Source organism: Patiria miniata, unplaced genomic scaffold, assembly GCF_015706575.1.
Source record: "Patiria miniata isolate m_02_andy unplaced genomic scaffold, ASM1570657v1 HiC_scaffold_5, whole genome shotgun sequence".
Lineage (NCBI taxonomy): Eukaryota > Metazoa > Echinodermata > Asteroidea > Valvatida > Asterinidae > Patiria > Patiria miniata.
In genome coordinates, this window is record NW_024037072.1 from 15,935,617 (window position 1) to 16,079,795 (window position 144,179).

Below are 144,179 nucleotides of genomic sequence, written 5' to 3' on the forward strand. Positions count from 1 at the left end.
CACCACACTTCTCCACTTCCTCAGAAGGCATAATCGTATATAGACATTGGCGTGACAATGTAGGGAAGGGCGGTAGGTTAGCAACGTCAAATGATGTCCCCAGCTCCCCAACCCAGCATCCCCTCCCCTCTCACTTCGCTTCCCTTTAATTGCAATGGCACTGAGCCGGCCGGTAATGACAACAATTTTTGTCTAGAATGATCCGGCGATCATCTTGGGCTTAGTGGTCTGGAGACTGATGAGGCCGCCGACAGAAATCCATAAAGGGTGCAACCCAGTAAATAGGCCATGAATCCGTCCGCCGAGCTCACGAATAAAAGTTATAATGATGTTATAGAGTACTTGGAGAGCCCGGGGCTTCTAATTCTGAGCATTTTGGAGGCAATTGGGTCCGAAAGTGGCGCTATTTAGCCATGTTGTGGAGGGATCTTTTTTTTCAAAATGGCTGCTTTTCCGAATTGGGAAATATCATTTCGTTTTAGGGGTGGTCCTTGGCTGAGAATTTCTCAAAAAGTCATGATTGGCCCACCGTAATTTGAAAGGAAAACAAAAGACGACAAATTGATCATCATTTTTCTTTGCAGCCTGAACATCAGAGTTTTGAGTATATGTAAAAGAATGTTGAAGCATGGGGATTTATCACTGGTGTATATGGGAATTTATTTACTGGGTGGCCATAATTACAGATTTGGTCACAAATAGAACCTTTTGCTTTGGTAACCAGACTAACATCCGCAATAAAGACGCCCTCAAGAGTCGATCGTGTATACTGTTTGTTTTTCAAGCGCAGAGCATGCCAAGTGTGTGATGTGTCATGGGCAGGGCTGCGCGGTCAAAGGTACGTGTTTATGCCGCAGATAGTATACCCCATGGAAATTTCCGGTCGTATTGACGATAGCAATTAATGTACAAGGTTGGGGACAGGCAAATCCTTAACGGGACCACATTTATAGCACGTCCAGGTAAGAATATTGCAATGAAATGTCCATATTGCTCCTATATAGTTGTATTTTTTATATGCTATATTGATGTTGACGCAGTTATATACAGTGTAATCTGGACTTCGTTTATGAATATGACACTAGGCTACACATGTAAATAGTTGGCTATGTGCAAACAGGGCAATAATTCTAGCCGCAGTTCAAGGCTGGGACTGTGCTTTTTATAGACGTACATATGCACAATAGTACCGGCCTCGGTATATTTTTAAACAGACACTCAGTGCTGAATATCTTTTTCTAATGTATATATGCAGCCCGTAATAATATGCCGCCTGTCACTCCCTCAGCATATGCACCTGCAGTGAATGGCCGGTGTGTACGGAGGGACCATAATAGGCCCCGCGGCTATCGCGCTGAACCAAGGCGCGGTAGCAAGTCATGCGAAGTCTACATCCAAACCAGTTCCACCGAGGTGCCGGTGGGACAGCGCTTCAGCGCGCGATGGAACGAGTGACCTCCTATTAATGCCGTTTTCATGCTCAGCATATTTGCCATTAATCTTCTCGTGTACAACTGCTATGTAATGTGCTTGCTATTTGTATGCAGGTTTAAATTTGTGGAGACTCTTTTTTATTGCAGTCCTTTTTATTGATCCATCAAGGAAATTACACTTGCTCACCGGTATACCAAAAAAATTATATTTAGAATTAATATTTACAAATTTCGCAAAAACCCAAGAAGTCCAATGCTATCACAGAAAAAAACACTAAAATTGCAATAATATTAAAACTGAAATTATAGAATGCTATAGATCTAATCAAAACATATCGAAATCTGTCACTGTCACTTTCAGTAATTCTTAAATATAAAAACGAGTAACGCTGAAAATTTGGAATTATCAAATGATGTGGCTCTGGATATAAATGATCGTGGGTGGGTGTCGTGGTTTTGTCCTAGGTTTCGGCAATCTCATCTTACCACTAGGCGGAATGATTTGTCTGGCAAGTATTTCATGTAATGGATGACTCTCATCATTCCAAACCGAGCAATATGCAGTTTCTAAACGACGGTGATAGACCGAGTCTACCTCATCCTAACACTCACCGATCACCTTTACAGCCTGCCGCACCAACTTATTGATTTGATCCTTCTCTGCTTGAGCAGCATTCGCCTCCCCAGCAGACAAGACAGTAATTCCATTCAGTAAATATAATTAACTTACAAAAAAAAGTTGTTAAAATCAAAGGGTTCACTTTGAATGTATTTAGCTTCCTAAGACAATACAGACGGGATTTCATCCTTCCAACAATGTAATCCATGATGATGCTAAATTAACTTATCATCTATTGCCACACCCAGGCACTTGTATTTAGATACTCTTTCAACCTAATTGCGCTTGATATTCACAGACATTGGCTCAGTCTTAGGTAACTAAAGCGCACCGCCGACACAATGTATTGTAGGCCTAATTGGGATATATAAAAATGCTCCGTAAATTCTCCCAAAATACTTATATTCGGCCAGACTACATTAGGCCCCTATCAGAAAAAAAAATCCCCACTGACATGGAATAAATCGTCAAAGGGAGAGAGATGGAGTGAAGTGTAATCCACGTGAACTATTCAAAGAGAGGGCGAGGGAAGTGCTTTGGGGAATGACTTCTTAAATTTTACATTTTAATCGGTTTAAACAACTACGCCCGTTTGCTAGCGTTTTATGACATGCCCCCATAGGCAGTTGCAGTGATAATTCTATACCAAGTTAATACAACAAATTGAATTCAACGGAATAATAAGCCACCACTGCGGTTTCATTTTGAATTCACGCAGACAGCACATCAGCCTTTGTATAATCCCACGAGTACACTGTAATCCAATAGAGCCACTATAGCCGCCTGATTCAATCCCTTGAGAAATGCAGCGCACAGGCAGATCTGAAACGTACATGTACACACAAATTTGAATAATGTTTACGGACGTGAAACGAAAGTCGGGTGCATTTGTAACGCACTGTGTTTGGCATCTACAGTGACAACCGACAGCCACTGCAGGCTATTATGCAAGGCCAGGGTGAAAAAAACCTGCATGGTCACAGTTTAATGGTGACATTATGCTTCTTCGCTTTAAAGTTAAAAAAAAATTAAAGTAGAATTATCGCAGTAAAACCTATTTACTGTTATGGGCCAGACTTGTATTCGAGTCACCAAACATCGAGTTCGAGTCCGAGTCACTTCTCCCGAGTCCGATTCCTAGTCCTGAATGGACACTGCGGGGCATACATGCACATGTACAATTGTACATGTATTTCGGTACAGTATACATATTTCGATAGTTGATTTCCCAAATCAATATATCTTGAAACAAGCCAGCCCCACGCGGTGTGTACAAAATGTATGTACAGTACATGTACATGTACTTAGATGCGTTTCCCCTGCACCGCACCATGGAGGAATAAAAACATGACCGCACTGACTGTATCGCTTGCTCAGGAGAGGATCGTTGTTGAAAAAATAAACGATTTGTGGTGATTTGGTTGAGACCCGAGTCACGCAGGTCGAGTCCAATTAGTCCGAGTTCGCAGGGTCGAGTCCAAGTTCGAGTCATTCGTCATCGTGACTCGAGTCTGAGTGCGTTTTCGAAACGGCCGGCTTTAGCTTCGTCTTCGGCTTAAGAAGATTTGAGGCCCCAACTTCTGGAACTCCAGCTACATTTTGGTGCCTGTTATGCCTTAGGAGCATTCATTCGGTTGATATGATGCCAAAAGTTGGAATAGTTTTGTTTAGTTTGCCTTTCAGTGATTCAGAAGTCGGAGGCAAAGCCGGAGGAAAAGCCGAAGCCGAAGCAAACGTTTCGAAAAAACCCTCCGAGACACGGAAAATGGGCCTCGAGTCGGTCTCGAAGTCACAAGTCATACAAGTGTGTTATGGGCGGATGGGGATGCAGTGAAGAGGCTATTATTTTTTGTCATATTTTGATTATTAAAAATGTTTACGGTTCTAGGAGAACTCGTTCAATTTGCTCCTATAATTATTTGAGTTGTTAAGTGCTATGGATGATCAACTGTTAGTGGTTAACTTTATTTCGTTGATTAACAAAATTATCTTGTAGCCGGTGCCATATTGCGTCTTTTTTTTTACAATCTTATAAAAGCTTTTTTTATATGGAAATAATAATTGGATTTGCTACAAGTCCCTGTTTATTCATCATTTATGTGAGTTATGTGCAGCGCCGGTTTGGTCGCTCTCACAGGCTCTCCCTTTCCTCACATTTCCAAGTTGCATAAGTTGATTTTGTCATTCAAGTTTGCTTGCAAATGCAAGGAAAAGTTCTCTAGACGAAAGCTATGTATACTGTTAGTATGAAGAAGTTTGCGTTTTCCTGCATTTATGGTTGGATATCGGTAGTCATTTTGTACCAGCATACTTCAGTTCTGCAATGGACTTCTACATAAAGCCACCCAGCTTCCTTTCATCCAACTGAACCCTTTCAGACTGTTCAGCCAACTGGTCTTGCAGAGTGTGAGTTGTCTTTTGTCACCAATGACTTCTTTGATCTGAATCTCAAGTCTCAACACACCACAATGACTTTAGGTCTGAGGCTCATTCATTACTTAGCATTGTATCTGCATGGCTTATGTCCCTACTACAATGAAGATGAATGTAAACTGGATAGTGAAGTATGCTTGAGAATCAAGTCTCTACACTTATTACGTAAACCTTGTACTGTTCATGTAGAGCAACATGGTATATCAACATCGCCATATTCGCGATATGGGAAGGACGGCAAACGTAAACGATGGAGAACACGCGGGAAGAGAGCTGGTAAAAGGGTCAAATATCGTCAACAAATCCCTGTCGTAGTCTCCATTTCAAATCGCTATACTTACAACGTCAATCACAAAGAACTGAATTAACTCAAGTGCATATGCCAAATGCAAACCTCATTTACCTGACACGGTCACAAGGGGTGCCTGGATGTGAGCCTACTGACATCACATCTCAGTCACAGCTTCAATCTCGTCTCAAAATTGGTCACTGGAACGCTCGCTCCATGAACAGTAAAACAACAGCGATTTGTGATTTGATATTAAGTACAAACTTGGATATCTTGATTGTGACTGAATCTTGGTTGAGGGGAGATTTTCACGATAACTCCATCATTGCTGATATCAACTCAACTCTACCTAACTTCCATCTGATACATGAACATCGCCAGACTCGCGGTGGTGGCTTATGTGTCATATATCACTCATGTTTGAAAATAACACAAAGTGCCTCAGTGAAATTTTCATCTTTTGAACACATGGAATTGTTGGTACGAGTCTCGCCCTCCATCGTGTTTAGAATATATGCCATCTACAGGCTACCCCCATCATCAAAAAACAAACTCAAATATGATATGTTTGTCCATGATTTTTCTACTCTGCTGGAATCGGTGACAATTGTTGAACAGCAGCCTCTTCTGATTGGGGATTTCAACATCCATGTTGATGACGGAACTGATAGAGATGCCAAGACCTTCCTTGATATCTTATATGCAGCTGATCTCCAGCAACATGTTAGAGAACCAACCCATTAAGCTGGTCATACACTAGATCTCTTGATTTCCAGAAAGATCGATCATCCCATTATGGACACAGGCGTCTTACCCGGACTACCTTCTGACCACTTGGCAGTGCTAGCTACCCTCAATTTTGCTCGTCCTGCATCCTACAAGAAGTTAATTACATGTCGGAAGCTGCGTGAAATTGATATGGTTCAATTCAGGAATGACATACAGAACTCGCCGCTAGCACTGCCAACAGCCAAGAATGCTTCTGAGCTAGCAGATCAGTACAATATTGTTCTACAAGAACTGCTAGACAGACATGCGCCAGAGAGATCCACACTTGTCTCACTCAGGCCAAAAGCTCCTTGGTATACTGATGCGGTTAGAGAGGCAAATCGAGTTAGACGGCGTGCTGAACGCAAATTTAGAAATTCCGGTCTGGAAATTGACAGTCAACTGTACAAAGAACAATGCAGATCCTAAAATGCCATCTTATCTAAATCAAAATGCCAGTATTTGAGCGATGAGATAGGGAAGTGTGACACTAAGCACCTATTTCAGTTTGTGCAAAAACTATCCTGTCCAAAGTCACAGCAGCTCCTACCTGACCACGATTCGGATACGAAATTGGCCAACGAATTCGGACAGTTCTTTCACGATAAGATTGATAACATCGTCGCCAGTCTGGAAGACTCCAAGCATCAAACAGACTGTGAATATCAACACATGGCACACACATTCTCCGCCTTTGAACCTGTCTCTGAAAGTGCAGTTCGGAAAGTGATTCGAGACAGTCCATCAAAATCATGTCAACTTGACCCAGCACCCACTTGGCTGCTGAAAGAGTGTCTGGATGAGCTTGTGCCATCTATTACTCAACTGGTGAATCGTTCACTGTCTTCAGGAGTCGTTCCCATGGCATTCAAAACATCGCCTGTGGTTCCTCTCTTAAAGAAGTCAAACTTAGATCCAAATGACTTTAAGAATTACAGACCGATTGCCAACCAGATGTTCATTGCTAAGGTGCTAGAGAGGATCGTTGCTGCTCAGCTACGAGCGTATCTCGATGATAATGGTCTGTTTCCTGTCATGCAATCTGCGTATCGGCAGTACCATTCGACTAAAACAGCCCTTTTGAAGGTTCACAATGATCTTTTGCTAGCTGTTGATAAAGGACTGGAAGCTGTCCTCATTTTGCTAGACTTTTCGGCTGCGTTTGATACGATAGATCACACCCCTTTGATACAGCGCTTCCATCATAAGTACGGACTCGATGGAGTTGTCTTACAGTGGCTTGTTTCCTACTTGGAAGATCGGAAGCAGGTCATTTTTATCAATGGTGTACTGTCACAAGCGTTTCCACTCTCATGGGGAGTACCTCAAGGATCCGTCATGTGACCTCTGGATTTTATCCTGTACACTGGTGCCATGAGTGACGTCATAAGTGCCCATCAAGGTGTTCAACATTATGATATACGCTGACGATACACAACTGTATCTGATACTCAAACAAAGTGAGGTTTCCAGCGGGGTTGTGAGACTTGAGCATTGCATCTCTGATGTTAAAGCCTGGGCGAGTAGCAATAACCTAATGCTGAACGGCGCCAAAACAGAAATCCTGCACGTCACTTCTCAGTTTCGGAACTCTGGTGAGCTACCAGATTTCAACATTGATGGCGCAGTAATCACTCCTTCAAAATCTGCTAGGGACCTTGGAGTTACAGTGGACAGCACCCTGAATGTGAAACGGCACATTCGTAACTCCTGTTGAGCAGCTGCCAATGGAATCCACAAAATTGGGAAACTCAGAAAGTACCTCAACCAAAGTTCCACCGAGCGTCTAGTAAATGCTTTTGTTACGTCCCGCCTTGATTACTGTAATAGTTTGTTAATAAATTTACCCATTTCTCATTTGTCGGCACTTCAACATATCCAGAACTAGTGGAGCTGCTAAGCGAAAAATTGTGCACTTTGTGGTAAAAGCATGAAATTCGGCATGTGGGGTCAAAATGGGCTAAATATCATTTTAAGATCGGGACCCATCCTGGATCTTGCCCATTTTGGGGGCGGAGCTTGATTTTTCAAAAAAGGGGGTGCAAACAATACAAACTCATGAAAACTGTATTTAACATCAAATTTCCTTGGTTTTTTACGCTTTGAAATAAACTTAAACATGAAATAAGACATTCTAGCATTCTAACACCTATTAATTTTCCACCCATTTTGTGGGCGTGGTCTAAATGGTAAAAGAGGCGGTATATATCAGCAGTTTGGTTCTAATATGGAAAACATCATTCAGTTTGGTGGTAAAATTCTGAAAATTGGCATGTCCAATTGAAATGGGCGAACATAATTTTTAGAGGTGAACGCATCTTGGATCTTGCCCATTTGGGGGGCGGAGCTTGATTTTTCAAAAAGGGGAGTGCAAAAAAATAAAAACTCAGAAAACTGTATTTACCATTCACTTTGTTTCTCATGCTTTGAAACAAAGTGGATGTAAATTCTAACATTCTAACGTGTTATTTTCACCCTTTTGCGGGCGTGGCCTAAATATGTAAAGAGGCGGTACATTGGAGCAGCTTGATTCAAACGAGGGAAAATCTTCATTTTTGCTGGTAAAAACACAACTTTTCCATCGGTTAACTATGTTTACCATACACTATAAAGATAAGTTTAAACGGTTGCAAGACTAATTGTTGCCCTTTAGGGGTGGAGCTACATTTTAAAGTAGGCGGCTATAAAAAAATCATATCTAAATTGTTATGATTGTCTACAAGTAACTTACACAGGGTGAGTCAAAAAAAGGAAACCCAAATGGCAGGACAATTTTTTTTAATGAAGTTTTGCATGTAGCACTATCAAAATCAGATGAACTTCAAATTTGGTTTGTGTATTTTTCTTGGTAATCCTAAGAAGCCTATTGCATTTGGGGCCGAAAGGTCAAGGGTCAAGGTCACAGTGGCTGAAACAATAGAAATTTTGTCAGCGCGATAACTTGAGAAATACTTTACATATGAACTTCAAATTTAGTTTGTGGATTGTCCTTGGCAATCCTAAGAAGCCTATTGCATTTTGGGCTAAAAGGTCAAGGGTCAAGGTCACAGTGGCTAAAACAACAGAAATTTTGTCAGCGTGATAACTTGAGATATAATTTACATATGAACTTCAAATTTGGTTTGTAGATTGTCCTTGCAATCCAAAGAAGCCTATTGCATTTGGGGCCAAAAGGTCAAGGGCAAGGTCACAGTGGCTAAAACAAAAGAAATTTTGTCAGCGCGATAACTTGAGAAATACTTTACATGTGAACTTCAAATTTGGTTTGTGGATCGTTCTTGGTCAAGGGTCAAGGTCACAGTGGCTAAAACAATAGAAATCTTGTATTTATTCTGAGATCATAGAGATTAGGGATTAATTCATATAAAACCTACACGAACGTGTTTGCTTAATTTTCATTCATACAGATGCTAGTAAATGCTTCAAAATTGGAAGTAAAAGCAAATGCCATGTTTTATTCATACGAACATGGTATCATTTGTACTTTATGAACTTTGTTAATATTAATTTTTCGCGATTAACATATAATAAATGCTGTAGCTTTTGCGCAGAATTATTTGCTTTATAATTTCAAGGTTGCCCCAACCCAGCCTTGTGAATGACAAGTGCATATTTGAAATCTGAAGCATTTACTCCTTTATAGTCATACGAAAAGTACAGATGGGAGTAATGCAAATGCCAGTTTTTATTCATACGAACTACCGTATGGTATTATTTGTACTTTTTCGCGATTAACATTAATAAATGCAGTAATTTTTGCCCAGAATTATGTGCTTTTATATTTTCAAGGTAGCCCCAACCCAACCTTGAAATATGACTAGTAAATATTTAAAATTTGTAGCATTTACTCCTTTTTATTCATAAGAAACGAAGTAAACGCTTATAGTGTAGCAAAAGCTTAAAGGTAAAAGTAATTATTTTCAGAATTTAGCAAACGGTTTTTAGTAAAAGTGTTTGCTTAATTTTCATTCATACAGATGCGAGTAAATGCTTCGAAAGTGGTAGAAAAAGCAAATGCCATGCTTTATTCATACAAACATATGGTATCATTTGTACTTTATGAACTTTAATAAATGCAGTAGTTTTTGCGCAGAATTATTTTGCTTTATAATTTCAAGGTTGCCCCAACCCAGCCTTGTAAATGACAAGTGCATATTTGAAATCTGAAGCATTTACTCCTTTTTATTCATACGAAACGAAGAAAACGATTATTAGGCCAAAAAAGGCTCTGGTTTCTGGCATGCGCGCACGTCGCCATAGCCATGCGCGTCGGCAATGTAAGATGATGTCTTTCAATGTAAGATGATGTCTCAAACCACCAGACTCACTGGTTCGACTGGAATCCTGCTGCTGCACAATTTTAACGTGTTATTTCTCATAAAGTTATTTCTCATGTCTAAGTTTATTTCAAGCATGAAGAACAAAGGAAAATGGATGTTAAATACAGTTTTTCTGAGTTTTTTTTATTTTTTGCACTCCCCTTTTTGAAAAATCAAGCTCCGCCCCCCAAAATTGTGCAAGATCCAAGATGTGTTCACCTCTTAAAATTATTTTCAGCCCATTTTAACTGGCCAATTTTCAAGATTTTACTACCAAACCGAATAATGTTTTCCATATTAGAACCAAACTGCTAATATATACCGCCTCTTTTGTACATTTAGGCCAGGCCCACAAAATGGGTGGAAATTAACTGGTGTTCGAATGCTAGAATGTTATATTTTATGTTTAAGTTTATTTCAAACCATAGAAAAACAAGGAAAATGGATGTTAAATACGATTTTTATGAGTTTGTATTGTTTGCACCCCCTTTAAAAAAAAAATCAAGCTCCGCCCCCAAAATGGGCAAGATCCAGGATGGGTCCCGATCTTAAAATGAATTCTAGCCCATTTGGACCCAACCTGCCAAATTTCATGCTTTTACCACAAAGTGCACGATTTGGGCCAAAAATGGACCTAAGCAGCTCCACTAAACACAGCAGCTCGTCTCATCACGCGCACAAGGAAACATGAACACATAACCCCAATCCTTCGTGCCCTACACTGGCTCCCCATTCCACAACGCATCCAATTCAAGATCCTCCTTCTCACTTACAAGGCTCGAAACGGACTTGCACCCTCATACATCAAGGAACTCATCACACCCAAACTGCAAACCTCTTCCATCCATCTCCGCTCATCACCCACAGCACACTTGCAACTTGCTCCTGGTTCCCGTACCCATACTCGATACGGCGATCGAGCCTTCTCCGTCTGTGCTCCCAAACTTTGGAACAATCTCCCCATCGTCATACGGGATTCCCAAACTCTGAACATTTTCAAACCAGATTGAAAACACACCTATTTAACTCCGAGTCAACGTAGACACATTTGACACTTCTTTAGTTGTTGCACTACATTGTATTACATGTTTTGTTAATACCTGTATATTTTGGTATTATATACTTACGTATGTTTACTTTTTGTAAAGCGCTTAGAAACACTGCGTATTAAGCGCTATATAAATGTTAATTATTATTATTTATTATTATTATCCAATACCTGTTATTGCAGTGCCGGTATATTTTATCGTTTCATTTGATACCAGCGTGGTCCCGTATCGAAATAATACAAGAGGGACATCTTCGTGACTTTCCATGAGGATTATCTCCGTGACTTCACCGTGACTTTTCTTGAGTGTTGATCCGGCCCGTCTCGGTGCTTGACCGGGGCACTGGCAGCCCGTCATGCCGGTCTGCGCCTCGATACGCCGGCATCTGGCCGTCAGGAGCGACATAGCACGAGGCATGCTGGCTGAAATGGCAGGAACCTTCATACTGGTTGTAAGTAGAGCCAAGTCGTATTTACAAGAAAGTGTGCCCGAGATGCAAACTTAAATGAACCCACAACATTTCATCAGTTGGCAATTTTGGGTGTCCAATAACTCCCTAAAATCTTCTACATACTAAACGTTAAATTTACTTTTGAAGCGGATGCATGGCTTCCCTTTATATTTCCAGTCATTTTTTTTAAGGTTAAAAGCCTATCTTTATGTCTGCACCTTAAGCCCGTTTTAGAGCATTGTTTACACGCGGTCAAGTATACATTTAGTTAATTTGACAAATGTATACCCCACAGTTACTGTAGTAACTGTAGAACTGTAGCCCAATGGAACACTCTATACTGGTAGATATTAGGGACTCACCAAGTTTACCTGTCTTCAAATCTAAATTCAACAACAGAATTCTCCTCACATTCACAAAGGGGGCTCTTAATTAATATGCTGCGAGTACCGCGTCTGTGCCCTGTGCAGGGTATATCATATCAAGGAGTTTGCACAGTATTCTACAGATGCGATGTAGATGCATGTGCAGATACATGCAGGCGTCCTTTGAATGAGCATTATTCCAAAAACTGGTAGGCTTAATAAATGGTCGACAATTCAATCACATCATTTTAAAACACATACTTTTGCCAGAAAACACTCTTAAACACATTGGGCATTATTCTATTTATCCGGAAAAAAAATGAAGAGAGAGTTAAGTAAAACTCTCCTTTTGTAATACTTTTTATATGTAGTTCATTCGTTGTTATTTTGTTCACTCTCACCATTAGTTATTCGTGGATGGCGGACTAGCCCAAGGTATCGTCAGTGGCTGGACATCCGGGACACCCGTTTCCACCGCACTGACCTCAGGCATGGGCGTGGCCTTCGGTATCTACACAGGTTTAGGGGTATCAGGTGCGTGTATAGGGTCGTAATATAGTGAGTATGCTGCAGCTGGACTAGATAGAAAAACACACAGACCGAAAGAAGTTGGGGGAAGTTGGAGCTTAAGTTGACCGTCGATTGTGGAATAATTTTATTTTGAGTGATGAACAAAGTAACTTTTGGTTCCTTTGGATTATTCTGCAGCAATCACGTGGGCTTTTACGTGGGCTAGGGTTTTCGAAAAACTGTAAAACTTCGGTTTATTCCCTTAAAATTTGAGTTTTTATTTTGATGATTTTTTTTTCAGGAGGGCACGTGAATCCATCCATTACTCTGGGCTTGGCTTCTGTCGGCAAGTTTGCCTGGCGAAGGGCTCCGCTGTGGATACTCGCCCAGTTTCTGGGCGCATTCGCTGCAGCGTCTGTTGTATTTGGAATATACTACCGTAAGTTTGAAGAGCTACCAACACGCTCGGTATTCAGAAAAACTGTAGCAAAACACTACATACAGAGATACATACTGACAGGTTGATTCGAAACAGCACAAGGATGGTGTATGCGCACGACTGTTCCTGGTCACAGTTTTTGCGGACAATATGTGTGATTTTGAAAAAAAATTACGAGGTTAATGTCTGAACCTATTAAACCAAAATAAAACGACGTATTTTACGATGTAACGACAAAATAAGGACGTGGAATTGTTTTAGAGCGTCGTTAGAGTAGTAAACGGAGACTTGTATTTTAATACCGAGGGAAGAATTCGCAGTGTTGGGACATATATAAACCGAGTACGATTTCGCATGTATCTTTTTGGCAATTTTTTTTTGGCTAAAGACTCACAAGTTTTGAGATGATTTGATTTTGAGATAATTTGATTTTATTTGATTGTATAGCTGGGTTGGATAATTTTGACGGAGGCAACCGGACGGTTTTCGGGCCGACCGGGACGGGAGGGATTTTTTGCACTTATCCGCAGCCGTACTTTGGGCTCTGGGCCGGCCTGGCTGAACAGGTAAGACTTGCGTTGCTTTGCCAAACAAAAAATGATTTCTTTTTACAGAAGATATTTTCCTGAAGTTTATTTAGCTGATGTAGAATGTAGAATGAATGATCGCACCTGTTAAACAGTGCACATTGACCATCAGATCACGACTTTCGTCTGACCACAGGTATAGCTCGGTCAAATTCGCGGTCAAAAGCATTGTGAGAAATGTACACAAACCACCGGGACGGGTACATCACTGGCGTCCGACTGAAAAAAATTGTACAATATTGAAATGGCTCAAGTTTTTGAATGTGTAGGTACGGGTATCCAACCATCATGTAGTTTGAGTAATGATGAACAGTTATTTTCGATGGATCGTTTATTTCGAAAGCAGTTGATACCTCCGAAACTTTTGAGCCGTCTTCAAAATATTCAAGTGAAAACGTCCATAGTGAACTGAAGAAGTTAATACCTCAACAGATACTCAACACGGGTCTCCTGTTGCACTGCACGATGATGTTTTTCGACGAGAGAAACGGCAAACCGACCAAAGGGATGGAGCCGTTCTTTGTGGGTCTGTCTGTGGCCGTGATCATCCTGGCCTGGGGACACAACGCCGGGGCACCCATGAACCCAGCCAGGGACTTGGCTGGTAGGTTCCTGTCATGGCTGGTCGGCTACGGAAGCGAAGTGTGGATGTAAGTTTCGTGACCCTCCCCCTCAGTTTACTTTACACCAATGCGACATCAATGATGCATTTAAAGTGTATCAAACTGAACTCATATTCATTAACAGCTCTGTGAAAATAACGTTGGAAATATTATAGTTTGTAATAAAAGTCAAGACTTCCTTATTATGATCCAATCGTCCCTTTTGTCAGACCTCGCGGAGTTCACTGGTGGTGGGTGCCAACCTTTGTACCGCTGTTAGGGGGAGTATGCGGGGCCAACTTTTACTTTCTGCTCGTGGAAATTCATCACCCGAAGGAGATGGGCGATAACTACGGCACAGAGGGGTCGCCAGCAGCAGTTGAACATATTGGTGAGCAGAGCTTTTGTGGGCATTGCTGTTCCTCGAGTTTGTCCAAACGTTTCCTCCCGATGGATTATTTGATTGACTGTTTTTTTCTAGGCAACTATCTAATGAATACATTTAATTTAGGGAATGAACACAATTTGGAGCATTTGTGCAATGCAAACCTTGTTTGTAACTCTTTGCAGTTTTAACAACTTGCAAGAACGCAATGGATCGTCGACTTTTTAAAAATTACGTTTTTGGTAAGGTCCAAACCAAAGTGAAATCCTGACTGCGTCACTGTTGCTCAACCAGTTCTCGCCGGGATTATTTTGACCTGAGAACGGAACGAGGAGCGGGATTGATTTTCACTCGACCTCAATAAGCAGCACACTCGTATTTAATTTCAGACCTCGTTCGCTGACAGATATTTCTGGCCTCGCTCCCTGCGTGTTTATCCGTCATCCGTTCCGAATACAGCAAAACGTCATCCGGCGCGAACTGGTTAACACATTATCCCTTGAAGAAGCAAAAACTTATGTCTCCATTCGCACTGTCAAATCCACAGGAAATAAATTTTCTTGATTATTTTCACAGAAATGCAATCGAAAAATAGCCCACCAGAGCCGAATTATGTGGATCGCTCACCGACACACGAATACCACAATCAGAGCTTGGGTGAGGATATGGAGTGAGAAACCACAGCATTCTCGACAGAAGCGTATTAATCCAACTGAAATTCTTCCTGAAATAGATGAGTAAAGCAGTAATTATGAGGCTATGCTGATTTTTAAACAATAGTATTATGGCTTGAAGTAATACAAAGACGCACAAGAAAAAGTAAAGTGAAAATGTGTGTAAGTAAGAATTGATTCTATACTATGTTTCCATGAGATGTACACCTTTCAGCCGTTACGTTTTGAATTGTTGAAAAGACAAAACGACAGAAATATACACGGGTTGTCCCACAAAAAAACTAACAAATTGCATGTGAGTTTGGGAATATTTTCAAATTACCTCTTTTACAGTCAGATAACCATTCTATACCATACGAACTTTATTTCATTCAAATTGATGCATTGGAACAAACTCTATGCTTCATCGAACTCAAGGATTGAAAATCGTCTTGGGCCACTTTCCTTGCGAGAGAAAGTGAGAAAGCACAATTTTAGAGAAACACACAAAAAAAGATTTATTTCCTTTGTTCAAGAGTCACGTGTGACTTATTCTATCGGCTTATGATCTGTAAACTTGATAAATAGAAACAGTGGCCAAGTAGTTTTTTAAGTCCCGTATTGTGATTGTTGTATCTTTTGAACAAAACATCCTAGTGAAACCAACTAAAAGGAATTTGGAAGACCAATTATTCTACTCAGCATTACATTAGACTCGATTTTGAATACTGCCCCCACTTTTCTGAAAACATGCCCGATTCGACTGTTTTTTGTGTGGGACAACCTGTACCATGGTCATTTGGTTTAGATTGTATACGTCGCGTACCTTGCACCTACCTCGCCCTCTGTGTGTGATGTGCTTTCCAGATACACGTAGATAGCCGTTTAGGGTACGGTTAAAAAATGATGAAAATAAATTTCTCGTATATGCAGAAAGAAACACTTATACTTAAAGAAACACTTATTGAGAAATACACAAGATTCGAAAAATTCTACTCATTTACGTATCTCTATGTGAGAAATGAGCACCTGAAAAAAATGTCTGCAGCCGGTTGATAATGACAACTTACTTTATGTAAAGCTTAAGTTTACTGTCCAAAAAATCCAATGTAAGGTTCTATCTAAAAACGTCTAAGTTTAAGTTGATGAGACGAGTCTAAGTTGAGGAGGCAAGTGATATGCGTGTCGCCGTCTGATGAACTAAATATTTTATATTGGTCAAAAACAAGGTAATCATTGGTCTTTGTACGGCATAAAAAAACTCTATGCATAAATAGTATCAAGTTCTTCCAATAGTATGATTTTTTTCCTGTGAGGGTGCAGGCATAAAGCTCAATTTTATTTAAAAATCGAATGAGCAGAATTCACTTTAATGTTCGTTAATAATATTTTATTATTATAGATATTATTGTTCGTTGTTATCCTTTGATGTGGAGAACCTTGGCCTCGTGGTCTGGGCGCAATTTCATAGAGCTGCTTAAGCAGAAAATTTGCTTAAGCACGAAAAAACATTGCTTAGTAAAATTAGGTTACCGGCCAAAACTCCATGTGATGTACATTGCCTGTGACTGGCATTTAGCTGTTGTTTACTTAGCTTAACAATCGCATGGAGTTTTGGCCGGTAACCTGATTTTATTACGCAAGACGTTTTTGTGCTTAAGCAAATCTTGTGCTTAAGCAGCTCTATGAAATTGGCCCCTGGTGCAGTGAACCCCTTGATCTTATGGGTAAATCTGTAGATTGTGGGTTCGAATACAGCCTAGGGTTATTGTGGATGTGCCCTTGGGGAGGGCAAGGCACTTTGTCACGCATTGCTTCTCTCCACCCAGGAGTAAATGGGTACCTGTGAGGGCAGAGATGGTTATGTGTTTGATTTAGCCGATCGTGCCGATATGGCAGCATTGAGCTGTATACTCCCCAGGGAGCTAAGATTGTCTCTCTGTGAGCAGGGGTAATAATGTTGTACCGCGCCATGATAACATGTTTGGTTGATATGTTCGCTATACAAATCCATAATATTATATTAAATTATTATTAAAATCTAGGATAATTCTTTAAATTGAAGTGTCACAAATAAAATTTAACTTTAATATATATATATTTTAATTACAGAGATATTTTCTTTATAATAAATTTGATTAAGTTCTATGAATTTTAATACGACCTTTTGAGAGAAACAAGTCATTTCTGGGTTTTGGAGGACGCAGAAGTTCATCAGAAACGATCGAACCCATCAGCCCATTTATCATTACAATAGTCAACTTGTAAATATTTTATTTGAGAATATCGCTTTAAGATTTATTTCGTGTAATTTGAATCGAGTGAACTCTGTAAATAAGTTGGTTCCTGTTGTTAAATTTAATGACGGGAAACCTTGAGGCTCTTCAAACAATACGTTCTTATTTATGGTGTTATTTTAAAAAAAAATTTAAACGCAGCTTCGATTTAGCTATAACGTTGGCAAAAGAAAAATTGGCAAAAGAAAACCGCGCAAAACGAGTGCAATAATTATAATTTTTCAGTATGATGTGGCAGAATATATGAAACGTGTATTGAAACTATGAGAAGTGTGATTGCATTAGTGTGAATTAATGTTTTAGATAATGGCTTAGACGAGAAGTGATGCATGAGTTTACTTCATAATGACGTTCAAGGCATTCTTTCGAAATAGGGAACATCATATCGTAATATTCGTCCATGATACCCTTTTCAATGGCAAGGTTTCATATGCCAATAGTATTTTCATATCAGGTGATCCTGTATAGTGCTGTGTGTACATAGTTAAAGGAACTGCATACTACTGAAATGTTCTATACGGATTAAATACAAATGTGTGTGCAACATAGACGAGGTGCATTCTATTCTTTAACAGTTTTCTAAATAATTATTCCATTCCCCCTGTCTGCTTTCAACAAAAACACTAGCCCCTCGGGAAAGAGAGAAGGGTGCTCATTGGTGCACACATATTGAAGTGAGAATTCCCACGCGAACTCATAAGCATGAAACTTGTACCCACAACTGTTTTTCGAAAAAGGAGACCGTTTGGCTTTAAAAAAGTGGGATTGTGTAAAATTAGCCGAGGATCAACTCCCTGGTTTTTGGGCTTCCATCTGAGGGCAGACTTGACAAAATTACGGTTGAAAAATGGGTCCAATTTGCCGGAAGTGGTGGGATGCCATTTGTAAAATGGCTGAATGCAGGCCTGGGAAGTATCACATTTCGGGAGGTGAGTTTGTTTTGGTGTGAATATTTAAAAATGTAACTGGCTAACCCACCAAAATTGAAAAGAAACGGAAAGATGAAGGACAAGACAATAATTGTTTTGTTTGTTTGAGAAACAGTCATGTCGGCTTGCATGTTATTTGGCCCTGAACTTTGTTGATCATCATAACAGAACCGAGCCCAATCTAATAATACATTTTTGGGGTAATTAGCGCCTCTGTGTTCTTATCTGGGATAGAGTAGGTATAGTGTTTATCTCAACTTGAAGGTTCAACAGCGTGCTAGCTCTGCGTCATATACTTCGTACACAACTGACGACTGGGATTTGATGTATCATTGTCACGTTAGGTTTACAATTTCCTTAAAACAAATTGATAAAACAAAATTGATGAAAAACATTATAAAAAAAATTACACGAATAGTTCATTTCAGTTGCTGTCGTAGACTCTCTTGTATTTTGCACTGAATCACACACTCAATGCATTTATGGACAACTTCCTATAATGTGATTTATTGAGGTACTGATATGCCAATGAACATTAAAAGTGTGAAATACAAATACTGTACAAAAAAATATATACAAAAGTTGTACACGTATGGGTCTAGTATACCCAATCTAGGTAAAGCATGATACATCAAGCAATCAGTTCAGACCCCGCATGATTAAACTTGTGACAAACTTGCACTGCCGCTGGAACAAACTTTTCCAGCGGGTGCTGGAATAAAGGACGCACAAAATTAATGCGAAAGCGGCAAGGATTTATCGGTCTACTGAGTTTTTATGAGGAAAAACTTGCAGAGGGTAAACACGAATATAGCTTTTTTATTAAAACGAAACTACACTGGAATTGGCTTAAAGCATGACTAGTTTCAACAAAAGCCCGTCCCGCTCCTAGTAGGTTGGGGATGTGTCACGGTTTCAATTTAACGTTGAGAGCTTACTTTGATTCGCCCTCTCAATATTAGGGTCGATTTCTGTTGCCAATTTAGAGCACTCTTTGATTCACCCTCTCAATAATAAGGTGCGGATTTCTGCGGACAACTTACCGAGGTTAAATTCACCTAGTGGCGACCGTCATGCGGGCAGGGATTTAAAAATTGTTACTTTTGTTAGTCGTGGCATATGTCGTATAGCTGGTGGAGAGACAAGAACAAGCTTGGGGAGACATTATATCACATGATAATTATGTTCAGTCGTTTTGTAAAATCTGGAACATGACTTTGTGTGTTATTAAGGGAATAAATGTGTGTTCGGGAGGTATTATAACACTCTGTTTAAGACGGGCGAGAGTCTGGATGGGTGATTGTCTTTTGGGTGGAATTCATTATTTGGCCTGGGATTCAAATGTCCTGGCTTATACATGGCCTGTGCAGTATAGTACGCATGGAATTAATTGCCACGACATTGTGCTTGTCGTTTCCTATATTTCTGTGATTTTGCACGTTTTGTACGATATTTTGTGTCCATTTCAGCAAGAGCACTAGCTGCCGATGAGCCACCGGTTATGGGACTCCCAGCTTTTTGGCATTTCTGGATTGAGTTGGCGTGCCTGCTGCAGCGTTCTTGGAAAAGGTGAGTGATCCTTTAGGGTTGGTCATCCCAGGCCCAAAGGCATGATCCACAGATTCAGTCTTCTGTGTACTCAAGCCAGACTTTGTTTTTTCTACTAGTGCCTCTTGTCCAATTCGCTTTTCCAAAAGTTTCTTTAGAAGGAGTTCATCCTCGGTGCATAAATTTAGTTTGCCGAATGATGGCAGCGCATAGTGATCTATTCAAATGGGAAGGATCGAGTTGTTGTACTGTTTTAGAACCAGTTCTTGTATTCATTTGTGTGTTCAAAGTTGTTCAGTTGGTGGCCTCCTAGCATGCCAATGTCCTTCAGGTCCTTGGTTTCAGGTCTTATCCCAAACACAAAGCGTGACTCCAACCACCACCAGTGCCATCCCGAAGTAGGTTTCTGCGAAGAAAAATGTTAAAATATTCATCTACTCATCTGTGTGGTAAATTCCAATTGAAGAAGTCTCCTAGTCTGACTCTTTAACCCTAACCTTCCTAAATCCTCCAAAATCCTCTTTGCAAAATGGAGGATTTTGCAGGATTGAGGCTATATGGCAAAAGCGTGTTGCTGATTTTGGAGGATTCACTGTGTCAAGGTCTTAGGCCGGACCTTGTGTTGTTTTTGCTCAGCCATGCATAAATATAGGCCTGGATTATGCTTGAAATCCTCTGCACTGCTCCAGGATATCAATGGCCAAGCCCTCAACATATTGACAGTCATTGCCAGAGGATTTTGCAGGATTGAGGCAGTGGTCACCCCTCCAGTACCACATTCAAGAAAAAAACGGAGGATTTTGTAGGATTGACGCTGTATGCTTTTTTTTACATGGAGGCAGTTGGAGGATTTTGCAGGATTGAGGTTACATCCTAGCAAAAATGCCTAGGGAGTTAGGGTTTTAAAAGTCCTCATCACTCATCTAAGCAAATTGTGTACAAGCCCTGCTGGAGTATATGTGCCGAGCCACAAGTTACACCCACCCAACAAGTGGTATTACCACTGCGGTATCATTGTTTGTCCCCTTTAACTTGTGACCCGACTTGCGACTTGATTTGTGATGAACTTGTGCTACGACTTTTGATGGAATTTGCTTAATAACAAAGTGAGAGTACAATCTGTGGACATTCTGGTTCATTTTTCTAGAGCTCATGGTGTGATTATACATGGTGCCAAGATTAAGTATGTGCAATGGTATGTATGGTGTAAAATGGACATGTCGGCTCCAATTGTCTGAAGTTGGTAAACTAGAAAAATGCTCTACAGTGTAGACACATACTATACATGTATTGCCAGCATACCTAGAATCATGCCAGGCACGGATCCAAGGGGGGGGGGGAGGGGTGGGGGTGTCTGTCTACATTTCAGCACTGATTTGCTGATTAAAAAAATCTGAAGGGCCTGACCCCCTGCAAATATACCTGGATCTGCCCCTGCACGCCTATTTTACCTTTTCCACCGATATCTTCACCCAGCACCCTTCCCATCAGTGTAGTGAATATGAATGTGAGGGCGTTGGTGATGGGTACCGCCAGTGACAGCTCTGAAATTAAAAAAAAATATAATAAATAGGTAAATAACGAAGTATACATGTACCTGATTTGATAGAAACAGATGTTTGGGCTTTTTCCTCAGAAGGTTTGTACACGAAAACCTACTGAGGACTTTAACTCAGGTCCTCACAGGTCACCCTTTGTTCCAAGTCCTCAGACTTAAAGGAAAATTAGGTACAGAAAAAAAGAAGACGCTGTAGGGTTATTTTGCTTCACTCTCGTTGAGAGTGGGATCAACACACAATAACATAATTACAGTGAAATCTCGATAAGTCAAACTTCAAGGGAACAGGTTCAAATTTGACTTCAGCAGAGTTTTGAGTTAAGCAGGATTGTACATTGTTAGAATACTGAAGGGAATGGATTCTTTGTTTGACTTAACAGTTGTTTTGAGTTATCAGAGTTTGACTTATTGAGATTTCACTGTATAGACAGTGCCATTGTATGTGAACACATACTTGATATCCAGGACAATCAATGTTCAAGGATTAAAAAATTTAAGTGATCTTGACCCACCTGCTGAAGCTAGTGTCAGGTAGAAAAGAACCGATCCACTCTGATTCACAAGAAATGGCAGGATGTACTGAAAGAAAAAAATGGTATAGGTCTAACCAAGACTGCTAAAAAAATAAAATTCAGTTTTGTATTTTAGTGTAGTTAGTGTTAGGACACATACTGTAAATTGTTTGATTATTTGGTTTGCACTGTATGTGTATGCTTGCCAAAGACAGTTAAACCGAGTAAAAAAAGTAGTTTCTTGTCCTGGCTTTTTGAAAAAAATGGAGGCCGGCACTTTTTTCCTTCCCAAGATGGCGGATGGTTTCATCCATTTTCTCGACTCTTTTGCTGACACAAAATTGCGTCCAAAGGAGCTATAAACCTTCTTTCTGCGTAGCTTACAATTCCGTTGGAAACATATTGACAATTAGGCCTATGTTTGTAAATGTATGAATTAAAAAAATAAATATCTAAATATCATCAGACCCCCTAAAACGACTTGGTCCTATTTCGACGCACTCGCATTCAATATGTGTTGGACAACGCGCGCGCATTGCAAGCATTACCTGCGTCGATTATGGTGATTCGAGGATAAATAAAAGGGGACGGGCAGGAGAAAAGAAACTGGTGGGGACGAGAAGCTTGTTTATTTTTTTACTTGGCCTTATCTTTGCACAATATCAAAACATGCTTTGGACAGGTTTTTTTGATGACAAATGATATTTTCAAATTTCATGTATATTGTTGGGTAATGCAAACATTGGGAAATGTATTACCCAATTCATCGTTTTAGGAGATTCTAGTGAAGTCTGACAATGTGGTCGTTCTTGTAGAGAGACTAGTCAACCTTAAATGGAAGACCCTGACGCAGTTTTAAGTTGCACACTTTACCTTCCAATTGAACACCAAGAATTTCAGCTCGGCCCCGAACTGTGCAATCCTGTTGCCCCTGTGCACTCGTTGGATGCCCTCCCCTCCTTTCTTCATCAGTGGATTTGTTGCACCCCAGAGGAGTGCCACGGCGATTAGCGACACAGCTTCCCACATTATGTTCATGAAAAATCAACCAAAAAGAAACTTTTTATTTGCGTGCCTAAATAAAGCGAGAAAATGTGAACACGCCGGGGCCGGAACAAACATGACAAAATACTGCACATGCTGCACTAACGACGTACAGACTCATGAGGGCGGTATGAATGAAGACCGAGAAACGTGTCTGCATGCGCATACCTCTAATTCATGATTGGCATAAACAATTTATCAAAATGGCAATTTAATCCGTCCAGTATTTTTCAACAAAATGTGTTACATGGCTAGAATTGTATGAGGTATCTTCATCTATTTTTAAGTAAATGTTGCTGGCCTTGACCTCTCCTCTTGAAAACAGGCTAGGACTCTAATATTCAGATCAAAGATCGTATAGCGCCGAAGGCGCAAGATGGGGAACTCCATAGAAATTGCGAAGTCGTCATGGACACCATTCGAGCAAGCAAACCATTTTGAAAATCATTGTTTGCACAATGGTTTGCTTCGAGTAAGCAAACCATTGTGCAAACAATGGTTTGCACAATGGTTTGCTTGCTCGAATGGCGTCCATGGTGATTTCGCAATTTCTATGGAGTTCCCCATCTTGCGCCTTCGGCGCTATAAGATCTTTGATTCAGATCCTTCCCTCAGTGCACTAGATCAATAAAGCCCCCGGGCCGCCGCCGCTGACGATATCTTACTCTAAAAATGAATATCCAAAATAATAACCACATTATGGCTTCTGTAAATCCAAATCTTAAATCCGAATCTTTCTGTAGGCGTAGGTGGCTCAAAATCACGCGCAAATCTTGCTGTCGTCTCATGATCACACTCCAATTATTTTAGTTGGGACAAACTGCTACCGAGTCACACTCATCGATCAGAGGCTGAACTTTCAATCTTAGAGTCGTGCATCCGACTACGTACACGTACGTACGCATACGTACGTAAGTGCGCGCATACGTACGAAGCGCCAACTTGGGTGACCGCTTTAGCCGATTTTCGGCTAACTTTGACAGAATTTTTGTTAAAAAACGAGTTTGACAGAAAATTTGACAGAATGGATTTTTTTGGCAGATTTCTGGCAGAATTTTGCAAAATGGTTATTTGACAGAAAAACAGCAAATTTGAACAAAAAAGGTGTATATTTGTTTAAAAAAGCTTCAATCCTTTCAAACAAACCCTTGCATAATGGGACAGGTTGGCTGGTCTAGGTGCTGAGGTTCACTGGGAAAGGTACTTGGTCATGCTGCCGGATCCGCGTTTTGCCCAAAATTTACCAATAATTTCACAACATATTTATGTGACTGGAATGTTTATTATGTAATTTGAACCTTAATTAAGGTAATACTACCAATCTGCATGTGATTTTAAGTGTATTTCGAGCAATTCTGGGGAATTTGACAGATTTTTGATAAATCTGACAGACTTTTGAGGTGCATCTAGCAGAATTTGGCTCTGACCTTACGGTCACCCTGGCGCCAACACATTTCAAGATGGCAGCCTCCATGTTACGGCGCTCAGCTTTGTTCGTGAGAAGTTCCCAAAATTTGCTGGCTAACTGCTCCGTAGTGCATGCCAGGTATAGCTCAGGCTTGCTCGTAAACAGTGGCAAGTACCCTTTTTTGCAGGAACTGGGAATCGAAGAGGAAAATCATGGAGCATTCACAGGAAAATGGGGAGGTAAAGGGGAGGTAAGTTAGCACCGTGTGCATGGTGTGTGGACCCTATACGCGTGTGTGTACGTGCCTGCACGCGGGCATACCGTCTACACGAAGCCACCCGACTGACACGATCTGCAGTTACGTATGTACGTCATGCATGACGTACATACGTGACTGCAGATCGTGCATCACGGCCCGATGTGACTGCAAGTCGTGTCTGGAACGGGTTGGTCCAAAGGGCTAGTTACGGACTCAACTGACGAATAAATATTTATTGAATAAATATTTAGGCAATTACTAAGTTAATAATACTAAACTAGGCCTATTCCTCCATGGGCCTACCTAGCTGGTAACTTGCTCATCAGAATGTGAATCCCTGATGAGCATGTTGTCACTCGTCAGTTAATTGGCATAGCCATAGGCCTATACCCAGGCATTACCCAAGTTTTGCATAAACGTTATGACAAGCTTCTTATTTTTCTTAAGCCTCCTTAGGCCTTGGGAAGTGATTTTTTTAAAAAAATGTTGGAAAGGCATTATGAGGCCTTTTTATACTCAGTTTTCATTAGACCTATTTCATGCCTTCAATTTAGGTTTCAGCATCAGACATGTCATCAGATGACATGTCTTCCATTTCCAGTTTATCTACAACGATGAAATTGTCATATTAATAGGCTACCTGGATTATTTTAAGCATAAAGATGTATGTATATTTTCAACTGTCATGACTGTTTACTTGTCGAGGTTGTTGTGTGATAAGGTACATTTTTCTGAAATACTTTTTAATTTTTGTTTTCATGGAAAAATATTGTGGCATTTTCCATACAACTACAAGTCTTTGATTTCTTACACTATTTCATATGAAATGTTATTATCTGAGAAGCAATGCAACTTGATAATAGTGGTGTCATCAGGATTCAGGATATCACATTCTTTCCAATACATCTAGAGAATACGCCTACAAAAATGGGATAGCTTACCCCCAGAAAACTTTTAAACTATTTTGTTTATAGATGGAAACATGGTAAAATTTGGGGACATTTTTCCCATAGGTCTCTTAGAGAATTTCTTACAGTGACAGTGTTTCCCATATGAAAGGCTATAATCTGAGAATCAATGTAACTTGACAATCTCACTGTTTATGTTTGTCTATTGGTGTCATCAGGATACCACATTCTTTCCAATAGAATACGCCTACAAAAATGGGATAGCTAACCCCCCCCCCCAAAAAAAAAAGGGACAAAATGACAGTGCGCATAAGGAGACATAAATTGTGTCAGTCCTTTGTACAAATTGACATGTGACAGTTCGAGACTGATGAAATAAACTTTTAATTTAGCCATTGTGCCATCCAAAACCGCCCTGCCTGTTACTCCTGAAACTGCCCCATCTGAGGTTTTCATGATTTATGGAGTGAGCAAATACGTGAAATGTAACACAATTTATACAAGGGCTGAAGACTTAAACAGTGTGTAACACATGTTGACAGTGACAAGTCTGCCCCAGTGTTTGCACAGTGCAGTTAACACATTTTATTATCTCCTTCCTCAGGTTATCACATCTTACAGCCCCATAAATGGAGAGCCTATTGCAACTGTCAGACAGGTAACTAATGTGGAAAGTTAACATGACATATTGATATATAGAACAAATGTAGGGATGCTGTTTGGCACTGTGTAGAGCATGGAAAAACAAATGGTAAATGTGGAACAGTGCTCACTGGATTAGTAGTTGTACCCGAGCTTTGGGGCATCCGTTCTTCTTCATGGGGTGGTGTTCTTGCATGTTTTGAACGCGGAGAACTCCATGTTCAAACCACCAGGGCGAGAGCGTCCCCAGATAGAATATGAGACCCTGTTCTCAACACACATCCCCATACTTGTGATGACATGCAGGTGTGCGTTGTAACTACGACAACAACTGATGCACAATGCAAAGAACGAGAGCCTTGGGTCTTCATTTCCCCTCATATTAGAGCTGTTGTTGGCCTCAGTCCAAATTAGTTACCATTTATTTACTGCATGGTGTTGGCAGATTAAGAAACGCTTTTAGGTTTTGGATAAATGCAATCCCTCGATTTCCAAAGCATCGTTGTACCAGCTTAAAGGTTTACATGTATGCGCGGGTTTGTCAGTGAAATAGACAATGTACCTTTTAGTACCTATTAAGTGCTGCACCTTATTGCCTCCCCCCTTCCTTGCAGCTGTCCTACCTAGGCTTGTACATTTTTCAGTATTTTTACTTTCATTTAGGCTACCCTGGAGGAATACGATGAAGGCGTTAAGAATGCCCAGGAGGCCTGGCAGGTGTGGGCAGATGTGAGTAAATTGTTTTGACTTTATTCAATGTGTGATTTGTGTTTTGAATAGATTGGTGTCCAGTTGGCAGTTCTTGAGTGTATGTGTTTATGGTATACACCCAAGACACAGAAACACGATAGGCTGAGAACTTTACAGATAAGTATGAAGCCAATCACAAGCCTGTCAATACTCATTCACAAGTAAATCAAAAGTCAGGTCACCAGTTACAGGCCCTGAAAAGTGTCAAAAGGAATAGCTTTGTCACAGTTTGTTGGAATAGCTTGACACTTGAGGACTTGACTGCAACTCTTTAACTTAATGGGCTCCCTGCGCCAACGAAAGAGGGCACCCTTTTACCTAGCAACGACGTCCCATGGGTGGGACATTTCGCTGGTTGACGCGCACCGTTCCTTGTGTGTGACACACGTACACCAGGGGATTTGTACTATGTACACGCAGTGGCCGCGCTTCGTGGCAAATGAATTGCAGTCAGGCAAGATGGCGTCGGTCGGTCACCCCCAACTGTACTCTCTTTGCTGGTGAGGGGGTACTTGTGAACGGAGTGGATAAGGGAATAAATTTGTGCTTGGCCAGTTTTAACCAAGTACGTTTGCAACCATGGCCCAAGCCAAAGGCAAGGGCCATTGTCCACGACCAGGCTCCTAAACGTTTTTACACATATTTGTTTAATACTGACCAAGCACATTATTTTATTCCCATTCATAAAGTCCCATTTATACATATACCTTTCGTTCCAAAAATATCTATGGTGTAGTGCTAAAAATCTCATTTTATGGAGATTCGCACGTGCGGCGCATAGTGCACAATGGGGCGCAGAACGCAGCCGTGCAGGAGAAAGTGCTTAAAACTAGCCGGTGTTTAAAATAACCCACGTGACGGGCTCTCGACCAATTGGAAATCGGTAAACTATCTTAGATTTTTGAATAGCTGTTCAGAATTTTCCAACTTGAATGTTAACTGACTGATGATTCAATAAGGCTTCAGAGATTTCTTGTAAATGATTGGACTGCAAATGACAGAGCTTTTTATCTTGTATTTTTAATCAGAAAAAAAAAAGTTGCTCTGTTTCTTTAAAAGGTGCCAGCGCCCCAGCGTGGTGAAATTGTGCGTCAGATTGGGGATGCTTTGCGAGTGAAGAAAAATGCCATTGGACAATTGGTAAGTGAAAATTCAAAAGGACCTTGGTTAGATGTATGCATTTTTCTTTGCAGGTCTTACGTGTACCTACATGGTCCAGAAAAAGAAAAACATAAAAGTTGTTTGTACTGAAAGCTACATATATAGATGGCATATTTGTAATTATAAAACCTATAAGAGATTTTGCTGTGCTTACTGCTGATGGCCTCCATGAAACAGACGGAGGCTCTGTCAGCAGAAAATTGTGTGCTTAGTAGCACCTTAAAGGGAAGATACAACATTTGCAAACATAAAAAAACGAAATGATCAAATTATTACAGAATACCTTACTGAATTGTTAGGGAATGACAGTCTAAAGCATCCTGTACAATCGTGGCTCCTGGTGTGCTGACATTTTCAAGAAAAACTGTATTTTTCCTATGCTGGTTGGCTGACCAGCGTTGGAAAAAACTGGTTTTTTTCAAAAACTGTTCCTAATTTTTCATATTGCATCTTCTTTGCAATGGATTACACACCTGTGAAGAGGTATAAGCCTGCTAGACTGATTCTTTGACCTTGCAATTCCCCAAAGTCTATAGATTGCTCCGTTTCATCTTAAGTGGGGTCAGGGAACCAGACTACAAGAACATGATGGGTTTTCTTGGTTTTTCCAGCATCTACAGGCCCAAAATATGAAACAAGTCAGTTAAACAATATTTGCTATAACATACTAATCCTCCAAATCCATTGATTTCTGAAAATTGCAGCAAAAGCAAATGTTGTACATTCCCTTTAAGTGGGGGAGCAAGGCTAGCCGTTGCTAAGCCTATACAAAGTGAAATAATGAAATGCATTCCAAACTGTAAATAAGACAAATGCTTAACATTCGAACAAGTGGCTATTAACAATGAAAGAAGAGACCTTAATTTGTTACTATAACGTTTCAATCAGTATGCTGTGACCCTCATGAGTACATATCAATTCTGACCTAAAATTTGAGTTAATGCCTCCGGTTTTATGAGAATAACACATCCTTTGGAGTTAATAGTCATGATCACTCCACATGTGGCTGCGTACATCTCCCAAACCCTCAAACTAAAAATCCACCTTTTTGAGCTGTATGTACGTCTTTCATATCACAGTTGTCACTGGAGGTGGGGAAGATTGTAGCGGAAGGAGGGGGCGAGATTCAAGAGTTCATTGATGTTTGCGACTTTGCGGTCGGGCTGTCCAGGATGTTTGGAGGACGAGTCCTGCCCTCAGAACGTAAGTATCGACCATTTGAAAATGCAGCAGTTAGTTTGGGAATAAATCTGGTGAAGGAAAGGACCGTTGTAGATTAGCCAATAATCCAACCCACCTTTGGTTATCATCAAGTGCTTCTGACTGAGTTTGAGGTTTTGTGGTCACCTGAACAAAAGCTGTGATCGGATTGGTGGATGCGCACTAGCTGTTTGATTAAAAGGGGTGGGTGGTGCTATTCATTGTGGCATTTCATAACGACCCAACAGACACACGGTTCAGCATACAGGTTCACAATATTGCCTGCAAAAAATAAAAAGAACTAGAAAGCACTCAGAGAGCGCAAACCTCCGCCAAGGCTTAACAATTCCCCGCCATTTTGTCAGTACATCCAAAAGAAATACTTGCATAAATGGTGAAGAATCCTTAAACAAAATCCTGGATCCAGACCCAGATCCGGATCACTTCCAAAATCTAATCGATTTGTACTTGTACCAAGGACCACCCCTGAAACATTTTATGCGAATCCGTCCATAACTTTTTGAGTTATCTTGTTAACAGACAAACCAACCAACCAACCAAACAACAAACTAACCAAATCCGAGGAAAACATAACCTCCTTGGCGGAGGTAATAATGAGGGGAGAGGGTAACTCCCCACAATACACAAGCCCTCTAGCAATGCCCTTGCAAACTGCTACTTACGGAATACTTCTGGAACTTTGGGCTCAGAGATTAGACTTGGTCTATTTGTTCCCCCCTTGACTGACGTGTACTGGTAATGACTAACGTTACATGAATTTTTTATTGGGGCAATTCCACGGTTACTCATGTTATATTTTTGATGTACTTTTGAGTTTCCTTGGGCTGTAATTACCTTACTGAAAAGGTTTAATAACTGTTATCCCCATGGTAGATAGAATAGACCTAGACCTACCTAAGCACCAAAGATGACATCCAGAAAAATGTGTTATGTATGATAAACAAGATGCACAAAATCGGTTACTCACGTTACGAAAATGTAACGTGAGTAACCGTAGAATTGCCATTTGGTATATCCTTGCTGTTATGTGTGACCACTGTTCTCCCTTGGCTTAGAGTCGAGAGGAGACTGAAAAAGATAGAAAAGAAAGAGGGTAGTCAGGGATTTCATGAGTGCTGAAGAAACATTATACTTCCCTGACTGTTCTCAAGAGAGTTATAATCAAGTTGTCTCGAGTCGTTACATGTCAGTCACAAGTCAGTTACAAATATCAAGTCAATTGAGAGTGAAATGTGAATTTAGGCATTTCTTTGTCATTTTCCATCCCTTGTTTCTCGTGACTTGTGATTTGACTTGTGATTGAGTGGATAACAACTCCGGTTCTCTGACATCAGCTTTTCTTTGACCCGTAGAATTTGTTGTGGGGTGGAGTTGTAGTTTAATATACAGCATGTGCCAAAATACCCCCAACATTTTTTTTGCGAGGCTCTACCGTCGCCGCAGAATTACATACCACCATTGTTGTTATATCATATTCAAGCTTGGAATCTGAACTTTATCCCTGCTAAGTATTGGTTTGATTTTCGAAAGGGATTTGAAATGATTCGTGTTCAAATATAGGCACGTCAAAAACAAGCTCAACCGATTTCAAGGAAAATCAATCATGCACATTTTTTATAATGTGGAAATGCTTCATCATGTTCATGATGTGACGATCTTGTTGCATTTTACTTTCTGTGTTTCCTATTCTTTTCAATCCACGTAAACTACATCTTAAATGAATTCACAATATTGTTCTTTGTTTCAAATTCAGTTTTGAAATTCACGTGCAAGTATGTATCTATTCGAAAAGCGCGCTCAAAGTGTGACTCCAGTTTTCATCATGATGTACCGCATCATCAATTTTCCTTGAAATCAGTTGAGTTTGTTTTGGACATGCCTCAATTTGAACACGAATCATTTTAAAAGTCTTTTAAATATCAAACCAATACTTGCCAGGGATAAAGTTTAGATTCCAAGCTTTAAAATGGTATAAAAATAATGGCGGTACGTGTTTCTGCGCGGACGCTAGAGCCTCGCAAAAAAAATTGCAGGTATTTTGGGACGCGCTGTCCTGGGGAGTGTACTCGGTGTAGTGTCATGGTTTATGTTGTTTTTTGGTATCTAGGACCAGGCCACGCTCTTATTGAGCAGTGGAATCCTCGTGGGCACACCGGCATCATCACGGCCTTCAACTTCCCCACCGCTGTGTTTGGCTGGAATGCTGGCATCACCATGGTCTGTGGAAACACTTGCCTCTGGTAAAATCCAGTTTGCTGTCTTTCTCTAAAGAAATCAACAAAATTTAGCTGGCCTGACGTTTCGGTCTTAACAAGACGCGCTTCAGAGGCAAATGACAGTGGTACAAGAAACAAACATGTAGGGGGTACAAGAGCACGCAAGGTTGGCAGGAGAAACACAAAAGAGGGATAAGATAGGGGACAAAGGGGATGGATGGGGTACAAAGGAACAAGGGGAGGGTTCCTTTTTCTAAGGAAAGCGGAATTTTGCCTTCTGATGACTTAATGCACTGATGAAAAAGCCATCAGGTTGTAGGGTTGTAGTCAAGCTCTAAGTCTCTGCAAGACGTCACATTAACCCTAACCGCCGACGCCCTTTTTACTAGAATCCACCCTTAATCCTTCAAAATACTCCAACTGCCAAAATGATGTCCAGTGTAATGCAGTCCTTGATTATGCATGGATGAACATAAACAATGCAGGGTACAGCTTACGACCTTCACACATTGCATCCCTGAAAATCAACCAGAATTGTTTTATCATACAGCCTCAATCCTCCAAAACCACTGGGTTGATTTCAGAGCATTGAGGGGGTTAGGGCTATTACATTTTACATCTGTTTGCCACTAGTTGCTCACAAGCCTTACAGAATTTCATTTAGAAATTGCTCTGGGAGGAAACTGATTATCTTTTTATACTAAACTCATTTACTCATGTTGTCCACTTGTCAGGAAACCAGCCCCCACAACTCCTCTGTGTGGCATTGCAGTTACAAAGTAAGCATTGAGAATAAAATGTACAATTCTATATCAAACATAGTTGCATAAAACATAGTTGCAGAAAGACTTGGAATCTAGTCGGAGTCTTTGTCCTTTTCCAACCTTTCATATTCCAAACTGTCATACTCAAACTCATTGAAAGTGTTCAATCAAAATAAAAGTTTTCCCGGCCAATTTCCTGCAATATTAATTCACTTCTGAAAATCGGTCATTCGTTTTCGTCTGAATTTGAATACACGTCTTTAATCCCATTTCAATTCAACGAAAGGTCAATCGTTTTCATTGTCCATGCATGCGGTTTTGAGAAACAGACGGCCAATTACGTTACCTGTGCATTCATTTACGCAAGCACACCTTTTCTAAATTGATTTCAGACTGATGGTTAATAAAAAAGAAACTCCTAATTGTATCTGGTGCCAGTGGCATTAAACTAAAAGTGAAATAGAATGGTAAATGTTTGAAATCGTTATCTAAAAGTGAAAAAGAAGTCCTGTGTTTACATAATCTGAATGAAAATTCATGGAAGGTACTGCTCAATCACTTAATTGATTGAACAGAAATAGAATCGAATGCTCTAGTAGCAAAAATGAAATGCGTGTAGAGAGCGATTCTCAAATTCAGACGAAAATGAATGACCGATTTTCAGATGTGAATGAACATTTTAGGAAATTAGCCAGGAAAACCTATACTAGCGATACAATAGGCATAATTCTTAAAATTTGGTGTAATGAGAAACTCAATTCCTTTCCATTTTAAAGGCAAAGATCCCGAGACTTATGTTCATATTGAATCTGTTTTGTCAAGGTAAAGTGTGAGTAGATGTATGTCCAAAGCATTGAGTCATGTCAGTTAAGACCATGCCCAACTCTCTTGAGTACTGATTATTGACGGGATGAAAGCAACGCCTAATGACGTTAAATCCGAATATCAGCTCGCCATCTCCAGTCAGCAGCATTTTGAGCCAATATATTGGCTGTATTCAAACACAATTTTTAAAGAACACACCCTCTACATCATCTGTCTTGTTTATTCGAGCAGAGAGTTAAGTGCAAGAGGACATCCTCTACTCCTGTACCTACCCTCTGTAAATATCATTTTATTTTGCTTCATTTGAATCGCAGAACTATTCAGTCTGTTCTGGCTGCCAACAAGATGCCACCAGCTGTCATGACTCTGATGTGTGGCGGATCTGATCTTGGGTGAGGCTAACTTCTCAGTGTTGGCTTGAACAATTCTTGCATTCTGTTTTATGGTGGGTTTTTCCGCAAGTTGTAGCTGTTGTGATTGTGTCAAGGAGATTAGAGAAAGTTGTACTTCTAATTTTGAATTGCATGGCACAAGTATCGGTTTTCTTGTTGATAATCGAGGAGTAGTAGCTAGTATTGCGAGGTACCCTCGGTTCCCCGGTTCTACCGAGTTCTAATACGAGAACCGGAACCGAGAGTCCCATTTTTCAAGAACCAGGTACCCGCTATCCTTGGTTTCGGCTTCAAAAGAATTGGTTCTAGATTAAATTACCCATTCTCTGTGCACAAACCCCAGAGCCAAGAATCGGCTACATACATGTAGGAATTCAACACCGGGACATTCAATCTGGCTAGTCAAAACAACGGCGAGGAAAAAAACACATACTCCAAATACGTCATGGAGAATCAGAGACAAACCGCCCTACGATGTTTGCGGTCGGGCCACGAGACGTGCATGCATGCAGAGCATTGAACCCAATAATGGGTGTAGCACTAAATTAGGTTTATGAAATTTCGAACTCCTTGGTAGTATTGCGTATGCTCGAAGTAGAAAAAGGAACAATAACTAAAAAGGAGTCCGTTGTTCACATGAGTCCATTTTTATATCACACCAGTTCCTGGCAAAACCAGCCGCACGTTTTTGCCATATAGCTTCAATCCTGCAAAATCCTCTGTTTTGCAAAGAGGATTTTGGAGGATTTGGGAAGTTTAGGGTTAACTTTGCAAGGAGTATCCAACCCATGTTAAGTACATGCACATTATAAAAGCAGCTTGGATTTTTTGCTTTCTACTTCTTTCAAAACACTCCAAAACTTTTTCTGTGGATGGATTATGGAGTTTGTTGGAGTGGTAGCATATCTTTTGAGGCATTTTTGCTAGGAACTGTATCTCAAAAAAAAAAACTAACAAAAAAACATTCCTCTGCCAATGGCACATTTCTTTGTTCCCTTAATGTGCACGGAGCATCAAGGCCTTGCGTATTTAATTGTGACTGGGCTGTACTTCGTGCAAAATTGATCCAAAATGTGCTCGGATTGTAACGGAAGTCTATATCTTTTTGTGTGTGTATTACTCTTTTACACAGAGACGCCATTGCTCGTGATGAGAGGGTACCAATTGTGTCATTCACTGGCAGCACACAGGTAAATTTCTAATCAATTTCTTTCAGATATCCATCCAAAGCACATTTGGCTCTCTTCAAATTTGTCCCTTTTTTTGGGGCCATTAGAAAGGATACATGTACGGGAGATGTACAATCAGTGGCGTAGCCAGGAATTTTTCAGTGTGGGGGGGGGGGGGGGGCACTGGGGGGGCTGGAACATTTCATGGGGGGCGTCATGTAGATCAATGATAATTTTTTTAGAAACTCAAAATCTCAGTGGGGGGGGGGGGGGGGCCACTGGGGGGGCGACAAGGTTTCATGGGGGGGGGGCTGTCGCCCCCCCCACGCCCCCCTGTGGCTACGCCACTGTGTACAATGCATGCATGTGGCAGAAAACGTTGGCGATTGCATCACCATTTTGTGGGATAATTTTACCAGGCCTGCATATTTACATCTCAACATTTTGATGCTACCGTAGATGCACATCGCTGATAGTGTACCTGATGAAATAAGTATGCAAAATAATGATTTCACAGCAGAAGTTTTTTGCAAGCTGTGTAATGGAGTCCCCTACGTGGCGCACTTCAACATTTCCCTCAATTTTCCTCGAGCAGTGTTGCCAAATCTCTTTGTTGAAAAACTTCAAATTCATTGAGTGAAATACTGGTACTATTACCATAATAATGCTTGCTTGCTGTTGAACCTTTGTGAACAATTTCAGTGTCGTTGAATTTAGTCAGAAATTCAAACATGGTGGCATCTGGAAATAGGGCACAAATTTGGCCGAGTGTTCCCTAGCATGGCGCACTTGAGCAAATCTCAGAAGATCCCACATTAAAATTGATAAATTTCTTTAAAGTTGATAAACTCTGGTAAATCACGATAATCTCAATTCACATGCCCAACTACAAGTTTGTCAGAAAATTATTTTCTTATTCTTATAAACGGGTTCATTGTGCACTTCAAAATAAAAATCGGAAAATCACGCCAAAATAGAATTTCTCTGGAACTTTGTAGCGGGTACGTAAACTCAAGATTTATGAACGAGAATGTTAAGAGCTTGATGAAATTTCACTTATTGTGAAATTGGAGGTAAAAATTTTGCTCTAGAGATGAAAAATCAAAGTGCACCACATTAGGGGCCGCGCCACTCCTTGTTAGGGTACATTAAGAATTTATGTCTTCCGTATTCCTATAATTACTAATGGTTCATAATAGCACTATGCTTTACACTTACATAAATTGTATGATGATGATGGCATAGAGTTTCTCGAGTTTGTGTGCTCACTTGGTTTAAAGGGAATATACAACATTTGCTTTTGCTGTAATTTTCAGAAATGGATGGATTTGGGGGTTAGCATTTCATAGCAAATATTGTTACACTGACTTGTTTGAAGTATTGTGTTGGTAGATGTTGGAAAAACCAAGAAAAACAATCATGTTCTCAAGTCTGGTTCCCTGACCCCACGTAATATGAAACAGAGCAATTAATAGACTTCTGAGAATGGTAAGGTCATGGAGCCAGTCTATAGCTCGCTTGTATCTGTTCATAGGTGTGTAATCCATTGCAAACAAAATGTGGACTAACTAAATATGGTAAATTAAGGGCAGTATTTGAAAAAAGCCGGCCACTTTTTTCCCAATCGCTTTTCTGAAAAATGACAGCACACCAGGTGCCATGATTTCACAGGATGCTTTAGACTGTCATTCACTAACAGTCCAGCCTTTATTTCATAATAAGTCAATAGTTTTGTTTTTTGATGTATGTAAATGTTGTATATTCTTCCCTTTAAACCAAGACTGCTTGTATAAATTTGGTATTGTAAATGGCAGGTTGGGCAGAAAGTTGGGACAATCGTACAGGAGAGATTCGGTCGCTGTATCCTAGAGCTTGGTGGTAACAATGCCATCATTGGTAAGTACATTATTCCCTAATATTGTGGAACCATTCAACCTATTGGTCCAATGAACAATTCAATACAGTGTTGTACAGGTGCAAATACATCAGGCCAAAAAGTCTCCGGTTTCTGGTATGTGCGCGCGTCGCCGTAGCCATGCGCGTCGGCAAAATGAAAAATTTTTTTTTTCAATGAAAGATGATGTCTCAAAACCGCCAAACTCACTTGTTTGACTGAAATGCTGCTGCTGCACAATTTTAACGTGTTTTTAGATTGGGTTATGGTCGAGAATAGGCTTTATGTGGCCTCTTTAGACTCCCATATATTTGCACTAAGTTTAGTCAGGCACCATTTGCAGTCATCAGCCGACATTTGAAGCAGAAAAATCAGGTAAAAAAAAAAAAAAGCCGCGTCGCCGCACCACTTTTTGGGCAAGCTCCATACCAGAAACCGGAGACTCTTTTTTGGGGCATTATTGGGTGTTTCATACCAGAAAGTGAATGCAAATTTGTAAACTTTGAAAACATTTCAAATCTTTCACAAAGTCACAGCAAATGTTTTGAGGCATCAAATTTGCTTGACTTTCTCATTCGCATGGATGATGAACTGACCTAAATCCTACGGGGAGGGGGTACCACTGTACATTTTTTTTTCTTCTGATGTCATCGGCACACAATTTTTTTTGTATATGTGCCTTTGAAGAGATGAGTTTATAATAGACTGATGTCTTGCAGATGTCTAGGGTTCTAGCTGTTCAATTTGTTTCCATTAAAGCCAGAGTCCATCATTTGCAGCTATCCAAAAAGTAACTGACGTAATTATTGTTGAAAAACATACTTGGTTGAAAGATAGTAAGTGGACTAAACTCCCTGTGAAATTATTCTTTCTGGCAAGCTGTCATTTTGAAGAAATCAACAAAAGAAGTCATTTCCAACAGTGCTTCTTAAGAAGCACCGTAGGAAATTCAAATTAGTAGTTAGTTTTGTTATTCGGCAAAGTGCGCGCAAGCATTGGCACGACGCACACTTGCGCGCGGTTGCTATAATTCGTCGGATCAGTGCGCGACATCGCGTAATGGCAGTCGGCTCAGTGAAAGCGTGTCTCGGTTGCTGAATTCAGGCCCAATTCCAAACATGATTCAGCAACTTTTGATTTGAAATCGAGTTCCTAGAATGTTATTTTGCTCGAAATATACAGCTAAAGCTGAGCTGAAACTTCATCAGGTTCGTTGTTCAGCACCCTTCTTTAGATCTTGAGCACTTTTGTTGCTTCAAACGAACAAAATGCACAAATTACAAATGATGGACTTTACCTTTTACCCTCCTCACAGTGCTTGAAGACGCTGATCTGGACCTGGTCATTCCAGCTACCCTCTTTGCTAGCGTGGGTACCCAGGGCCAGCGCTGCACCACCACTCGCAGACTGGTAAGATTTGATAATATTGTGTTTGTTTCTGGACCTGAAGTGCTTTCGTGGCGTGCCATCCTCGTACTGACTGTAATGTTGTAAACTGCTTAAACCAAACAAAAAGCACAATTATTTGCCCTAGTTACACTTTAACCTTCCTACTATTTAAGAGGTCACCAACGGTGAAAGTTTTTCACCTCCTTTTCGACCCCGTTCCCACTAGATCCACCAATTAGGGGATCTGATCCACCTTTTGCCAAATTGCCGGATCAGATCCCCCAATTGGTGGATCAGATCCTGCAATTGTGTGTAGTGGGAACACTAACCGCTATAAGGTGGATCAGGATCAGATCCACCTTTCTTGATCCACCTCTGGACTAGGATACAGATCCCCCAATTGGTGGATCAGATCCGGCAAGTGGCAAATCACGATCAAGTGGGAACGCAACATGTGGATCTGATCCGGCAATTTGACCTGTCAACATCCGCCCGCTGCACATGTGGCGTGAAAATGTTGCGGTCTTATGAATGAAGAAACACGTTTTGAGGCATGTAGCTCATGTGAAAATTTCCAACGTGCACAACATGCACAATAAACAACCGCTGAACTTCGGGCTAGCACGATGCACGAATGCACGATGCATGCATGAGCGCACGTGGTATATCCTAAAACTACGCTAGGCCTTTTACAATTTTTCGTTGCGTATTCTTCCATTTTCTAAACCTTTTTCATTTGTGAAATTTTATTCATGTTTCCATCCGTAAATAACTCTGTGTTAGGCCCCCCAAAAATAAAATCGGTTTCTGGTCGGACCGAAGATCCAGAATTAATGCGGCGACACGTTGTTTTGTTTTTTTTGTGGCTTTTTTTTTTTCAAGCTTGAATTGTACAGACAAGGTGTGTACTATTTTGCTTTTTTGTGTCCTCATTATACATTGGTGTCCTCCATAATTTGCCTTGGTGCCCTTTATCATTTGCCTTGGTGCAATTTCCCCATTCCTTGGTGCTCCTTGGTACAAAAATTTGAGGAGGTGCGGCAATAGAGGGCGCTGTTGTAGCTTCCGCGTTAATTTGAAAAAAAGAGAAAAGGTTGATGCGCATGATTAAAATCGACGCGCGCACTGACCAGAGACCGATTACTTTTTTTTTTGGCCTTAGTGTAAAGCCTGCACTCACCAAAACACGTTACTTTGGCACAGAACCATGGAAAAGCTTACGAGTGTGCGATGAGAATATAGCCGATAACGCGGTACGAACTGAGGTGACAAATCTGTAGTATTGATTATAGAAAATTGGAAAATAACGTCGTAGCACATCATATGACCATTTTTAACCAATGAAAAACTTCAGAACCAGGGAATCCCTTATCGATGCATTGGTTTCTGCCGCTCGAATGTGACGTCACACAATGAACGGTGCTGTTATGCACGGATCCTCTATATGGATCCGTGATTTATATCGGTGAATTCGCGTAATTTATGTCGGTGAATTTTGATATCGCTGTTTGAAAATTGACCCGTCCTAGCATGCAACACTCGTACTCCCACAGAGCGCGCGCTCAGCAAGCTAAATACCGAACTGAGTAACCTTTCGGACTCGACATTTCCGTTCAAAAAGGTGGATCAAGCATAAGTGGGAACGCGACTTGCGGTTTCGTTGCGGTAAAATAACGATCACACCAAAATGCCGGATCTCGATCCACCTTTTCCCAATTCAAGTGGGAACACGGTGTAAAGGCTTAAACTGGAAGCCTACTAATCCTCTATGAATAATGTCCTAAACTGCCAAATGAACAATCTAAATCTCTATCTTGCCTCAGGTACATTCTAAAGATTGCATGCATAAACTGGAAGCATAATCTTCTGACTGACTGTTTAGTCAGTGAGTATAAAAAAATGTTCTAAACTGCCTTGAACCGATCATAAACCATTGTACCTTCCCCCAGGTACATTTTAAAGATTACAGGCACAAACTGGAAACCCAGTCCTATGACTGAGCATATGGGCTCCGTGCACAAGTACCCCCTCAACGGTAAGGAAGGGAGAGTTGGGGGAGACCACTTGGAGTTACATTCAAATGCATTCCGATGATGCCTGATGTTCACAGGTAGATGATATGGTATTGTGCACATATTCACGGATTCCAAAAAAAAACAACCATGTTTTTTTTTAATGATTAACCAGAGAACATGTGAAGACAACAATTATGAAATTTATGCCCTATTACTTGACAGATTCCTGAAATATTAATGAAAAGAAAGAAAAGAAAAATGGAATAAGAACACTCAAATGAGGTCAAACCCACACCCCGATGCCCCTGATTCCCGCCCCTGTTTCATAATGGCGGCTCGTATCAAGTGCCCATCCATTTTTCTTCTTCATTTTCCCCTGCTTGTTGTAGGCCATGTAATGGATAGACTTGTAAATATCTTGGATTAAACTGAAATATTTTCAATAGTAAGGACTGGCACAAAATGAAAAAAAAAAAACTAAAAAAACTAAAAACAACAATAATCGACAAAATTAAATAAAACCCTTTCAGTTGACGTTAAAAAGAAAGAACCGTAGTGAATACAAAAACATGCCCGGTGTAAACTAGCAGTCATAAATCTTCTCTACTTCAGGGCTCAGTACACAAGGAAAACGAACAAAGAGGCTTGTCCCCTTGCCTGGAAATCAATCCGGGCAAACTGATTTCACTTTTACAGTGTGGTTTGGAAACACTTTCCACTCCTCACACTGATAGGTACGAAGCTGTTTATCCCCAGCACAAACTCTCCAATGGCTGGGAAAAACATGGTTGATGAGAACAGAATCGTTTAAGAATTCCCAAAGTGACGATCCACTATATTTCAAGTAGATTACCCTTTAGCCCGCAAGTGGTTTAAGTGCTGCCGATGGAGTCAAAATAATCAAATCTACCAGTTTGCTCTCGTCAGGGGAAACTCACCGTTGCCGTTCTCTGGGCACAATTTGATAGCAAGTTAGACCCTCCGTCTAGACTGTCTAACTGCCCTAACGATCTTGTTGTGAAAGATTCGGTTGTTTTTAATGCCTTGATTATGACTTAAGAAGAAGGTCTTGGAATTGCTGATCAGAAATTTGCTACCTTGTCCACTGGGACATTAAATGGGTAATAATCGGGTCTATAAACTTAATCGCTTTGCTCAGCTTGAGCTGAGACGTCCCGTGGCAATGCTTAAAGGTAGATTTTTGTTTGTAGCAAGCATCTTCGTGTTTTCAGGATATAAGGAGAGAAAGGGGCTACCTGCCTCCGAATGGCTGTCTCTTTGCGATAAAACTTTCTTCTCATTGTTTGATCAAAACTTACGAAGTAGATGCTCAGATATTTAACTCCAATTTCTACACATCGGTCCTTCCAAAATGGCTTCATTCAAACATTGAAAAGAATTGAACTACTAATTTTTTTTTTTTCTTAGACCTGCACATTTTACTCAAGGTTCCAATTACCTGTTCCAGGGGTTAATGTAAAAACTTACTGAGCAAAGAACAAATTGCTATGAGAGAGGTTTACCAGTCAAAATATCATGCAATGTGTATTGCTCGTCACTGGGTCTCACTGGTTTTCGTATCACTCTTAAACTTGCTAAACAAACAATGCTGGCGACTACATAAAGAGCAGTCAAATGATTGACTGACATCAGGGCAGCCAAAAACAGTTCTTGCTAGATGGGCCGTCCCAAATTCCTCGTCCACTTTATTCATGAGCCTGTTACATCTGACACCTATGATTTTGTAATTGCAGATGCACTCCTTAATTGTATTCTTCCTTCAAGAGTGATTGAGTGGAGCAAATGACCTACCCAACAAAATTGAAAGTCGTTAGAAGCCAAACTGTCCCATGTTGTTTAACATTTAAACATTGTTGAGCTCAGGCTTTGTCTGTCCCGGTGAGAGTTTGTTCACAGAGGACCTGAACTATGAAGCTTCCCACCCACGTATTGAAAACATCAAACACACCGTACTTGTTTGGTTTTGGTTGGTTTTATTTGGAACTCACACAAAAATACAAAAGAATAGGGAATTCCGAAAGCAATACACAGAGATACGTGGTCATTTAACCATTAAGAAAAAGAACAACAGAAAATAGAGCACAGTTGCAGTATTCTATAAAAAAAAAAATACACAAAATTGAAAAAGAAAAAAATACACTAAATTGAAAAAAAAAAACCCTGGTGTCTGGATAGCCCATAAAGCCAAAGGCTTATTTCCAGGTTGGTTTCCTTTCAACCAGATGTTTGAAATAGGCTAAGTAAACAATCCAAAACATAACATTTTCGGGGATTTTCTGGACCTAGTGCCCCTTTAAGTTGCACATAGTTCATAAGATCAGCAATGGTTACCCAGTTTCATTAATTGAGTAAAAGGAACTTACATGTATGTTACAGTTACAGTTACAGTTAAAGGGAATGAACAACATTTGCTTTTGCTGCAATTTTCAGAAATAAATGGATTTGGAGGATTAGTATGCTATAGCAAATATTGTTAAACTGGCTTGTTTCATGTTTTGGGCTTGTTTATGCTGGAGAAACCAAGAAAACAAATCATGTTCTTGTGGTCTGGTTCCCCGACCCCACTTAAGATGAAACGGAGAAACGTAAAGACTTTGGGGAATTGTAAGGTCAAAGAATCACTCTAGCAGGTTAGTACCCCTTCACAGGTGTAAAATCTATTGCAAAGAAAATGCGGAATAACTTAATATGAAAAAAAAGGAGCAGTTTCTGAAAAAAGCCAGTTTTTTTCCAACGCTGGTCGGCCGACCAGCGTTGGAAAAATGGAGTTTTTCTTGAAAATGTCAGCAAACAAGGAGCCACAATTTTACACGATGCTTTAGACCGTCAATCCCCAACGATTCAGTAAGGTATTTTGTGATAATTTGATCATTTCGTTTTTTGATGTTTGCAAATGTTGTATCTTCCCTTTAAAGTCCCCCCCCCCAAGATATTGCTCAAAAACAGGATACCTTGACCCTACAGACAGTAGATGTCTTTGACACAGCAGATAGTTGCTGATTTTAAATTAAGAAATTGATCACTTAATGTCCTGCGACGTTAAAGGGAATATACAACATTTGCAAACATCGAAAAATAAAACTACCAAGTTTTTACGAAATACCTTACTAGGATGTTGGTAAATGACAGTCTAAAGCATCCTGTAAAATTATGGCACCTAGTGTGAAGTCATTTTCAAGAAAATGGTATTTTTGTATACGTTTCCAGCGGTGGTCGGCCGACCACCGTTGGAAAAACCTAACTATTTTGCAACTTCTGTTCCAAATTTACCATTTTTTATTCAGTTCAAATTTTGTTTGCTATTGGTTACACATTCATGAACGGGTGTAGGCCAGCTAGACTTGTTCCCTTACCTTACAATTTTCCGGCATCTGGAAATTGATCCATTTTATCTTTAGTGGAGTCAGGGAACCAGACTACTTGAACATTTTTGTTTTTCTTGGTTTTTCAAGCATTGTCGAACAAAAAACTTCAAACATGCCAGTGTAACAAAATTTGATCTATTATACTAACCCCTCAAATAGTTCATTTCTGAAAATTACAGTAAAAGCCAATGATGTACATGCCCTTTAACAAGTTGTTTCAAATGTTTTGTAAATTAATTAAGTTTGCAGCAATTGTTAAATGAAACCGGATGGCATGAACACAAGGTACTGTGTTGGAAATTATGGGTTCTGTTGAAACTTGAACGTTTGAGAAAATACATACTTAAAAAAGAGTTTGGTGCATTTGTAAAACAAATAAAAATCTCTTCTATAGAATTGATGCCACATTGATGGACAATCCATTCCCTCCGAAGATTTGATCTTTTACAAGAACAAAGTAACTGTCAGATGAATTGTCATAGTTGACATTGTGCTGATGGGCATTGCAGTATGGACAGAGATCTCAGTAAAATGCATTTGCAAATTGCGTATTTAAGGCAAAGCTTCTTACAATCTGACTCAGCAATACAATATTTCTGTCTTCTTAGTTCTCGTTAAAAGCAATGCCTGAGGGAATGCTGTACAAGTCTGATATGCTCAGCAGTAAGGGATTTTCCTTTATCTTGGGATTTTGAGATGGAAATTGTCCACGTTTATACAAAAAGCAAATTGTCCGAAGTTGTTATTTGATCTATCCTTAACGTTTAACAAGAATAAATTTTGTTTTTAGCCGAAAAGCCCTTAAGTGCAGGATAAGATGTAGACTTGTGTAACACAGAGTGACAAGTAAAGCTGGTAATCTCCTCTCTTTAAGTACATGGCTTACCCGGTGCTTTCAAGTGTCTTCTTGTTTTTGAATTCATGAAATACCTGAAAACTTCATGGAGTTCATCCTGAAACTGAGTTTCTGTTTCTTGTGATGGGTTTGACTAGGTTGCAGCATTTCATAAGCTTTTGTTTTTCATCCAAACACTTGATTGGCATCCATGCACATGCGACCTCTTTTTAATGTTTTGGCAGGAGGGTGTTTATTTCCAATGGTGTCTGTACGCTTTACCCGTAAAGGCAAGCAGCCGATTTTTTTTTTGAGATTAGGTAAAATGGCTATGGAAATGTCAATATTCATGACTGAGGACAAAGACAGTCATGAAAATCTCTGACTTTATACCTTATCCGAGTGAGATATTGAGGCAGTGATCAAACTGGAAATGTCGCAGAATCATGCAACTTGTGATGGACATATGAGTAGTGATACATTGGTGTTGACACTGTGTATTGGGCATTATACGGATGTTGCAAAGAACTATTTGGGTTGTGATTGTTGTTCCTATTACTGTAGCAGTTTGGAACTGGCCAGTCAAACCCGGTAAACAAAAGGGCCTTTGACAGGATCCAAAAGATTTCAGGAACCTCTTTCACACTGGCAAGAATCCAGCACGGCTTCTACACGGGTCCGGCGCTCTACACGGGAAAAGTCCAAGCCTGGTGGACCGGGGTTGAGGGGTTCTACCCGGGTAGAAAATCCTAAATCTACTGTCGACCTGTGTGCAAAGTGGTAAAAGTCTCATTGCAACCTCGGTCCCACTGTGTCGAGCAGTACACACCCAATATATTTACCTTTACCTTTGTTCAAAGTGTGTTGCTGGATTCAACATTGGTTGTGAATTATCTGCTCTAGCATGTCTAGAGTCACACTAGATGTAGGGGGCCGTTCACAATTATCAACATTTTCACGAGCGTACAAACCGTACGCTGGGGGGGAGGGGGTTAATGGCAGCCGTACGCTTTTTTTTTTTTTTTAAATGTCGATATCTTTTCTCGCCCGTTTATGCCCGCCTAACGCGTTTTTTTTTTTTTTAATGTCGATCTGTTTTCTCGCCCGTCGCCACAGCCGACAGCCGCAACCGATGCCGATCGAGCACTTGCCGAGCCGGTCGCGCCCCGCGCCAGGCCCCGCATTGCATCCCATGAACGTATTGTGTACAGAATGCGCGGCATTGTCCTACACACGTACATGAAAATGTACTGTATGTACACGTACATGTACATGTAGATGTATAGTCCGTATCCACTGCGTGTTTTTAAAGGCCGGTGTCACATGTCATGGCCAAAAACTTGATCTACAAAAGTTACAAAAACCCTTTAAATCACATGCAAGTGTCTATATATAGACTTGTGTGAAAAAAAAATCAACATTTTTTTTGTACACTTTTAGGGGGAGGGGGGGGGGGGTCTTGAAAAAGTGTACTCTTTGTACACTTGTGAAAATGTTGATAATTGTGAACGGCCCCTAGGTGAAGAGGGCATTTCATGTCAAACGACATGTACAGCCTTTGTCATATTTGTAGCCTGCAAACATTAGAGTTGTCTGTGGTGACATCATTCTGTTGGGAATATAGCACAGGTTCCTATTACTTTTTGTCACAGGCACTTGCATTACCCACAGGATGTTAGGCTCTCTTCCACATCAAATTTTGTAGTAAATGTCCTTGGGGGGGGGGGGGGGGGGGTTGAGTTTGCGGGTTAATAAGAAGCTGAAAGGCCCCAGCGTAAGGAATTTTGTCAAAAGAGTAAAAACAAATCATTGACAATTTCTTTGAGTGGATTGCTTTTGTGAACATTTCTCTACAGAATTCTAGTTTTGATTATCATCTCAAATGCCCTTACGGGGTTGAAAAGAAAAGGTGTAGTGACTTTTGCAATTTACAATAATGTTATCAGTCAAACAGGGAATTACTCGAAGACGAATAAAGGGAAAGGGTAAAAGAGTGTGAGAAAATTGAGAAACTCGTCAGGTTGGATCGAAACTGTTGAATATTGACCGCCTCATGAGGATTTGGAGGACAAACTGCTGAACAGTACACATGGGAAAATCAAGCAATTGGACAATTTTTGTTTCCCCTTGGGCAGAGTTTGCGATGATGTTGGATCAGAAATGCCAAGAAATTGTGTCTGAATTGGTGTACTGTCTGTTACTCTTAACACCTGTGGGCTATGAGTTATTTCATTCGGACTGCCTCTTAGCAATGTCCGCAGGCTTGTAGTCGCTTCCCTAACAATAAGGTACTAGGTACTTGGTTCTTCTCCTAAGGACTTCCACAAGGGAGTATATTTAGGAGGCCAGAAACAACGGGGCAAACCCCTTAGCGATAAGTGTTACTGTGTTCTTTTACGTGCGTTAGGCCTTATACAACACACGGGACCTCTGGTTTAACGTCCCATCCGAAGGACGAAGCAATAATAGTTAAGTGCCTTGCTTAAGGGCACAAGTGTTGTGGCCCGGGCTCGAACCCACGCCACTGTTACCTCTGAAACACCAGAGCATGAGTCCGGTGCTCTAAACCACTAGGCCATGACACTACACATGGCAGCTGCAACTGTGTGCCACGCCGGTTAAAAGTTGCATGCGAGGCACACCTGTTAAGATTTGCGTGCGGCGATCAATGTGTCATTGTGGACAGCTGGAGTATTGTACGGTTTTACATTTTTGAACAGTCAAATGATCATCAGAGAAACTAACCACTGTATGTGCCAGCCTGGTTATCCTACTCCCTGTAGGCACATACATGTAGCATAGAAGGAGGCACTATCAGCAGTACACTTCCACACATTCTCACCCTTTTGCAACTGTTACGTGTACTAGTTTCTCATCAGATTTTGCTGCCTGTTGAAGCTCTTGTGTCCAGTCCGCATTGCTAATAGTAATAGCAGGGGAGGATCTAGGTTTGGTTCAAGAGGGAGGTTTAGCTGTCAAGAGGGAGGGGGGTGGTTTAAAGCTAGAGTCCATCATTTGCAGCTAACCGAAAAGTAACTGGCGTCATTATTTGTAGAAAAACATTCTTGGTTGAAAGATAGTAAGGGGACTAAACTCCCTGTGAAATTATTCTTTCTGGCAAGCTGTCATTTTGAAGAAATCAACAAAAAAAGGCCTTTCCAACGGTGCTTCTTAAGACGCACCGTAGGAAATTCAAATTAGTAGTTTGTTTTGTTATTCGGCAAAGTGCGCGCCAGCATTTGCACGACGCACACGCGCGGTTGCTATGATTCGTCGGATCAGTGCGTGACATCGCGTAGCTGCAATCGGCTCAGTGAGAACGTGTATCGGACGCTGAATTCAGGCCCAATTCAAAACATGATTCAGCAACTTTGATTTGAAATCGAGAGCCTAGAATGCTGTTTTTCTCGGAATATACAGCTGAAGCTGAGCTAAAGCTTCGTCTGGTTAGTTGTTCAGTACCCTTCTTTAGAATTTGAGCACTTTTGTTGCTTCAAACGAACAAAATGCACAAATTACAAATGATGGACTATACCTTTAACAGCCATCTGGTATTGTTTTCCTGTTATATTCCTTTTTGGTGGCCCAAGAGATGGGTTTTAAAGCCCTTTAAACCCTTTTCGTAGATCCGCCACTAAATAGTGAATGTCACGTCAGACTTGAAGATTTGCCTTGCAAACTGAGTAACGGGTTCTCACTTTGTGGGAATGTGAATTTGAAGTGTACTTGATGTCAAGAAATGACTCGTGACGAAATTGGCCATGCCTGTAATGTGTTCAACTCTGGCTTTTTCAGTCAAATTCACAAACAAGTAACACAATCCCACCACTTGGCACAACTCGTGGATCACTGTGTTCATTGCGAAATGGAGAGCCGTGTCTGTTTTCCCTTGCTTTGGTGTAATGTTTCTGGAGTGTGCACTCGAGCTGGAATGAAATGTGAGATTTTTACTGAGTACATTAAGTGTTCCTAACATTGTGGGCGGCATGCAACAACTTGTTGTCGTCAAAGTTCAAAGCCATTTGCCTGAACAGCTGAAGAGGGCTAGAATAATGAATCCTATACTTGTTTTGATGAAATGGATGAATATTATTCCAGTGCCGGTGAAACTGAAGCTCCTGCGAAACTGAAGCTCCTGCATTCTGTTTTAACCTTTAGCAACGTAATCATTAAACTGGGACTTTAATATTAATTTATATTTTCTACTGCACCTGAAGTGAGGATAACAACGACCTTTTTAAAACAAAATTCTGAGTAGAAGTGTTTTGTTGCATCAGTAATGTGTTTTGTTGCATCAGAAAAAGCCAGTCCGGTATCTTGATGAAGTAGTCCAGGTCAAAGATAAAATCGCTGACGCAATGTAAATGACACCATGGTACGCGATATGCCCATTCTCGTAATTAATGCGCGAGCATTTTGCGACCGTTTCCTTGGGCATTCAGGCGCCGATGAACATTTGATTATCCAGAATGACCTGTGACCCATGTCATTATGCGCATGATTATTTTACAATTCTGTTAGAAACACCTTGTTTTTGGACCAACGTGAATCAGTGGTGCACCCAAGGGGAGGGGGGAGGGCATGTTTATTCCCACGATTAGACCGTGTTCATATGTATGTAGCCTATTTTCGAGTGGTATAACGGGTGTAAGTGGCGCCACCAACGTCAAAATAGTCCGCCCCCCAACAAAACCCCAAATTTTCTGCTTTTTGGAAAACATTCAAACTTCTAAAAAAAAAAAAATGAAAAAAATTGTGAGCCCCCCTCCAGCCAAATCCTGTGTGCGCCACTGACGCGAATGACAAGTACCTCTGTGTGCATAATTAATAATTTGTGTCTATTGATGCTATATCTTTTCTGTGAAATAGTAACCTTTGATCTCATATATTGTATAAGTCAGAATGAACTATCTGTGATGCAAGGATCATTTCCCTCCTATCTGTGTTGAAGAACATGTTTCTTTTAAACAAGTGATTTATGGTATCCCTTAGGAAAAAGGTTTTTCCTCCTTTTTGGACCCACGAAGCACCTTTCAATTTCATGTTTTCTTTTTGTTTTCTTGTCAGATCCTACACAAGAAGATTTACGATGAAGTGCTGGAGAAGTTGAAGAAAGCCTACAGCCAAGTCAGGATTGGGGATCCCTTGGATGGTATGTTTTGGTTGTGAAGTATTGCTGCACTCTCATTATAACGGATCAGTTGATTTAGTAGTTTTCTACTATACACTTCTGCCATTTAAAATTGAAAAACAATGAACGGAAAGCTTGTAAAGCTTGGAATGTCCTTGTGTTTTGTGACTTCTCAGTTGCAGCCCTGTTGTAAAACAGAGACGTTGGAAAACATTTTTTGCTGTTTAGAAAGATTTTTATTGGAGACAAAACAGGCTGAAAATCATTATATAAGAAGGCACTTTTGTATTGTCAGTGGATCGAGCTGCTCATTATTTGAATCTGTCGGATGTTTCGCTTCCCCCCCCAGAGAATATCCTGTATGGTCCCATGCACTCCCAGCAAGGTGTGGACATCTACAAGAATGCCATCCAGAATGCGGTGGCCCAGGGAGGCAAAATTGAGGCCGGAGGAAAGGTGAGGAAAGAGTTGAGGAGTTCTCGTCGTCATCTAGAGCGTCCTGTCTTAGTCAAAGATCCCAGTGACTTTCTTTGTCTTCTGTCATGAATATTGACATATGACTTACGTGTTTTTGTACATGGGCATAAATCCTGGGGGGGGGGGGAGTGGGTATATCCCCCCACTTTTTGACCAGGGGGTGGGCCATTGAATCATCCACCAGATTGTTGTGGAGAGAAACAAAATAATGCAGATTATGAGGTTTTCTTTTAACTTGCCCACAGTCAAAATGTACTAAATAGTTATGAAAAACGGAGAACAAACAGCACTCAAGCTTTAAATGCACCGTTTTGAGGTATGGTTAAGGGACGTTGGTGCGCGTTTCATGAGATGTAAATTTATGAACGGGACCCCCTAGCGTCATGTGGTGTCCCAACTCCCTGCCCCCAAGCTTTTTGAATTTCCACGACCGGGAATTTTATGTCATCCCCTATCCCCCACTCGCCGACACGGATTTACGCCACTGGTTGTGTAGGATCAGACTAGGATTGATGCCCAGGATCCCAATACTCTGCGGGTTTCGCTGGTTCATTTTGTTGAGTTTTCTATTGCCTGACAATTACGACAACAGGTACCCAGGTCCAAAAATTATCCTGTAATGCACATCCTGATTGTTGCAGGATACCCAGGTAAAAAAAAGACATCTGAACATATTCCATCTTTGATACTTTTGCCAGATATTGGATGGACCAGGGCACTACGTTGAGCCGACAATCATCTCGGGCTTATCCCATGATTCTCCAGTGGTTCAGTCAGAAGCCTTCGCTCCTGTGCTGTACGTCCTGAAGACCAGTGTGAGTATTCCACTCTCCATACACTTTGTCAAATCATTAAAGGGAATATACAACATTTGCAAACATCGAAACACAAAACTACCAATTTTTTATGAAATACCTTACTAGGATGTTGGTAAATGACAGTCTAAAGCATCCTGCAAAATTATGGCACCATGTGTGAAGTCATTTTCAAGAAAAGTGGTATTTGTATAAATTTCCAACGATGGTCAGCTGACCACCGTTGGAAAAACCTAACTATTTTTCAACTACTACTCCAAATTTACCAATTTTTTTTCAGTCCAAATTTTGTTTGCTATTGGTTACGTGTTCATGAACGGATGCAGGCCAGTTAGACTGGTTCCATTATCTTACAATTTTCCGGCATCTACATGTATAAATGATCCATTTTATCTAAAGTGGAGTCAGGGAACCAGACTACTTGAATTTTTTGTTTTTCTTGGTTTTTCCAGTATTTTTGAACACAAAACTTCAAACATGTCAGTGTAACAATATTTGATCTGTTTTACTAACCCCTCAAAATAGTTCATTTCTGAAAATTACAGCAAAAGCCAATGATGTACATTCCCTTTAACCCTAACTCCCGGAGCACATGCCTTCAGAATTCTTCATTCGAAAACCCCACAAATATGTTTCAAAAGCAAAGAAGTTTCAGTATGATTATTCAATTCTCTATACATTTTGATAAATCATCAACCCTTCCTATCTTAGCACAAACCCAAAATTCCTCAGCCAAAACCCTACAAAAATTACAAGGGGAAGTAGTGCGAACACACAGACAGACATACTTGGTGAAAATAAAGATAAAAGATGTAAAAGGTGAGTAAATGCTACCATTTTCAACATCATCATGTGCAACAATTCGCTCTTCTCACACTTCCGCCGTGGGCATGCAGAGCCTCGATCTGGCAACTTTACACAATAAATATAGCCGGTTCAGTGATTCCTGTGTCGGGGTTCAGATCACTGAACCGGCTATTTTCATAGTGTAAAGTTGCCAGATCGAGGCTCTGCATGCCCAATGGGAGAGTGTGAAAAGAGGGAATTGCCACAGAAAATAAATCAGCCCTCTGATTAACCATATCTGCAAACCAACAGGTTAATCCATTGACCAAATCAATTTGCAGGTCTAGCATTATTCATTAACAGTTTGCCAGGCTACTCCCCCAGGTCCTAACAAAATCACAGAGTGATCTTGTATGTTTCCTTCCCATGGGACTACACCCCCAAGTCCTTGTTTTGTTGCCCACTTCATGTGATTGAATTCTATTCAGTCTCCTGTCTGGTTTACTAATGTGACGCCGGAAAGCTGCTGGCTTTTCATTGAGAATTCCCCAAGGGCGTGGTTCTCCTCATGTTCCTACCAGACACTCTACAATTTCCGGGCTTTAAAGCAGGAATTTTTAAAGCAGGTATAAACAGGTAGTTTTTAAGACAGGAGTGAAAAAAAAAATCGCAAATTTTTAAAGAGCCCTGTCAGATAGCACAAGGTGAAGTTTGTAACGATTAGAACTAGGAGGTCTGACTGACGTTTGCTTTTAGACATGAATGCTGTGGTCCAGTGGTTATGGTGTGTGACTCATGTACGATGGTTGGAACCCTGCCAGGATAACGGTGTTTGTGCCCTTGGGCAAGACACTTAACTACAATTCAGGCGATTCACGATGCAGTGCGCCACCAAGAGTTTGCCACAGAGAGTTCATTTTTTTCCAGTGCAAGGTGGGAGGTGGTTGACAAATTCGCAGTGCGGGACATTTGAAATTGTTAGTTTTTCCGGTCAGTAGTTTCGTTAGCGTATGATTCGAGTATCTGTTTGCCCTTTTCTTTTCTTTTTATCAGTATGGTGTTTTTTTGTAAGGCGGCAGAACGCTATGCCCCAATCTATAACACATTAGCTCAAGTTGTCAACTGAAACTCATTCAGACGGGCCATGTTTTGTCAACTGTTAACTTGAAAAATTGACTCACCATGGCAAACTCTTGGTGGCGCACTGCATTGTGAATCGCCGGAATTGTCTATCCAGGGGGTATGAATGAGGGCAGAGTTGGTAATGCTGTTAGAGGTTGATTACAGCCAAGAGCGCCAAAATGGGTGCCTACCGGCCCCGTATGCTCCCCAGGGAGTTGAGACAGTTTCAGGAGTGTTGAACAGGGGTAATAATAATTGTAAAGGGCTTTGATACCCCATTTAAAAGCGCTATATAAATGCCTGTTAATATTATTATTAATGGGTACCTGTGAGGGTAGAGGGCCGAAAGTGCACTGATATCAGCTGCCATGCCCAGTCTCGTGGCCTGATGAACGGTGGAATAATTGTGAAACACTGAGATTGTTAACACGATGGAAAGCGCTGTATAAGCATTACAATTTATATATTTTCTATGTAATACCAATTTCCGTCCGTCTGTCCGGACGTCGGTCCGGCGTCCGTCCGTCCGGCCGTCCGCGTTCAGATAAAAATGTTGAAGTTTTTGGTTCTAGCTAACTTGGGGGAAAAAATGCAGTTTACATGTACCGGTATCATCTCTGTAACTTACAATTAGGTTCATTTCTTTGCAGTTGATTTTATGATTTTATTGAGGAATTTTGATTAAAGAAAATGTTAAAGTTTGTAATTGTTAAAGTATGTATACTGGCATAACATGTACATGTACATGTATATATACCTGTATAACATGTGCACTATGCATTTTGGAGGAGCATTCATACATGAATGTGAAAGTGCTTCTGGTTTGATCTTTTAGTTTTATGGAGTTGGAGTAGGGATGGGTAGGGATAGGTAGGGGAGGGTGGGGTCGGGGTGGGGCATAGGGGTTTGGATTGGGATGGGTTACGGGAGGATGGGGTGGAGGATAAGGGGTTGGAATACTGGGTTTGGGTGGAGTAAGGATGTGTAGGGGTGGGTGGGGACAGGTAGGGGGAGACAGGTAGCAGGAGGATGGGATAGGTGGGTGTAGGGTTTGGGTTAGGAGGGGGTGGGGGAGGGGTGGCATATAGGGATTGGAGTAGGGGTTGGGGTTGGTGGGGATGTGTAGGGGACGGTGGGTGTAGGGGTTGGGAGGGTGGGGGAGGGGGTGGGGCTGGGATATGGGGATTGGAGTAGGGGTTGGGGTGGGGATATATGGGTGGGTGAAAATGGGGTTGGTGGTGGTAGGGGGTTGGGGTAAGGGAAGCTGGGGAAGGGGAAGACGATAAGGATTGGAGTTAGGGTGGGATTGAGATTTGTAGGTAATGGGTGGGGATGGGTATGGGGAAAATGGAGTGTGGATAGGGGGTTATGGTGGGTTGGGGGAGGGGCGGGGCGGGGCGGGGATGGGGTAACGTTTGGGGCATGTGGTGATGATGCTGTGTCTACATGTACATGTATACGCATTCATGTTCCGCATTTGTGGATACTACACAAGAGTTCTTCCATGGTAATACATGTATGGGGACAGAAGATGCTGTGGGGCTGCAAAACGGCTCCACAACTGGGTCCTTAATACCCTAACAATGGAAAACTTCCATGTAAAAATGTGAACATGTACATGTATTTATTAGGACATTTGTTGACTATTTATGTTTGCATTTAAAAACTGACCCCTACACCTTGGCACATCAACGAGAATCCTGATCCCCATCATGCCCATCCCCAACCCTACCTTCAGCCTCCCTTCCTGCCTTCGACAGCGAGCCATGGCGGCTTGGCCGTTCTAGTTTTGGATTAGAATGGAATTGAAACTGCAACCTCTAGAACACAGTGCCAATGCTCAGCCAGCTGAGATACTCATCGGCACTACATGTACATTTACATGCATGTGACCTCCCAGTAGTCAATGTTCAGGGGCACCAGTCAAACAGATAGAAATTGCCACTATGGATCGAGAGCTGGATAGTGTGGCCACAACATCCAATAAGTTTGAGCTCCGGAGACCAAATTATAACTTTGGACATATGGAATTACCTGTGTTTTCTGGCTGTTTTTATTTTTGTGTTGGATTTTGTATTGGACTGACTGCCAGTGGGTATACAGTGTTCTCCAACTTTGAAAATTAAAGGTTGGCGCTGGGGTCGGCGGGGACTCCTGCGAGCGCGGAGCGCAAAGCCCTTACGGCGTGGGGTCCGGGGCCCGCTTAAGGGCCCTGGAAAAATTTGGATTCTAGATGCTCTGTGGTGCAATCTGAGGCGATTCCAGGCCAGTTTCCCCGATTTTTTTAGCATTCAAAAATTACCTTTTCAACCTAAAGCAGACTTCTCTCAGATCAAATGACACCTTTTTGTAATTTTGAAGAAAAAAAAAGGATACAAGTTACTGTTTTTGTACGCGATTTTATGGGTGGTGCCGGTGCCGTGCGATCGTCATCTTTATTTTCATGTTGCGTTTTGTCGTTGTCATCGTCATTCCCCCCCCCCCCCAAATTTCCCTCTATTTATGACCTACCTGTATGTTCTTAATGTCGCCAACTAGTTTGGTAAGTCAAATAAATTAAAAGTGGATTTTGTTCTCTTAGGGAACCGGGCCCATACACGATCACCATTTATAACTTTTGACATGATCGGCATGATCGGAACACCATGTGCACGCGTGTTTTGCCCTCCAGCTTATTTGCCGCGTACAAGAACATCAATGCGTATTATATTGTGTACCGCACGAGAAAGCACTGAGAAAAAGAAAGTCGGTTGGCTGCACGTAAGATCTGCCGTACGTACTCCTGCTGGTGTGTGTGTGTACTAATACAGATATATATTTTTGCAGCGGGGTTGTCGCTACTTGAAGTATCGGCACACTCCGGAACTGGGGATTCAGTTGTCAGTGTGTGTACATCGTACCTAATAGTACGTACAGTGCATGGGGAATCGCTGGTGTTTGGCCACGGCCAGCCATGCGTGTGATTGATTCAGCGAGATTTTAAGACAACCCCGATCCCGATCGGGCTGGGATGACATCAAAATACATTGTCAATGTGTAGAAAAACAACTGAAATCAAGGATTGTAGTGGTTTTAATAGGCTGATGGATGTTTTTGCAAAAAGGGCACGACGGCCAAGGTAAATATGGGGCAAGGCAAAACTGGCCGTGAAGACGGGGATTTTTTGTGGGGCACCTCGGCCAGTGAGAAGGCAACGACGGCACTGGCCGTCGTGGCCGTCGTTTCAAGCCCTGCAATTTACTGGGAAGCAAACGAAACATTTTATTATATTATAAGGCTTTCTACAACTGAAGTTCATGGAATACAACATCCAACAAAAGTTAGCCTTAACCCCGAAGTCTAGGGCTTAAAACATCCTTTAGTCAAAGACTATTAAAAACGATGCCAATGCCCGCTGCAAATTCCGCAAACGTATTTAACAGTAACACGCACGTCGCCAGGCCTGCAATCGAGCAGGGGGGTCAGACAAGTCGACCGTTGAGACAACTCGACTCGGGACAAGTCGACCGTTGAGACAACTCGACCGTTGAGACAACTCGACCGTATGTGCGATAAATGGAAAGACAAGTCGACCGTTGAGACAAGTCGCCTCGCATGTTTTGAGCCTAGTTTTGGGAAAAGTACCGAGGATCTTGACGGCGGCTGATCGCCGTTTGGGAGTAATGACATATGAGGTTTTTTGTTGTTGCATAAAACAGAGCCGATATAGCGCAGCGTGATTGTCCGTGCACACCGTTCGTCTTTTTCCGGGCCACGTGCGCGCATCCCCGGTCAACTAGGCCGTACCGTGCACGGTGGCATCGTTTTTGCCGGGCCTGTGCGCCCACGTGCGCCGGCCGCGAGCAGTCTCAACGGTCGAGTTGTCCCGAGGCGAGTTGTCTCAACGGTCGACCTGTCTCAACGGTCGAGTAGTCTCAACGGTCGACTTGTCCCGAGTCGAGTTGTCTCAACGGTCGACTTGTCTGACATTCTCGAGCAGTACACGTGTGTACATGTACGTATACGTACAGTACGTAGGTCGTGTAGCATTATTTTGCATGGAACAATGGTACATCTTGTTACCAGACGATCCCCGAATAATATGATGATAGAGGAGAACGGAATCGTCAGAACCAGACTAAACTGCATCGATCATAGAGAATAGTAAAGTGAGTTATGATCCGCGCGCATCGCAAACTTAGACTAGGTTCAGTGGGAAGTCATTCAATTTTATTCGAAAATGAAGTGGTCATTCTTGTTTCTAAATTCTTTTAGTTGTAAATGTACACTGTAGAGTAAAAAAATTTAAACCTGGCGGCAGGATTTTAAAGCTTGGCGGGGACTTCTTAAACATGGCGGGCGCCGCAGAAAGCATGGCGGGGCGCCAGGTTTGTTCTACATGTTGGAGAACACTGCCCGGTATACATCTATCGTGATTTATTTAGGATCATAAATATTTCGTTTTGGTTTATGGACTAATCCAAGTAAATACATGCATTGGTTTTGGCTATTGGCGTGAGTGTTTTTGATATCTCTTCAATTCATCATCAACAGTACCAATATAGTGATACCACAACATCCGTTTGAATTTTTATCTTTGACCTGGCCTGATTTGTGGATCATTTGGCTGAGCTTGATTATAGTCTTTTTAATCCTTGGTGAACATTTGGTAGAGTGTTGGGGCCCCTTGTGCACGTGGATTGTGATCCCCTAGGCAAGACACGTCTGCTAGACTTCCAAACTGAAGCAAAAACGTGAGGAGCGACTCAGTAGTTGACCTAAAACAGACTCTGGCTACAGGCAGCCGAACTATATACATGTAAATCCATCAGCATTGATTTGAAGAGCAGCACTTAACCTCTATCTACAGTGTGGAAAAGGATGTAGAACAAAGTCATTCTTAGCTTAGTACCACATACATCTATTTATACCTTTTTGCATTGGGTTCGGCTCATGACTTGAACAATACTTTGAATCTAGACACTCTAGAATCATTAAAAGTGAGGTACTGCAGCAGTTAAACTTTCCGTGTCCTGCACATGTACATGTAGTTGCTCTTGGCTTTTAACGTTCAACTTTCCATAAAAGAGTGGCACTTAACACTATTTACCTGTACGGGTACGGGATATAATAAGGTCATTCTTTCTGAGTGCCACTTCTTTATCGCAAATTGTATTCAGCTTGGCCTTTAAATTCTAGACTCCCTAGGGCATTTTGAATGACTGGAACAGATCATTCAACCTTTTGCAAGTGTAGTTACTCTACTGGTTTCATACTGTAGCGGTACGCCATTAAGGAGGTCTGCTCAAATGATTAGATTTAAGGACGCCAAGGACAAATCAAGACAAACAGACACAAACCAAAACACTAGGAGTCACATCATGCTTGGTCTCATGAACTTGTTACAGATTACTTGTTTACAAAATCAATAACAATAGTTCTGGATCTGAATCTCAATCTAAACTCACAAAACAAGTGTTACAAAAAGCATACAACTTAGATTCAACTTCCATTCAACTCTATAAATTGTAATAAAGTTGCCAATGATAAATTGTAATCACAAAGTTTGTATTTCTAAAGTTGCCCTAAAGTTGAAAGTGCTCTAAGTTTCCAAGGTTCCCGGTTCCCGGTTCCCCGAACGCCTGGCCAGTGTACGGCTGTGTTGTGAACTAGGCCTCCAAATTGCACACTTCGGTGTGCAGGCAGAAAAGGGCTGATATTCGCGCGTTCACGCACTGAGTGCAGGCGTTTATATAAAAATTTTCTGGGCTGTGCGCCAATTGTACCATGCCTCGTAAAAGACATCTCACTACAAATATGAATAGTTAGGTTGGTTTGACCAATTGGGGATTTATTGAGATGGAATGTGGCTTAGAACTCTACCAAGGCACTATCAAAGCTTGTTGGCCGGGGCAGTGCATTAGCTGATCACCACCCAGTAGGGTATCGGGGAAACTTTCTTCACAAAGCGGGAAGTTGTGATCACTTGACTCGTATCGCATCCCGGGAAAAAAACTCTGATAACCTGTGTTACAATTATTGAATGCGCACCACCTCACCACTTGAAATGTTTGTAGGGGCCTACATTCATGCATGCCTAATTCGTGTTTTTGCTGTTCAAAATCAATAAACAGGCAAGCGATTGCGCATACTCTGTTGTCCATGTACGTGAGGAAAATTTAACAGTGGCTATATATTGCATGTGCTTACGAGCTCTTTAACTGAAGTCCCCAAAAAGTACCTTTCCATTGATCTGATTCAATGATGGGACCGGAAATGGACTTTCATGCTCGGTACATGTATGCATGTGCATGTCCTGCCAAGCACTTCACACGAAACATGGGCTTCGACTCTAATGTGAGTCTGACCCAAGTCATACACATAGAATTTGTTGCTTGCTAAAAGCTAAATTATGGTGACAGCAAGCAATCGGTGATGACTGTGAATTTTGACTCATCATCATTGATTAAGAATTTATCAAGAATGTACAGTTTGTACCATTTACCTGCAACCGTCTATGATCTGTGTGCAGGTTATTCAAAACAACGCTGCATCTTGACCTTCAGATTCTGACCATTCAGCGGGTGTGGTGTGCCTACTATCTGGTCTTTGTTAACACATTGTTTATTACAAAAACATGGCAGCAAATTTACCAATCAACAGCTCAGGCTGAGGTTCTGCTTGAAATTACATCACAATTTCTAATAAAGTCGACTTTCATTGTTTGACGCACGGGGTTGCATAAAATTTGCATGCACACATTATCAGACATTGTCGCATAGCGCGTGGGCTCCACTGAACAACGGATGATACTAGTCACTCAATCAATGAGCGCCATATGCACAAGAGTTATCCAGTATAGCCATCTCAGTTTTTTTTTAATAATAATACTAAAACTAGAGGTTGTAGGAACAACCATACGGTGTTGGGCCATGGATTACCGCAAGTTTTGCCACACATATCAACTCAAAATGCATGTTTAAATCCATGTTTGACTTTTCAACATGCCGCCAGAGGGCGCTCTAACATTTGATGACGTCACATGTAAAATTTGTGTACAGTACTGCCTAGGCAGACACTCACATCGTTGAAAGCAAGTTCGCATCTTCTGCCAATTTCAAATAATAAAGCACTTCCGGTTTCGACAGGAAGGAAGGGTCACGTGATTTAGCACTTAATACCAAAAATGAAGACCCTGCAATATTGTGTCGATTGCCATAAAGAACAAAATCAAATATGTAGCGGTTGATTTTACATTGATTTTCAAAGATTAAATCTAGAAATCTTTGATTGCTTGTAATATGATACTTGATGACGTCATTGTGACGTTATTACCAAAAAGTTCAAAAGCTATGTTAACTGTGCTATATAGCTAAATCTTGATTCTATTTATCACTGTTGATTTTTTTAGCAATTTTTGAAGGTTTAAAGGTCTTTTTATTGTAACTTCCGGTCTGATGACGTAATCAATTTTTTTTCGCGCACAGATCTTGCCTGCATTAAGGTCATCATGCATACTAATTTTGAAGCGATTACCGCAAATTTCACCACAGACATCAAGTGAAAATGCGTTTTTGACGTTTTTTAACCTGCCGCTTGAGGGCGCTCTAACATTTGCTGACGTCACCGATCATTTTTTTGAAACGGTCAGCCCACCCACGGACTAAAATCGTTGACAGCTAGTTCGTATCTTTTTTCACTTTTAAATTATTAGGCACTTCCGGTTTCGACCGGAAGGAAGGATCACGTGATTTTACGTGCACACGATAATATGAAGAGCATGTTTTATCATGTCGATTCCCGCAAAATTCAAGTTCCGGTCTCTCACGGTTGATTTTATATTGAATTTCAAAGAATAAATTTATTAATTTTTGAAGTGACGTCACATGACCCATGATGACGTCATGATGACGTCATTGCAAAAAAGCACATCTTCAGTGGGTTGTGCATTCATGTATTGACAATTGAAGTTCACCTATGTTTTCATTTTGACAAACTGTTCTGGAGAAGAATTTGCTGAGGAGAATAATAACAAAAACAATAGTAAACTCATAGAATAACAGTAGGTTTTGGGCTCATAGCCCAACACCTAATTATATATCCCACTTTAATTAACCAAAAACTCTTATTGAGTTATCATTGTCAAAGTAAAATCTACACTAAGGATGTCATTTTTAGATATAGCTGGACCACAGATCCAGTTAGAATTGCCATTATGTCGAGCTTTTTTCTTTTCCCTGATCTGATATCATTGCCAAAAAAGATTAGCCAAACTAGGCCACTATCAAGGGAGTTTATCACAACAGGCACGGTTTGCAGAACTGACAGCGTGACTAACTGCTCCAAAGTATCTTGCACTGTTTCGTATTCCCATCAGAAGATTGTGTTGATCTAGCTGCAGTGCTAGCGTCGCTTATATAATGAACCCTGAACAGTAGCCTAATACTGAGAACTTCCTCACGATCTCCGGAGCCTTTCTGCAGTCATTTTGTCAGATTTCTGATAACTTATTTTCCTAACGAGAAAGGGCATTGCCTCGAGGGAAATCATGACACTCCCACAGAATGCTTTCTCATATTACAAATATCTTACATTTCCTGGTCATTGTGTGGTCCTTGTAGGTCTTTTTTTAAAAATAGATTCTTCCATCTTTAAGATCTATCATATGACCTTGCCTGAACAAAACACTGCCACTTTTTTGGAAAGATTTTTTAGAAAACAGGTGGTCTTCAATTTCTTCCCTCTGAAATGAGACAAAAATTGCTTTTTTTGTTCACTTTGAAAGGAATGCCTTGAATAACATTGACGTGTCAGTGCACTTTGAGCATATTTTGTTGCTGTTGCTGATTTAGGCTTTGATTGAATTGCCTCTGAAACAGATGAAACAGATGGGAGGAGTTTGCAAAATTGCATCAGCATTGCACGATATCTAAAAAAAACATGAAACAAGTCCAAAAGTCAGGAAATTGCTGTCAGAATCTTGGCAGAAAATTGGATGGGGAGTTCAGAATATGGCAAACTTAAAATATTACAGAATTCAGGCAGATATTAGTTCTTAGGAGTAGGTAAAGTAGGCCTGTCATATTCTGTTTTGTGTACTATAAATGGTGGGCAGCCATGTTAGTCAGGCAGATTAATCAAATGGAAAAATAAGGTAGCACTTAAAATGACAAGAAGAAAGTTTGCATAAGTGCTACCTCACTTTTCTTTATTGTCTACTCGTGTTTCTTCTTTCTGTTAAAAGAAGCCAGTGCATCCTTTAAAACATATTCATGAAATCTGATTTTAAAATTGTTTTTGTTACTCTGCAAAGTGCTTTATCACTATAAAAATACTACTTCAGACTGGAATGTGTGCCATGGAACCCACCAAACAAAACCTAGCTTCCTGCATAAATTGAGTTACAAATATTTTTCATGCAAGCAAAGCAGGAGGAAAATGATAAAGACGTGTCACATTACACTAGACAGTATCCTTTACGGCAGCCCCTGTTTGATCAGCATTCCTGAAAGCCAATGTCCAAGTAATCCTGGACCGTAGCTCAAGTGAGATCACTGATGGTACTGGTGCAACGACCCATGGGATTGTATGTAGACCATGCCACACTTGCTTACAAAATTGAGTGTCTTGGTCATGATGAGACCCAGGAAGGAAGAAAGAAAGCCAATCTTCACGGCAATATATATAGGTGGGTTTGAAAGGTGGACATAATAACACAAGAAAAAAAATTAAATTGTGTGGGTATTAAACTATTTTGCCTGTCGGTCCTGGGGCCTGGACCATAGAGTGATGAGATCACTGATGGTACTCGTGTAACCACCCATGGGATTGTATGTAGACCATGCCACACTTGTTTACAAAATTGAGTGTTGCGGTCATGAGACCCATGAAGAAAGCAAGCCACTCTGCACTGCATGTACAGTACATGTACATGGTGTAAAAGGTGGACACAGTAACATGAGGAAAAACGTTAGAAAGACTTATTTGGGTCTCAAACTATTTTGTCTGTCGGCCTGGACCGTAGTTCAAGTGATGAGATCACTGATGACACTGGTGCAGCAAGCCATGGGCACTTGTTACAACATTGAGTGTTTTGATCATGAGACCCTGGAAGAAAGCAAGCTACTCTGTCTGCATGCACTGCATACATGTACTTGTATACGTAGCAGGGTATAAAAGGTGGACACAATAACATGAGGAAAAACGTTGGAAAGACTTGTTTGGGTCTCAAACTATTTTGTCTGTCTGCCTGGACCGTAGTTCAAGTGATGAGATCACTGATGACACTGGTGCAGCAAGCCATGGGCACTTGTTACAACATTGAGTGTTTTGATCATGAGACCCTGGAAGAAAGCAAGCTACTCTGTCTGCATGCACTGCATACATGTACTTGTATGTAGTAGGGTATAAAAGGTGGACACAATAACATGAGGAAAAACGTTGGACAGACTTGTTTGGGTCTCAAACTATTTTGTCTGTCGGCCTCGACCGTAGTTCAAGTGATGAGATTACTGATGACACTGGTGCAGCAAGCCATGGGCACTTGTTACAACATTGAGTGTTTTGATCATGAGACCCTGGAAGAAAGCAAGCCACTCTGCATGCACTGCAAACATGTACTTGTATACATAGCAGGGTATAAAAGGTGGACACAATAACATGAGGAAAAACATTGGTAAGACTTGTTTGAGTCACTGTTTTGCCTGTTGGCAGCCAATTGACAGACATGACATCATATACACCGTGGGTAACGTGGTCTATTCATGGCTAGTTTTTACCTTTACACCTGTGACTATATACTACATGTACATGTAGATATTGAGAAACAGAGGACTGGAATTTTGATCTCCCAGTTGTTTGTCAGTTACTGGACTGAGAGATGCCGCTTGGTCATTTTTGTATTATGCATTACACTTGGGCCAAGTTCGCGCAAGGACTATAGTTGACCAATGGTTAACTAACGTTTGCCCGAACTCTGTCTAGTCGACGGTGGTTGACTACACTAGTCGACTATTTGGAACCAGCCTACTGGGGTTGGTTGCTTCGCTGGTAACCAATAGCCGCGCGCATTCATAACGCTAGCAGAGAGCCAGGATCCAGAAGTTTTGCGATGACATTTTGACCAGCGTTTGACTAGAGACGTTCGCATGTTGCTATCAGTGCCCAGGCGTAAGGTACGTCACAAATCAACCACTAGTTGACTAATGGTCCTTGCCCGAACTTGGCCTCGCTTGATTGTTTTTCAGGTTTACAAAGATACTCATTGAATAACTACCTATAAATTCTGTTGAGAACAGTATTATGTTGCAACGTCGCATATTACAAAACGTAAGTTCCAGAAAAAAAAATTCACTTCATATTTCATCTTGCACTGCCGGATGTCTGAGAACATGCCCGATACATCAATATGTTGCTTCACATTGTTTGTATGCCAAAATGTTGTGCCGGGTGATACATCAAATCTTAAGTTTAATCCCCCTTGGTACATTTGAACCGATACGGAATTATTCATAGAAAAGACATTACTCAAAAGAGGCCTAAGGCATGAAACAAGCTGTATGCATATATGTTCATAATGTTTCTGGAGCAAAGTTCCTGAAGATGTTTTCCCGGTAGCAGACTGCGGGCAGTTTAATTTGTGGATTTGATCTGTAGAAATGTGTTCACCGACTTTGGAAGGAAATTGGATTTTGCTTGCTTGTTTTCCTTTGAGCTCGACCCCTTGCTTTTCTGGAAAGGGGGGGGGGATTTGTCAAAAATTTATTGGGTCATTCATCAAAAATATATTGGGTCATTCCGTAGTATTGTGGTCTAAATTATTTTTCGCATCCCTGCTGTAAGATTTTGTGCATTTGGGACCAGGCGCCAATCCAGGGGGGAGGTAAAAAAAAAACCCAGCTCTGTCAAAAAAAAGTAGAAATTCATAGACATTCAATGAAAAAAAATGCGAACCCCCCCCACTCTGACACCCAATTTCTTTTACTGGTAATAATGTCTGCCTCTGCACAAAATACGCCAGCTTGGTGCCAGCTTGGTTGGGGGTATATGTACACGTTTCTGTGATATATAGTGTTAATAATCGTTGGATTTGAACAGCGCCCCATAGAAAGTATGGTACGAGGCAGGGGGGGGGGGGGGGGGGGGGGGGGGGGGGGGGGGGGGGGCTGGGAGGGCATTTGCCCCCCCCCCCAGATTTTCCCAAGTGCCCCTTTTGCTGTCATAAATGTGCCCCCTCGCCTCGAGCATAAAAGTGCCCCTTCGAGGTAAATAAATGCCCTTAAAGTATCTTTCTATTTCTTAGAAGTAACCATTTCCCAATAATGGTATAGATAGTTTTGATATAAACGAGGAATATGAAAACAAAGCCCCAAAAACCCATAGAATACGCCCTGAAAAGGGGCACAGGGGCACATAATGCATAGTTAGCATATAATCATCAGTTTTGAAGAGCGCCCCCTATGTTGGAATATGGTACCAGGCCAACCCCCTAAAAAGGGCTTTTGTATCGATACTCTGCCAACTGACCTTGCCTATGCTGTGCTCGTTGGAATTGTCAAGGACTTTCTGGAAGTACTAGTATAAGAAACTGTTAACTCGTTCAGGGATTGTCCCAAAAGTCATGCCTATATCAGCAAAAGAATTTAAGGTTAGTACTGTACAGTTGAAAATGGCAGTTCGAGAACCCGCAAAGTTTCAAATTTTCATTGTATATTATTTATATTAAAGTTACATTTTTGTGTGTCTTTCTTCTAGAACTTAGAGGAAGCCATCGCATGGAACAATGAAGTCAAGCAAGGCCTGTCTAGTAGTCTCTTCACCAAGAATCCTGGCAATCTCTTCCGTTGGTTGGGGTACGTACTAACATCCATCTCAAGACTTTGTAGTCATTTTGTTCCGGCTCTGCTTAAAAAAAAGGAAAAAATGAGTTGCAGGGGCACTGAGTGGCCAAATTTGTGAAGCCACTGAATATAACGTAGTGCTGAGCAAACTTATAAAGGTGGAGTACATCATTTGCAGCTATCCAAGAAGTAACTGACAAAATTATTGTTGAAAAGCATACTTGGTTGACAGATAGTAATGGCACTAAACTCCCTGTGAAATTATTCCTTCTGGCATGCTGTCATTTTGAAGAAAACACTAAAAGAGGGTCATTTCCCAAGATGCGTCTAAAGAACCTTTTTTTGGAAAGTTCCTTTTTAATTGATTGGGTGCCCGTGCAAGCATTGACACGATGCACACGCGCGCGGTTGCTATAATTCGTCGGCTCAGTGTGTGACATCGCATAGCTGCAATAGGCTGAATAAGAACGTGTCCCAGACGTTCATTTCGGGCGTCCATGTTTTTGCCTGCGTGTGTAATTCCATAAATTTGGGGTCCAATTTTGTGTGTGTCCCTGTTACATCTGATATAGATTTTGTTAATTCGGGTCACATTCTTTAATGCCTATCCAAGAGTGATTATAAAAGCAAAATACCTGCCAAACAACTAAAAATGGTTTAAAGTAAATTTGAATGATAATTGTAATGTTGTATGGCAAATAACACAGGTCAGGTGTAACAGAGACACAAAAAACGCCATACTTTTGCATCCCACATTTGGGGTCCGCTCATAAGTCCGACGCCTCATAGGTCCGACGCCTCATAAGTCCGACAAAATCGTATCCCCTAACCAAATAAAGGCCCATAAGTCCGACGCCTCATAGGTCCGACGCCTCATAAGTCCGACGCCTCATAGGTCCGACGCCTCATAGCTCCGACGCCTCGTAAGTCCGACAAATTAAACGCCTCGTTTTTCCGTTGTCGGACTTATGAGGCGTCGGACTTATGAGGCGTCGGACCTATGAGGCGGAATAAATAAATGTTATGCCTCATAAGTCCGACGCCTCATTAGTCCGAAATTTCGGACTTATGAGGCGTCGGACCTATGAGGCGTCGGACTTATGATATGGCCCCCCACATTAATGGACTGACCCTCGTCCTTACATGTAAAGAATAAAATCAGTTATGTGCACCCCATAAACCGTTACAAAGGGAGAGTAGGGGAAGACCCCTGGCAGGGACATTCAACGCACTGCCAAATGGCGCCTGATGCTCACATGGAGACGCTGTGGCTTTGTGCACATTCAGAAGAAAAAAAAGGACTAGCGTACTTTACCCCATACATGTACGCAAACCAACGAATGCTTGCATGCGGTGTGTCCCATCCACTTTGATCTCAAAAGTGGAAAAAGGAGCTCCTATCACAATATGTAACATAGCTTTCCCTCCTCAGCCACTCTCCATAGCCACATCTCTTCTTTACATACAATTCATTGTCTCTTTTATCTTATCCTCATCGCAACTATTCAATTTGTCTCGGTTTTTAGTGTCTCGTCTCGTGTTTTGTTTTGTCTTGTCTTTGGTTTCCTTGACTGTTTTCGTGTTTGTTCCTATTGCCTGTGTAAACTGTCCTGTATTGTCCGCTTATGTGTAAGGCTGTTCTCTACAAGCTCCGGTTTATATGAACAGCCCCATACTCTTCACCCTAATTTAACAATCTAGTCATTATACTACATTGTTGTATTATTATTTATTTACTGTATCTAATTACCTTTTTTTTTATTTAAAAACTTAGTTTGACTTATTTGTGTAAAGTATGGAAATAAATGTTTCCTTTGAATTGAATTGAATTGAAAGTGGTTAAAAAACCCACCAAGTGCTGTTCATGCACAAAGTCCATAATCCCTACGTGTGCATGTATGTTGTCCATCCAATTTATCGGTACGCACTCCATGCCAGTTACTACTACCTTAATGCAATTAGTGTGTTTCTACTGGTCGACCAAAACAGAATCTGTGTGTGCACATACAGCCCTTGGATCCATTTACATCAAATTTGATGTGATTTTAGCTGTTTGGCTGATGGCTAAGTGTCCTTGAACATTCTTGGAGGCAGGGGAACATGTGTTTAAATGATTTCAGATGGAATTATGTCTTTACAGGAGACTACGTGAACCATACCTGAAGTGCACAATGTACCGGTATATGCCAGAATTTTGGGTCAAAAAATTGGACAATTTGTATCATCCAACTTGACAACATTTAACCCTCATGTACGTACGTGTACATGTAGCTGTGGGTTAAGTTTACCTACGTGTACCCATGGACATTCACAGATGTTGTAGTCTTCAGTTGGACATTCACAGATGGGTCATTCTATAAATTTGGGGTCCAAAGTGTGACATTTTTCCCGTCCCTGTTACCTTGGTACTTTGTAATTTGCCATTCAAGCATCATTAAAAGTGATTTCAAATGATGTTTTATTTGTTGGGTAGGTAGTTTGCTGTTCATAATCACTCTTGGAGGATGACTGCATTAAGGAGTGCATCAGAATTATACAATCATAGATGTCAGATGTAACAGGGACGGGGAAAAAAGTGGACCCCAAATTTATAGAATGACCCAGATGCTGTAGTCTTTCTCAGATGCTGTAGCCTTCCATCATGAAGTTAGCGCTCAATTAGAAGAAGACATACATATGTAGACCTACATGTGTATATAGATCAACAACCTAGATTCAGGAAAGAGGGCATTGTCACCGACATACCATCTGGGTGTCAGGTTTCCTGACTATCAAGTTGTTTGCAAACTGTTGTGCTTGTCTAGGGCACGCCCTAAGCTAGTCTCTCGGGACCCCCTAGCTTAGCTTAAATTACATGCGTACTCATCTGCAAGCCTCATAAATGGAACGCTTGGTTGTGTTTTCTGTCATGTGCGTATTTGTTTGTCTTTTTTTCATGGACTCAAGCATTGTAACCAAAGTTTACATCCTCCGGTGGTGCCAAGTGGGTTGCAATTGGCACATTCTACTCATGTTGTCATTTTATCCTGTGGAGGTCTGATCAGTGCTCCTGTAGTCCCCTTAGGTCCTAGCCTAGAAACTAGTAAGACGCGAGGATATGCACGTAACCTTAGCAAGGATTGCAAAGACACCCAGGAGAGAAGTTATCCTGGCAGAGGGTCTGTGACTGTATCAGCAGGGACTGTGAACTCAATCCACACAGTTGCCCATCGGGCGGGAATTGCACCTCGGCCATGAGGCGTAGATAAGGCCATGGCATCAACCTTGCCGCCCACTCCTCAGTTCATCTCGAAATTAATGCTCTTGTGATGCAGTACACTGACGGCATCCCCAGATCGGATACTCGGCCCAATTTGACATTTTGTGTTGATGATGTGTTTTGATTGGAAAGTGTTGTCAGGTTTTTCAATCTGTTTCCAAGCTTTGAATCTCTTCACAGTCAACTACAGTTACAAAAAGACAAGTGCGAGTGCACAATAAGCTCTGGCCGTCTTGCATGAAAGTCTTGCATGAAATCTGTCAAAATGATCCTTGCCAGAGCTTAAAAATGCGACGCCCAAAAATGCGACGCCAATGGCACATATGGTAAACCATACTTCAGATTGTGATAAATACCACGTGACTGTATAACATTACTGCACATATTTTGCCTCCATTTACAATTTTTCATAAACATCTTTCTGAATTGTGTAAGTATTTAAATTTTTGTTTACTTTTGTTGAAAATTAAAATGTTTGTTATTATTTTATTATTTTATATTATTTTGTAGGAGACTAAGGGGGCCTATTTTAGTCAATTTTTGGGGACAGACATATATGCAAAATGAATGCGCAAGCGCATTGATTGAAACAAACTCTGTGTTCCGAAAACCGTCACAAAGAGTGTATTTTATTTTTATGACGACAGCATTTGGTCAATTGGTCAATTATTTTTGGTCAATTTTCGGGGACAAACAGACAGACAGACAGACACCTTGACAGACAGACAGACCGACCGACCGACCACCAAGCGACATGTAGAAGCTCCTGCCAGGGCTTAATATGGTTATGGAGTATCTCAGATATGGCACATTATAAGTAGAATGTTGCCCCAGTTTAGCAATCTGTGATGCCGTTGCTGCCCTCTTTGTTAAGTTATGGTGTTGCTGCAGGGAAGTGTGGTTTGATTACATGCACATTACTAGTTTCCAATATTGCACTCAACTTGATGTTGCAGAATCGTGCCCGTGCAAATCATTGCGGTGTAAAGTACCGGCAGTGTGACGCATGTTGAGGTAACATAACCATTTAAAGTACAAATGTATCATATTTTCAACTCAACTGCTGCCACTTGACAAACCTTACGTTTTCTAGATAATTGTGGCATTTCCTTTGTGTTGTGAAGTGTCCCAAATGGTGATGAAAAATAGTTTTTTTTGTGGGGCGTTGTCTGGACTTTGCCTTCAAAAAATTCCTGTGCACCAAGTTTCACTCTGATTTGAGCTATAGTCAATGACAGTGAATAAATTCTGCTCCAATTTTATGCAGAATGAATGTTCACCCCACTGGCATTTGAATAAGTGGCGTCCTAAATGCACACCGCGTTAAATCCACTCTGTTTGATGGAGCACCTCGTCCGTCATTGGAATAATTTACATTAGTGTTGACTTGCACCTCAGGAAAAGACTTTGAACTTCAAACCCTACTTTAAATTGTGGGTAGCCAAGCCCAAAACAAATCTTGTTTTTTCCCTCAAGATCATTTTGTTCTTTCCAAATAAAAGTTACATAGGATTTAACACAATTACCAGGCAGCCCAGGCCTAAAGGTACAGTATACCATTTGGATCTATCCAAAAAGTAACTGACCAAATTATTGTTGTTAAAAAGCTTACTTGGTTTAAAGATAGTAATGACACCAAACTCCCTGTGAAATTATTCCTTTTAACATGCTGTTATTTTGAAGAAAATAAAAGGTCATTCCCAAAGATGCGTCAAGGGACACATTTTTGGAAATTTCCGTTAGCAGTTGGTTTGTTATTGGGTGAATTCGTGAATGGATGCAAGCGCATTGACAGGACGTATGCGCGCGGGTGGTGGCAATTATTTGTGAGAATCGTTGGTTGAAGAGAATCATGTCCTGAATGCTGATTTCGGGATTGTGTCACGACTTCGCAACTTTCGAATTGAAATCGAGATCCAGTGTGTTTTCTCGAAATATACAGCATTCACAGAGCTAACGCTTCATTACGATAGTTGTTAAACATCCATCTTTAGATTTTGAGCACTTTTGAAAAAAGTGCACCAATGTAAATGATCTACTCTACCTTTGATGTTATGTAAAGAAACAATTAAATAATTAGGGGATTCTTAATTTTGTTGTTAGTTTTGCTTTAAAATCAGAGGGAATGGAAGATTGTCAGTGTAACTCTTTCCTGCTTTTTGAAGAGCTGTTTCTGAAAATATACATGATTTGTTTTCTTTGTGTGCGTAAGTGTGAAGGGAGTACTCGGCCATTATTCACTTTGGGCATGGTCACATTCCATTACTGTTTCCAATCTCTCCCAGCCTTTTGATCTTATAGCGTCCTTTAATATCCATTCGATGTTGCTAATGCCATGCATTATTAGTGTGGCCCGTTGGCGACCATTTCATTAAACGGAAGGACTGTTTACACAGGCTACCTTCAAGAGCTCCGAAGTTCCCCAATGAATTGAATATTGGGTTTGCTTTTACCGGAGAATGTTTAGTAGCACCTGGAGGGTTAAAGTTGGAATGAAACAAAAAGGCTATAGGGCCTTTATGGCAAGTTAATACGAAGACAAATGTCACAGGGTTCCTCCCCCAAAGTCTCTTACGGATATTTTAAGATTCCTGACTTCAGGGACTCTGATATGACTCAATAAAGATTCATGATTTCCTTCAGGACATCAAATTTTTATCACGCCAAGCCTTACGTGTAGAGAAGTTCAATTTGCGAAACATTACAGGCTTCCAATGATTGTTGGGTTAGAAATGAAGCCGAAGCTGGAGACGAAGCTGAAGTTCGGGAAACTGCTATTTGTAGCATTGAAAGTTGCACTTTTGTACATGTGCAAGGTGAGTGTGAACCAAAACTTGCACGTATACAAAAGTGCAACTGTTTTCGGTATCATTTGTCTTAAATTGCATAAATTCGTACTCATTATCACTGTTTCGGGCCAAATAAAGAGTATGGCTGGATTGCTGAGGAATTTCTGTACTGATTAGTCGTTGTTTTAGCAAGCTATGCCCAGTAGTTTTTGAGTTAGACAAAAAGTATTAAGGGGGACTTTCTTTTTCGGTTGAGTGTACTTAACTAAGCATGTTTTTCCTTTCATAGAAATGAAAAGGGGGGGGGGGGACTTTCTTTTTGGTTGAGTGTAGAATATTATACCCCAGCAGAAACTTAAGCAGGCCTACCGTTGAAAGTAATAACACACAGAAAAAGTTCTCAGCTTTTATTGTACGTCATTGCTATTCCGATGAGTGCAAGCAATAATTGCACTTTCCACATTTCAAGAATAGTCATTTGATTCCAGCATGACTCCTATCATATTCTATTTGGATCTTCTTCTGATTACTCGTCCCCCAACAAGGAATCACTGCACTTTCTGCAACTCCTTGTTTGTTCAGAACTTGATGCTTGCAGTGAGCAAGCCAGCCAATTTAGAGAATGATCCAAATTTTATCCCGGCCCATCCAATAAAAACCCTCGGTGATTATACTGTCAACTCCAGTAGTTGCTCAATCTTGTCCACACTTAGAAGAGTGGATCCTTTTTTTTTTGCAATAAGTTCCCCTGGGCGGGCATGCCAAAGGAAGTCTGTCACACTACGCTGGCAGCTTATGAAATCAGAAGGCTAGCTGTCGTTCCTTCCTCTTCTGGATGCTCGCTCTTATTTTCTTCGTCATATTCGTCACTGGCCAGCTGCGTTGGTGACAGGCAGTCTATATAATAAGCCAGATTTGGCGTTCATCAACGCTTTTTAATCAAGCGCATATTGTTGTCCCTGCTAGCCCCTTGTCTAATTGAGGTGTCGCTTAACGGCTTGGCGTATCCAGTCCCATCCCCTGCAGTCCTACCGGATGTCCGAAACGTGCGTGCCAGGTGTTATGCTCTGCCAAGTAATGAGGACACAGCTGACGTACGTGGGTCAGTTAAAACATTAATGGCTATATGGCTTCATAGCCATCTAGTCTGTTTATAATTAATTGGCTGGTCAGGTAATATGTCACCTGTGTCCAACACGTGGTCAGTGTGAAGCAAGTGCCCAGGGTAACATCGTTCTGTCCGAAAATAGAACTGGCTCGGTCGATGACATTTCTGGGAACAGTTGATGTGCGTTATCAGTCTGGCGCATTGCTATAGCAACAAGGTCCAGGCCTGTCGGTTTGGGACGTTGCACATCGATAAACAAAAAAATTGGGCATTAGAGAGGGATGGTTATTAAAGGACATACATGTATGATGTAAACTTGTTTATCGTGTGGGTTGTGAATGATTGTAGCCTGTCTTCTGAGGATGGACCAAGAGTCAGAAAAAGTGTGTTGCCTTGTGGAAAGAAATAATTGAATATGGATGTGTCATCTTAACAGTTATACGTATCTCTGTATGATGTAGCTCAATAAAAAGTAATGGGAAAAGTCTGTAGGATTGTATGATGCTGTCGGCACACTTTCCTTATAAAATGTACATGTATTAATCATACATGTGCTTGTTACTCTAGATACGTATCTCTGTATGATGTACCTCATAAATGCCACTTTTCTTGAAAATGACAGCACACCAGGTGCCATGATATCACAGGATGCTTGAGACTGTTATTCACTTTACAGTCAAGTAAGGTATTTCATAATAATTTGGTAGGTTTGTTTTTTGTTGTCTGCAATTGTTGTATATTAACCTTAATGAAAAAAAATCAGGAAATCATGCTGAAATGGTAAATCAAAGAGACAATCAACTCAAAGATTAAGATAATTTTATTTAATGCCGATATGCAATGTAAAACAAAAGCTTGGTTGTCACCTTTAGCTTTGCTTTGTCACCGATTTCATCGATAACAAGTTCTCTATTCTTTTGGTCAAAGTGTTTGTCTTCCTGGCGATCTGGTGACCATGGCTTTGGGAGTGCTTCAAACTCCTGTGAATACCGCGATCTTGGCAATGTGATTCAAATTATCAGTTTTGACACGTCTGCGAGCCCATCCCTGAGTCTGAGGTCCCGCAATGGGACCCTTTGAAAACTGATACAGCTTGCCTACCCCAGGGCACAATAGTGCGGCTAGTAAAAACACAGAGGTGTTCCACAGTTTGGTTCATCCTCTTTATATCACCATAGCCCAGCTTAAGTATTTACACATTTTCTCTCTACTTAATGCAGACCCAAGGGCTCGGACTGCGGTATTGTGAATGTCAACATTCCCACGAGTGGCGCAGAAATCGGAGGTGCCTTTGGTAAGAAAACCGTTAAGTGTTTTATTTGTCCTTATAGGCCTATGTGTGTCCACCTTTCTCCTTCAACTCTAGATTTCTAACATTTCTTGCAGCCTGCATGCGATGAGATTAATAGGCATGGCTCGAGGGCGGGCCTGTTTGTGTTCTTTTTTTAAAGTCTTTACTTGAGAAATAATTATTCAGGGCAAGTGCATCTGAAAACTTGAACCCTGATTTGAGAATTGCATTGCATTGCCTATGGCGGGGTAACTTAGTGTCTGGTTGTGCTCAGGTATTATGTACATGCACATACACACACACAGGTTTTGTGGACAAAATGTGGGCTTCAATTTCAAAGCGCTTCGTCAAGTGCATTTTTTTTATGTAAGAGGAGTTGAATGTTAAACTATAAGCACCCTTGAATATCAGCCCGTGTGCCAGTGACTTCTTCCATGGCTGCCCGACAAATCGCCACCTAATTTGTATTCATTCAAGGGTTGTGTGTAATTTGCTAGCGGATACATTTGTGCGGCATGGTCTGGGGAGATGGGTTTAGTTTATTATACTAGGAAAACATAGATTAAGATGTAAATGCAGGGCCTCAGGATGAAGTTGTGTGGATTGAAAACAAGACCACAAAAACCACAGTACAGGCATAGACCTTAGACCTGGCGGCTTTTTTTATGGGCTTTTATTGCTTGATGGAGATTAAAGGAGGATATATTGTGAAGCTTCAAATATCCCTAGCCCTAGGGTTGTGTGGGAGTGGGTGGTGACATACATGTAGTTTGGAATTAAAGGGGAATGTGGCCTAGTGTTTAGGATTTTATGATCAGAGGGTCAGGGGTTCAAATCCAGCTGCTGGCCATATATGTGTCCTTGGGCAAGCCGCTTTACCGCCACTTGCCTCTCTCCACCACCAAGTATAAATGGGAGTATAAATGGGTATCAGCATTAGCTGGGGAGTAACCTGAGATTAACTGGTATCCCAAAGGGGGGGGGGGGGGGAGGGGTGAAGGGGGTGAAGGGGGGGGGGGTTGAATGGAAATATCCTTGGTCATTTTATGCCTGAGATAAATAGCGGTGTGAGCTACATATATATATTGGCTCGTGACAGACTTAACTGTTTTTACAAGATGAGTCAATGATAACTTTGATTCATGTTTCAATTTGTGATGACTCAACTCGATGTCAATCATTACAGGAAAATGGCTCGACATTAATCGAGTCTCAGGAAAAGACTTGAGTTTAAGCCAAAGGCTGATCATCACTCGAATCCTTACAATCCGATAAATTAATTGTGGTGAATACTTGCAAGTTACTATTCACATCGGGTTTTGTGAGCTGGCTTTCTATTGCAAGGCGCATGCATAATGTCGCTGAGCCTTGTAATACCGTGCATCATTTCAGATATTACCACAGAAATTACCACTTAAAATGGCCAACTGCGACAAACATGACCTTCACAGTAACCCATTTCTCTCGGTTAGAGGAAAACAAGTTCCCCTACACTTTAGTGGTCTCACTTTTAATACAGAAAGATCCCTGACAGGACCTTATCATGAGTCTCGGTTGGAAGACTTTGATGGCGATGAGCTTCTATGTGTGAGTGTAATAATGCCACAACCATTGGACCGATTTGATTTCATTTTCATATCCTACAGGCGGGGAGAAGCACACAGGGGGAGGTCGGGAGTCGGGCAGCGATGCGTGGAAACAGTACATGAGGCGAGCCACTTGGTAAGTGGGTGTTATTGTCGTCTTCCGAAAAATTGTATGCTCTTGGGCTCTTAGCTTCCAAATTCAATTTTCATAATTTCAGGCCGTAGAAATTTGACATTGAGTGCATGCTTCAGTGTTGACCCTCTATCTGCCGGGTATGTGCAGGCTTTACAAAAAATTCATACTGCAGAGAGGAACATGCTATTGGACCACCAGTACCAAGTTAGACATTGATAACATTTTAAAGGTGCAACCAGTTAAAGGTATTTCTAGTTCAAAAGGTGCAACCAGTTAAAGCCGCAATCTGTTAAAGGTGTAATTTCGTCCGTAGATTTATACGAATTAGTGTTTTTTTTCATATTGTTCAATTACCGTATTACAAAGGTATGGGTCACAGAAAATCCACATTTGCAGAAAAAAATGTTAAAAAACCAAAATGTCTGTGTAATGATGATTACACGGAAACCGTTGTTTATCAATGTAGGCCTCTAGTTGTGTGAATGTTTATACTCTACTATTCCAATATTTTCCTGTCTACTTTCATTTAGTGAGGAACTCGTTTAAGAGCTCACAAGTGCACATTCCGGACGAAGGTGTCCCTTAATTTTGGAAAGATAAATACTACCTGGGGCAGAAAATAAAGAATCATGCAGCACCCGATGGCCAATTTTCCTCCATGCTCCCTTTCAGAAGTATCAAAGGACGGCAACCTTTAGTATGCCTTGCACAGTGAAATCCCCACAGAGCTGTATGGCAAACTTTTTCACTAGGCGTTTTCTTGAAGCTGTAATCTAAGGAGTTTTGAGTTTGCGTCATGGTCTCAAAAGAATTTCATGGCCTAATACTAACAGATAAAATCAATGCATGTGTCGCAGTCAAAACATGATTGAGTCCCCTAAGCGCGTCCGTCTATCTGCCTTAGCTTGCTGGCCTATACAGATTGGTTTCCAGACGAGATGCATTTCTCGAAGCTTCAGAGCAACATTATATTGGCAGGTAATAACTCGTCACCTATAAGCTTCCCGTCAACCTTCCTTCGCCTATTGGATACTTCAGGGATTCAACATGGACAGATCGTGGGACATCGTTTGAGCCACCCAGACAAGGTTGTTGATAACTCTCTCCAATCTTGTGCTTGGAATCGCAGTCAAAATGCGTAATGTTTGTCTCGTCAACGCGAAAGGATTTTTGTTTTCTGTGAGTGGCTAGAACCTAATATTGAAAGCATTCCTTTGCGTGAATTCGAAACATTTGGCAGTATTAGCACACACAGCCTTTGGAAACGAATGTACCCAAAAGAAAGAAGCAAGCATGAGATTCGTTGTAGATTTACTGATAAACTTATCCCAACAACAGCGTTGTTCCTTCCAAGCCCCAGAATTCCTTGCAAGCCTGTTTTCACCCCTAGCTGTAAAACTGCCATAGATATCCCAGCTTTGTACGAGTTAACGAGGTCTATATGCATTGGACCTCCGCTCCCCACCTTTACCTGACATAAAAGGAAAATCCAAATCGAATTCGACTCGATTTCCATACGGACTTTTAGAATTGGTGTCTTTGTTGTATGTTCACGCCCGGGCTTCATTCATTCCAAATCTTATTACTTACCGACATGAGGGACCCCAAAAAGTCGCTGCGTCAATCCCGAATGCAAATGAGAAGACATTTGATGCCACCGAGCATTCGTGGTGATAATTTTCGATCTAGTTGAGTGTGAACTGGCCTTTATGGATTCTGCAGTTACAGAGCACTTTGTTGAAGTCCATGTGTAAAGGTGTTTGCATTGTTCGGGTTGTGTCGAATATCTTGATAGATCTGTAACAGGGCATTGTCAACGAAAACACACGTAAGTCTAAATCTCCATTTCAGGAATACACCTTTTTGTGTCTATCTTTTTTTTTTTGGGGGGGGGGGAGGGGGTGTACTGTTTGAATGGTAAAGATTGGTAAAGATTGTTTTGTGAGAAAACTCAGATATGTTGTCCTCGAGATTGAAACGAGAACCCGCCCACTGAAACCTGACGCACTTAATAAAGTTCTTCCTAATCTACACTTTAACTCGGAGTTTTAGAATCTTTTTAATCACTTTTTAGCTTCCGCTTATGTTAAAAATGAGCTTCTCGCGCCGGATCGTATTAATATTGCACCCCCATTGGCAGTAAGATAATCGGCTTGAAAGCACGGAGGGGAAAGCAGAAGTGATAAAAATAATGTCCTGGGCGGTTGAGGGGGAAAAAGAGATTGAGTTATTGGCCATCGAGAATTAGATTGAGCATTGGCCGATGTCACATGATGATTGTGCAGATATGATCTGTGGGCTCGGGGCGGTGACAAGAGTGTTAGGAAGATATTAGGTTTCGATGATGAGGATCATCAGGCACCGCACGATGCAGATAAAGCTTCAAGTCCGGCCACAATGTATCCCGACGATGCGAGCTTGACAGGCGACCGCGTTTGTTCCAGGCGGCCCGCGTAACTTTCCGTTGATGGCAGAGGGCCGACTTCCGCCGAGATAGCTCCGGGGCAGGTTACGGAGAGGAGCGGATGCGCACGATGACGGCCAGTCCGATCAAATCCGGGACTTGAAGGAGCGATGTGAGACAATAGAAATGCTTGAAGGAACGCGCTGATTCCTCAGAGGTCTTTACATCGCGACTTGCTCTTGACAGAGTCTCTTGTGTGGATAGTCAAGACCCTCTTCTGCAAATCTCAGGGGTCCCCGCTATTTTTTCTACCGTCCTTCGTGAGCAGACATTCCTGAAGTTGTACCTCGTGTTTTGTTCGGTACATGGTGTTCCGAATTCCCCGTAGTGGTTTTCGTCCTCAGCTTCCTAGAGTATTTGCCCGTGGCGTTTCCTGATTGGGACTCTCTGGAGATGCTTAGACGCAAACATTTTTCTCCATGGTTGGTGTTGTTTCTCGTCTTCTCTTTCTGTCTCAATGTTATCCTCGGAACTCTGATCTCGGTCTTGCTATAAAGACCAACTCCCAACACGCATCCTGGCCTGGCGTTAACCCCTGATCTTTCTTCTTGAGCGAGGAAGCCGTGAAACAGTGTCAAACAACTCCAGGAAAAGAAAACATTAGCGTGAATACGCGCATGATGGATTGTTTTTGGTGACAAAATTCTCGAGGATTCTTGATACAGCGCAATAATTGTGCACATTGTTTTTATATTTATTAATCAGAAGTTAAATGAGGCTCATGAACGGATCCATATTTTGTCATGGGGTGGGGTTTAGCTGTAAAAGGGCATGTGACGGTTTTCTGCACGATTCTCCTATTTTTTTTTGCGGCCCAGGGGGGAGGGGAGGGGGGGGGGGAAGGTGTTGACCGCCTAAACCCCCGTGGAATCCTCACTGATGTCTTGTATTTTTGTCTGTTTCAATGCACCAGGAAGCAAGCCGATTCAGATAAGGCCGATTCGTACTACTCGGCACTTATGCAAACGCGAAATCAAAAATTACAACGTCACGGCTGTATTTGCGCCGAGAATTCACAACAGAAGAGCATTATTTCAAATCTGGAGAAGTTCGCCCCGAATGTTTTCGTGGCGTCAAAGTCACTTCGCATGCGCAATCGCATGAAGTGTGAACCAAAGAATAACCACAAGAAATTTTGATTGGTAAAGCAACAGTCGTTTCGTTAGAGAGCTGCGTTTGTAGCATAAATCTTGTTCTTTTAACTGCAAACTACAGACCTCGGAACCTCCCATTTTTCCAGTGTCTCCTTTTCTCGGCCGGTGCGGCTGGCTTGTCTTTTTACACCTAGAGTTCCCGCAGCTTATTGGCAGGGAGACAATTCGCCCTAGTAGGCCTACTAGAGAGGTTATTTCACAACCGACGAAATGTCAATTTGGATGATTGATATTTTTTCCTCCTTTAATTCTTTACCTCTCTCCCCGTTTATGTCTTTCCACAGCACCATCAACTACGGAGATGATCTGCCGCTAGCCCAGGGACTCAAGTTTGAGTAAAAAAGTCTCCGTTATAGCTGGCGTCTTCATCAAGGAATTATGATGTCCCGGAGGAATAATAATAAAAAACCCCACGTTATTGGGATGGAAACCTGAAGGATGTGGCGAGGTATTTTGTCATCGCTGGTTTTTGAGGGTCGAGTTGGGGGCTGGATTCAACCGGAGTTGCAGCTTTCAATTATTCTCACGACAGGTCGCAGACGAGACCATTTTTTTATGCTGCAAGTGTCAACATTAATCATGTCTGACAAGAACATTTCATTTTGACAAAACAACTATGGATAGTGTCGTATTCGTTTTAAAGGGATGGTGTTTGTCTTTTATTTTCAAATTTGCTCATTGGACACTATGCTTGGAAAAAAAAGCATTCAGTAAAATATAGTTTCGATTGTGTATACCAAGCACTATATCGGACTAAATATATCTATTCAAGAAATGATACTTAGTATACCAATGATATGATCTTTTTATCAAATTATGTTTTTCCTTATTTTTGTTAACTGCCTGTATACTCGTGCTTTGCTGAAAAAAAATCAGTGCATTTATAACCTGCTAAAAAAAAAATATTTTTTTTGACGAAAATGCACTGAGATAACGAAGCGTTACTCATTAGGAAGTTCAGATGATGCTCTGTAATTGGCAATACAACTTGAAAGAGAAATCAGGATGTTACCAGGTTCGGGGTGGCACACTCCGTGACCACAGATATTTTCATATATATTTGTATTATATTCTCTTACATTTAGAATGAGTTCAACAAAATGTAAGCAACGAAATCAGTAAAATAATTATGTTACACCTAATTAATACCAAATATTCAAAGAGGCAGGTATGATCTTTAAAAGGAAATTGAAGAAAAGCCTATAATTGTTTCAAAGAAAAAGATTTATTTTTGGATGTGGTCTCCACATTTAAACATATTTTTGTCTGAAAATGTTTTCCCTCCAGCTTTTATGGAAACACAAATGAAATATTGTTTTAAAGCAGTAATTTCTGCTTATTTGAAGCGAAATATTTTTTTTGCTCAAAGCTTCCGTTTAAAATATAAGTAGATTGATTTTAGCAAGCTTATTTTGAGACTTTTTAGACTTATTTTCTTTTGTTGGTTATACGTTCGTAAAATTGTGTCTGAGTGCAAGACCTAAGTTTGTTTGCTGAACCCGTATTCTTATTTCGCATGAAATAAAATTTTAAACCATAGAAACCAAAACGTTGTGAAGACATGTTTTTATTCGTCCATTGAGCTTTCTGAGTAAGGAGCTAAGCGGCTGTAGACTTCAGAATGTAAAATGCCGGACCTTTACCGTTTTTTTTTTAACGTAGTAGTAAAATGTTTAATTTGACTGAGTGGGGTTTGAAGATGCGGCCTCTGAGGTACCTTTATGGGGCCTTATGAGCTAAACAGCACAGAGGGGAGGTCGGTGAAAGCCGGTACTCTTTTCTGGATGTTACAGGGTTCGAATCCTGTCGTATTTTTTTTTTTTTATATAGAAAAAGACGAATTTTTTTTGCGTTATGAGCCTCCAATGAACATTTGTGAACTAAAGATTAATTGTTCGAGGAGTGTGTATGTATCAGCCGAATGATGAAAGTTTTCCCGTCGGGGTGGTTGTTACAGAAATTTACTTCTTGTTAAAAAACTAGCAAGAATTTCAAACTCATGGTCCTTAAGGCCCCCCCCAAAAAAAGTCTCCGGGTTCTGGTATGGAGCTTGCCCAAAAAGTGGTGCGGCGACGCGGCTTTTTTTTTTTTTTACCTGTTTTTTTTTGCTTCAAATGTCGGCTGATGACTGCAAATGGTGCCCGACTAAACTTAGTGCAAATATACGGGAGTCCAGAGAGGCCTCATAAAGCTTATTCTCGATCACAACCCCATCTAAAAACACTTTAAAATTGTGCAGCAGCAGGATTCCAGTCAAATCATTGAGTTTGGCGGTTTTGAGACATCATCTTGTATTGAAAAAAAAACTTTTTCATTTCGCCGACGCGCATGGCTACGGCGACGCGCGCGCATACCAGAAACCGGAGACTTTTTTTGTGGGCCTAACAGACATACAGACATTTGATCATAACACAAAAGCGATGTTAAAATTGCGTCTTTTGTGTTTTCAGAATGGTTTCCTGTTCTTTGTAACCTTTTAAACTATTTTGCCGAGGTCAAACTATTTTTTAAAAGGATGGATTATGTTTGAGAATGTCTATTTAAGTGTAGATTATTTTAAGAACCCAACTTTACTGTAGATTATTTTAAGAATCTACAGTACGCATGTACAAATCTATAGTAACTGTTGTAAGTTATACGGTTTCAATTTGTTTTTCATGTCAAACGACCTTTTCACTCATTTCCCACCCTGTTGTGCTGCGTTTAATACAGGGACGTACTTTTTACAAAACAACTAAATTCACGACAAACTAAAAGCAAAGTAATCTGTATGCTTGTGTTACGACATAAGTTTTTACCAATAAATGAAATACAAAAGTAATCAGTATGCATTTCAACGCATAAGTTTTACCAAAAAATAATTGACAAATGATGCACTTTTATGTTATCGACAGCATTTAAGGTACAACTTACAACAGTGTAATTGAAAGTAAATTTAAGTGTGAATAAACTAATTGAAGTTGATTGCTTCAAATTTTGCGCAATGACGTGCAACATGGTCATAGAACTTTGCATTACCAATGGCTTGTCGTTGCCCATCTGTGGCATGGTCCTCTTGTATGATCGGACAGCAGATGATTGGTGGCCCACGGTCTCACATGAGCTGCTCGTCAAATTTTGCAGGTACAAACGAGACGCAGTCGTGGCACGAAGGGAGTGGTGATAATCCCTGGAATCCCGCTTGATCATTTTACAGTTTTAGTAAGCTGCTGAATGCGCTGTGGTTGACAGCTATACCAGACATAATTCTTTGGTCTGGCGATGGGACGATGGGTAATGTGGGTCTATGACTTACGTATTTCTCATAGTGTGGCATTATGCATGGGTCACAGGGATTTTCATAATCTACGCATCTACATATGTGACGTTTCGATGGTTTAGGCCCCCTTGACAAATTTTCGACACGTCTTCAGTGTATCGACGTAACCGTTTTCCATCGCTGGTTGCATGAAGAGTGATTTGAGAGTTGAAGTGACGCAGCTGTCGGTGTTCTTCCCCAGCCCGCAGGCAAAGTGGATCCCGAATAGGTAAAGCACAGTATCAACCAGCTGCTGGGGTGTGTCAGGTACAAGAATCTTCTCCGAAATGGCGTTTTCATCCTCTATGCTGATTATCTCTGCCTTGCGACGTTTCACTCTATATCCTGCAGCAAAAAACAAAAACAAACAAAAAAACCCAAACTCTTTCATCTTGGTATCAAGCGTGTTTATAAATGAGGCAAATTATTCGTCTTGAAGTAGTTGGTACTCCTGTCCATGAATTGCCATGTACAGCCGAATGCATATGCGTAGAGTGTTTCACTGGGATATTCCTCTCCGTTGACCTTACGCACCTCCAGTACGAAACGGATGAGGAAGCAACAAAGTTCATCACTTGTCATCTCGAGTAGCTCATGCCGTATGACACTCAAGTTTAAGTTAGGCTTCAGTACGGCGTGTTGTTTCCCCTGCGTTTTCCAGTCGTTGAAGGCTCGGCAAACTGCCCATGCACATTTTCTTCTCAGTTGCCTTTGAGTATCTGAGACATATATAAACAAAAGAATAAAAATGTTATGTAAAATAACATGCTTCGATCACTCGAGAAAGGGAGGGAGGCCCCGTCAAGTTTTTAAAGGTGATTTTATTGTATGATTATACATAATTGTATAGTACAGTGTATGATAATTAAACACATTAATAAAGTTTGAGAGACAAAAACACAACGGTGAATCTATATACTTTTCCCCCGACAATTTGATGTCATCCACAGGGGGATTGTATCTGCTATATTCATCAGTCAGTGGCTTTCTTTGGAGATTTCCTTGAGTACTAACTGATTGTACGTCTTCGTCGGATATCTCGGAGAAAAGAATCGATTTATCATAGCAACACTCTTTCTGCCTCCACTTTGGGGACATTTTGTAATATCAGAAAAAAATTGGCTGCTGGCCTAGCAACTTGCGAATCGCTAGAAGAGCTAGTAGCTTTGAATGTACTCTGAGTAAGAGGGAAGCTGTTTGGGCTATCACTGTCAGACAGAGTGCTCACTACTTTTGCGACTAATGACAGAATCGATACCCCATCGGATTTTGTATTCCAGAGTAGCGAATTTGCGAATCTACACTTTATATTCACCAATTTGGAATAACACAATTACCCAAAGATAGCGATTACGCAATCTTTGCGAATCCATAAAAGAGAGTGAACGCATCCAACAGTTTATCAATTAGCAAAGCAAAGAAGGCAAGGGAAAGGTTGTATAGAATTTACGAATCTACATTTTCTCGGGAGCTCGGAGAACGAGGTGAATCGACAAACTGATTTAATTGCACTTTTGTTGGTGAACAAATAGTGTGACGTCAGCAAAATAGTTCAAGTTGGAGAATAGACTCGGAACTGTAGATTCGTACAAGATTCGCCTCGTCCATTCTTAGCACGAATCTACAGTTCCTTGTGAATTCTCCTTTACGTAATTTCATCTTAGCCACGACAAAACCAAATTAATCATGCACAAATAAGCTCTTGCAATAATTGGTACAGTCACCCGCGCCCTTGATAAATGTAAAACTATAAGTTAGGCCTATACAAATTTAAACAAGCACTGAAAAAAAAGATATATATAAAACGACTGCCAATTATCTGATCGTTTATGAGTACTCTTAGCCATCGTGGCTTCAACAGCTTCGTCATGAAATCTTCGTGATACGCAGGACCCTGAGATAGGCGAAAAATTTGAAATAAAAGCTGGTACCATAATCTGAGGATAAAATACTCTAGAAAATTCCTGTCTGACCCACGAGAAGGCGATTGAACACTGTTTGAATCGAGAGAAAAAGCTCCAGGGTCTCATCACGGATCCTAGACACCAGGATAAACGACTGTTCTGAGCTCTAATACAAAGTGCACTCAGTGGACTTGCCTTAATTGGTTAGACACGTGATAACGAGCATTAATGCTCGTTGGCGCGTAATCGCGAATTTTCCAGATGTGCCATTGTGTTGGGTTTTTGCACACCTAAAACGGAAATATTCAAAAAACTGTAAGTATATAAAACTACTTCTTATTTAAGATATAATTGTTCCAAATTATTTACAAAATAAATACTTCAGGATATAACAGATGGTATTGTGCAGTTTTTGTCGTCATAGATGAAGTATTTACCCGGGAAATAATGAAACAAAAGCGACATTTCATCGTTCATCTTAAAGCTAAAGATATTGTGCTCGGCGTTACCATGGTTATGAAGTTATCACTTATCAGAATTAAATAATAAAGATCAAAAATCGTAGACTTATGAATATTCAAAAATATAATTCGCTGGCTTGACATAGTTCGAGGCCAGATCGGGCGAAGAGCCTTGCAAATCTGAAAGCCACCGCGCGCAGAGGTCTTTGTTGAAAAGTATTCATGGTATTTGCCACCAGTACAGGCCGTTATCACGCGTCTAACCAGGAGTTGGGCCGAGTCGTTAATCCTTGTGTGTAGGATCCGTGGTCTCATATACATGGATATATCTTGCAACAGTTATAACATGAATGGTCGAAACAAATTACAAAGATATACATGTACAATGTATTGAAAAAAAGGGAGGCGTGTGTCGTGGTGACTGCGAATGCCCGCACCAACGGTATTTTTCGCGATGTTTACATCTTTCGCCATGTTAATCGTAACGTTGCTGAGTAATGTATTATTAAAATGTGCGCTTTACAAATCCCCATATATTATATTTATTATTACAACGCCTTATAACCAGAATCTGCTATCATCGCTGCACACAGTGCTTTGCATATCAAATGCAGCTCCATGTAGCTTTGTCTCACACTTGCAACTTGAGATAGTTATTCTCTTTTTATGCACACGCCAAAGAGCATTTGTAAACCCCGTGCCTTTTTTTGTCAAGCTTCACAAATACATGTATATTCTCTTCCTCCTTCCTGGAAAAGTTCATTACAGGAAAAATTGTAGAGATTTAATTACTTCTAGTATTCCCGTAAAGTACATGGCAATGTCTGTAATGGTTTGACTCTTCGAGTTGACAAGCCAACTCGTACATACAAGAGAATATATATGACAAAACAAAACCCATCATTTTGGTACTTGTAGACTCGAGACAGTCTTTTTTTTGTCTTATAATGCTGGGTTCGACATGTCTAGCAACTTGACTGTACTAACATGGTTTCGGACGGAAATTGATTTATGCGCCCAGCAAAATGTATGTGCATTACGTTTTCATAGAGAGGGCCAATGATTAGAGTGGGAGATATCTTCCTCTTGATTAGTGTACGTTTCTCTCTTTTTCCCCCCCGTAAGATTCTCAGTAGAACATTAAACTCTATGGTATAATTATAATAAGGGTGTAAGTATAATAATGGTATTAATTATAATAAATTTAATTGGTTTCTGAATAAGAAAATAATATGATGGAATACTAAACGGCTATGGAATTACCTTTTGACCATTTAAGGAATGGGACTCGTCGTATGTCCCAATCATACAGCTTCGTACAAATGTGATTAGATCGAAGATGACCGAGTTTGTAAACATTGCATGTACGGGAAAGCCTCAAAGTAGCTGGCCCATTGGGTACAGGTCAACTCGGGAATGACGGAGTGAGCCATTCTTTAGGGAAACTCCCGCGAGAACCTTGTCGATCTTAACTTACAGATTCCGAACTCGGAAACCAATTTAAAAATCAGTCCATGTTGCATCTGTGGGTGTTGCATGCAGCGCGAAGCGGGGAATTGCATTCCGAACAAAAAAAGTTATACATGGTTGAACCCCTGTCGATTCCAAACAAAATAATTTGGTGTGGGAAAATTTTTGTGTGTTTTGCCTCTTGTGTATACGATATATCAAGATGTAAGATTCTTGACATTTCACGAGTCGTTTTTATACTTTTTCACGAGTAGTTGACTGGACCACATCACATTAATTGTAGAAGTCAAAGTCGTTACACCTGTTTTGCCAAGATTTGCATTTAGAGTCGCGCCAAACTAAATTATGCCGGAGATTATACTTATAACTTGGACGACTGAAGCAATTAGGAGCGACTAGACGCTATACTGCTGTTCGAAGCGGCTCCAGAGTCCTGTCTATGGAATATTATACATAAAATTAGCCTGTCTGAAACCGAATGCTATCTTGGGCCCGTTCTAGACTACTGGCGTGCCGAACTCAATTAATTTGACTATTTTGAATTCGGCACGAAAATAGCACACGGCGTTTAGAACCATTTGGCTCGGCAAATCGAGTTCAGCACGGCACCATCCTTTGGCTCGACAGGGCTACCGCGCTATCGTCGTTCCGAACGGCAGTGGCACGGCACTGTTCTAAACACCGTGCCATTGCCGTGCCGAACTCAATTCAGATCAATTCGAAGTTGGGGCAAACCTGGCCAGCTATTGTGGCTGACTAGAGTCGCTTTAAATACATTGATTTCGACGGCACTCTGTAGCAGCAGTTTGAAAGGAGTGTAACTATCTTTATAAAATATGAGTAAAGTTGCGTAACGTTTTGTCCACTCGTGTAACATGATTGATAATGAAGAAAATGAAGCATTCAGTTAAACCACTGCGAAACCTAATCGGAAACGTCTGTCCCCGCACTCTATCATGAGCTTTCCAGCCCTTTTGTCGGCGGCTTTCAAATTTGTCTCAGTTTTTGCATGCGAGTAAAGTCCAATAACCTGTGTGTGTCATGTGGTTAGGAATCCAGGCCGAAGTCACGATGCTGGCAAAATGTATTAAAAGTCCACATGTTTACCTTTGGGGGTTTAATTGAAGTTTTGTGGGAAAAAGCCGGATCCTCTGTGAATGATGCTCGATTGCCTTTTTGCTGCATTGCTTATTTATGTTCGTGGCATCGTGACTATGGGGGCCATCCCTGACCACATTACACATACGGGTTCCTTGCTTCAAAATGGTTTCAGGGAATCATGTTAAATGACAAACAGTGTGATTGTTTTTTTTTATGAACACTTGATTTCGGCGTGGCTTTTATTCAGCCTCGAGTTGCAAATTCATGAAAATGGATGAATTCTAACCCGTGAAGCTGTATAATACAGATATTCCTGAATCTTGGTGTGGGATAGGAGCATTACCTATCTTGCATGCTGGTTTGTGAAGTCTATTTGCGAGTCGTGAGTACCTATGGACGTTGGCCTTTAGCGACTGCAACTTACAGATTGGTAATTTGCACGTTTACAGTAATAATTAGTTTTGATCACATCAAGAACATCGCAAACACTAAATCAACACCAGTTAATATCACAGTTTGCAGTGATAAATTGCTACTTTCATCCCAACCAGTTGGGAGGTTTTGTGTAAGCCGATACGTCATTAATCAAATCGTCAGCATTATGGTACTTTTTCAAAGTGCAAATGAAGCCGTTTATCATGTTGTTCTCTGCTCGTAACAATGACCCTTCAATGTAAAGTGATGTTGAATTCTTCAACTGAATTTGAATTCTTTGTTTGATGTGTAGATTGAATAGCATGATTCTGCACTTAAACTTCGTTTGTTTTTAGTTTGGTGCTTTTGAAAAATCCTTGAAATACTTCAAAAACAGTATGGTTCTCGCCTTATTTGCTTGTTTCAGAGGGCAAACTAGTGTTTTTTTTAATTTTTTTTTTATCTATTTCATGACTGCCTTACTGACTGACTAACTGTCGGACTGATTGTCGCTTGCGGGCCGGGCGGGGCTATTGTACCCCGTAAAGCTAATTAATAGGCTAAATCCGATGCATGAAACGACTTCAAATGAATAGCCATTCTGATTCAACTAAATCGATTTTAATTTGCTCTTGAACCAGCTTTAGTAGCGTGCTTGTCTTTTTTGTTTCGTATAAAAACATAAAGGTTATGGAATTTAGTGACTAAGGACTTAGTAATCGATGCCACATGAGCACCCAAGGCAATTGATAAAGTCTCATGATGTCCGATAATCGGCCGCACTGATTACCAGACTGTGCCTATGAGAGATCACACAACATTGCATTCTGTAAAGTTGAAACTCCTGCTCGCTGTGCCGTTGTTTTCCTTCCTCCACCTGCCGCCCGCTGCTGAAGTGCATGCCCTTGAGGCTAGACATGGTCACGTACAAGACATTGAAGCGGACTTGTTTCCTGAAAGATGAACGAAGAACATCCTCTCCGAAAGCATATTGATTTTGGAGGTCCATAACCGGTGGGGCCCGAGCGGGTCGGATGACGAACCCCATGCTATCAAATCCTCTAGGAATAAATGGGAAGATACGCACGTCGGCTGTTGCGGGTAACTTAGCAATCTGTTATAAAGGGTTGAAGTGATATTGCAATTCCACGGAAGAAACGTTTGTCCCAAGTTGTGCGTTTTTCCCCTAAAAATGCATCTGGAAAAAAAATTGAGGGACTGTGTTGAATCTGTAACGAAAATACCCAACACACAAACGGCTTCTCCGTCATCCCAATATTTCGCTGAGGCTATGTCACCTTTCATTACGCTGTGTAAGTTGGCCTATTTGGTCTCGTGATAATTACTCAACATCGCACTGTGGTTGAATGCTTCGCTCCACCTGACAAAGCTATATGTTCTACCTGGTCAGTCTAAAAAGGTAAGATAGCATTGTTGGCATGAGGCAAGTTTTGTGTCTTCAGAGACGACATTTTAATTTATAACGTTTCAATCAGCAAATTGATCGTGATTAACCATCCTGCATCGGTGTGGTTTCTCCACATTAAGTTGTAGAAACACTTTGTGGATAGACTCGCATGTCTTCAGATGAGGTCTGCTACTGTTGTACATTATTCCTTTTAACTGAAGTTGCTACTTTGGCCGACAAATGCCGTTGTTGACGCTTGAGGGTGCTGCAAGCCCCGAGATAAAAGAACTACGTATATTGTTGAGTACAAAAGTTTCAGTCCTTTGTCATCAGGTTCCTGTACCCCCAAACTAATGGCTTTTGAAATGAAATCAGTTCGAACGAATTGTAACCTTTTGGAGTTGTTGTCACTTATATCCCTGTACCCTTTTGGTAAGTTGTTTCGAAAGTGAAACAGTACTCGGGTGATATCACAAGATTCCTGATTTCTAACCCCGATGGGGGTATATGACGTCCTTGTCATAAAATGGTGCGCTTGTTGGGGATTGCAGCATTTTCCCTGGCCTATTTTCCCCGGTTTCTTCCAAGTATCTGGATCTCTCTTTTGAGATATATTCATCCCGTGGGAACCGTAAACTACTTGGGTTGCACCAATGATGTAGGCTTACTTTGCTTTCTTGGATGAACGTCTTTCACTCGTCCTCCGAGAGATATTTGATTTCTGGGGTTGTGGTGATTGTGTCGTTATTTTTCGAAGTGCTTCCTTAGTTTAGAGCCAAAGGAAGCGCTAAATTTATAGACTAGAATATAAACGAGCTGAATGGTCTGTCCATAATGGTAGTCTTTGAGCAATTAAGCCCCGTATCCAGGGACTGTAACACAGTCCCTGTTTTCAGTGGGTCCGTTAGCCCATAGCCTGCGTCAATTCCAATATCTGACGTAGCCAATATGAGGACTCACTGCATCAGAGAACAAACATGATCAATAAATTTCCCTACCTCGAGAAAGGAAAGGCTTTTCCAAGCTGCTGCCAATCTCACACGTTTTCTTTGATTACCGAGCTGCCATGGGAATCCCCCGGCCAGCACCCGGGAGGATACCACACGCGTAATACACAGAAATACAAAGCATTGTGTTCTGAGATGGATGACCACGAGTTGTCGCCGCAATGGGTAGATGGCCCCTGGGAATCGGTACCTTTCCCAGCTTCTATTGCGGAGTTCTCCTCCAGAAGCGACGAAACACAAATAAGATTTAAAGGAGACTCGGGAAAATTGATGGATGGTGTCGTGACCCTGTCGTGAGTTTTCATTCATTCACTCTCTGTTCGTGGTGGGCGCAAACCCATCTTTCCTGCGGATGTATGCAAACAGTGATTTCACAATTCCTGATTAAATGGGGACCGTAACCAGTAATAAATCACGGACGGTGTCGTGGTGGTACTCGTAATCTTTTAAGCAAGGCTGTTGTAACAACTCGTTGACGACACAAATTTAGGTTTATGAAAAAGTTGTTTTTCAGCACACGAGGGACGTCAATTTTGTGCAGAATAATAAACGCACCGTATGGCTAAAAAGGAAAACAAATATTTCTTTTTCTTTTACTCAAGAACGCAACATTTAAATGAAGCCAAACGGCAGAGCCAAATCGTCAGGGTTTTCACGAAGGGACAAATTTGGCCGAAATCTTTTTTTCCCCGAAATTCTTTTTCCGGCCGAAATCGATTAAGTGGATGGCAACAAGCATCCTGACGAACTTATTTTGTCAAAATAGTTAAAATCCTCGGGTTCATGAAAATCAATCATTGCAAGGGAACATTTCACCCAAATCGCTTTTTCAGTTTTCACGAAGGGACAAATTCAACATCCCCGCGTGCCGTCCCGAGTATCAATTGTTCTTCCAAGGGGAAAAAACAACGCGCGTATATAGGCGTTTGCAATTTCACGAAGAGACAAATGGAGCGCGCGATGGGCAAAACAACGCGCGTGTGGGATTTTGAGTTTTTGCGAAGAGATCAATATCTATTACTCCGCAATTTATTCTTCTATTATTCTGTAATTGGTACATTTTAAAATTTAAGATCTCAGCTTACTATCTGTATCAAAACAAATAGTCAACATGTGCTCTAAAATAGGCGAAATCTTTATTTCAAAAATTGACCAACTTAAAACCCGATTTTCTCCAAACCACTGTTCGATGCCCCGTGGCAATATTTATCCCTTTGTGAAAACACTGACAAAATGTGTTGACTGTAAATTGCATGCCTGTGTATATGCCCTTCTTATAACCCATAAACCAACCACAAACCCGTCTGATTTTCCGGTCACCGCTTGGAGGGCACTTCAATCGTGGTAGGAGAACACTTCGTTATCTTGAGACCATCTCCAACGACTTTGGTCGTGACATGATTGAGATCCAGCAGCTCATGAAGGATGAGGCTATTTGGCACAACTTTGTCAATGCTTTTTCTGCCATTCTGTCTAAGGACGATATTTGATGATGATGATAATGCTGACGATGATACTGATGACGATGATACCTCCATTTAAGTAACGAAGAAAGACTGTACTCAATTTCATAGCGTTACGCTGCAGCTGTATCACTGACGAGTGCTTGTAACATGCATGGGCGAGAAAGCCATAAATAATTTGAGGGAACCTCCGCACAACAGTGGGGAGTGTGGCCTAGTGGTTAGGTTTCGTGAGTCGGCATCAGAGGCATGGGCGTCGCCAGGATTTTTTCTAGAGGGGGGCAAAACATATTTTGCCCAAAAAATTCTTGTATTTCTCAACATATTCTCGATTTATCAGTTTTAGCGGGGAGCAGGGACATTTTGCCTACCCCAAACCCATTAAACTTACACCACTATGACTTCGCGCCTTCGCGTGTTTTTTTCTTCCTTTTTTTTTGCTTTTCCGGGGGGGGGGGCAAGCGCCCCCCTTGCCCCCTCCTCGCGACGCCCATGATCAGAGGGTCAGGGGTTCGAATCCAGCTGATGGTCATTTGTGTCCTTGGGTAAGCCACTTCACCCCACTTGCCTCTCTCCACCCAGGAGTATAGGCACCGGTATTAGCTGGGGAGTAACCTGTGATGGACAAGCATCCCATCCAGGGGGAGTAGAAATATTCTCAGTCGTTTCATGCTACTGAAATTGGAGATATACGCCTGCATGATGGGCCACATTGGCTCGTGACAAGACTTTTATTTACTCCTCACAACAGACAGATGAAGTATTGAAATGTTGACAGTCAGCCCACGTTCTGCCTCTATTTTGGTCCACCTTTAAAGCTGGACGGGCTCATGTTGCACAGATCATAGCCTCACTGGCATCATGAGCTGACTTCCTCTAGATTGCTTATAGTATATCTTCAGCGTCACTCATTTGGTGTCAGTTCCTGGTGTCAGTGACGATAACACAGCGAAACCGTATGAAAGAGTGAAGTTCGATATGTAAGAGTCTGGACATTCGTCAAAAGTTTTTTTTTTACTTTTTCTTTTTTAATGAAAATGACTTTGATCGTATTGCGATGCATTGGAATGGAATTCGCAAGCCTGGCTTCTTAGGTTTCTCGTGTGTATTATCACTTATTATCAAGCACAAGAAGAAGGGAGAAATAGGCCTGTACCAGACAATACTCCTCAGGGAGATCGATTTCATATTTTTTTTTCATGACGTTTATGAAAGCAGCTTTTATTGTGGGGCTTTTGGAATTTTAAGAGAACCATTTTGCGTCCTTTCAAAGATTAAGCTTTCCATACCATAGATTCCGAGGGGAAAATGTATATCGCATGACTGAAATGGAATACAGTGGCTTTATTCCGTCCAAAAGTCTTCCAAGCCGATTTCAGTCACTGTATATCACGTTCCACGGAATCCGCACCATTTTAGATTTAAAGAAAGTACCGCATTAAATCCATACACCCGATGGTCCCCGAGACCGGAGACAAACTCAAGTGTTTTTCATCTTACAAAACACAGAGGAAAACATTTTGTTCTCTACCTGCAAAGCCATCCGGTGAATCTTCAAGTCACACACCCACGAGGGCAGAAGTGGAATTACGCCAATGTATCCCCTGGCTACCTCAGTTTCTTTCAAAGCAACTTGTCTTCACTCTTAAAGGTAAGGTTTACCATTTGCAAACATTCAAAAACGAAACTTGATTGTAACTTAATAGTAGTATCAAGCATCCTGTGAAATTGTAGTACCTGGTATGCTGTCGTTCTGAAAAAAAAAACAATTACAGTTTGTATAAGTAGTACTAAAGATGGTTCGGCCCGAACCATCGCTGTGGAAAAAGTAACGTTTATTTTCTTCAAGTCCTATATCCGTCAACGGGCTTGAGACAACTAGTCGTTTCCATATCGACGTCAAGCTTACGCAGACTGCGCAGAGAGTACGCGGAACCGTCGGCAAAGTTAAACCAGGTTCAACTTTGCAGATCGTCTACAAGGTACGTCTGTTTTCATAGAAATCATTACAATGACGTGACTATACTGGTAATAACCGTCTGTACAGAATACCGACAGAGCCGGCTTATTGATCAACCACCTATTGATTTTCGGAGGCCAAGTGCCCGTACAAAAAAAACCTGTCTTTATTTCAGATGAACCCCCCCCTGCAAAAATTCCCGGATCCGCCCCTGTTTGCGTTTTTCTTTGCATTCTTACGTCGATATGGAAACTAGGCTAAGGTTCTATGCCCAACAGATTCGGGCAGCCGAACTTAGACGGTTGAAAACGGGATCTATCCGATGTTCCCCACTACCGATGTTCCCCGAAATCCTTAGGACTAGGGTTAGGGTTAGGGTTAGGGCTAGCGGGTTAGGGTTAGGGTTGTAGGGTAGGGATTATGGGGAACATCGGTATTGGGGAACATAGGTATGCACCCGTTGAAAACAACAGCGTGTTTTCGTGTTTTTTCAGCACGAATGAACACAAAACCTCGAAAATGTCAGTGACACTATATGTCTTCCAAAAGTACAAATGGTACACATTATCTTGTAGTCCTTGTCAGTCGGGCTACTGTATATAGGGCACTTACTTTTACGGGATCAAATAACACCGTAGAAACCGTACTTGTATCCACATGTGGATAACCATGTTGCAATATCCTCATGGGCGTCGCCAGGATTTTTTCTAGAGGGGGCAAAACATATTTTTGCCAAAAAATTCCTGTATTTCTCAACACATTCTCGATTTATCAGTTTTAGACCCCCCAACCCGTTAAATTTACACCACTATGACTTCGCGCCTCTTTTTTTTTTTTTTTCCCTTTTCTTTCCTTCCTTTTTTGTTGTTGTTGCTTTTCAAGGGGGTGGGGAGAAAGTGCCCCCTTGCCCCCCCCCCCTCGCGACGCCCATGAACATCATTCTTAATTTTTCTCTCCAGCTTAAAAAAACCCCACATTTTACTCATCAGGTTCTCGGATTACGATACCTGTGAGCATTTAGGGGAGACATTGGTTTCATAATAAGAACAGAAATAAAGTAACTTAAATAACTTAGAGAAGAGGGGACACTCAATAAAACAATAAAAAACGTCTGTTTTTACCTCTCTAAAAACATTTTTGGTACATCCCTACGTGAAATAAATAATCCAAAAGGTGTAACGTGATAACCGCTCAGATATTTTCCAAGTAAGTTTACATCAGTCCTCCCTACAATTAATTTGGTATCCCCGTCGGCGTTACCATCCCAAAGATAGGTAGTTCAAGTTAGAGTAAAACAAACAACATTTTCGTAAAGAGGAGGCAGAAAGCCGAATAAGAGCGATCCGTTAATATAATTGAGTACCCTTTTAAGATACGGTTTGAAGACAGTGATTTATAGAACGAGATAGAATGTCGGCCCAAACAAAGGTGAGCCCTCATCCGTATCCCATCGATCAGCAGAGGCTGAATTCAGTAAATTTCCAGCACTAGTCGTAAAAGTACTGTTTGAAGGTTTTAAACAGTTAAAAGAATGTTCCAAGTGAATATTTGAAAACATCTTGCGTGAACGAAAGCCTAGATTTTTTGATGTGAAAACGATTTGTAATAGACAATTGGTGCTGTAATGTCTTGCCGATAGGCAACTACCGGGGGACTTATTATTATGTACGTTATAAGGCCCAAATTAGTCCTTATCCTCAGAAGCACATCAGCTAATAACAGTGAAATCGGAGCATATGTACAATTTAATGACCTGCATACACTGAATGACCGCATAATCAGAGGAACCTTTGATATTATATAACCAAGCCTCTCCGTCAACCCTTGTATTGTAGTTTGTGCTTTCGCGCACTCCTTGGACCTTTTACAAAAAGAGTGACACGCAGACATCACACAGACATCAGACAGACATGAGACAGACAACACGACAGACATGAGACAGACACCACGACAGATATCAGACAGACAGACAGAGTAGGATTACTGGATTATATGCCAATGTCGAGGACTAGTAGTTCTCATTCACTGACGCCATTTTGGGCACCGGCAATCGTGAAGCGACGTAAGACACAGGTCGTTGATTTGCGTTGATACTCCCCTTCATTGTAGCTAAAAAGGGCAAGGCATCAACCGAAATATTGAACCCGTTACTCTAAGACAATCAGACAGTAGGCCTATTTACTAGATTTGCAGTTTGTGCCAGACTTTCAAGGTGATTCTGTTTTCCCCTGTGGGTCAGAAGACTGTGCTAGGATTATGATAATTTTCTGTTGAGTCCTACCTGGGTAGATTTCGCTGCAGAGCTCCTAAAAGTACAGAGCTAGGCAGAGTCAATAGCAGCGAAGCCCTCAATATTGGATTCTCATACTGGTAATACTTTCCCCGACCCCTTTTTGCTCGGACACGGGATGGATTTTACATTGAAAGGGGAAAAAAAAGAAGGAAAAAAGTGATACCCTTGAATCGTCTGACTACAGTTGCTCTTAATGCACTTCGATTTGGACCCGTTTCCTGTCCGCACACAAATTCATGTGGATTATTTTCGGCCCAGTCTGTTCCGATGGGAAATGTCGATTCTCAGGCGGGTGAGTAAACATGACCATTTTTTTTGGTTGGGTCCACTTGTAAGCGGAAGAGAACGATGTTTCCATACAAGGCCGGGGGCTAATTCGCATTGTTTGTCGAGACAAGTGTAAGAGTCTCGTCAGCAAGTATAGAAAGCCGTACAAATCGCATCTCGAAAGTGTGCCATCGTCGTATGTTAATCTGATTAGCCTGTTTCAGGGGGTCTTTACCGGTTCTTCTGACAGAGTCTGACCCCCTGTGGTGTTTCAGATGACCGACTTGGGATCACTGCAGTAGATTACTGCCATTTTCAGAAAAAGTTGGACTCAATCATTTGACGCTTTATTATTTAGCATCTTTGGTTCATTTTTAAAAAGTGCATACTTTCATTTCCTTGATGCCTTCTGTAAACAAAATAAATCGAAGGTAGCTATCGGTAAAGGAAGATCGAAGATGGGGTCAACGTTGATACAAAAAAAGATCCAGTCGAAAGAAAAATAATTTTTGTCAACTACAGTGACTTTTCTTCTTCGCTGAGTGGTCACATTAAGCTTTGCTCTCATTTAGTTTATTGTTATTTTCGGTCAGTGAAATATGATAGGTCCAAAACGGGCATCATATTATAAACGAAATGTTCCTGTGCATATTTCTTGGTAACTTCAAAAACAAATCTAACACTTGCTTTAAACAGCTGCCGGACCTGCCAGCCGACTACACTATTAAATAGCCCCCCCCCAAAAAAAACCCCCTCAGGACATAGGCCTACCCTATAAGCATTTCATTCCCCCCCAATGCTCATACAATGGGGTCCTTCGTGGAATGGCACTCTGCTAATCGCTTTACGGGTGGCTTAGGGGGTGCGTCCTTCGCAGAATTTCCATGGCAAACTGATTTAAGTTGGGAATTGGAACAAGGACAACCATTTGCAAGGACTTTATAGTTGATACGTTTGGTCTAGTTCTTTGCATGCATTCGAAAGATGTAAACGGCCGTTGGGACAATGCGATATTGAACGGGCATTTTTAGCTCAAAGATTGACAAAAATCAGTTGAAGGGAATGGCGACAGTTAGACCGAGCTTTCAGCAGTCTTTGTCGTCCAGCTGGGGACCGCTGAACCGCCAGCGCACGGGGGAATCAGCGGCAAAATTGAGGTTGCAACATTTGATTGATTAATGTCCGCGCGTCCGTATTGCCCTTGGCCTCGCTGATATAGGGTTCCTTAGCTGCAAGTCCTCGCTTTTGTAAGCATTTCTTATGAATATTGACCGAGGACACTGTGATGTGGGTTAAGACATGATGTAAGACATTGACAACTTCTCCCTTCTATCACCGGCTTACAGCCTCTTGATGAACAGCTGAATACATGAAAATGCCGGTACTATGAGAGAGATGCAAATATTTGCTATGTAGAATGACGAACTCGGCCTGCATGTTCTGCAATGCACTTTTTACCTATAATCTCGTTGGAAATGCTCGCACACGCCTTGTTTCGCAAGCCACTCTTACCCATACATACAAATTTGTCCGCCCCAGAAAAAGCTGTTTTTTTACGTACAAAAAATATATGTATTACCATTTGTCCAATCCTGCAGTGTCCTTCAATCTCATTTTCTTAATCCGTTCTTGGGGTCCTAAATTAGTACATAGATTTCACCTTTTTTTCACTGAAATACAGCGACTTTCTTCAAATTAACGTTTACGGAAACTGGTGTAAAACGAGCCCGTAGGCTACTAAGTTCCATGACCGTATGACGCACTCATTTCCCCGTCGGTTTACGGGATCGACCGCGACGCAGTCGCGCCGGAGTGAAGTGTTTCTTCAATTCCCGCTACAAGTCTTCTTACACACACTCCAATTTCCTTCCTTAATTGGCTCTCGGACGCAAAAACAAAATTCTTTAGTTCCTGACTTGGCGGAGGAATATGTATAACTTTACATTTAATTTTTGCCAAGGTTTATAGGGCTGCAGGTTCTTTTCATTCATCGTTATCAACGTTTTCCTGCATATTCCTTGGCAGGATCTCGAGGGAAGCTGTCCGCTAACCCTCAAACATGCCTCGAACTCAACATGAAGAAGTTTCTGCATGCGTGTCAAATATTAGCAAATCCAATCTGCTCTGCTCGGCTAAAAAGACAATCTCATTTGGTAATACAGTGTACAAGTTTTATATCGGGCAGCGGTTCAGTGCAAATTTGTATGCCCGTTCAATTTAAACAAATGTACGAATTTCAAGAAGTTGATACAGGTCATAATGTTTAATGTATATAGAGCAATGATAAAACAATTATTGATGCCGAAGAAATGAACACTTTTAGCTACATCATGAAATCAAAGTGTGCCAAATTTGGGTTTTATTTAATTGGATTACGCAATTTCTAATTTGAATTTCTGTAAACGAAATCAAACGCCATGACTTAGAACCAAATAATTAGCAGCATGATCAAAATCGCATAAATATGTAGGTTCAAAAACCATTATTGGAATTTATTTCAGACGAATTCGAGTGGGAAAACCTATCTTGTTTCGTGCTTTGCGTTATACTTGGTACTTACTAAACTAAACTAAACGAAATCAGATTTAAATTGATTGCGGTTATGCGTATATCCAGGCACGAGTTCTACGTCCGATTCTCCGATAGTCCTATAGGCCGACCTGTCGGCCAGGTTTGTGAACTTTCCTATTTTGGGAATGTTCACCCGAGGCTTGTGAAATGATATCTATAAAGTGCCACCTGCATGTCACTTCAAGTTGTTACATCGTGCACTAATTGACACACCTCCACCAAAAGACTGCTCCTGGCACAAAGCAAAGATGAAAATAAAAAAGCCCAGCTACACAAGCGATTGCAAAAGAGGCTCCAGTTTAAATTCATATCTAAAACACCTGTCTGGTAATTGACGTGATAACAAGTCACTCAACACGACATTCGATCTTTTTTTTATCATTACAGTTGTAAGTGTTCTTTTGTCTCTGCGTAATGATTACTAATTAGTGAATATAGTGTATCACTTTTGACACGTCGAAGAAAACGTTTGCTAACGTGACAATAACTAAAAAATAAACAGAAACATTTCCTTTCTATAACAGAAAGGAAATGTGCGGCATTATTTTCGTTCTGAGAAAACAGTGATATGGTCCTATAATAGTAGTGTAGCTAAAGAAGCCTGGTATTATTCATAATTATAGAAAATACATTTGTTACGATTTTAATATCTAACAGATTAAATAATAGTAGTCCATGCGGGATCTGTTAATAGGAACCATGTACGGTCCCTTCTTGTAGTATTAATGTTTGTAATACTAATTTCGAAGAATAGCCCTACAACTTTTGCTGATGGAAAGGACCAGTACCACAGGACTTGCTATAACCGGGACCATTATCGGGAGTCAAGTTGGCGGAGCAGTTCTTTCTTCGCCTTCCACCGCTGTGACCTGAGTTCGGTTCCTGCCTGATTCCGTGGGTTTTCCCCAGAATATTCTTCATGTTTTCCTCCCACCTCTGAAACTGTAATTTCTTTTCATTGTCTTCTCTGTACAGGTTTTTTTCAGGCTTGCAAGCTACAGTGCCCAGGGCACTTTTGAGGAATCATTGGTTTCATTACCAGAAAGATATCAATATACGTGTAATTATTTAGGACCTTCGAAAAATGGTCCCTGTAAGTTAAGGAGAATACACGAGAAAGTGTGGATTCTTAATTTAAGATTTCACGAGGGGCGAAGCGCCGAGTGAATTCGTAAATTAAAAATCCACACTTGCGAGTGTATTCTTCGACTTAAACCATTGCGTCAACAGAAGTATTGGAAAGAATGCTGCAACCTGACGCCACTTTTTTCTTCATATATCATATCAATGAAGGCCATTCATTGCAAAAATGATGATAAGACATGAATCTGGGACTGATAAATGTTTCCAAAATTGTTAGGAAATACTTGAAATGACTCTCCATAGACGTTGTACACAAGCGCGGAAGTGGCGTCAGGTTGCAACATTGTTTCCTGGTGTGTTTAGTGTGTAAGTCATTTTGGGTGTATAGGCTACTTCAAAATGGATAGTTTAGACGACGATTTCTTTCTGACTAAAAGTAGATTTTGCAGTGACGGCGGAGAATCTGACAGTGAAGATGCATTGGTAATTTTCGGAAAGCAAATTTTCACGCAGACGGTCCTATGCATGCTCATTATGGAGAACACTTGTCCGACATGTTCAAAGTGTGGATTCGTAATTCCGAATCCACATTTTACTACAGATTCGTCGTTCCGAATCCACACTTTGTGACCAGTGTAAGAGATTCGTAGATCCGAATCCACACTTTTAACAATAGTGTGACGTCATAGCAGTGGTTTAACGGTAGCATAAAGAAGTATAACAGTCAAGCGCCCGTCACTGTCACAATAGGTAGACGTATGCGGTTCCGGCAAAGATGCAGATCTATTGCCATTGTATGTTGTTTCGTCCGACAGTATATAAGCAAAATTATGATGATGTCTTGTGAAATGGTTAGATGTAGTATGTCGGCCTAGTGAAATACCAGACAAAATGGTGATGCAATCGAAAACTTCTTGGGAATTACAAACATCTGTGATGATACTCATATGGTCCCTCAGAATAATTTGCTCGTGAATTTTATGCAGGCAACTGTTTCGTTTAGCTGTATTTTTGGTGTGGTTTTCCTCGTCACTCATAGAAGCTGAGCAGTATTAAATTTAATAAGTTTGTGTACCCCGAGGTACAAATATAAATAATTGCTTGACAATAAACAAAAAAAATTGCCTTTGCCGTTCGCATGGAGACTTCACTACACATTAATCATGAAAGTACATGAAGCAATCGGCGCCAGATTAATGAACAGTAATCAGTGGCGTAAATCTGTGCCGGGGACGGGAGGATTGGTGATGACTAAAAAAAAATAAAAAATTGCCCGGCCGTGAAAATTAAAAAAAGGGGGGGGGGGGGGCTAGTCTGGTTCCCAGACCTGACAATTATTCCCGACGCTCACGTCTAAATTGTAGGTCAGGCAGCCTCCTTAGGTAAAAATAAACATGACGACATTGATGGCCCTTTTTCAAAGCTCGGCTTCGTTTCCGATTTCGCTTTATCACTTACAGTTTTTAATTTTCTGATCAAATATTTAATTAAATCACTTGCTTCGTAATATCATACAGTTGACAATACAGTTTGATATTTCTGTAAGATAACATTGACTAATGTTGATCTGGAATCTTCAAAATTAGGCACCCAAATAGCACTGTTAGCAGGCGGAGCCGAATGAAGACCGAGTTTTGGAAAATCTCGGTAACGGTCGTCATGACGCTGCAAAAAGTTCGCCCGTACAATCCGATACTTGATGCACAAAATCGTCGTTGAATTTCAAATTTTCTAAATGAAAGCAATAAATATTAATTATCAACTCATTTTAAAAAGTTTTTAATAAGCCATTAGCAGTTAATTAAACCTATACCGGAAATACTCTGGCGCTATCCGATGTCGACGAAATGAATTCGGCAAACTTCGGACATTTTCGGAAAAAGGAGGAATTCCTCCCGTTTTAGTCACGTGATGTAAATTGTAATATTACCGGAGGCTACCGGACCTAAGATTCATCAGGGATAGTCAGAATTTTTTGGTCTGGGAACCAGACTGGGGGGGGGGGGGCCTTGCTGGACACCACATGACACTAGGGGGCGCTGTTCATGATACAGATACATGTACATGTATATAGGTACATCGTAATGTATACTTACGCCCCTTAACCATACATCAAAACGTCGCTTTTAAGGCTTTTGTACTTTTTCAGCACTATTTAATGCATTTGGGTTGCCAAGAAGTTCGAAATATACCTCAAAATCCGCTTTTTTATGTTTCTAATCACAAAAAAGTGGTAGCTCACCCCCATGGTCAAAAAGTGTGTTTGGCATATATACCCCCACCCCCGGAATTTACGCCCCTGACAGTAATGTTGCTGCTACATGACATACATGAATAGGCAAGCCTCGCAAAGCTGCTACCAGACCAGAGTAAGTCGCAGGTGACGGTCAGTCTTACAAAGAGCACCCTGGCCCTCTCTATAACCAAGCGGAAAATAGGGTATTATATAGTGTAGTAGTCGAGTACTTTTTCCTAGTACCGAGTACTGCCGAGTACTTAGGTTGCCGAGTATGAGTACGAGTACTTGTATCTCCGAGTACAAGAACAGGTCTCCGAGTACGAGTACTTGTACTTCCGAGTACGAGTACGAGTACGAGTAATTATATTTCCTAATACAGCCATACGGCAAATGGTTCATTGTGCGTAATCGGCCAAGGCCCAGTCAGACCGATATAGGCCTACAGACCCAATTTACGGCTTGCTGTTAAATGTGTTTGTTCGGGCGTGCACAGAGGAAAATCGGGAAACTTCGATTTCTCCACAAGCCAATCGACCATTTCAAACTGAAAGTATCTATAAAATAAGAACATTTTCCTCCCGAGTACTGCTATTCGAGTACGAGTACGTTGATGATCGAGTACAATTTCGACATGTCGAGTACGAGTACTTTGCTGCCCGAGTACGAGTACCGTCATTTCGAGTACGAGTTCTTTGACATTCGAGTATGAGTACGAGTACGAGTACTTCAAAAAAAAAGGACTCGAGTAGTACTCGAGTACGAGTACCGAGTACGAGTACTACAACACTGGTATTATCTAAAAGAACTATATGAAGAAAATCGGGAAGCCCCTATAGTGCACATTAATCAAACCTGTTTGGCATTGTTGGGGCTCAAGGAAATTAATGATGAGAAAACAAGAGAGAGAGAAAAAAGGATTTACGTCACTACCTGGCGCCGGTTATCCGAGGTTTGTTAATTGCGTTTCGTTATATAAGCTCTACCATGGAAACAAAGTATCTGATCAAAAAAAAAAAAAAAAAAAATCCCCCCCCCAAAAAAAAACACGTTACTTGCGTCTCATCTTTTTCAAGTACAATGAATGAAGGCAATCATTTTAAGGAAAAAAAAAGCTAATAAAATCGATGATGGAAAAAATGTCTCGGAGATAAGACGTTAGAGAAATTGTCACAGCTGCTTGCTAGTGGTAACTTCAGCTGTGGTATTAATGCGGAGCGTTCATTAACCCCAACCAAAAACGAAAAAAATATGTGTTTTCTACGTGCATGGGATAAAAATAAACGATGGTCTCTTATTACGGCTTGCCTGGATACACACTGAAGTCATAATAAAATAACAAGTGGCAGGCTCCTGCTGTTTCTAATGGTTTCGTACAATAGAACCTAAAATGCATCTGGCCTAACGATGTATATTTTTGAAAAATATACAGTGGAAAGCCTTCATAACAAGGTCCTTAATTGGGACTTTACAAATCACCTTGTCATGACAGATACCTTGTATTATCAGTAATGGAAAACAAAGAAAACATAGACTTGGGACCTACAATTTTCCTTTTTATAAGCGGGATGTTGTATTATATATAACAGTGCTCTTCTTATCAGGCTTCGACTGTATATAGAGTAAAGGATGCGAAGCGTGCTATCACAATAACAACACCTCGTTAGATTTGTCTAGAACACAGTCACTTGCCTCCGGCTGACAAGAGTGTTTTTAGTGTACACCTGACAACAGAACCATGAATCGAATTGAGTTAGTGCAGTACCTCCTTCATTTAAATTAAGAGGGAGGGTAAAACTATAAAAACAATTGCCATTATCCTTTAGCGTCTCGCTTCTGATGTTTGATTAACCCATTAGCACGTGTACTATATTGTATTACATTGTATTTATCCATTGAAAAATCAAAATCATTGAGTGCTCGGGCGGTTTCGGGCGCTACAGTGACTAAAGGGTTAATATTTCCCGATGAAAAAGTATTCCTTTCACGAAAGAGAAATAGGTTTACTTTTCACACCCTACAAGTTGAAGGCAAATATTTTGGGATAGAATATAATAACTGCACATCTCATAAGTATTATTTATTCTAAAGTGGGATTTAAATATATCCTAGAGTTTAAAAATAAACACAAACCTAAATCCAAGAGTTAAAATGACCAAGTGCTTTAGGATTTCCTTTTAAATCAAGGTTTATATTTGCAGATCAAAAAGAACAGATATTGTTCAACACAGTTATCATTATTAGCGCTGTTGACAGTAAACTTAACTTTGCCTTTTAGAATTAAGGTATAGTAGCTTAAATTCCAAACTGGAAAGTTACTGACCGTGTGGACTCTGAATTCGGCAGTGGCTAGTTGCATTGCAGAAACATTTCCTCGGAGGTTGGAAAATATATGGAAAAATGATTTGAATATCGGATTTCGTAACTTGGCGCCACATGATGTTTGTTACATGAGAACCGACACAAACAGCCCTCGTGGGAGATGGGATCAGGTTTGTTGAGTTCATACATGGAGTGGACAGAAAGTTCAAACAGTGGCCAGCCTCCCCCACCCCCCCCCCCCCAAAGATGGAAGTAGTGCATAATGGAGAATACATGATAAAATCAGTATGATCTTAGACAGGATTGAATTGATGAAATAGTAACGAGTCGACGGAAACGTATATATGCTCATGGCAAACATTGAAACTAATAATAGTAGTGTCAACAAACACAAAATAATTGTTAGCAACTCTTTAAAGGTACTGTCGGTCGATATACATGTGCACCACAAGAATGCAAAGTTCTTCGAAGAACCGCGGAAATAAGACGGTATGACGTCGTTTTTGACTGATGGTGTGAACAAAAAGCCGCATCGATCGACCATTTGACGCAAATTCAAATCGGTACGAAATTTGAAGATTTATTCTGAACCATCCATAGATTGTACAAATCAATTTAAATCTGTTTTTACGAAGGAGGATGGGGGCTTTGATGAAATCACACCAGAAACACAAGCTTTGTGCAAACAGAGTTTTCTAGAACACTTACTAAACTAGTCCTCTTAAGCCGATCCCATTCCGTCCATATTCCATATATAAGTTATTCCAGATCAAGTTACTTTCATTCACTCCGTCTGCTCGTAATAGCCGTCCTGGCAGTGCGCACTCTGTGGCGCGAAGAATAATATGTGCTTTGCGTTATTGAGCCAACATTCCCTTTACAAGCTCCTTATTGAGAGGCCTTAATTGTGGTAAAGTGCCCTGCACAGGGACATCGTAACCTGAGGCGATTGGTTATATTCCGTATTCCATAATAATATCTGCCACACAACATTCGGCTCATTCCGCAGTACCGTCTGAATAATTGGCACCCATGAGTACAGCTTGCTTGAAAGATATCAAATTGTGTCTCATAGCAGTGCTGTTGGGCGTGGATGGCAATTGCCACGTTCAACTCTCCCGGTTTGCTCTTGGATGCCTATCTTACCGAAATGAAAAACAATTCTAAGTATCGAATTGCCCCCTAACTGATTTTTATTCAATTGTGTTGTGGTTATTCCCCCCACGTCCGTGTGTCTGTGTATTGACTGGGCCCTTATGGCGTCACTAGTTGGCTTTGTGACGCCTGTATTCATCACGGGAAGACAGCCTGGTATTTTAGGCGTTTAGACCCTTGACATTGCACTTTAGGCACCGTTACGCGTTCAATCTAAGCAGGAGGATGATTAGGGCGTCTCCTTTTTTTCATCGCGAGTTCGTCGACCGATAAAATGTTGGATCCTCCGTCTTGTCTTTGACATCCTTGTTTCAGATGTTATCGGTGGTGAGACATGGGGGATGGCATCGAGACGACAAGAAAAAAAAGACGACATTTCCTTTGTTGAGACGCCTACTAGACTGCCGATTCATGTTGCCTCTGGGCCATGTACTGCTGAGTGAGGACTGAAGAGATCACTGCGATGTTGAAAGTGGATGTGACTCCAAGCGTAATGTGATAAATTAAGTTTAATGCTATTGCTGATTTAGTAAAGTAAAAATAAACCTGTTATCAAAAATGCTGCAGGTCTGCAAATGGCCTGCTGCTTTAGGGAAAGTAACCAATCGGAAGGACATTTTCCTCTTGCCTTTGCAGTGAGGGAATGCAATAATGGACAAAAATCGATTTCGACCTTCTGAATAACCGTTGATGGAAAAAATGCGTTCATGGAAAAAAATCCACTTAATGGATTTCGCCCTGCTATTATTAGGGAAGAAAAGTGTTTATAAAGGAGTTAGTCATGCGTGTCGAGAAAGTGAGCAACGGCAACTCAGGACGCTTGTGAAAAAAACCCCGGGATAGATACGTGAGCAGTCATGACATTTCCCTGTATTAATTGGGAATGGAATCAGCATTGGATTCTGTATAGTTTGCATCAAATCCATCTCCATAGGTATCTCAGTGGCTGTCTCAAATGCCTTTAACAATTTAATGTATCTGCATCTTTCGAACCGCAATTTTCACCACTGATGTTTGAATGTGTGCGTCTCGGTACAAGGCAAGTATCGCTTCCTTTGTACGTACCATATCGTGAAATCCGATGTTGTTTTGTGCGTCATTTTTATTCTAGTACAGGCTTTTCTACGTAAACAAAAATCGTCACAACAGTTCTCTCTTTTCCTTGGCGTCCGTGGCATGTATACGTAACGTTCCCAGTAAGTTTCTCGTGTGTAATAATAATAATAATAATAATGACTTCTTGTATGGCGCTCATGTCCGTCACGAAGTGACGCTCTTGGCGCTCTATTATTACCCTGGCTTTAGCACGGCTGCCATTACGGCGCTCCAGCATTGAAGGAATTTCTTCCTACCAGGTACTCATTTACCACACCTGGGTGGAGAGAGGCAATCGTAGTAAAGTGCCTTGCCCAAGCGCACAAGCACCATGTTCCCCGTCAGGATTCGAACCCATGCCGTTTGAACGATCATTGAAGCAATACGCCTATAAGTTATTCTGTCTTGATATTTAGGAGTGTATAACTATGATCTGATACACCATGACCTCTGGAGACGTGTGTACAACAGGGAACAAAAGATTGTATACGTCTCCACAGGGCAATTTCTATAGACGAGTACGTCTCCACAATGTTATCGCGAAATAGATATATGGATTTTACTAAAAACTAGGAATTTCCAAGGTGTGTTGATCCGTCTCAAATGGAAGAGTTTTAGGAAAGGGATATTAAGTCCGAATTTCAGCCCAGGAAATTAATTCTGGTTAATACAAGAGCATTTTGAAACTACACTTTCAAACTCGGAAACTTTAATACACGAGAACAAAGGAATGTCTCCACAAGGATACACATTCCAGTATTCCCCCTCCCATATGAGCGGGCGTAATTAAAACTTAGAAATATTCCCTAAGATTTATCAGTGTAACGTACTTTGCGGTTACACCATGTGGAAACAGATCTCTCTTCTTGTGCAAAAATTATATATTCAGGCAGTATACTCCGCCCGTCGTCTGTCTTGTTGCTAACTTCAGCACGCAAATCCTGACCGACTAGTTGTCTGGCGTTTCTAGCAGCTACGTAAAATGCAAACCGCACCGGTATAGAAGCACATTACTTGTAGGAAAACAAAACTGATTCCCCCACAATCTTGAACTGTACTTGCTCTTGCTTTTTGAATACCTTTAGAGATTAAAGACAACAAATTTATGCAATTACATGTACATAATAAACGTCACCAAGCAGAGAAAAACATTGACAGTGACTGATTGGCAACCCTTGGGAAGAAGAGCAAAAGAGAAAGATGTCCGACAACAAAGATTAGGTATTATTGTTTCATTTGGATTATACAAACTCTGGATGTGGTCGAGTGCAGAATAACTTTCAACATCACACCGATTGCAGATGTTGTTTTTGCACAAAGAGCACGCGATGCCATTTTGGGGTGGAACTGACGTTTTTGAGGTTTTGACATTTTCTGAATCATTTACCTTAAATCTAGAACCTCCCAAAGTATGAATGATAATCCATCAAGCAGAAGTGTGTTTTGTGGTCGATTTAGTGAAAACATGTTTATAGAAATGTATACAAAAACGTTTTTAATACGCGAGTTTATCTCATAATTGAGTCGTCAGGGCTTTCACACATAAGCTTTTTTCCCAGACGTGATAGCGTCTCAGTACCTCTCAATTGAAGCTGAAAACCTCAGGAATTCGAAAACGCCTAAACCTAAAAACAACATTGGTCAACTTTTTCTGGGTTTTGTGAAAGCACATTTTTTTAGTTGACGAGTAAATTGTCAGACTACACCGATCCTAGAGTCACGCGAATTCTGTCATTGTCCAATCTAAAATAAAACACGTTGTTTATTTAAAACTTTACCAAGCGAGATCACGACGCAATTTTACGGTTCCAAAACTTAGTTGTTCCGCTTTGGAATTTGGAGCTTAAAATCTAAACTTTGGAAAAAACTCATTCTTTCTCACTAATTTGATTTCTATGATTATTTAGGGAGAATCCTTGTTTTATTCACATGTGAAAAGAAGTAGTCCGCAGATTTACTTACGTCTCACTGGGCATATTTGGTTTCATTAATGGGTACGTCAACCGCACATTTTGAGGTTTTGGTAGCTTTTATCTAACTAAATACGCAATGTAATAAGAGTTTTCTACTGACAACAAACCCTATCAAGCACTTTTAAAATCATATAAAATAATATTTCTATATGGGCCCGAAAGCGTAAAGAAACCTCTAGTCAGATATCTCGTAAGGCCTTTCTCCATAATAACATAATGCTCAATTGAAATAGCTTTATTTCAACGCTCCCATTTTTTTAATACACAAGTATATTACATTCCGCTTTTCCTTCCTCTTTTTACGCCGTAAAAATAATTTGCATTCAGTGTCCATCTTCGGGGGTATTTTTGCAATCATACTTCGATCCCAATGAATTCACGAAAGGTGTACCCGTGCGTATTCCGATGGTACAAAAGCACAGTCCTGATATTGGATGAAATACAAAGCGTCTATTGCCCTCGAGCGAATCAGAATACCGTGACATTATTTTGAAAGCCTCTGTTTGATCGTTTTCGTTTTTTTAGTATAAGACCCAGTCAATCGCTGATATAACATAATTAATCAAGCTTCTTCCAAGAGGAATACGTAACAGGCTACAACCACGAGTGCTTTAAACAATCATATCCCGGCGGAGATCCAGATAACAAGCTGCTTTGTCTGCCGCAGCGGACAAAACTTTAATTGTGCCTTCACGCTCGCTGAAAATACCCAGGGTCGTTACATAAAAGAATCATTCAATTGATTTCAGCACCCAGAGCACAAAACCCGCTAGCCAAATGAAAAAGAAAGACACTAATTACTTAATGATTTGACTCAAAACCACCTGAGTATCAGCATCATTAATCAGCACTAACGAAGAATCTGTGTCTGGACATTGTATTAAGTGCACAATTTAAACTTCAGGTGTATAGCCTACCTTATGTTTTTTTGTACGCCGATTATCGGTTAACGAAAACCCGTTGCGCTTGTATTTGTGCGTTCAAAACTTAGCTTGTATAAATCTGTCAGAAAATACGTGATACCAAGTTTTGAATGTTTTATCATGTTAGTTTAGACGTACTATGGACGCAAACATTTATGAAGTATAGTTCTGTAATACATATTGAATTCAATGATATGATATAATACAATATAATATCAATTGGTATGGGTGAACTCGGGTAACCCAAACATACTGTAGTTCCTAAAAACCGTAAAACGTTTGTACTTAGCTCCACAATGATCAAGTGTTATCACACGTGCATTCAGCCCAGTCTTTCGGTAAACACCATTTAACGACCATGTTTATGAATGTCACATCAATATGTTACATATTCACATCATGCAGGAGCTGGGGATTTCGCAATGTGACTAAGATAAGGTTTACTGTTGGTCACTGGTAATTTCGACAGGCGAAGCAGCATTGACAGGTTTGCTGCTTATTTTTGATACACAGAGAAACACTTACAGAGCCCAGTATACAATATGTGTCTGCTGTTATGTAGTCCAAAGTATTATTTTATATTTTTTTATGTAATCTTTTATAAGTAACGATATTAAAACTAAATTGTCAGGTACGTTTGTAGTTTAATTGAATGAACGGTCTTAGATGCTCGTCTGAGTTTATGCGTGCGCAGAACAGCGTTGACACGCGCATGCCCCGTGTTACATCATATCACATACATTGTGCGCAGGGTCTATTTTAGTGCTTTTGCACAAAACAGTTGGGACGAAAATACTCAAACCTTTTTTTCGAGAACGATCAAGGTGATGTACCCGGGTACCATGAATGAACTACGCGTTCATCAGTTCATCAGGTTGTCATATATGAACTTTTGCATACGTCACATCGACATTTTTAAACCAATGAAATTTCATAATCTAATACAATGGTATAGCAATAGTTTTGGATGCCTGCCAAAATGGGGCAGGTAGTGAAAGTTCATTGCGTTCGAACGAACAGACATTGTACAAGCGTGCCTGTTCACTAACAGTTTCCTTTACAAGTCTACCATTTAACACACGGATTATTAATGTGCATTATTCTGACGCCCTGTTCGTACCCTAAACAGCGCCACCTAGTGTCAATAGTAGCGATCGTACCCCTTTACCCCCGCCCTTCGTAATAGACAAGTGCTAGAAAAAAAGTTAGATTTTTTTTTTTCATCTTCACATGACAAATTAGGTCTTTTGGGCATGGATGAATGGCACGTAACGGGGACCAAATACGTACATGCATTATTGTGTACGCCCTGTTCCTAGCCTAAAAAGCGTCACGAAGTGTCAATAGTGTTCATCCCGCCTCCACTGCACCGCCCTTTCAGATTTGCCACGTCCTGGTAAAATGTTAGAGTCTTATCATCTTCTCAGGGCGTTATTTTTTATTTCTTTGCTCACATTTCTTTCCCCTCTGAAGTAGGGTCGGTCGGCGGCAAAAAAGTTTAACCATGAAGAAAACAATGGCAGTTGTACCCGTAGGCCTACATATAAATGATGCCAAGTGCGTATTGTCTCTGATCTTGCAAATAAATTATACGTTTTCTGTACAGCTCCGGGAAATTGATTTCTAAAAAAATAATAATTAATTCATGCGAGGAGACTTGGAAGGGCTTCTTGCAAAGTGACATGTGCGAACAGGTATAATTGTATACCTTTGAAGGTAGTGTAATGTGATTTTATACACTAGGTCATGATGAGATACAGCCGCAGACATCTGACTCTTCCCATTGGAATCAGATTTAGATCATCTTTCAACGAAATCTCTTTAAACTTCCTCACATGTCTGGATGTACCATAACAAATCATTCACGACGACGAAAACCCCCAGCCATGTAGTGGCAGCCATGACATATTAGTTAAGGTAAACTATAGACCCCTGATATGTTTAGCAGCAACGACATCGCATATTGTGGGATTACACTGATTGCTATAACGCCGTGCTTTGAGTGAAATTATTTTCCATAGCTTTTCAAATGAATCACAGCCTAATTTGCTAAATATGATGTTCATTTCTTTCCCATTATTTTGTGCTTTTGTTAGTGGAGTTCCAGACAGGGTCGGTTGTCATATTTCCTTTTCCTTGGTCGGGCGCCCAAAATAGGGCCGGTCGAAAATGAGAAGGGGATACCTTTAATGAGAAATGATGCCTTTTAGGCATGAATGAATGACATTTTGGCGGGAAAAAATACACCTACATGAATGATCACCGGGAGACTTTCATCTGCTGTTGACATGGAGACGAGCCAAGACGGAATACCTATACAATCACATTTTCATTTTGGCGGTCTTGGTAGACCCTGGTATTACACAAGTTTCAGAAATGAACCTTTATTAAAATATTCATTAGATCTCTGACCCTCAATCGGGACACTGAGTATACAGTGTTAATAGAAAAAGACGTCGGTGGAGGGCAAAACCAAATATTTAATCTTCTAAAATACATCAGCATCAAGAGAAGGACTTTTTTGGGCCGTCATCTAAGTGAAGGATGGCCCTAATAATTTGAGTAGAAAAATCTCTGGTAAATTTCTTAAGCAACAGGCTTAATAGTCAATGCACCTGTTGAGTATTATGAATGGGTCAAGCTAGTTAATCATGCCATTAAAAATAAATGTTTCATTACGCAATCACTCTGCTGTTAAATTCTGCAACGATGCGTGGCAATCCACAGTTAAAGATATTATATCCGGATTTTAAAGCGTTGCAGCTTGATAAGTAAGTGATAAACTGCCCTAGCCTTGTTGCACTAAATGCCCACTTTAAATAACAGAGAACCATACTCTCAATTCTTTGGTTTAATGTAGGCCTACATCAATTTCTCAGCAACGAACATGATGATATTCAGTTTTGGAAGACCAAAAAGTGCAGCGTAGCACCCTTTTTTTTGTTCAGAAATACTTCTCTTCTGTACTTCGTTAGCGTGGCAAACACTCGGGATTTTTTCTTCAACGGACTGACATGCGTAATTAAACAGGATGATAAGACTATAATGAGCTTTGAGCCAAGACCTACATTTAGGCTATTTGGTCAGTACCGATTTATTAGTTCGAGAGATAGTTGAAGAATTGCATGTTATGATATTTACTCATAATTACCTGCTTAAAAAAAAAGACAAAAATTTTGCATGTCCCGATTTTACATCAACGGATCCGAATCTTAGAATCGTGATGTGAAATTGAAGATACATGGGAATTCTCGTATGATCCAAAAATAAAGTATAGTTGGCCCAGAATTACAAACAAAAATAAAATATTCTCCACTAACGTCTGATAGACATACATTATACATTTGCCGTACAGCTCCAGGAAAGGGGTTTCTAAAAATATTTAATTCATGCGAGGAGACTTGTAAGGGCTTCGTACAAAGTGGCATGTGCGAACAGGTATAATGATATTCCTTTAAAGGTTGTGTAATGTGATTTTATACACTAGATCATGATTAGATACACCCGCAGACAATCTGACGCCTCCCATCGGAACCAGATTTCGATAATCTTTCACCAAAATCCTTTTCAACTCCTTCACATATTTTTGATGTCAGTGTTGTAGTCGAGTACTTTTCATGAGTACGAGTACGAGTACTTTTTCAATGAGTACGAGTACGAGTACGAGTACTTTTTCAGAAGTACGATCACGAGTGCATTTCCATGGGTACAAATGTTCCCTTTTACTTTTCAGACATAAAAGAAAAAAACAACAAGATAGTTCATGAGCGTAACACAAAGACGAATCCTGGTTAAACCCAAACAACTTTACTCGATTGGACAAACCCCTGAAGTGTAGCCACGTGTATTGCAGAGTAAGTGGTAGCCATTGGAACAGTTTGATATTTTTTGTTAACTTTAGTATAACTGGAGCAAACGTTTCAGGACAAGCGTGAGAAAAGATTCAAACAAATATGGTTTAATAATGGCTGGTGTTTAAACTTGCTCTCTAATAGTTTATCATTTCAATGATTCCTTGATTTTTCCCAACAAACCATTAAATATGTTTATCTTGCTTGAGACAATCACTTATATTTCTGGACTTCAAACAATCAAAATGGTTTATTTTTTGTGATTTCTTAATTTGTAACTTAAAATTTTATTTTTTAAAATCCTGCACGTGATTGAAAAAAACCTTGAACTCATCGGCAAACGTTTGCCGATGAGTTAAACAATGTATACTTAGTACAGTACAGTGTACACACAAGTGTCCAGAAGTGTGATTTACAGGCCATGTATACTCATTGTTTATACCATAACATGCATGTGTGTACTGGTAGACTGTAATCAGCATGGAGTTTTATGTAGCTGTGCACAGATGATATAATCAAGTCCACTTTTTCCCAATTTGTATTATACTGTATTTTTACGAGTATAAGTACAAGTACTTTTCCACGAGTACGAGTGCGAGTACTTTGCCACGAGTACGAGTATGAGTACGAGTACTTTGCCACTGGTACGAGTACGGGTACATGAAAACATGTTCTTGCGAATACGAGTAGGAGTACATTTCTATGAAGCCCGGGAAGGGACAGGGTGGAATTTTTTTTGGAGTTTGCTAATTCGTTCGCACGAATTAGCAATTCGTGCGAACGAATTAGTAATTCGTGCGAACGAATTAGGAAATTCCAAAAAAAATTCCACCCTGTCCCTTCCCGGGCTTCATACATTTCCATGAGTGCGAGTACGGAAAAAGTACTCAAGTACTAGTACGAGTACTACAACACTGCTGGATGTACCGTAACAAATCATTCACCCCCAGTAATTCACGACAAGGTGCACGTGCTTTCTGACATGTGAAATACTTGCACATGACTCCAATATCTTACACCGTAGTATTCATGACAAGATGTTTTGATAAGCAAGATAGGACTCCAATAGGCATTTTGACCGGCACTCACAAGCAATATCCAATTCGCCACTGAAGCGAAACTGCTTGCTCTTCCTGCCCCCAGACACCACCCTTGTTTTGTCTAGAAGTCTTCTTTTTCATTTTTTAGAGCATCTTCTTTGAAATCTTTCCATCTCAAATTCGTGGGTGGAACAGATGCAGCATAGTAAGTAAGCAGTGCTGCGGGGGATGTGGTGCTTTCACGAGCATCTCACCAGGCCTGTCAAGACTCATCCGTCACGCACACACTGCACTTTTATTTTCAAAGTGTGTAACGACTTCGCAAAAGCACTCGGGGTTATTGTCACTAACAGTGTATTGCCGCGTAAATAAAATCTGTTTTGCCACACTTTCTGTTTTTAGGATGATGCCGCAACACTTGTCATCTATAATTTACCAATATTGATATCACTTGGAAAAAAAAATTGTTTTGAGTTTTAAACGTAGAAACCTTGAATGACATTTTTACAATCAAACACATTTTGCGTGCTGAGTATATACCACCGCTGTCATAATACTTTGAGCTCTACATCTGGCAAGATGATACCAAACACCAAAAGCAAGATGTAAGTATGCCTTGTAAGATACCTCATTCTTGTCAGTATGCACCTGCTATAATATCTCATGACTTCACGATCATGCCATAAGGTCTTAAATTAAAACAGCTTTTGATTCACTTGAAATCAATCAAAGTAAATGATTTAATAATATAGCACTCACCCTGGTCGCAAGATGACCATTAAAAGAACATTACGAATTGGGGATGTTTTTAATCTGGAAGTTCAACACTCAGCAGCTTTTACATCTCATGTATTTCAAATACCAAGTGCAAAGTAGACCAACAATGTAAACTGGTACAGACAAGTGTCAACGATAAGAGAAATCTCAGTTTCAGCGACGTCAGTGCACTGAAATAGAGCCGACTTGACTGTAATCGGCCGGTTGAAGATTCAAATATAATCATGGCGTCTTAAAACGTTAACACGTAAATGTCATCAATGGTTTATGCAAACAAAATCACATTTTGCGTGAGGTCTCGATTGCTAGTTAAACAATCCTTAAACGATCCATAAGCTCTAGGCAATTTAGTTATGAGTCTAAAAGACTGCACAGGCGTATAGGATTAATTAACCTTTAACGAGACGTTGGATGACAACAAGCGACTGTAAGTTATGCGATTGATTTGTAATTTGTTGTTACATGAACTGATTAATACACAGAAACAGTACAGTCACGTTTCAACCTTTGCTTTTGTTTAGACAGATTGTTTGATTGATCGTGTGGGCAAACGAGAACTTTGTTTCCCAACATGAATAGGTAAACATCAAGCCGTCTGGCATAAGGTATCCAGCTTTCCTCATCCACGGTACCATTATTATTACGTGATACAAAAATTCGGAACCTCAACTGTGCAACGCAGAGAGCATTACTGGATAACCTGAGCCGGGTAACTCAATTCCGTGGATTCTCCACGACGTGCTGTTTAATGAACATGCGCCGAGGGTAGCCTGATGCACGTCTGCGCGCGCACGACTAATGGTGACTGAGGCTGATTAAAACTACACCAGCCGTCGACACGTTCCGAACCAACGATCGCTGCGTACATTTAAGTGCAGTTTGTTAGGAGTGACAGCTCTCAGTTGCTTTGATACAGTCGATGGCAACGGTACAGCCTTTTCTGTATTTAGATCACTCTTCCCTCAACCAGTGAAACAATCGCCGACTGCCTCTGATTTGATATACCCCTCCTCCGTCTAGCAAAAACAGTTTATCATTACGGCCGTTTGGATTCGCTTGTCTTCAAATTCTGTGCTCCAACTCGACGGGAATTTGACGAGCTGTCTCACAGCGCCTGCAGTCTCTACACTCTGTATGACAGTCTTACTTTAAAGATTTCACAATCTTCTGACGGCCGGGCGGCTGACGGAGAAACAAAGCTGCGGGCTTGGATAAAGAAAGAGAGATTTACTGACGGTTATTGAGTAACGATAGGGCGATCTTTCCAACCGGAAATTGAGGCACAGTCCCCGTTCAAACCCAAGTGCAGGCCTTGGCAGGTTCTTTTTTTTTATTTAGTCTGAGCAAATGTGCGACGAAACTATATTTGCCCTGCGTGACCGTTATTGTCTCGCTGGAGCCCCAAAGCGCCATCGCACTTATTAGAAAAGGGCACTTTGCAACAGTGGAATCCTGATTTCTGGCGCACTGGGAGAACTCAACATAACCGGTCAGCAAAACGTCCAGCTGGAAAACGCTCGGACTCTTGAATTAATTCCGCTTGTTTAATCGGGAGGACAAAGCACCCCTGGAACAGGTGAGTTCAAAGCTGAATGCCATTTTAATTGATTTCAATGTAATAATCCTTGCAGTGTGGTAGATCAATAACATGCGCATTAGTTTGCATTTAAATTTGCACAGTAAAACTTCAGGTTTCCCCACAAAAATACTTGAGCTTCATACTTGCCAACAAGACGTTTAAGAATACTTCTTCGACGTATCGATTGGGCCTGTGAATTTCGGCCATCTGTGAATGATTTGTTGTATAAAAATAAAATATTTGTTTCGAACATACAGATACCAAAAAATACACCTTTGAAAAGCAGTAATTGTCACGGATTCTTTTAAATACTTTGCCCGATCAGTTGTGGTCGGAGCATGTCACTCCCTCTTGAAGTCGACCGCGAGTCGTGTACTCCCTATCTCCTTTACCTTGTTGCCCGCGGACTTGACTGGCGTGCGATTATCACTCGTGTTCTACTCATGATCCGATCGGGATTTGGTCGTGGCCTTCGGGGATGTGGATTATCTGTACGGGCAAGGACGGTACGGTTGTTGACGGCGTTACCATTCGTGGGCGTAACCGGTGTTATTTTGGTCCGAACAAAAGTTAATCACGGGGGGATGGTCGATTGAAATGTGATAACTCCCTCGGCATGGTGGGAATTAATAAAAGTAAACAGGTGGCTGCAGATGGAGATTAGTTGGATTAACGTTCAAGGTAGGAGCGTTAAGGTGCACGTCCCTTGTAAGTTGATTGTTGATTGCTTTGTGTTTTGATTCATCCCCACACGGATAAGTAAATCAGCGGGCCTTGATTAATTATTAAGTCAGAATTGAAAACCAACATCATTATACGGTAGGTAGAGAAAGAAAAATGATACTGTGTTGAGCGCATGTACTTTGAACACTTTATTCGTTTGACAGCGCGTGTCTTTGAAACGGAACGATATATTGTTTCCCTCCTGTTTAGAGGTATAGATAGTTTGCACTGCAACCATCTTGAGGTAAGGAATACGCATGAGTAGAGCTGTGGTACATTCAGTTTAAATGAATAAACATTGCAAAACACAACTCAAAGATTACTGCTGAATGCAGTCGATCTCTTGACTTGAAATTTCAAATCGTCGGTGGAACTTTTTTCAGGAATAACATAGAGGGTTTTCAGAGTTCCTCTGACATTTCACTTGCTGGTGCACTAGTCTACAATGAAGATTTGTTTATCGCGGTACTGACCAAAGTTTACATTGCCGAGGTTTCACTGAGCAGAATGGTACTTGAGACTTGTTAAACATTCTCTAGATTCTATTTCTAGATGTAGTTAGCCAGTTTTCAAGTTCCCTATAGAACGTAAAAAGCCATATTGCATCAGCAATGCCGAACAAAAAAAAACAACTGTTCGCCACGGGTGAGATCAAGTGCACCTTTACAGGTTGTTCGCGTAGTAAGCGTCAATCCAACACACCTGTGAATTAATGGAGAGAAATTCAAACTTCAACGCGTCGTGATAGATAATGTATTCAATAAATCCGGGAAGCAACAGCTGCGACCCTTTTTACACCTTAGTCATGAGACCCCGTTGTGCTTTTGGCAGTTTAAGAGGTTCACTGCCCTTTATATTGAGGCGACTCGAGTTATGCAGTGAGACCACGGATCCTACACACAAGGATAAACGACTGTTCTGAGCTGTATGGTAAAAATGCACCGAGCGGACTTGCCTTAATTGGTTAGACGCGTGTTTTTGCATGACATCCAAAACGGAAATATTCATAAAACTGTGAGCGAAACTACTCGTTATGTAAGATATAATTGTTCTAAAAATAGTTTAAATATAATGACTTCAGGATATAACAGATGGTATTGTGCAGTTTTTTTGTCGTTATAGATGAAGTATTTACCCGGGAAATAAATGTCAAATTTCGAGGAGAACACTGTTTACCCAAATTTCGTTTTTAATTAGGCTTTTATTAAAAAGTTTTAGAGAGATGTGGTTCCGAACCGATAAAACAAATGCATAGTTCATTTTAAAGCTAAAGATATTTTGCTCGGCGTTAACATGGTCATGTAGTTATCACGTATCAAAATTCAATAATACAGACCAAAAGTAGACTAATGAATAGTCAAAAATATAATTAGCTGGCTTGACAGACTTCGACACCAGATTGGGCGCAGAGCCCTGCAAATCTGAAAGCCGCCGCGCGCAGAGGTCTTTGTTGACAAGTATTCATGGTATTTGCCACCAGTACGGGCCGTTTTCACGCGTCTAACTAGTGATTTCAGTTGGCCGAGTCGTTAATCCTTTTGTGAAGGATCTGTGGTGAGACGTACGTCTCGAATCGACTCCTATACCACCTCGATAATAACCGAGGGAGGAAGTCACTGCTGGCAGGAAGAGAGAGATGATTGGGGCTATCCACGAGTTCCTTTCGAATGTTTCATGCAATTACATTTTGCCAGAAACGAACTGTGTCAGTGTGGCTAACTGACCAATTGAACATTTCAGCACGGGAATAATAACATGCTCACTAGAGACGCCCTGTGTCTTGTGGGCGCGAGGCAATATGACATCTATCGAACAAGCACGGCCTTAGGAACACCGAGATTTGGCTTCAGGTTAACGCACATGGCCGTCTAGAATGATTTCCCGAAGGGAAACTATAATAAGATGACCGATTATGATGAAAACTGGGTCATACCTAAATTTGTCTGCAATCTGTATGCTCTCCCACCTCCATTCCTCGTGTATGCTCTGAATAGAGAAATCACATTAGTCCAAATGAAAATCCTTGAAGAACGATCAAGAGGCGTGCGGCGTTGAATGGTGTATTTACACACGCGTCATGTGCCCGCCCAAGGTAAACCCTTGATCGTCAAACATGATCAACCAAAGAAAACATCAAACAGTCGCGACATTAAAGTTGGCGCAGGGAAAAATATATCGACAAATACATTCCCTGAGCTTTAGTTTCACAGGATATTAAACGTGGATGTACAGTGTTCCGGTATTACTAGATTGATTCTTTTAAAATGTGCTTCAAACGTTCTCTTTTTCTTGTTCTTTCGTAGATATTACAATTCAGTGTGCATGGTGCTTACATTATGCAGTCAAAATCGAAGTACGACAAGTATTCAGTCTCGCCCGTCTGTGGCTATTGATTTATTATGAGCAAATAACAAACATATTGATTAATTCCTCACGTATCGTTAGTCTGTCAAGACTTATAATAAGAATGTATCTCTATGTGTGATATGCCCTTAATTGTCAATCGATAGATTCTTATCCCAGACCTATATCTCAAGTGGGTTCTCAATGAGATATGCATCATTATACAATTTTGACAAGTACTGCTCCCCAGAATGAATTGGAGCGGTTGTGAACAGGTGCCCCCTTGTTTTATTACGTATTCTTACTTAAATGTTTTGGTTCGGTGAAAGGAATAAACCTTCAAAGCCTAGCACGAGGGTTATATCATTTACAAAAAAAACATATTTAGATCCAACTGAGAAAAGGCCTAGAATAATGTGCGAACGAATGCCCTTAAAATCAAAGTATTGCTGTACTCGTCCTGATCATAAATAACAAAAACAACCGAGGATCCAAAATAACAAGCCCTGTTTTTCGGGAAATTTCACCCAATAATAATAAAATCCGAAATCCCTTACTGTTTGCAAAAGCTAAAACAATACACCTTTCGAAAGTGCTGGTGTTTGCGATTACAGTTACGGGCTAACATTAAACCCGCCAATGAGGGTTAATATAGTACACACGAATCTTGGTGACATGATGGACACATGATCGACGTTTATTTTTTTCCACAAACCAGACCCTTATCACAACATCGCCACCAGATATGCTACTGGAGTGTCGTACACGAATCATTAATGATTTTATCGCACGTACGTTATTAGCAACATAAACATTACAAGCCCATCAAAACGCTTCTGTCGCTAGGGTAACCGGCGAGCGTGCAAATGGCAAAACTCGGGGGCATTGGATTTCTTGTGTATATGGCTGCAGTGTTGTCTTATACTTGTAGAAGTGCCAACAATTACTTATCGAATTCGCGAATGAAAATGCCTGTTTATGGTACATTTGGGAGCGATTAATTTGTTGTAATTAATTATACCTTAGGGAGACACCTGACATTAGGCGATGTCTCCTTAATGTCACAGCTCCTATTTAGAGGCAAATTTTTGTTTTCGCAAATAGGCTAGATCGATTGCTCGTGGTGCAAAACATAAATATACCGAAACTCGTGGGGGTAGGATAAAGTAAAATTGGGGTTAGGTGACATTAAAGATGGACAAATTATGTGCACAAGTCTATGGGAATGTCTCCCAAATAACCCATTTCCCGTAATTAACATAATAATCACTACATCTTGTTTACGTTTGTATGTGTGTCATTTTTTAATACATTTAATTTCTTGTTTTACCTTATTTGGACCCGTTAATTGAAGCAAAGGTTTAGTTATTGTTGTATTCATTTTCTTTGACTCTTCTTTGGACGTTCTTTGCCCTATTTTTTCTTTTCCCTTTAATGCTCATAACAGACTAATTTATAATAACAGATAATTTTATGTACGTAATTCTTTAATTTGATTTTTTAATTTTAAGTAATCATTTTAATTAGATAAAATGTTTCGGTTAAATCGACTTATGCTTGCCATGTAAGTTTTCCTCTATCTTGAATTAGTATCCTTCATTATTTTGTTTATAAATTTTTTGCAGGGAAAACTCACGGAATGAGGTAGGGACTGAAAACCCAATGCACATGTGGCCAGGGCAGGAATCAAACCTAGGTCACAGCGGTGGAAGGCGAGGAAAGTAACCACTGCGCCAACCTGATTCCCCTCCCTTAATACAGTGTTACTACTGTTCTTATTACGTATCGTTCGGGTCTATCTACGTAATTCTTCAGGCGCTTTCCTTTTCAGTCTCTCTCTCTCTCACTATTTTTTCCCCAGAATATTATATCTATAAGACACGTGTTGTCTCCAATTTTTCACTCCTGAGACTGTTCTTCATGAAGTCTCTGCTGAAGTGACATGTGGCAATTTAATATCATCAGTGAAATCAATTACTTGGCCTTGTGAGCTGTTTTAATATCGGGTAATTAATTTACATGGTGGAACTAAGTATAGTCGAGCCAGTCGAGCAAGCTATTTTTAAAGACCTACTCAACGTCAATCTTTGGCTTAGCTTCCCACACACGGTGTTCACCATGAGATACATGTGTTATCAGTGTTTGTTTACGTAGATGTGAAATAATTTATTGGATGATTATCCAAACTGAACTGACACATAGCTTGTTTAATATAAATTTATACCCAGACTGTTTTCCATTAATTGCACGGCATGGACAAGATGGTGATGCGCCTGCATACGTGACATTAAAAAAAGCAATAAAATGAAGGCAATTGCACTGTTTTTGACTGACACTTATCAGGATTGAGTCCTCATCGTTATCGTCTCGTTAGACGATCAGAATCCGAAGGGTTTATGGGTGAAATGAGAGACTCATTTTAAAGGTACTCATCAACCTCAGCTTGTTATGAATGAAATATGCAGGGTGTGATACGCAGCACAGAGTCTTATTTTAGTTTTCAATCGCTGCTGATACATAGAATTAAGACCTCATAATATTCAAACCCTTTACCAAACCCTTAACCATGACGAATATATCGGACATTCATAAGACAAATGAACATTTAGATGTTGGTAGACATTATTGTGGGAATTAAGATATATATGGTGTATCCAAAAAAGAAGGAACCCCAGATGTAAATGTAAATTATAGAAAATCTAATTAATATTTTCAAATAGGTTAAAGATCATGTGAAACACCACTGTATCCTCTTTCTAATGATGCCTTGATTGTGTATCTGTGGCCACGGATCTGAGCATTCATTGTTATTCTGTCAAGGGTCAAACCTGTTCTGGGCCAGGTTTGTGTAAAAGGGTAACTGGTATTCTGGGCATGTGGAACGGCTTAATTTAAAGAAAGAAGACATCCTTTTCTTTAAAACAATTTATTCAATTTTGACACGGTGATTTAACCACTCTTATTGTTAGAGTTAACCCCCACGGCCCTACAACGTGGCCACCAACTCTTATGTAACTCACTGATGAAGTAACAATTAGTCCATTTCAACCTTTGCATGACAAACCAGCAAACAGTCTAGCCAGGTAAAACTTGGCTCAGTAGTGATTTTGACCCTTGACAGAATAACAATGCACGCTCAGTCATCCGTGGCCACAGACACACAATCAAGGTAAGAAGACACATTGGTGTTTCACATTATCTTTAACTAATATGAAAACATTTATTAGATTTTGTTTGTAACTTACATTTACATCTAGGTTTCCTTTTTATTTTATACACCATTTACAAATTAGGGTTAGGTGAGGTAATATGTACATGTATGCAGTCAGTATTTTGTTTCTTAAAAATCGTGCTGTAACAGAGCAGCTTTGAATTTAATGTGTTTCATGTTGCTTTTTAATAACAGTCACACAAGACGGCGGAGTAAATGATAATAGAGCATCAACAGTCATGCGGTGACTTTCTCATCGGCTGAATCAACCTGTGATGCAAAATTGATTGACAATCACACGTGGATGCGGTATGCGTTTCCTTGAGCTGTCAGGGCATGCTGTCTTCTTTCCAGCTCACCAAACCTTCAAGTTCGTTTGGTTTATTTACCCGCAAACCCGGCTGTCAGTGTGTGCTATTCTCAGCCTGACAGTGATGTCTCCTATTAGGCCAGTGAGGTGGCACAGACAGGACAAGCAGCACGGTTCGCGGCGCAGAGGGACGATTCCAACATCCCCCCGTAACCAGAACGTTGATTACAACTATTGGCCAGATCACATTGTTCCAACACGTCTTATCGCATTGCCATAGTTTAGTGAAGATATAAATAAAATGTTCTTTTACACCAGTTATAGTGCTTATACCACTCTTCTACAGTGGGTGTGGCTTTTGCAAGACCCTTGAAAAGAAATATTTCGACAATTATACAGAATAATCTCCAACGTTTTCGTGATAATTAGGCCTACTCTTCAAAATACCTAATGTTCACAAGCTAGGGAATTTGTAGTAGGGTTAACTAAAATGACAGGGCATCACGTCCATGATTCCGAAATTTGCAGTTTTTGTCTTTGCCCGGCAATTCCAATTTTGACTAATTTCCAAAGAGTGTGTATAATACTAAGCACAGCTAGCCTCATTAATTCATCCTCATCATTTTCATACAGATTTTCCACTTGCTCAGTGTGTTCCTAGCTCCATGCTCGGTGTAATGCACATTACCACTAAAGGTCTCATCGAACAACTTTTGTTTGTTTGTTTGAGAGACATTTAAGAGCATCGTGGAGGTACATAAATCGTTGAGATTGCCGCAGCATAGACTAAACACAACACGGTGAATCAGACGATGTAAATTGGTGCCGTGGTTCTAGGTCTGCGAGGGAAGCACACGACCTTCAGTAGAGCGTGCAATATGCTAACTAGGCTGAAGCCGTGACTCCATCAACTAGGTCCTATAATATATTCTTTGATATAACGTCTGATCCTTCAATCGAGCTGGGGCACGAAATTACTTTGGCACCTTGGATTCAAGCGCACGTATGCCAATTCCCCGGTTGTCTGTCCAGGCAATTAGTATGACATCAAATCAAGGAAACTGTATACTGGTTGAATCGGAGACAACAAGAGTATAGACTTGCCTAGTCGAACTGGACCCGAAAGTCTGAAGTTATAAGGGCATTATTTATACTCTGAATCAGTCAGGCAGTCAGTCAGTCAGTCGGTGATTCAGTCAATCGGTCCATCACAACATCATGAACACTACTTTGGTAAATACATAAAATTCAGATTGGGTGCAATCAATTTTAAAGTGAACCATTGGCCAGGACAAGCGAGATTGTGGGAATACGACGCGGTGAAACACGACCTACAGCCTGCTGCTAGCTTTAGCCACGGCAGCGCCTGGCGACAGCTTATAAGTAGGGGGGGGGGGGGGATTTCGGGTTGTTCGGAGACATTATAAACCGATTCACCGGATTCAAATTCCCCTATTATGATAATAACTACGGTGGGCGAGCCAACAGCGCGTTATGGGGAAGTTTTCGATTGTTAGGGAAATTACGATTGAGTTATTATAACGGGACTATCTGCTGCCCACAAAGCATCTTCGGCCCACACACAATAAACGTGAGTTAAATACAAGGCGTTCGCAATGTAATCAATCAGAATGTTTGTAATTTGTTTTCCCTGAAAGTCACATTTTTTTAAAAATAGTGACAAGCACATGCAAACTTCAACCGGCTGTTTGAGGCTTTGTTTTTGGCACAAAGATATCTGCATAATCCGACTCAAAAATTGAGCCCCTTAAATACGTTACAATGTTTACAAATTGTTGCCAAAAAAGCCACGTCTATAATGTGTTAAAAGTTAAACACCAGGTTGTTGAGTGTATACGAAGGGAATTGTGTGATGCCATCATCACGGATTGCATATGGGCCACTAGGCGTAGACAGAGAGGATTATTTCACCTCAAAATTACTAAACACTTGGTGGCGCTGTTTTGGGTAGAAATTAGCTTGTGTATAAGTTTGCCAGTGTATTTTTGCGTCCCTGTCTGGTTGTTTCTACCGTCCATTTCATTCAAATTAAAATCGTGGCAGGGATGCTTTTCTTACCCATTCACATTATCCGCTTTGACTGACATTGGTACGACTTTGCAGATAAGAACGACAATAGAAGGGCGGGGGGGGGGCACCTCTTTGGCAACGCCGTGCTCCCTTTGCAGATAAGAACCGTACGATTTTTGGGGGGGAGGGCGGGGCGTGGTTTCGAGCCACCCAAATTCGTAGAAAAAGGCCCGCGTACCGTCATGATGTACAAACACACCAAGGACGATGCAATTTGTGTACATCAAACATCGCTCGGTAGTATGAGCATACAACTCTCATAAACACACACGGCACGGCAACAACACGTAGAAGCATTGTGTGGTGATCAAGTCTTCAGGCCAAAGATTTTGTACCTTGACCGACTTGCCGGTCTATGACAAGATCTGATTTCATCACCCCGGTCATCCCGCCTGGATATCCATCCGATCGTAATCCCCTGGTAATCCCTTCCAAATCTAGATGTGCCTGGTTCTGGATCAGCTTTCGCGAGCAGGGACGTCTAATCCCTGAATCAACCTCATTCAGCTTGGTGAAATTGGCCCGAAGACCTTCACGGTTTACTGTTTGAACAACGCGACGATTGTCACGTAGTCACCGCGATGAACTCGTGGGGAAGAATGGACGGGGTGATGTGGACAGGAAAATGTTTAACAGATTCTTTGTACAACCAACGTTCTGCAATGACTTACAAAGTAGTACCTTTCTGCACTGTCGTGTGTTTTAATTTGTGATTATAAACATGGCCAAATGGAAATCAGTTCTCAATTTTAGGGCATGACCTCGGTAAATTTTTTTTTAATGAAAACTGGAATAAACTCCCATTCGCTACGCTTACGGAGGTGCAGTGCGCATCTTCTTTTTGAACTTTAGGGTCAACGTACCATTGTGTGTGTCGCTTAGCTTTAGGATATAAGCAGCGCATATTAAGATTGAAGATCAATATTTAACATCTTTTGTTGATAGACACTGTTTTCCCCTCCAGCTATGAAGGAAAACACACACATGATGTATTATAGGTTTTCAGCGAGTTTCGGTAGCAAATTGGCGGTACCTTTCTTAAAGACGAACCACTAAGTTTGCGGGAGGGCTCCACTATAACAAGAGATAAATCACTTTTGCGACCCAAATATGACAAATTAAAGGAGACAATTTTGGGACAGGACATCGGAGCAAAGGCATTCTGTCCGCCAATGATGACGAGATCATAACGTAAGAGCCTTTTAGCGCGAACCTTGTTGTTGATTCTATCGGTAGCGGCCGAGATTTACAGGGCGGCTTTTTATCACTTTTCCCCGCAACGCAAAACTGCGCCAAAGTCACGAGGCTGTTAATGGTGTGTACTTTTCCCGCACTTGTTCCCCTCCTGTTATGTATTACCACAACGTACCAAGATCAATGCCGGCGTAGCTAGTATTTCTGATATCGGTTGTTATAGTGCGAGGGATGCGGCTAGAATGGCGCATTGCTGCCTTTGCGTTCTGATCGATTTCTACCTCTAATTGACTGAATGGCCACTGCGCTCTTATCGCACGCCGCCGGTGCAGTTCACAATTCGCGATTGTAAATTGCATTTCTCAATCAAATCAACCCTTGTGATAACTGTTTGCCCCTCGCTGTTTCAGGTTCGGCCTCATTTTTTCATTCTGTGTCATAGCTTTATATAGGTCAGGGTATAGTGTGCAGGTAATTAGATCACAGGATAGAGGATGTTCACTGTTAGTTTGTTGCAATCAAGTATTTTCATCAAATTGGTGAATTCGGCCTGAAATAAACGGGCGAGAGACTGTTAAATGAGCCATGCAAGCTGAGGTTTGTCCAACACCGTTACACGTTTATCTGCAAGTCGGTCTCAATGTGTCCGCACACTTATAACATAGGCCTACACTAATTTATTGTGTAAACACACACGCACTATCTGGAGGCGATACATGCATTTCGCATAGCCTGCTTCGAGCGATGTACTGATATCAATGTGAGTACCTGAGTGCACTCATTTCAAGGAATCAAATGTCTGGATTTGTGTGTGTGAACAAATTTATTTTCATTTCCTCCCAACTTTCGTGATCTCGCTTTCGTCCAGAATCCAGTAGAAATAGCTCCAAAATTAACTGCCACTTTTTTGTGGAACCATAAACATTTGAGGATTTTAACTGATTGTCTCAAGTATTATGTAATTACCTTCTAAATCTAGAAACAAGCGAAGAGATTGATAGATCGTGTTCTAATCTAATTTGGAAGACGAGCAGTGCCAAAAAATGGATGATAAAAAAGAAAAGAAAGAGATGGTTTAATTAAGTTTTAAGGACTTATACTGCACACGTACTGAAACATCCAATATAAAGGTACAGGCTGCGTAGTTGAAATTTCAAAAGATACTTAGGGCCTGAGAGGTTCCGTGCACGTGCTGCAAAAAGTGCAAGTTTGAGATAAACAATTAAAACCAAAAAAGGGCAAGAAAAACGCTGCTCGCTGAATTATTGTATAGCTTATGTATTAAGACCGTGTCACAAACAGTTCAGCATTCCAACTACGCATGTGCACTTCATTAGTTTCTCTTTTTCGGGAAAAACAATCCACTATGATGCGTGCAGACCTTATGTAAAACCTTATATTGAATACAGATCCCCCGACGAAAATTCCATCTTATGAATAGTTTCATTGCGGTACCCGCTGCTACATCAGATTCCAATGGTGGTATTTTTTTACAGTACCTGAAACCACACAAAAAGTTTTTGAAATGTGAATGGACATGTAAGTTTATCATAAATATAATAATGTGTTGAATCATTTCTTTCTTTCTGTTTGAATTTTTTCTCTAATTTCCATCAAAAACGGACGGAAAAAGTTACATAATTTTTCCGTACTCTTTTTGGTGGACATTTGAGAATAATGTAGAAAACAACAAAATATAATGAATCAACTCAAATTATCTTTAGCGAAAGGCTGCATGTCCATTCATGTGTTAAAATTCTTCTTTGGGGGTTTCAGGTATTTAACAAAAAAATCACAACATTGGAAAAACTGATAACGTGACGGTAGATAAGTGGCCTCCTTTACCGTGTTGCTTGTCAACTGGTAGTGTGCTGTGGTCCGCACAAAGAAACCTTATAGGCATATTACACCCCATGATAACCACTTGGAACATGTGGTTTCAAACACTTAACTGTAAGAAAGATTAATGACGTTTGAAATGTTACTTCACAGATCCCGAAAGGCATGGGAGCTATAAATAAGTACCCAAAGGCTGTTTGTTATTTGCGCAAAAAGGTAGGGCCTACGCATCGCCTTGATACCTATACACTAATTCGACTGGTACATTTATTATATATACATTCTGTTTTCAAGCCACTTTCGGCCGAGAGAAAAACCACCCCCAAATTGAGTTGTTGCTTGGGGCCTGTATTGAGCAATGTTGGGCCAACCTCATAACAGTACATACCAACGGTTGATCAACCTTTCATCCTAATACCTTCGGGTCGAGCTGAAATTATTTAAAGGTGTATCTCAAGACGGACTAAACATTTGTGTCTCCTGCTTTTGAGCTAGTTTTACCCTCTCGTTCGAGGCATTCGAACCACAGGGAGCTACCATGAGTCTTCTTCACACTCGACCTTTTGAGATCGCGCTGCCCGAATTGTGTGTATTTGTTAAACTGGACGGAGCATACCGTCTGATTGCAGTGCTCGTCTCGCTTAAGAAAAAAACACCCAGTTTTGTTTGATGTTGCGAACAAAGCAAACTGACAGTCAATTCCTAATTTAGAATGACTTGAAAGACAAATATCTAGTGCAGAGGCAGGGGTTTATAGTTGTACGATCTAGTGCATATGAGACAACTACGCAAGGGAAACTCAAAATCTGTTTTGACCCTAAATCGTAGTGCAATGAAATACGTATAGGCAACTTATGTTTTCAGAGGAATATACATCAATTATGTGGTAACATTCTTATCAATACTTGTTACCTAATGCCGGATGTTTTGCTGTCTCTAAAAAGCTTGATTAAATATTGCTAAGAATACATCGACTCCATTCATCTTTGTTGGTGCTGCATTGTCGCACGTCCACGTTGTGCGGAAACAGTGTCAGTTCGTTGTATTCGCGAAGCGTCTGCAGCTGTGTTTTATGGATGTATTGGACAAACTCCTGGATGCAATTATATTAACAGGAATACAAGCCAACCAAAGCTACAATGGTGATACATTCATCAGTACTTTTTACCTGATTACCTGTTAATTATGTATAAGGCAACCTGATGGACGTGTTTGCGTGGGTGCAGACAATGGCAAAGCGTAAATATTTAATTTAGTTATCATGGCCATGAGCTATGTCTTATTGGGGAAGTGTCCTTGGCTCTTTTGCACTACGTAGTAAGCTGCATGCTGTTAATAACTCTATGATTTATTTCGTGATTAAAAGAAAAGACTACCCTACCTCCATGAGCTACAGTAACAATAGTTATCTGCAGATTTTTTTCAGTGATGTTCTGAATGACATGTTGAAAGATGCCCAGGTGTCCTGGTTAGTTGGTTTGGTGTGTTGTTTGTTTGTTTCTAATTATATTGGTTGATTGGCTTGGTGATTGGTAAAAAGGCTTCCTCTTGCTTACATTTCGACTTGACTATGTCATTTGATTCATGAGTAGGCATACTAAGACAATTTAGACAGAACATATATAGGATGTACATTATTAAAATGACTATGTACATTATTAAAATGACTATCCAACGAACCCTTTATAACAAGCTACACATTGTAAAAAGTTCCTTTTCTGATTAGAATCTGGCTCCGGTTTCATCTATTTGGCCGAATATTTTTTAGAGTTAATAATTTCACATGTTTTGAAGTCAAAATGTCACTTTTGCCAATGTTTCCGGGTCCAAATGATTCGGGAATTGATCTAGAGAAATTGTCATTTCGTTCCGGAAAAGTGTCATGTTCATCCTGAAAAGTATTGCCAGTCGAATACCAGGGACGCTTTAGAGTAAAGTTCAAACTGGAGGAACGAATACTGTTTAAAGATTTAACTGTACATGAAAAATGACTCACAGATATGGCAATGTCTATTTACCAATTTAATTCGCCTTTAAGGATGGCCCACATAAGCTGCAAATAGCACTACAGCAGTACACTGCATGAGAGACTCCGAGAAAAGACATAAAATGGGCTTGCTAATGTGACAATTTGAGTGACAGGCTATTGTTACCAATAGGGGTGGGTATTAGCCATACTTTTTTTTAGCTGCCCCTCTCAAAATATGAAGTGACCCATGGGAATCAAGGGAAAAATACTTTAAAAATTATTTGAGACCGTTAACCCCCTGTACATGGCCCTCAAAGTGTCATTTGAAAATATGGTATGGTGCCCTGACTCCTTGTGCACAAAAGGTATGTAACTATTTTCCGGCTCCAGACTATATTCTCCCACGCTGGTCTAGCCTTGAAATAATTAGTAAAATGGAGGAAATAAGAAACTTACCTTATTTTTTGTTTAGTAAATCCTTTTGTTTCATCTCTGAAGTGTATTTCATGTATGTCATTACAACTTTAACCATTGCCAATACAAATTCTTACTTTTAAAAAGAAAAAATCTTAGGTTTAACACACATGCCCATGCAGCTTTGTATGCGGAATGCAGTTATATGTACCAACAGGTCTACTTATTTTTGTTTTGCTTTGGAAAAATATATATTTTCAGCACATACCAAAACAATAATTAAAACACAAAAGTTGAAAAAACATGTTCCTGAAATCAAATGGACCGTTGAAAATTGCCAAAAGAGGAGGATTGCACTATTAATTGTTTGCGATTTGTTTGATTTTTTTCCCGTTTTCCAAGCTTACACATAACTTGGCTAGTATTAGTCCAAGTGTTAAATAAGTTCAATTATGTCACATTAATTTACACGTATATGCTGAATTGAAAGGGAAAAGCAGAGAATAGTATATTTCTATTCACTCAAAAGTCATTGCGGGCATGATTCATGCTGAATGCATTGGACTACTTATTTAAGAGTTGTCCATGGCCGGCTCTGTTGAAAATCATCCATCCTGGCATCTGCTTTTGTTACCCAAATATAGCGTCAGATTTGCCTAGTCTAAAGACTAGTCTTCCATAGGCCTACACCCATATTCTTATCAACCTGGTCTGATGACATGAATGGTCCTCCCATGCCTTATAGTTTATCCTCTAATTCATCCTGTGCAGAATTCCACTGTACATTACTTCTGGTATTGTAAAGTTGTTACACCAGATATTCTCGGAAGGAACTTGGCTATCTTCGCTCAATAAGATCAACAGTTAGTACATGTAGCTTTGACCGTGTTGACTTGGGCTGATGAAGCACTAAATATAATTAATACCAATACTTTTACCCACCTAATATTAATTACAAAAACAAATTATCCATGAAGTTTACTGCAAGAAAACTTTTTGGCGGAATGTACAGGGAGGTTAAACTTTTCCAATGTTTGTTTTAATGTTTGATTGTTGTTTCTAGTAGGCTATTACATATTTTGAAGGGGGCAGAACTTTAAAAAGTGAAATAATACCCACCCCTATTACCAACGAGATGACCTGGATTACAATGCACTACGGGCAGTGCCACCAAATTAGCTTAGTACGCCACAGTGAAGTCACGGTATCCGCCGTGGAATATAAACTAAAAGAAGTTACTTCAAATCATGTGATATTATGTATTCATTCAAGTGATATGTTTCCTGCATGCGTATTACAATCAATGACTTTACTAGCCTGCGGAAAAATAAATGCGGGCAGTGCGCGTGCAGCTCTTGGAGAGAGAAATGAACGCTCACCTGCAAATTACAGTTAGTTCGTTTAACTTTGAACGTGCCCAGAAAGTGAGAAACGTGTTTATCGTCATTTTGCGGGCAGCCCGTGAATTCTTTTCTCTGAAAATTATGGTTATTTTGCCATGTATAGATATTATTTTACACGGGGCCTACTGTGTGTGAGTTAAAGGATTGGACAATTAGTGCTTCCGGCCGACCTCATGCCAAATTGGAGTTGATTCTGCTTCAAATTTCTGTTCTCGCTTCAAGTACAGAAGAAATATAGCTTTTCATTGATCGATGTTTGTATAGATTTTCGGAACTTGGTTTTACAATTATGAAGACGTTTGTTGTCTATCAGAATGCATAAAAAGGTTTCGTGAAATCAAAAATCGGGCTTGCATTTGCAGTGAGAGGTCCAGACGTTCACTGTCTGTGCTTGGTCTTACTTCGTATCTGACAAACATGAAGCTGCTTTCTCCAATAAAGTGACAAATGCATTACAGCTTTTGACTTTTCAGAAAAAAATACAGGCGATTCTTTTTCTGTCTGGCACGTACTGTTTCGTGAAATTGACGTTCTCTCGCCACGAAACAGCAATTGACACTTTCATAAAACCACCTTCGTTAGTCTCGCAAGCGCAAACATTGAGTACGCTAGATGTGTAATGCCGATGACAAAAACAACCTAACATTTGAAGAAAATCAATGTACGACCAAAAATGTCACCCACGAGGCCGATTTAAGTGCCTTAGATGAAAAACACAAATGTTGTTTTTCGTTCCCCCAAGCACGGAACGTAACGAACCAAACTTCGTCATCTTTTGTAATTTGCCTTCAAGAACGCACACATTGATTCTTTTTTTGGTGTTTTTGTTTAAAGACCACAGACATTGATTTTTAGATTGTTTTCCGTCTGGGTCTGAGACATTTGATATGGGAAGGCGGCGGTTCAATCTATACAGATAAGAAAAAGTTCATCTGGAGTGGAGCTTCCCAGAATGGGAACACTATTTGCACTTTGCAAGTATGCCCTTGCAAGTGGGGGTAGCCTATATATGCTTAACGTGTGAGCGACTCCTGCTACTAAGAAGGAAAAAGGGATGCACTCTAATCTTCAGGTCAAAACCCACTTTATATCGACTTACAATGTTTTCCCGTACGGATCATATCACGCCTATTCACACAAGAACCATATAGGGCTATACCGACGAGGATAGAGCAACACCGGCATGAAGCCAACGGCTACTGTTCTAGATTTACATGGGATATGGGTACTCCGATGGAGCATATTGTCGTTACATGGTATGTACAACAGGCAGTGAACTTGAGAAGGATACTTTGCTGGCTTTTCTTACTGTCAGCAACCGTCTGAGATGGCAGTATACACACGGTCTATCCTTTATACCGACTTTGAATAACAGTCGATGAGTAAGGCTCATGAAAAAAGTGCACCAATGCAGCACTCCAACACTGATTGCTAAGGATGGCACGGCAGTAATTCCCAATGCGAATTGGTTGAGAAAGTAATTCACGTCTTTTCCAAATTCATTTAAAAGAAATGTCTTAGAAGCCGAAGGCCAATCTAAAATATAAGGCCAATCTAAAATATGACCGCAGATTTCTCCTTGAGGACAACGCGGCATTTTCTTGTGAAATACAAGTATTTTGGGTTTGTTTCTGCCAACGCTGTTGAAGTGACTTGTGCTGATACGGCATGTAGATAATGTCATCATGCACGTGTGGAGCATATAATTGGAGGTTACAGCGCCCGGCCCTTGGTCATTTTCGTCCCTTTCAAGTACTTTTTAAATCAAATTCGCGCTCCATCAGAACTATCTTCCCCGCAGAAAATCTGTCCTCTTCTGCCCTCCGGCCAAAGGTATGGATCAATTCCCCTGATACCTTTTGGCATCATGCTAAAAACAATTACAGTACTGCGCATTGCAGGCTTATCAAAAGCGGAAAGGTAAATACCTTTGGAAACAAAAAAGTGCGTACTGCCGGTTCGGTGCTCATTGAATTGCTGTGAGCAATATAGAGAATTGACAAGCCTTCAAAGGCGAGATTTCCAATTCGATAAAAAACAAATCACTTCAATTTTACTCTTTGAAAGCGTCGTTTTATAAGATTATCTGAGTAACATCTTCGCCCATTGCATTTCCTCTTATATTATTTCAAGGCCTTTAGGACACAGCCCTTTTAATACATTTCGTTGAAAGGGAACAATTGACCAAAATGTATTGCGTTGACTCGTAACAAAGGGCCTTATTCACAAGTCGGCCATATTGAATTGAGAGTGAGGTAAAATCTTCATTTTTGGAACTCGTGTAGAGAAATGAAAGCAATGACATTACAAATTAATACCAGTCTGCTCTGATGGATAAATTCAGAATTTGTGATTAAACACACCTTAATGTCTTAAGCAGAGTTGTAACGAGTCACTGATTTTTGTGACTCGAGTCGAGTCGAGTCATTTTAAAGAAGTGACTCGAGTCGAGTCGAGACATTAGGTCAACAAGGTCGAGTCGAGTCGAGTCGAGTCACAGAGTGTGGTCGAGTCGAGTCGAGTCGAGTCAAGTATTTAGCTCGAGTCAATTCGAGTCACAAATATTTGAACAAAATTACAATAAAAAGCAACAAACACAAGAGAGAAAGAATACAAGGCACCAGTCTATTACGGAAATCCAAAGACATAAAGTATGCTGTATGGTACCCAACCAACAGTTTCCATAGTTAGCTCACGTCACAGATAAGAAGATGTGAAACTTCGGTCTTATAACTGGTTTGGCTTCGGGTCTAGATTTTGTTGTTCGCTGATCGCTGACAACGTTAAAACCTAATTGCATTATACAAAACTGTTTCTGATTATTTAAAGGTGGGCCCGTCCGTATCCATTTTTTTGTGTGAAATCGGGACATGAATTTAGCCAGCGTTCCACCAAGAACTTCAAAATCGCCCGAAACCAATGATGAAACCACGGATTGAGAAATGCGTTTTAAGTCTGGTTCCGGGTTTAGCATTACATGCTATAGAACCACAAGGTGGGAGTCCGCGACACGGTGTATGTTTGTTGTTTCATTATGGAGGAAGGAAACAGACTGCCGCTGTATATAAACGTACATTATTCGCGAACATTAACATGACGTGAACAAAAACTGGCAACGCGAACGGCGCAGCGTAAGTCATTGCAAATATTTTTCGCAAGTAAGTTTTGCTTTTATTTTGGGACTCGAGTCTTATTAGCCTTCCTCGAGTCGAGTCGAGTCATTCTGATGAGGGACTCGAGTCGAGTCGAGTCATTTGCTCGCAGTGACTCGAGTCGAGTCGAGTCATTTACCCGTCGGGACTCGAGTCGAGTCGAGTCGCCAAAAAATGTGACTCGAGTCGGACTCGAGTCGAGTCATTGACTCGAGTCATTACAACTCTGGTCTTAAGCCACATTTAAAAAAAAACAAGTACCAGGTGGTACAACCCACGGCAGCCGGGAAACGTTTGAAGACGGCAGCTAAACGGCACCCTACGGTGCGCGCACCCAGGCCGTACCGGTACCTCGAGAGTACATACAACGAAAAGGAATGGGGCGTGATCTAATATGCAAAAGCTGTAATACTTGCGTTGTATGAATACAATATATGGCCGAGTAAAGTGTCCACCAACCCACCCACCCACCCACTCAAGTACAAGTGTATATTTACTTGCAATCGGGACTCCCCCCTATTGTCCCTCTTTTGTTTGTACTCTTTTTGTTTGTAACTTTTTAGGAAGACCTCCCATATGTTTTGTAGACGATCGGAGATTGGGGACCTTCGGGAGATTGTGGACCCTATTGTCCTCTATCGTTCAACGTCCCTATTGCATGCAGAAACAAACTCACCAACCAACATAAGTAGCTCAAGCCCACGGCGTGTTTCACACCGCTGTGGGAAAAATTAAAGTGAGGCTAGAATGAATACATAGCCTGGCACCATCCCATTCAACAGTTCACAGTTTATGAAACACATGCAGGGAACACGACAAAAATGGCCTCCTCGTGATATTAGGTCCATATGCTTGCCCTCCTGCGTGTTTGCATTATACCAATTTGTCTCAGGGATGAGTAGATCTGTTCGAAGGAGTTATTGTTCTCTTTTTGGTTTGCAAGGGTAGTCGTAGATTCGTAATTTTGGTGTTCAAAATGCTTTTCAATGCACCCGACCGAACTATGTCATTACTGCCCAAGAAAATATCTCTGGGAAAAATAGTCCGAGTATTAAAATCGTATGGACTCATTCTCTTTTGGCTCATAATTGTCTATGTATACTCCATCGATTTTTTATACTCTTAAACAATCACTTGTAGTTGTTTTGACGATGTATGATCATGAGTTTCCCAGTGAAATGATATACACAAAGACATGTTTGAAAATCGTATAAAAAAAGAGCAAGTGGAAAGAAATGAGGAAAATTGAAAATCAAAATAATCCAAACGGTCGCTGAAGGAAATGGTACAACTTTTTTTTTTCGAGTTTATGAACTGCCAAACGCTTTAATAATACAAACATCATAAGAATTGCTTGGATAAAACTGCTTGTCAGAAGCTTACTTTCTAGGATATCACGTTCAATATATAAAATAGAAGCGCTTGATGCAAACCAGGGAAGTTACGACAGTACCATATTGATTGCAAGGCGCTCTTTCTTCGACTGGATATATTTATATATATCTCAAGAAATGCATCGAGCTGAGTTTTTGCATTCTGCTCGGATAACTTCCTTCGAAAGGATACCAAGAGCAAATATGTATCACAGAACCTCTGAAGTAAAAAAAAGGAAAAGACGGAAAACAAATCCTGGAATTGATTTAATCTCCAAGCCTCGCTCGGTTGAAAATGGCCCTGGTGGGGCAAATCAACATGCAATCTCAAGCCGTATCTTAAGAACCAACGCATTAAGACGGCCGAGGTCTGATGTTAGTTGGCGCGGCACCTTCACATTTCTATCAAAAGCTGAGGCAGTGGTTAAGAGTCCTTCTATTCCTTTCCAAGGTAAGGCCTTGGGTGTTATCAATCCGACATTTTCGTTGCCTGCCTGAGTCCGTGCATGATTTTTTTATTTTGCGCATTGGCTGTAATAAATCGTATTTGACAAAGCAACTGCTACACATCATTTTGAGGTGGCATATTAACTTGTGTTGGTATCGCTGATTCATTGATTCATTGTTTCATACCTTTATATATCAAAAATAAAAATATCAAATAAGAATTGGGCAACAAATACAATCAACGCAAAAGTACTTAGGCCTAAAGTATACTCCAAACCAGTAGTTCATTCGCCAACCAAAACACTCCCAAAAATGAAATAACTTTGGATCGAACGGCCAATTTAGCTGAATTCATCACACCTCTATTAGGTTGGCAAGGCCAACAGGGATCCCTAACTGGTTTTTTTTTAGCTGTGCGATTATCTTTCCGTGAATTACATTTTCTTTTAAGACTGGCCTGCATGTGGTAAATTGAACCGGTGCAAAGGGTCTGGCAGGGCGTTGCCACCTTATTAGTGAGACACAATGACGTCACTCTTTGTTTACATGTGCGAATTCTTACGTAAACGTATGGGTGCAGACCAGTAAATCGGTCCGAAATTGCCTACGCCGGTCCGAAATCACGATTTGCATGCCCTCAAATTATTGGGTATTAGAGCTTTTTGGGGGCCATGAAATTCAGGGTTTGTAAAAATAGAAGGGTGCAAGCCGTGCACCGGACTTTGAGCTTATATTTCTGTGAAATTTCGGATAAAATTGGGCCCTAAAAGCGCTCTATTTTGCAATGGAGCGCAGGTATCGTTTTACAAAATGGGCGATAAGCTTCTGGACTATTTTAAGGGGTGATAATCTTTGGATGGAAATTTCTCCCAAAAGTCATCCGATTACCCCCCAAAAATGGAACAGAAAATGAAAGATGATGAAATATGCTTTAATTTGATGCGTGTCCTGAACACCTCAGAGAGTTGTGAGTATTTTAAATAATTTGAGGAAGTGTGCGTAATTCCCACTGAGGTGCACATTATGGGAGTCAATTTACTGGTCTGGAACCTTATGGTGGCTCTCGTCTCTAGCTAGCCCCCATAAGAAAGTAAACAAAGCGTGACGCCATTTGTCAGAGCTACTGAATATACTTTGGATGATTTGATTAACTTTCAAGCCCTTTTACGTATTTTCCCGGAAAGAGGGTGGAGGTAATTTTCTCACCGCCTCCTGTTAATTTCCAGGTGTTTACCGACGATTGAACACATTAAAGAGAAATCGACTCGAATGCTTTGATAACTCGATCTGAAACTTGAAGCTTCAAGCAGGTGCAATGTCTCCGTTGCACTGAAGTATATTTTTGTCTGTTAGTGAAAAACAAGTTGTTGTTTCCGAGTGTTCATTTTGGAATAATCTTTATTCTTTCGGGCGAAGCATCATCAAGGCAAGATTGGAATCGAGGACAGGTCGCAGAGTGGATTTTATTGAATAAATCATGAAGAGCTTGAAATGTCGAATTATAAACTTACAAAATACACTTTGGCCTCTCTTATACGCGAAACGACGTTACGTGTTTAAACCGAATTAGTAGCGGAGTTTTGAATTCGTCGTGGGCGTTAGGATGAACACGTTTTGGTGGCCGTTCGGGGAAATTGCTTAATCGAAATCTGACAGGCTTGTAAGCTCGTAAAATCCCCCACCACACAAAAAAAAACAAAAAAAAAAACCCCTATAGACTGCCCAGCCTTTTAGATAGCTTGATGTATATCTCATAATGCGAACTTTGGGCGTGCTTAAATATCCCGAGAAGTAATCCCAGAGCAAGGCAACGTAAATGCACCTCTCTACCTTTTAACTTCAGCAAGAAGCTCTTTCTCAAAACCGACGTTCCGTGCATGAAGCTGCTTCATCAAAACGGATGAAGAGCTAGGTAACGTGTAATGGGCTGGCCGGATGAAATGTCGCTTTTGATGAACCCTCCGTGAGATTTCATCCTGACTATTAAAAGCGCTGCCTGGGCATCTTATTGGTTATTTGATGGAAGAGTCTCCATGGAATAATAGCGGATGCTTTGAGGCATTTGGTGCTACCCGGGAAGTTCAGAAAGGGAAGATCGCACGCGCGTCTGTTATTTTTTCTGGGGGAGCGTGATGCATTTTTGAAGCATTCTCAAAGTGTAGTACTCAATAAACGCAAATCTGCGTTGTCAGTAGGTTAAGATAGAGAGAATTTTGATTTTCGCCTTGGGCGACCCTTCTTACCGCGCCAATTGTTTACTATTTGCCAAACCAACGCATAGTAAGCATGTGATATTATGTGACTTCCTAAGGGAAGAACCCATAAACAATAAGAAAAAAAACACACAAACAAACAAACCAACCAACCAACCAACCAAAGCATAACAAGAAAGGGTAAGTGCAGCAACGTGGTTGTTGTTTCGTTGCATTCTTAATTGCCTAAACCGAGGGCTTTACACATATAAGCTACCATTGTAATTTTTAATAGTTTTTAGGGAAGTGCCCTCTCAACTCAAAGTTTGCCTCAGTCTCAAAGATAAAATGGGACGAGAACACGACAGTAACTTCTATATTTCGCAGCCAACTGACCCCGCCACCCATCCGTGCCATCGGCTGATTGGAATGATAAGGCCGCCAGTAATTTGCGGCCTGACATAACACGCGTACGAGTCTCGACCAGGTTTGATTGACATCGGTGTCCTGCTAAATTGAAGAGCCCTGAGAGTGGACTATGTTTGCCCATTTGCCGGGATCAATTTTACCTTGTGGCTTACCATCTAGAAGAGAAAAAACATAAGAAACATCTCCCCAAGCTAATCAGACATAGCAGGTAGGCCTATGTCTCTTTTGTTTTTTAGCTTTAAAAGGCCTCGAGAATTGTACGACTTCATTTTTGGAGGCTGGATTTGATAGGCATGTCACGTACGGCGTGGCGCCCGGAGACAGTACCAACGAAAGTTACAGATGAGCTCTGGTCAGCTAAGTGACATGTGTCGTATCTCCGATGCTCACGCCCCTGTATTTGGCATTTCCCAAATTGGCAGGCGTGAAAACAACATAGAAAAAAGGCGGCAGTTTGGAACAGTTAACGTATGCATTGTCGCCATCAAGGATATATTTTTTGGGGGGGTCCACCTTACCGTATCATCCCCGAGTTATGATTGATCAGAACCCTTTAATAGTTGTTGACCGCGGCAGGCTCTCAACATCAATACGTATAGACGCAGGCATAAAACCGCCCTTTGATTAAGATCCATCCATACGGGTCCCCACCGCCAATTTACAAAGCTTAATTGGCCGTATCAGGATACTGCTTTCGAATTTACAAAAATACCCGAGACGGCAGTCTTCCCAAATAAGAGTCTTCGGATTCAAGCACGCCTTGTCATTAAGGAAGACTAATGCCAACCCCCTACCCGAGTGCCAAGAGGTATAATATCATTTGCGAGGCGGCGGGAGGTTATTACTCAAAAGCTAATATCGGTTATTACTCAACACATGACAGCTGGAGATTGCTTAATTCTGAATGGACAAGGAAAGAGGTAGGGAGGGTTGGGGCATCGATGATACACTCTCCAGTCCTTTTTTTTTAATTTTTGTTTTACTATGACCATGTTAATAAAAACTATATTAACAATTACCGATAATGGGTCACTAGGGAGACATTCCCATAGACTGGTGCACAATTGTTTCCCCAAATTTATTGACCCCTAACCAGAATTGAACCTTTTCCAACCCCAACGAATTTTGGTATGATTATTACTATAATCGGACCACGAGCAATCGATCTAGCCTATTTGCCACGATAAAATTTGTCTCTAAATAGGGGCCGAGGCATTAGGGATACATTGAAATGTCTCTCTCATTCCACATGTCTCCCAAAGGTATGACTTATGACGCTAAAGTGTCTCGCAAAGGTCCTATTTGTGTTGTAATGCAAAGTCTGCCGAACCTTCGTCAGCGTAACGTCACCGTATTATGTGATGTCATTGGAAGATTCAGAGATAAGAAGCTTGAGTCTTGCATAAATAAATACAATCACCAATTATGAATAAATATAATCAGCCTCCCTTCTAACCTGACCGTGCATGCAAAGGGCCTGTATATGGGGCTAATTTCATGCATGGAGTAGCTTAGCACAGAAATCTGCTTATGAGGCTACCAGTTAATACTCATACATTGTGTATTACTTGTGACTGGTGATCAGCACATTTTCGCTAAAGGCAATTATTTGATAAGTACTAATTCCTGCTAAGTAGCTCTTTGAAGATAGCCCCTGGTCCACTTGTCAGGAGTGTTATATCTAAATGTCTTCACAGACAGATTGTTGTACACAACCGACCGGCTTGAGCTGTGCAAACACAAGTCCGGACGATCATAACGAGAGGTACGTGGAAACATTTACCGCGGCGGATGCGGATTTGTTTCTTTCAAAGACAAACATTTGCGCCGGAAATTCGTTGCAAAATGACATTTCAGTCTTCTTGGCAAATTTCCGCGATGAATGGTTCAAATTAAGTTCCGTTGATGTCGAGGTACGTACAGATCGATGTACGCATGCAGGCCTTGTGTTCTTATTAACGAGGTTTGGGGATAGAAAGATTACGCTAACCTTACGAAAGTTTGATTACGCTAACCTTATCAGTCAACTATTTACAGGCGTGGTCGCTGTTCTTAGTAGCAACTACGCCCAACGGACGTTTTGTTGTGGAGATAATATTACACAAATAATGAATGGTTATGAGTGCAATTTTATGAGTAATGATTTTATGAGGTGACACATGTTAAGTGGAATAGAACATTTCCATCCGTCACCAAAAAGAAATTATTCTTTCCATTGCACGAATGTAAAACATTCATTATTTGTTTTATACAACGTCTGAATAAATCCTCATCATCTGATTGGTAACTTGGGGGCTGTGTTATAGCGCAACCAATCGTGTGACCGTACAATGGAAGTTCTATTCAGCGTAGAATATGGAACCTCTATTTTTGCGACACGATAGCGCCCTGCGTTGGGACGAATAATTCAATGACACTTGATCAACGACCCACCAATCAGATGACGGGGATTTAATTAGGCGTTGGGTAAAATGATTTATCAACATTCTATGACCTAAGAATATGGGCACCTTTCCCTAATTCGCAATTGTTCAATTGTTTCTGTCAAAGGTATAGTGGTAATTGATTTTTCAAAATAACAACCTGTCAAGTGTTGGCATGTTCATGAGTATTTCCTCAGGCTGCTGTGCCCGTTCCAGAATTAAAACGTTTTAAATTTTAGGTGTGACATATACCCCTTAACGCCAATAAAGCCAATGTATAAAGGAAAAAAAAATGAATACATTGTATATTTTATACTTGGGTTTTTCCCTTCGCCGACGTATTTGTTTATTTATACTCAGTGTTGTCCGATGGCTTTCGAGAAAAACAAATCATAAGTTTACTCGGGGAAGCTTGTGAAGTTTTCCTCGTAAGGTATAATCAAAATAACAAATATTGATTATTTTGATAACTTCAGGAAATTACAGGAACTGTTATTTGTATTCTTTATATTCTTTCTTTTATGGTATTTTTATAAGCCACTCATTGAGTTGAACTTTCATGTCGTCGCCCCCGTTATTTTAACCTTTGATTACACAAAAGACTGTTAACTCTGAAACTGGACTAAAGGCCACAGGCAATTCATATCCTGTCCCATTTTGTTGCCACCGCAGTTCCCGTTGACGTTGAGCACAACCGACACGACGGCAACAGCACGCTATTATCCGTTTAGTTCCAACTCGGACAGTCCCATGAAACATGGCGTCGCCCGGGCGATGAAGCACATCCCACGACCCCTTTCGTCCCCTCAGGATAGCCGCTTTTTGTTTGGAGAGCTGGAGGGTTATTTTAAGGCGAAAACCGCGTATGCCGCACGGAGAGGCTAACTTGAAAATGCAGGGGGAGCTTTCAGGCTCGCACGGTCCTGGTGTTGTTTTACATCGAGCGATGCAGTCGGGGCCCCCTTTTGGTCGGATCAATACTAAACATGTATTCGCTTTTAGTTCCGCGAGAGGCGAAATTTCGATAGGATGTTTGATACTTGTACCGAAGCGGCCGCTCGCAAATTCCCCCCTGGAGTACAAGTAGTGATTTGAGAAACATGAGGGCATAATTGCGATTGAGAAACATGAGGATATAATGTCGATCGTGCACGCCACGTCCTTCACATTTGAGAAACGCAATCGTCCGCCAGTGGTCCGGACTGCGAATTGTATTAATTTAAAAAAACAGTGAGAAGCACTCATTTCAAAGGAACTGAAAATAACCACGGAGAAATTTGATTATGTTGACATTTAAAAGCGAAGTTTCGCTCAACTCACCTCACCTCAAGTGTTAACCACTGAGATGTTTTTCGCAATTAAATCTACAAAGTCATAGGTTAGAAACAGTGTAAAAACAACATAGTTATAAATACTTTATTAAATTGATACGGTTACAATTAAAGTTAGGAATAAGTGGATGTTTCTTCTCATGACGATCGGGGTATACTGCCCAAAACGTCGAGTTGAAACAAGTTACTGGTTTTTCTCAGAATCACAATTTTCTATTAGGGTATATCTTTCATGAAACGCATCAAAACGTGTATCCCAGTACGTATAGATTTTACCCCAACGTACCAAACTTTTTACATTATTTCTCCCCCCATTTTTTTTAGCTGTAAGATATTGTTACTATTGTAACAGAAATTGCCACCGTTGCCAGCTGATGTGCAATATTTTCTCCGTTATAATTGTTGATACCACGCAAAACGCCAGCTATCAGCTGTTGGATTTCTTTTGTTGCAAGTCTACAGGTATGAAGAGAATTCTTGGAAAGTCCTGTGCAAATCCACTTGTATAATGTTGTGTACTGAATTTCCAATGATTTAATCTAGTAGGAAGAGCATTTTTCAAGTTGTAAGTTGATATCATAACCCAAAGAAACTCTGGGTTGGATTAGCCCGGAAAATGAAAAGAAAATAGAAGGGTTTGATAATTCGGTCATTGAATCTGCGTTTTTGTTTAAAAGCTTGAAATCTGATATGAATTTGGTGGTAGCCTACTGTTTACGCACAG

At 40.8% G+C, this 144,179-nt stretch overlaps 3 protein-coding genes across 4 annotated transcripts; 2 read left to right on the forward strand and 1 right to left on the reverse strand.

Moving 5' to 3' along the window:
- Positions 1 to 795: 795 nt before the first annotated feature.
- LOC119741925 (aquaporin-9-like) lies at positions 796 to 16,373 on the forward strand. Of its 2 annotated transcripts, none has more exons than XM_038217878.1 (8): positions 796 to 962; positions 11,093 to 11,361; positions 12,134 to 12,260; positions 12,538 to 12,675; positions 13,123 to 13,241; positions 13,695 to 13,912; positions 14,095 to 14,255; positions 14,826 to 16,373. In XM_038217878.1, the coding sequence occupies exons 2-8, from the start codon at positions 11,266 to 11,268 to the stop codon at positions 14,921 to 14,923; spliced, it is 957 nt and encodes a 318-aa protein (XP_038073806.1). In that variant the 5' UTR covers positions 796 to 962; positions 11,093 to 11,265; the 3' UTR covers positions 14,924 to 16,373. The 2 variants fall into 2 exon arrangements, with proteins under 2 accessions (XP_038073806.1, XP_038073807.1); XM_038217879.1 differs by having other exon boundaries at positions 11,127 to 11,361.
- Positions 16,374 to 19,291: 2,918 nt separating this feature from the next.
- On the reverse strand, positions 19,292 to 23,086 carry LOC119742037 (transmembrane protein 234-like). The gene is made up of 4 exons (XM_038218054.1): positions 22,620 to 23,086; positions 21,747 to 21,813; positions 21,128 to 21,220; positions 19,292 to 20,082 (listed from the first exon to the last, which is right to left on the reverse strand). The coding sequence occupies exons 1-4, from the start codon at positions 22,782 to 22,784 to the stop codon at positions 20,018 to 20,020; spliced, it is 390 nt and encodes a 129-aa protein (XP_038073982.1). The 5' UTR covers positions 22,785 to 23,086; the 3' UTR covers positions 19,292 to 20,017.
- Positions 23,087 to 24,223: 1,137 nt separating this feature from the next.
- Positions 24,224 to 80,509, forward strand: LOC119740899 (alpha-aminoadipic semialdehyde dehydrogenase-like). The gene is made up of 18 exons (XM_038216374.1): positions 24,224 to 24,448; positions 25,970 to 26,023; positions 26,671 to 26,736; positions 27,817 to 27,897; positions 28,998 to 29,121; positions 31,247 to 31,379; positions 32,090 to 32,134; positions 33,259 to 33,336; positions 34,469 to 34,526; positions 36,320 to 36,401; positions 37,715 to 37,809; positions 49,092 to 49,176; positions 49,505 to 49,611; positions 50,331 to 50,447; positions 65,088 to 65,185; positions 73,550 to 73,623; positions 75,267 to 75,342; positions 79,245 to 80,509. Exons 1-18 carry the CDS (start codon positions 24,251 to 24,253, stop codon positions 79,297 to 79,299), a joined length of 1,626 nt encoding a protein of 541 aa, XP_038072302.1. The 5' UTR covers positions 24,224 to 24,250; the 3' UTR covers positions 79,300 to 80,509.
- The last annotated feature ends 63,670 nt before the right edge of the window (positions 80,510 to 144,179 follow it).

What these genes read in the sequence shown, in the direction of transcription:
- LOC119741925 (XM_038217878.1), top strand. Translation starts at nt 11,266, where the DNA reads ATGCCGGTCTGCGCCTCGATACGCCGGCATCTGGCCGTCAGGAGCGAC. An exon ending in CAGGAACCTTCATACTGGTT is followed by an intron (nt 11,362 to 12,133) that starts GTAAGTAGAGCC and finishes TCTCACCATTAG; the next exon opens with TTATTCGTGGATGGCGGACT. An exon ending in CACAGGTTTAGGGGTATCAG is followed by an intron (nt 12,261 to 12,537) that starts GTGCGTGTATAG and finishes TTTTTTTTTCAG; the next exon opens with GAGGGCACGTGAATCCATCC.
- LOC119742037 (XM_038218054.1), bottom strand. Translation starts at nt 22,784, where the DNA reads ATGAACATAATGTGGGAAGCTGTGTCGCTAATCGCCGTGGCACTCCTC. An exon ending in CCTGACACTAGCTTCAGCAG is followed by an intron (nt 21,221 to 21,746) that starts GTGGGTCAAGAT and finishes TTTTAATTTCAG; the next exon opens with AGCTGTCACTGGCGGTACCC. An exon ending in TGAAGATATCGGTGGAAAAG is followed by an intron (nt 20,083 to 21,127) that starts GTAAAATAGGCG and finishes TTTTCTTCGCAG; the next exon opens with AAACCTACTTCGGGATGGCA.
- LOC119740899 (XM_038216374.1), top strand. Translation starts at nt 24,251, where the DNA reads ATGGCAGCCTCCATGTTACGGCGCTCAGCTTTGTTCGTGAGAAGTTCC. An exon ending in CCTGGCAGGTGTGGGCAGAT is followed by an intron (nt 26,737 to 27,816) that starts GTGAGTAAATTG and finishes TTTCTTTAAAAG; the next exon opens with GTGCCAGCGCCCCAGCGTGG. An exon ending in TGTGGCGGATCTGATCTTGG is followed by an intron (nt 33,337 to 34,468) that starts GTGAGGCTAACT and finishes TCTTTTACACAG; the next exon opens with AGACGCCATTGCTCGTGATG.